The sequence below is a fragment of the Lygodium microphyllum genome, chromosome 30, assembly GCF_053477565.2.
Source record: "Lygodium microphyllum isolate KBCC chromosome 30, Lygodium_microphyllum_v1.1.10, whole genome shotgun sequence".
NCBI classification, from domain to species: domain Eukaryota; kingdom Viridiplantae; phylum Streptophyta; class Polypodiopsida; order Schizaeales; family Lygodiaceae; genus Lygodium; species Lygodium microphyllum.
Window position 1 is genome coordinate 35,435,445 of NC_141164.1, and position 144,179 is coordinate 35,579,623.

General features: G+C 40.4%; 1 protein-coding gene across 1 annotated transcript; it reads left to right on the forward strand.

The window, feature by feature from the left end:
* The first annotated feature begins 64,702 nt into the window (after positions 1-64,702).
* Positions 64,703-68,002, forward strand: LOC148009728 (cytochrome P450 716B2-like). Its single transcript, XM_087673335.1, has 3 exons — positions 64,703-66,041; positions 66,916-67,118; positions 67,297-68,002. The coding sequence occupies exons 1-3, from the start codon at positions 65,024-65,026 to the stop codon at positions 67,627-67,629; spliced, it is 1,554 nt and encodes a 517-aa protein (XP_087529461.1). The 5' UTR covers positions 64,703-65,023; the 3' UTR covers positions 67,630-68,002.
* The last annotated feature ends 76,177 nt before the right edge of the window (positions 68,003-144,179 follow it).

The window sequence follows — 144,179 nt, forward strand, 5'->3', positions numbered from 1 at the left end:
GCTTTATGAATAGAGTAAGGTAGACCTTAGAATTTGAAGAGTTTGAGGAGAAAAAGGCTTTTAGAGTATGTAGTCATACTTTTAGTTGGCTTTTTCTAGATGCGAAGGCATAGAGAAAGTGGTGGGGGTACAACATGTTCAAGGGCTTTTTCATGATGGAAAAGAGTAAAGAGAATTGGGAAGAAAGTGAAAGCGAGACACATGTCACAAAGAGAACATCAACATAGAAAAATGTAATAGTTCATTGATCCTTTTGATGTTGATGCTCAACAAGAAATTGAGGTGGAGGAGTGTTTGTAAGTTGAAGGTGACAATGACGAATGCAGTTGTAGCTAGTCAACTGTGATTTTCATGGCTCCTTCATGTTGGCTGACATGAGAGATTGAGAGGAGGCCAAAGATGAGGTTATGGCTATGGAGAGAGAGAGAGAGAGAGAGAGAGAGAGAGAGAGAGAAATCATCAAGAAGGTTGAGGTGATAAGCCTTCTTGAGGTTTTGTGCTTGGTCCCAAGTGTGCCACTTGACCCTACTAGCGATTAGTATGTTTTGGGCATCTTGTGCTTGTGAGCATATCAAATGGTGCCTTATACACCAGCCTATACACCCTTATAAGCTTCCTAGAAACATCTCCATGAAGCATTTGGGCCCCTTTAAATTGAAATAATAAGGGGTTGGCCATGGAAGGAGGTAATATTTGAAGAATCACTTAAAGACATTGAGGTATCCTTAAAAGTTTATTGATTGGAGGTTATAGTGTTGTTGATCGTTAATTGATTCTATGTTTCTTTCAAGTTGAGAAAAGCTACACAAAGGAGAAGCCTGGCTAGATATGAAACCCATATCAACTATGTCAGCAAGAAGGCCATGGCCTTGAAGGTTCTTCAAATTTAGGATGTTGGGAGCTCAATATGAGAGCTTAGCAACTTTAGCTACAAGTAGTTTCATCAAGATCATTACATTAGCATTATCTTCGAATAACTGCCCCTTTCTTGATTGATCATAAAAAAGAGTTACTAGTTTTATACTCTTTACTCCAAAATGTGACCGGCTTTATACGTTTTACTCCAAAATCTATGTATATTGGAGTCATCTAGTTCTTAAATATCTGATAACATGAGTTTTTTGGGTATTTGAGAGTGCTTTAAACCAATGTCTTGTTTTTTTCTTTGTCCTATTGCAGAAAAGAGATCTGGATTCATACTATAGTTGGGAAAAATCCTAACAAATTTATGCTCTAGCTATTGCCTTGAGTCAATGTTTGTGAGTTTCAAGAAGGGTACTATAGTGTAAAGGGATTAGATGAAGTCTTCATGAATGAATAAATTGGTTTCCTACTTTCCATCACTTAACTTGTTGTGCCTTTCAGAGACCCTATATCTTTGCGGCCAATGACATGCTCTTCGACAATGAGTTTTTAAAATACATTTTTTACATATAGAAGGGTGTGATATAAAGGAGACGTTTACATATTTAATAGAAAAGGGTTGTGTTTAATTTTGAAAAAAAACACAAATAATGGTATTTTTAAATAGGCCTTGAATACATGTGATATAGAGGGGCTACATATAATAAACCCCTCAATTTGGGGATCCCATGGTGTAGGTAGAGCTCGGGAAAGTTACTATATGTATATCCTCTACGTCATGTGCATTCAAGGCCTATTTTAAAATATCCTTATCTATGAAATTTTCTTGAATAAAACATAACCCTTTTCTATTCAATCTGTAAATAACCCTTTTATATTACTCCTTTTTGTATGTAAAAAATGTATAAAAATAGTAATTTAAAAATACCTTATTTTGAACCCACGTGATGCACACATATATTAATGAGTAACTTACCCGAGAGGTAGAGTGAGATGGAGGCATATCATGCCATGGTTAGTCCAGATCCTTGCCATGCTATGTGGTGGTGGTGATGGGGGAGGGGGGGGAGGAAGTTTTGCCATGCCATGGTTGAGGTTGATGGGGGGATATGAGGTCATGTTTTAGGTGGGGTTATTGAGAGTGAAGTGGAAGTGTAGAAAAGTTTCTTTATGGGTTTTTGTTTTTGGAGAGTTTGAGGGGTATGGAGTGGGTTTTGGCCATATGGGGATATGTAGACGTCATGGTAAGGTAGTGGATAGAAGTTTCACAGGGTTCTTTCTGGTATGATAGGAAAGGGGGATTGGAAGCTGAAGAGCACAAGGTGTTTATTGTTTGGGGGGGGGGGGGACATAGGCTTTTTTAGGTTTTACGAAAAGTACTAAGCCTTATTTTTAATGGTGGCATTTAATATAATGTGTCCTGAGGTGCACCTAAAAGAGGCCATCTATATTACATGCCTTCAAAGGATACTAAATAATCTCATATATTTGCCTACACATTTACATATAAAGCAATATCACATATCTTCAAAGGGTATTTACAAATATCATATATTTTCTTTGATGTTTAAATATAAGGCAATAAGATGCCACATTTTTAAGGAAATTTAATTTTTTAATTATACTAAAAATCCCCTTATATAAGTATAAATTTATCCAATTTTTTAATTATACTAAAAATCCCCTTATATAAGTATAAATTATACTAAAAATTCCCTTATATAAGTACAAATTTATCCAATTTTTAAAAAGAAAGTAGCCCTTTTTCAATGGTATGTGGCACATTGTCATATTTTCTTTTGCACCATGGAGTATAAAATATAATTGACAATGTTATGTAAGAAAATTGTAAGCCTATGTGGCACCTTGGTGTTGAATCCAAATCTAAGGGCTTTCTTCTAAACTGTTAAAAGCAAAAACTATAACAAAATCTATATTCAGCATGCTCTCGACCATCTCTCTCTCTCTCTCACAAACAATTGACTACAATAATTGATTCTCCAATTGAAGGATGCAAATGAATCAATGGAAAAGTGAAGTGAAGGATATGCATGAATTCATAATAGGGTGGTGATTCTCCAGGCCCTCTTGGATCAAACTAGAAGAATCCTTACTCCTTTCTACTTCATTGGTCTTTACATTGATGTAAGGGACAAATATTTTTTTGGTTTACCCACCACGATCAATTCATGTGTAAAGTATTTAGGAAACTCACACTACCAAGATTATTTATGTTCAAGAGTCACTTTAAAAATCAATTAAGATCGCATTGAGAGAGAGAGAGAGAGAGTGTGTGTGTGTGTGTGGGGCGGGGGGGGGGGGGGGGGAGGGGGGGAGGTGAGGGAGGGAGGGAGGGAGGGAGGGAGGGAAGGAGGGAAGGAGGGGGGATATATATACACACACAAAGCTAGAGGGGTTTTGCATAGGGAAGCAAAATTGTACATTTTGGATTGAATATTGAAGAAAAATGTGCCTTTGCCTAAAATCGAAGTCAAATTTTGCAAAATTTACCTATATTGAATGTCTTTTGTAAATGAGAAAATGTGTAGCAACCATAGGCTTGGGCATGTGTAAAGCCCTTCTTGTTGCCCTTTATCATTACAATCTTTATATTGGGAGCTAGATTGCTTGCGTTCATATTTTAAGTTTACTTTGGTGATTTAATTTGTTTATCTAGTTGATCATTTCCATTTGTAGATTTTAATGCTAATATTGTATATGGTATACCATTTACCATTAGTACGGTCATTGGACATCGATGACACATATTTGTCCAATTAAGTCACCAAAACCTTTAATGTTTCAACACATATTATACATTTTTCCTAATCATGTGGCTTTAAGAACAATCTACCACCATTTAAAGTATATGCAAAATAAACTTTCTAATGAGAATTACATCAAAGACTACACATGTGAAGATTTTTATGGCATTCACATTTTTAAAATCCTATCATTCAGATAGCGATATCTTTCAATACATACATGACTTAGCTTTGAGAATAATCTATAACCATTCAAATCATACGCAATATAAAAACTTTTCGTAACTAAATTGTTTCAGACACTTTACGTACTGATGATTTGTATGGAATGCATATTTTCAAATCCTATCGTTCTCACTTTGATAACTATATATTGGGGATGGTATCACAAATTATATTATATTATCAACTTTAGAACTTTTTGCATAGACTTTATGCATGCGCATGTATGCTCAAATCCAATCATAATAGAGTGCCTCTCTTCTCACCTAGTTTCTTGCTAAGAAATATGAAATATCTCATCCCTAGGAGCTTCTTAATATGAGATTTAGTAAATAATTTTCACATTGAGGATGCTCTTGGGGAGTAAATATCTAGAATTGCCTAGCAAGAAAATGGTAGTTGGAATAGAATGATGCTCTATGAATGTTGGACTCAAGAATATGTCCATGTGAACAAAGCATATGAAGAGAAGTTAAGAAGTTAAGAATAGGAAATGAGTTGTGACACATCTCCAAAGGTAGGTATCATAGTGACAATGATAGGGTTTGAAAATATTGATTCCATACAAATATTTACAGGTGTAGTTTGTAATACAATTTTGTTGAAAGTTTTATATTGTATATGCTTTAAATGCTTGTGTATTGTTGTCAAAGCCTAGTCAAGAGGAGACGTCTACTTCAAGCTTTTAGTTACCTAATTGGGCACGAATGTGGTGTAGATATCAACGTTGAATTGCTTTCTTGCTTTCTTGCAGCCAAACACGGCATTGACCAAACTTTGTTGTCCTTTAGGAGACACGACAGGTCCTTCGTACACCAGCTTCGGCTCTTCGACAGTAGCTTCTCTCTTCTCGCTGGAGGGTCCGAAGCCTCTCCACCACCCCGCCACGAATTCCTTTCTGGCATCCTTAACAATCAGAGGAGGCCTTCCATCAGGAAGAGAAGAGACTTCATTGCACACAAGCTAGTACGTACGTACGTACGCGAGCGCTCTCTCTCTCGCGCGCGCGCGCCCATATATATATCTATATATAGAGAGAGAGACATATATATATATATATATAGAGAGAGGAGAGCATCACATGTAGTGGAGAGCCATACATATATATATATATATATATATAGAGAGAGAGAGAGAGAGAGAGAGAGAGAGAGAGAATATCACATGTAGTGGAGAGCCAAAACTATAGCAAATTTGGGAGTGAATCTCTATTTTGTTTTAGTTTTAGCTTTTAAGACTTCACTTAAAAATTCTTGAGGTTTGGATGCTGCCACATAAGCTTGGAGCATAGATTATATATAGCATTGGGCCTTGGCCTAAACCTCAAGATGCAAGTGTACTTCATGCTACTTATTGAAAAGTGATTGTTTTATTTGACAATAATTTGGATATATTTTTCATCATTACATTCGTAGAATGGGTTTTTATTGTAATTTGAAAAAAGTATGCAAGTTTCTCAAGGATAAATGTGTGTTGTTATTACCTTATTTACATGACTATACATATGTTAACATAGGAATTTTTTGATATCCTTTGAACAAACTTTATATGGATAGTTTCTTATACATGTGCTCTCTCCCCCTTCAATATATTATATACAATAAATAACTCCATTAAATATATGGCTTCATACTTATTCACAAACTTTACTATTATTATTATATCGAGCTAAATGTGGTTGGTAATTTCAAAACATGACTTCATGAAGTGTTGTAGTAGGAGAAATCTAGATCATAGTGGTGGTCACAGAAAAAAATCATATCCAAGTCTTATAGGGCCTTTGGGTGACATAAAACGGTCTGCAAATTTGTGTGTGTGTGTGTGTGTGTGTGTGTGTGAGCTATGTACTATGGTGGAGAGCTTGGAAAATGTAAATTGCGCTATAGTTTCAAAAAGTGAAATATCGAAAAATAGTACAACATGTAGACCCAATACTGACATTTAAAGTGCATTTAAAGTGATGGAATTATTCATGGAATAAATTGCCCATGTCATCCCTATTCGTATTGCTATTAGCAATGCAATAGATATATTGCTATTAGTGTCAGTATATACGACACTATTTGCATCTCTATATGTGCTAATGTCAATAGCAATGCAAATAGCAACAGTTATTACAGAGTAACTTTCCGATGCAAATAGTGAAGGTTACAAAGGGGAGGAAAATTTTAGGTTGCAAGGCATGCAGCCCACCAAACTTCTAGCCATATACATTGAATATTCTTGCATAATTCATTTATGATCAATGTAAACTTGGGAATAAAGGGCCATCATGTCTGCATCCACACTAGGTGTGAATGTACCATTCGAGGTTGTACCATATTCATATAACTATTTGAAAAAATCTAAGTGGTACTATCATTGTTCCCACATGTCTACTTCTCTCTCACTCAACTTGCAACTCCATTGGCATTGATCAGAGCTATGTATGGTGGAGAGATTGGGAAATGCCAATTGTGCTATAATTTCAAGAAGTGAAATATCGAAAAACACTACAACATATAGACCCAATACCGACATTTAAAGTGATGGAATTATTCATGGACAAAATTGCCCATATCATCGCTATTTGCATTGCTATTAGAGATGTGATAGATATATTGCTATTAACTTCGGTATATACATCACTATCTGCATCGCTGTATGTGCTAATATCAATAGTGATGCAAATAGCAACGGTTATTACAAAGTAACTTTCTGATGCAAATAGTGAAGGTTACAAAGGGGAGGGGGGGGGAATTTTAGGTTGCAAGGCATGTAGCCTGGCCACCCTTCTAGCCATATACAGCCATGTACAATGAATATTATTACATAATTCATTTATGATCAATGTAAACTTGGGAATAAAGGGCCATCATGTTTGCATCCACACTGGCTGTGAATCTACCATTTGGGGTTGTACCATATTCATATACCTGTATGAAAAAATCTAAGTGGTACTATCATTGTACCCACATACTATGTCCACTTCTCTCTCACTCAACCTGCAACTCCATTGACATTGATCAAAGTTGGACTAGGAGTTCCATTTTTCCCTAGCTATGTGGGTGCTTTTGCAAGACTTCTTGAGCTTGTGATGAGCTCAAGACAATAAGTTTTTAGCTCAGTCCATATGTCAGCTCCACCTTAGTTTTCACATGAAGACTTGTAGATCTTTCTCTAGACTTGGTCTAGGCTTATCCTAGCCTTCTTGTAGCCTTGATTGAGGCCTACAAAGCATTACTTGCTACTATCCAAACCCCAAGAACAACAAGTACAAATTCACGCCAGCTGTCCAAATCTTTTCTTTGACAATTTAGTCATCTCTCGCTTCTACTTCAACTCAATGGTGGCTTATCTTTCTTGGTTACACCCTTGGTAAGTGGCAATGAATCATTGCATTGACTATTGACACTTCACATTGCATTACAAGATACAGGCCTTATACCGACGTTCAAAGCGACGAAAATGTTCATAAAGAAATTTGCCCTCGTCGTCGCAAAAAACGTCGTTATTGGCAACGCCATAGAATAGTCTGTATTAGCATCGTTATCAGCATCTTTATTTGCATCGGTATCAGTGTCACAAATAATGACGCTGATAACGATCCTTTGCGATGCTAATAGCGAAACATGCAGTAAATTTGCAATGCTAATAGCGATAGTAACAGGAAAAAAAAAATTCTATGGTAGGGCAGCTATTTGCGACGTTGATAACGACCCTTTGCAACACTAATAGCGACGCGTGCAATAAATTTGTGACACTAATAGTGACGGTAACAGTAAAAAATATATTTTGTGGTAGGGCAGTTATTTATGACGCTGATAACAACCCTTTGCGACATTGATAGTGACACATGCAGTAAATTTACGACGCAAATAGCGAGGGTAACAGGAAAAAAAAAATTGTGGCAAGGCAACAAGCTACCCTGCCACATATAGCACTATGTGCTTTATTTTAGCCATATAAAATAGTTTCATTAATGTGTACAATGCTCGTGTAAATAAAGGCAAAGTGTACTTGAATCATAACACTAATACATGAAATAAATACATGATCATGTAATGAAAGCAGTCGGTACAATCATGACAAGATACTACTACTACATAGAAAATGTCTATGTTAGGATAAAAGGCCCTTGGTCCTGCCCATGTACAGTGACCGCCTATATTCTTTATTCATATATATATGAAAGTGTAATAAGGCTGCCATAACATTGTTGACATCACCTACATTGTGTGTGCTCTTCTCTTCCACGTCTCCTGCATTCCTTTCAACTGGTATCAGAGTACGTCCTTCGCAAGCGCTTCCCGGCCTTCCCCAATATCTACATGAGGTATGAGAGCTTTCTTCTCACTCAGTTCTTAGCCATTCTTTGACATGAACAGTAGGGTTTCATGAAGAGGCAGCCATAGCTTTCATCATTGAAGCTTGTTCTCTTCGCCTCTTGCTTGGACTTGTCCTAGGCTTGTGTAGGCCTATCATAGGCCTTCATTGGGCTATTGCTTATCCCCTACCCACCTTGATTTGGCCCCTCAAGTATAGTAGCATCCTTATGCTTTATTTGTGCTTGCAAAAATGGCTCAATATCACTCTTTTTCTCATATCTCAAGCATTCGGGACCCAATTTAGGCATGGTAAGAGTCTAAGTTGGGGTTTTGGCACACTTCGGATGCAATGGTGATGTCAAATTTACCAAGTTTTAATGACAGAATATTTTGCAATAAATTTCAAGTCTGAGACAGCATGCATTTGTATGCCTTTGGCTTATGTGATGCTTCTACTAATGTCTATTGATACTAGATCACTTGTGGATGTTATGCCTCTTATGTGAGATGCATTTGGAGCTGATTTAGCTCGGCCATTGACTGTTTTAAACAATCCCAAATTTTTCCAAAATAGGGTAGCCACCTGTTACTTCAATTTTATGCTTACAAGTTTTAGCATTTGATGCCCAATTATGCCCGGTTGGTGTCTACATGTTGGGAATGTATGCCTATGAGTTGGCACTTGATTTGAGCTTGGTTTGAGCATTATTTTACTTAATTTTGGATTGTTATTTGCCGCCCAAAACTTTAGGGCTGAAGCTACTTATGCTACAGTTGGGTTATGTCTATTGGTCCACAGGGTGCTTTCGGCTACATGATGTATCTGGACTATGCCACATGTCTTGTTTATGCTCTAGAATGCTTTTGTGCTGAGATTCGAGCTCGATTTTGGTTTGAGTGTCACTTCTTTGCAGCTGGCATTTTATCTATGACATGGTTTGTGCCTAGGCTACCCAGTACGAGTTATGATATCTTGGTGAATGCTTTATGCTTTGGCTGTGGTGGATGGCAATTGTTTGATCTCGTCTCGACATTCACTTGAGTATTTCCTTGAGCCATTGGACATTGACTTGGCTTCTTCTGTTACGACTCGGCTTTTTCCATTACGACCTTGGATGCTATATGAGATTTGATACTCCGATTATGAGTCTTGGCTATTACTTGGATGCCCTTACAAATATTGAGTAGTGAACTACTCCCTTGTTTTGGTAGTTGCCTATTGAGCTGTGATTGCTCGTTTGCATTTGATACGTGGGATACTTACTAATCAGTAGACTTGGATAGTGCTCGGGATTTATGTCAAGATTGTGGAAGAGAAGGAAGGAGTCTCACTTGTAGCTTTCTTGCTTGCACAATGGGGGAATACACACAAAGGTGGAGGCTGAAAACAAATTTCCTCTTCTTAGTTGTGTAAGCCAAAAGAACTCTCTTACAAAGAAATAGAAGAACCCTATATATGGGTCTCAAATCAAACTCAACTAACTAAGGTGGCATACTAACTGAGCCACGAACTAGAGTAGATAAGGATAGCTGTCATCTAGCTATTATTAATGGGCGGTGTATCAACCGCATCTACAGCTAACAAGTCGGTGACATAAATGCACAATGGTCACCCTCGCATATCACGAGTGGAGCTCGATATCTCAACACTCCCCCTCGAGCTCAATCCCAATTCCTGCACACCAAGCAGGTCTCTGAACTTGCGTAGCTTCTCTGCGCCGAATGCCTTCATGAATATGTCAGCTACCTGATCCTCTCTGCTGACATAAACTAGATCAATAAGACCTAGTAAAACCCTCTCCTACACATAGTGATAATACACCTCAATGTGCTTTGTTCTAGCATGATAGAATGGGTTATTCACCAAGTGTATACTGCTCATGTTGTCATAATAAATGACAACTGGCCCATCTGTAGGCTGATGTATATCATAAAGTAGCTTATGCAACCAAGCTACCTCACATGCAGCCATTGCTGCACCCCTGTACTTAGCCTCTATGCTTGACAAGGCAACTGTAGGCTGTTTCTTGCTGCTCCAAGTGATTGTAGCACTCCCAAAAGAGAACACATATCCACTGGTAGATCGTCTATCAGAAATACTACTAGCCCAATCAGCATCAGTGTATCCATGCAATTGTATCTGAACCCGAGTCTCATAAAATAGTCCATACTGCAATGTGGACTTCACATACCTGAGTATGCATCTAGCCGCATCCAAATGTGGTTTCCTTGGAGCCTGCATAAACTGACTTACCAATCCAATAGCATAGCTCAAATTTCGCCTGGTAATAGTCATATAAATCAAACTTCCTACTATGCGTCTATACATAGTAGGGTCTTCGAGAAGCTCACCTGCATCTGCGCTCAGCTTCACATTCTGCTCCAAAGGAACTGAAATAGGCTTACAGCCTGTCATCTCATATTTGGACAGCATGTCCAATCCATACTTCCTCTGCAAGAGCTATATCCCACTTGGTGATCTAATCACCTCAATACCCAAGAAATAACGCAGCTCTCGCAAATCCTTCATCTCAAACTTCTGCTTCAATAGCATTTTCACATGAAGGATATCTTCATCACTATCACCTGTGATAATCAAATCATCAACATAAATGACAAGCAGCATAATACCTTTCTCTGTTTTTCTCACATAAAGTGAGAAATCTGCCTTGGAAATCTGAAAGCCAATAGTGATAAGATACTGTCCTATCTTGTTAGACCATGCTCTAGGTGCTTGCTTCAAGCCATACAAGGCTTTCTTCAACCTGCAAACAAACTCAGGATAAACAGCATGCACATAACCTGGTGGCTGCTCCATATAGACCTCCTCTTGTAAATCACCATGCAAGAAGGCATTCTTTACATCCATCTGATGTAAAGACCATTCCTTTGATGCAGCCATAGCAATGACTGCTCTTATGGTTGCCATCCTTGCAATCGGACTGAATGTTTCTTCATAATCAATGCCATATGTTTGTGCATACCCCTTGACTACTAATCTTGCCTTGTATCTGTTCATCACAGAACCATCTGCATTGTGCTTCACCTTATAAACCCACTTACAACCAATTGCATTCTTATCTTTAGGCAAAGGTACCAATTCCCATGTAGCATTAGCTTCCAAGGCATCAATTTCTTCATCCATGGCTTTCTTCCATTTTTCTTTTCCCATGGCTTGCTCAAAAGAAGTGGGTTCTGGTTCCTGTATCACTTCGACCATATAGGCATAGTGAATAGCTATAAATCCATCATATTTTAGCCTATCCACAAGATACCTAGCTCTGGTAGACCTACGCAAAGTAGGTTCACTCGCAGGTGCTCTCAAAACATCCCTGGTCTTCCTTGCTCCAGGTGTAATAATAGAAGGAATACCCAACTCATCATCAATGCTCTGTTCTGAGCCACTGGATTCACCATCCACATAAGAGTGACCTGCATTCACATCAAACATGGGCTGATCTACCTTTTCTTTTCGTTTTTATGATACTTGCATACCACTATCTGCATTGCTTTGAGAAGATTCTCCTGATCTCAATCTGCCTGTCCATGGCGAAGAATGTAAACCACTGCTAGAGGACGCTCCAGGTCCACTAATATCTTGTGACTGCTGCTGTGAATTCTTTGCAGCATTACCATTTTGTGCATCTACATTATCAATCACATTTACTGGTTTATACCAGCTACTCATCTCATCAAAAACAACATCTCTGCTCACTATAAACTTACGAGTAGAAGGGTTATAGCACCTATATCCTTTTTGCTGCAGAGAGTAACCAATAAAGATGCACTTATCAGCTTTTGGATCCAACTTAGATCTCAGCTCATCTGGCACATGAACATAGGCAATGCAACCAAAAATTTTCAAATGAGAAATATCTGGTTTCCTACCAGTATACCTCTCCTCTAGAGTCATGCCATGTATTGTTGCAGTGGGAGTCTTGTTCATTATGTAGACTGTTGTAGCAACTGCCTCAGCCCAGTAAAAATCTGGCAGGTCTTTTTCATTGAGCATGGCACGAGATACCTCTCCAATATGCCTATTTTTTCTTTCTGCAATTCCATTTTACTGTGGGGTATAACTACATGAATATTGTTGCTTTATGCCATGCTCCTGCAAGAACCTTGCAAACTCATTTGAGAGGTACTCTCCCCCTCCATCTGACCTTAGGCATTTTATTTGCAGGCCTATTTCTTTTTCAGCCATAGCTTTAAGAGTTTTGAAATGCCCAAAAACTTCACTTTTCTTTTTCATAAAATACACCCTAACTTTTTTGCTATAGTCATCAATAAAAGTGATAAAATAATGACAGCCTCCAAGAGATGCAGCTTTAGTAGTCCACACATCAGAGTGGATTAATTCCAATGGCTTCTTACTCTCTTGAACATGTCCAGGAAATGGTTTCGTTGCCTGTTTTCCAAACTGACAAGCTTCACATACCTTATGCATTTCTGCAACCTTAAATTTAGGCAATCCTGCAACAATATTTTGGGCTTGCATTGATTTAAGTGGTTGTACATTAACAAGACCAATGTGTTTATGCCAGATATCAATATCTGCAACTACACCGGTCCCATGTGCAAACATTGCTGCACTCAATTCAGGCATGTCTGCATCCAACGTAAACATTCTGCCATTCTTCTTTCCTTTTACTATCAAGCGACCTTTATTTTTCATATCCTCCACAAAGCATCCATGAGAATTAAATCTGACCTGCAAGCCCTGCTCAACCATTTGACCAACAAAAACCAGGTTCTTGGTGATATTCGGGACATGAAATACATCGGACAGGTATTTCTTTTTACCATCCTGCATAGACAAAGGAATTTTTCCAATCAGGCACAACCCCAGGTACAGGTTCCAAATTTGCCTCCTACATCAAGTACTGCTGTGATCTAGGAGAAGAAATTCCTTCTCAAGCAGATTAAGCCACTCGAGTTTGACGGAGAGGCAGATTTGTTCAAGCTGATACTGAAATTTGGATTGAATCCATGGAGGATTACTTTGAAGTAGTTGGTACTGCACCCGTCAATCAAGATATGCTCGCCAAGTTAAAACTCATCGGCGAAGCCAGACTTTGGTGGAAGCAATGGTGCAGGGATCAAGGGATCGGAGAGGGATCCATTACCTGGGAGAAGCTGAAGAAAGCCGTGTAGGGTAGATACTTACCACCTGCATATCGCACGCAGAAAATGAACGAGTTCTACGAGCTAAAACAACTAGGACTCACTCTTGATGCATACTACTCTAAATTCGTCGCACTTTTAAAGTATGCGCCACAGATGGACATGACACAGCAGAGGTGTCCAAATTTTGTGCGGGTTTAAATCCACCAGTAAATACCCGCCTCAAATCTATGCGTCCATTAGATCTTCAGGATGCACTCATTCGAGTGGCGCCTATAATTCAAGAGGTGCAAGCTAGACCGAATTGCCAGTTCTCGGTGATTCAGACACCGTCGGACTATCAAGGTAAAGGTTTCAAAACCTTGATTGATTGTGGCAGTACACATTCCTTTATCTCACCAGCATGTGCAAAAAGATTAGGAATAGCCACAGTAGAAGCACCTAGCCTGCTTGTGGAATTGGCAAATGGTCGTGAGGTAACTTGTACCAGGCAAACTACTAAGGTGTAATTCTTTCAAGGAGGAAAGAAGACTTCGATTAAATTCAGAGTCATGAATCTAGGTATCCATGAGTGTCTACTCGGAATGCATTGGCTTAAGCCCAACGACGCCCACATTCACTATGGAAAGGGTCAGAAGTAGATCATGAGATTAGGTTAGTACCTGGAGTTGCACCAATTGCAAAGAGACCTTACAAAATGTCCATACCAAAAGCAATTGAGCTGAAGGAACAAATCAAGCAATTGTTAGCGCACAATAGGATGTGCGGTATCATCACCAGTCTCCACAAATCCTGGTTTTTCCATTTTCCTTGCATCCTACATCCATTCTGTATGACCTGTCATGTGGTTTGATGCACCTGAGTCAAAATATTATTTCTGTCATCACCCTGTCTACTAGAAGATGCATAATTCCCTTATTGCAATTTTCCATTCATTATGTCATTCTACTTTTTATAGCAGTCTTTAGCTATATGACCCATTTTACCACAGTAGTAGTATTCAACATTGCTGTTTGCATTTTGGCCTCTTTGCCATCCACCACGACCTCTTTGGCTCCCCCTGCCTCTAGAGTTACCACGTCCTCCTCCATAGGACTGGTTTTCTTGAGTTTGTTGCATATTCTGATTTCTACCACGGCCTCTGGATCAGCCTCCTCTACCTCTGCCTCTACGTCTTCCAGCATTTGAGTAGAAGACATATTCTTTTGAAGTTCCTCCTGAAGAAGATGCACCACCATTTCTCTGCTCCTCAGAAATTAGAAGAGCAATCAACTCCTCAAAATCAGGAAATTTTTCATGGATGGAAATGGATGTTCAGAACTGTGCATAATCATTTCCTAGACCATTCAAGGTCACAGAAACTAAATCATCATCTTCCACTGGCGACCCAATAGAAGCAAGTGCATCTGCAATCTTCTTCACCTTCATGTGGTAGTCATTGATGCTCATACTTTCTCTTTGCACATTGTGCAACTCTTGCTTGAGCTGCATTTTCTTGGCTTGAGTATTTGTGCTATACATTTTTGACAGAGTATCCCATGCCTCCTTTGGCGTACTTGCATCCTGAATATGCACAATCATAGAGTTTGAAATGCTAATAGACAACCAGTACATAACTTTTCTGGCTCTCTCATGCCATGATTTAAATGCATGCATTTGCTGTTGATTGGGAACATTGGGAAGAACTGGTTCTTCTTCATTTCCTGCAATGAATTCCCAATATCCTTTTCCCATAAGGAAATTCGTCATTCTGAACTTCCATGCTTGGAAGTTGTTCTTGTAAAGCTTTTCAGTGACAATCTGTGAAAGAGAGTCAAACGCCATTACAGAACACTGCAAAAAATTCTATCACTGCAAAGAACATAGCTTCAGCCTCACAAGGGAAAATCTGAAAAACTGATAAAAGTGGTATTCGACCACACAGTCACTTTCTAGTGACAATTTTGCATCAACAGGCAACAAGGATGTTTATGTAACTCCCAATGTCTCTGCGTACAAGCATACGATGAAATTTTTACAGTAACTTTTCACGGTCGCACAGCATAAAACAGGGCCTTTTCCTGAGTGCGTGCAGAAAACTTTTGCCTCCAAAACAAGCCCCAAAATGGCCTCAAATAAAAAAAACAGAGCAACCAAGGGCTAAATCCAATTCGCACAGCATATACTATCCTCCTACTACACCACGAAGGGTGTCTCAATCTGAGACAATGCACTCTTGCACTTCTCGACTGTGCTACCTGCAGAGACTTGCTCCCAAAACAAAAAAATAAAAGCAACACTGGTCCTCTTACCAGAACACCGCAAACTTGGTTTGCTTTCTTGAGCTCCTTACCACGAACAAGGCTCTGATACTATGTCAATATTGTGGGAGAGAAGGAAGGAGTCTCACTTGTAGCTTTCTTGCTTGAACAATGGGGGAATACACACAAAGGTGGAGGCTGAAAACAGTTTTCCTATTCTTAGTTGTGTAAGCCAAAAGAACTCTCTTACAAAGAAATAGAAGAACCCTATATATGGGTCTCAAACCAAACTCAACTAACTAAGGTTGCATACTATAGCTGAGCCACGAACTAGAGTAGATAAGGATAGCTGTCATCTAGCTATTATTCATGGGCGGTGTACCAACCGCATCTACAGCTAACAAGTCGGTGACATAAATGCACAACGGTCACCCTCGCATATCACGAGTGGAGCTCGATATCTCAACAATTTATAGTTATGGTCATCCTACTTCTCTGTTGTATGGCATCTATACTATCTGGGCTGCTATTCCCCATGTATGTTAGGGAGAAGTTGATCTTTATGGCCACCCGTGTATGCACATGATCTGCTGCTATGTATTTTACAGAGCCTCTTACCTGGATACTTTTACATAGATATTTGGGCTTTTATTGGAGCTTGATTGTTGTAGGTTTATTTACCACTTGCCGTTCTTGGCTGGACATGTATGTCCGTACATGGTATGAGACACTACAAGGTTATGTATACTCCTATATTTTGGGGATTCTTATGCATTTATGGCTCCGAGACATGCTTATACTTTTATGGTTATGAGCTACAGTGGTTGGATATGTCATGCTTTTGCATCCGTGGTTGATACCTTTGTGTTCTCCCCTTCTGGTTTGGATGAGTTCCCTTTGCAATATGCTATGATGACATCCAGCTCTTCTAGTCATGCAGCCAGTCCTCTTGATGAGCTTGTTCTCTCTAATGAGAGTTTTCTTGATTCTTTGAGCTACTTAGATGTATTGGATAGCCTTACTCATGTTATTACTGAGTATTTGTCCTCTTCTACAAGTTTTACAAGTTTTGTTTGTTTTCATTGTGGAAAGAAAGGGCATGTGAAGTGCAAATGCTTCAAGTGGATTAGAGAGGAGAAAGGATTGCGCCGCACTAGACATGAGAGAAGAGTGAGTGACACAACAGGTGAGACCACTATTGATAGTGGTATGGTGCATGTAGTTACCCATGAATATGGAGTTGAGCCTAGACTCCTGGTATCATGTTACCCTACAAATTACTTGCTCAGTGATATGGCCTATACCTTTGGTTGGCTTTTAGATTATATGGCATCTTGTCATGTTACTCCGCACAAAGCTTGGTTCTCTTCTTACAGGGAGGTTGACGGATGTATTTTTTTGGGCCTTGAGCAAGATTGTCATGTTATTGGTACAAGGGATATACACTTGGCTTTGCCAAATGGGTCTTCTCTTATGCTCCTTGATGTCTTGCATATAATCTCTGTTAGTCAGTTTCATGGTGCAAGATATTATGTCTCTCTTGGGGATACTTTATGGAAAATCCATCGTGGTTGCCTGGTATTGGCTAGAGGTGCTAGATATGGTAGTGATGGATGCTAGGAGGCATATTCCACGGTGGATTCCGTGAGGTTTTGCGGTGGATTCCGTAAAATTTTATTACCGGGGCTCATACACAAGGTGGATTCTTTGTGCGAAAAGTCGATGGGGATGCCTATCCTTTTCGGGCGTTTTGTTAATTTAATGTGTAAGTGGGTGATTCCATAGCGGGTGATTCCGTAAAATACATATTTAAATTAATAAATGTTTATGAGTTTAAAGTGCGCACTCGTAATAAATTAAGGTTAGGATTGATTTCTAACCAATTGAATTTTGTGGTTAAAGACTGCTAGGTATTCACTTTTGTCGGTTTAATTGTATTATTTTTCTAACAATTGTGACTGCTTCAATTGATGTGTAGAGCAAGCAGCGGTGGCATTGGGAAGCATTGGAGGATAGTGTGTATTCAAATTATCATCAATTTTTTATGGGCGTGTATCTTAGGCATGGCACCTATATTTTGTCGCGCTTATTTATTAAAGCACTTGATATTTATTTATTATTTTTGTATGCGCATGGGCGCACGATTTAAATACTTGTATTGGATATTGTATTTGGGTACCGCCTGGCTTCTTGGGCGCTCAATAGCTTTAATTCATTAGTGGCACAAAAGCAAAAGCATGCTAATTGTAAATTGGGCTATTTCTTGAGCTTGAAGATGAATAATATATAAAATACATGCTTTGTGGAGCGCTCGCACAAGGCATGGGGGGAGATTGCACACAATTGGTCTCTTGTTCATGACGTGCAAGCTTTCTTCATTGTTTTTTGTGCAAAAAGTAGAGTTATTTTGTTTTTGGGGACCTTCTGATACTCACTACGTGCGCATATGATGTCCGATCTGTGCACTAGTGGTATCAGAGTGAAGCTCAGATCGAGAGCTTTCAATTGCTTACCATCTTACATGAAGGCGGAGCTCCTGGAAAGATCAAGCTCTACAATTAGTCTCGTGGAAAACAGTCGATACCAGCGTGTTCGTGGCAGTCAAGAATCCCCTATTGTATACTTAGATCGCGAGGGACCGGCCTCTGCAGGCAGAGGACCATGCAGGAAGATCCTTCAAGAAGTCGTGAAGAACAGATAAGAAATCTCAGCCATAACTTTTTAGCTTTAGTAATAAGCTTATAAGCTTTAAAAAAAATCTTATTAAAAGCTTCATTAGCCGTTTTTATCAGCCTACGGTGGCAGCATGAACTGGCCGATGTCGACTTTGGCAAAAATGTCCTCTGGTCCTCAAAAATCAAGCTTAGTCACTAAAGCTTAAAGCTCCAAATCCTCTAAGTTACTCAAGTCACTAAGTCCTACAAGTCATCTTCAACAACTACTATAGCGGCAGTTCGTATTCAGCAATACACGATTCACTTTACTACCCTCTGGAAGCTCCTGTTCACATTTGTGAACTCATAGAAGCAGATTATAGCAATCAATCATCAACACGCAATCTATACGCAAAATTATTTTCTTGGAAGACGGTTGTGACATCGAACTTTGCAATTGTAAAGGAGAAATACTACAAAAGCCAAACTAAAAATATACAAGCCTTGTAAACCTGCCTTTGAGCTACGCTTATCCCGCTAACAAGTTTTCGAGTGTGTGAGGTCTTTTGGAATTTTGCAGGATGATTGATCAAAACATGGACGATCTTATGGCTGAAGGTGATCTACCCGAACCAACAATGGAGCAAAAGTTGGATTTGATTATGATGCAGCTGCAAGAGGAACGAAGAGTACGACAAGCTTTGCAAGCTCAATTGGCGAATTTGCAACGATCTACAACCGACCAAGATGGATCGCAACGTGAAGATCTTATACAATGTACCATCGATGCAACACTTGAAGCCCAATCTATTCGCAAAGAAACAAAGATAAGTAAGAGAAACTTCAAATTTCGTACTTTCAATGGATCACGCAATGGAAAGAGTGTTCTTGCTTTTATCAGTCAATTTGATGATTATTTTCATGAAGGAACATATGCTGAGAAAGACAAAATTAAATGTGTCACTAACCATTTAGTTGACCAAGCATCCTTATGATGGACTGTGGTCCTCAAAAGCGTTGATTGTCCCACTACTTGGGAGACTTTCCAAAAGAATTTTTTGCAGAATTTCCTTCCTCCCCAATTCCACGAAAAAGCCATCAAGCAATGGGATCTTCTACAACAAAGGGATCACTAACCTATTTCCCAATATACTGAACGTTTCTAGAATGCCCTATTGCAACTACGAATGCTCGAAGATGTACCTGAAGCAACTCATAAATGCAAGTTTATGCCTGGCTTACTTGGACATTTTTATGCGGAAGTCAATATGTTCAAGCCAAAAACCCTTGAAGATGCAATTTCCTTGGGCCATGATATTGAAGACAAAATTCGCAGACGAGACAAGCGACCACAACAATTCCCAACTAATGGTAACTTTGGTTCCAAACAATTCAATTCAAATTTTTGAAGATTCAATCAAAGTCTTTTTCTTCCATCTTCATTCCGTAAATCTTGGACACGGCCACTTGCTTTGCCATCAAACACAAATCCAAACCCTAAGCCATCTCTTCAGTCAAATCCCAACATTCCTAAACTTCCTGCCATTACCAATAATGTATCCAAAGCAAAACCCATAGTTTGTTATAAATGTCATCAACCTGGACATCTAGCAGCCAATTGTCAATCCAAAAAGCCATCCGTCTATATCAATTATCTGGGAGCAATAGAAGATTAAGAATGTGAGGAAATGCCGAACTTTACGGAAGAAGATGACGACATTGGTACTACTTCTGATACTTTGCCAAGTATGCCAACTCCCCATTCCTTATTAACAATGGAATGTTTTGTGCATGGTAAAGAAAATACTATTTTACATGATGATGGGAGCACACATGACTTTATTTCTGCAAAATTAGTCAAAGAATTACATTTACATACTGTTTCTACACATTATCTCATCAAGGTTGTATTCCTAGGTATGAGATATAATGGAACACAAGAGGTACATAATTTAGAAATTAAAATTGGTGATTATACTGAACGAAGAAATTTCTTAGTTGTACATTTGCAATCTAGTGACATTATCTTAGGAATGCCTTGGCGTCATCAATACAATCCTGATATAGATTATTCTACGCATTCAATTAAAATTTATTTTCAAGGAAAACAAATTGCACTGCATGGTATGCACGCTTTCAACAATTTTCCATTGCTTACTCATACTCAGGCTAAACGTGCATTATGTAAAAGTAGCAAATCCTATTTAATATGGATGAATGAAATTCAAGTTAAAGAAAAACAGATGCATCCTAGGCATGTATAATTTCTTTCCCAATTCCAAGATTTTTTTGCTGTTGATTTACCACCTGGATTACCACCTTCACGTCATAAAGATCATAAGATAGATTTAATTCTTGGAACACAACCACCATGTAAAGCACCATATAGACATAACCAAATTGAACAGAAAGAAATTCAAAACCAAATAGAAGAATTGCTTAACAGGGGATTAATTAGACCTAGTAGTTCTCCATTTGGTGCACGTGTCTTATTAGTGAAAAAATAATAATAATACCTATCGCATGTGCATTGATTATCGTGCCCTAAATAAAATTATTGTTAAGAATAGATATCCGATTCCTAGGGTAGATGATCTTACGGACAAACTACAAGGATCTGCCATATTTAGTAAGATAGATATTAAATCTAGATATTATCAAGTAAGATTGGATAAATCTGATATATTCAAAACTGCATTTAGAACACAATTTGGACACTGAATTTTTGGTTATGCCTTTCGGTTTAACTAATGCACGAGCCACATTCAGTCGTATGATGAATCGCATATTTTTGAAACATCAGCATTGTGTCATTGTTTTCTTTGATGACATATTAGTTTTCAATAAAAATGAGAATGAGCATTATGAACATTTGTCTTTAGTTTTTAAGTTATTAAAAGACAATCAATTATATGCTAATCCCGAAAAGAGTGAATTCTTCCAAACAAAAATTGAATATCTAGGATATATTATTTCATCAGAAGGTATTAAAGTCGTCTCTAAAAAGATAGAAGCAATTTTAAATTGGGCAATACCCAAAAATGTGCATGAATTACGTACTTTTCTAGGTCTTGCTAGCTTTTACAGAAAATTTGTGAGGAATTTCTCATTACTTGCATTACCTTTGACAAAACTCTTAAAGAAGGATATCGTGTATAACTGGTCTGACAATCAACAAAAGTCCTTTGATTTATTAAAACATGCTTTAACTCATGCTCCTGTATTACAATTACCTGACTTCAATAGACCATTCTTTTTAGTAGTTATTGATGCTAGTGGATCTGGAATAAGAGCAGTCCTTATGCAAGATTCTCATCCCATAGCTTACTCTAGCTACAAACTCAAACCATCTGAACTTAAATATTCTACCTATGATAAGAAATTACTAGCCATAGTACAAGCCTTACGTCAATGGAAACATTATTTAATGGGATCTGAATTCATGATCAAAATTGACCAACAAAGAATTAGACATCTCCTTAGTCAACCACAAATATATGACAGACACATTAAATGGACTGCTTTTATTCAAAGTTTTCATCCCCTTATACAATATTAACCTGAAAAAGAGAATGTTCTTGTTGATGCTTTGAGGAGAAGACCGACAATTTAAAATATTTCTGTGATATCATTTGATTCCCTTACTTCTATGAAAGATACTTATCAATCAGGATTCTACTTTTCAAGCTGATTGGAATAAACTAGTTGCAAATAATTGGATTCCTATTGATTCATTGTTTTACACTAATGGATTTATGTTTTATGAAAAAAGATTATGTGTGATTATTCCATTTCGATCATTTGTTTTGCATGAAATTCATTGTTTCCCATATCAAGGTCATAGAGGAATTATATCCACTTTGCGTACATTGATTGAAGATTTTTATTGGCCACACATGGACACTAATGTATCTAATTTTGTATCTGAATGCTTAATTTGTCAACGAGTTAAAAGACACCATGGTAAAAAATATGGTTTACTAATGCCATTATCCATTCCATCATGACCATGGGAACAGATTTCAATGGATTTTATCACTGGTCTACCTAACACTAAAGCTAATCATGATATGATTTGGATTGTTGTAGACAGGTTCAGCAAACAAGTATATTTTATTCCATGCAAGAAAAATTTAACTGCATCTCAAGCTGCTCATTTGTTTTTGAAAATTATTTTCACTAACCATGGTTTACCAAAAGTCATTATTTCTGATCGTGATTCTAGATTTTGCAATAATTTTTGGATTACTTTGTTTGCTAACTTAGGAACAAAGATTGATTTTTCATCTACATTTCATCTTGAAACAAATGGTCAAACAAAAGCTACTAACAGTACTATTTTAGATCTTTTGCGTGCTTACACCATTTCAAAACCACACACATGGGATACATATCTACATTTACTTCAATTTGCATATAATAGCACACCACATATAACTACAAAGAAAGCACCATTTGAAGTTATTTATGGATATCGATTGCCTACACTTGTTACATCATTATCAAACAAAATTCAAACTGCTAATGATATTGCTAACATGCATACTACTATTTTTTATGAAGTTAAAGATATGATTGCCAAAGCCCAACAATCATATACAAAACAAGAAACAAGAAAAGATAGGCTATCAATTTTAAAGTTGATGATTATGTTTGGTTACGAATTGAAAAACGCAGATTACAAAGTGTAGATAAACACCCAGTTGTTAATGTTTGGTTACGAATTGAAAAACGAAGATTACAAAGTGTAGATAAACACCCAATTGTTAAATTAGCACTTAGATTTTATGGACCATTCAAGATCATACACAAAATCAATGACAATGCATTTAACCTAGAATTACCACGACGTTGGAAAATCTACAACACCTTCCATATCAGTTTATTACTACCTTTTAGACGACAGCTACCTGTACACCTTGTCTATGAAAACCCTCCTTTGCTAGATAAAGAAACTGAAATCCTTGAGCCTGAAACTATTATAGATACTGACTTTATGACCACTAGAACTGGCCGTAGATATTCTAGATATTTGGTCAAGTTTAAAAATCATCATGTTGAAGAGGCCCAATGGATGCACCCTAGAGACCTAAGTGCTTTCCCCACACTGCTAGCTCCACATTGAGCTAATAGCAATTGAGGACAATTGCTATCCCACCCTGGGGGTATGATGCCAGGAGGGATATTCCATGGTGGATTCCGTGAGGTTTTGCGGTGGATTCCGTAAAATTTTATTACCGAGGCTCATACACAAGGTGGATTCTTTGTGCAAAAAGTCGATGGGGACGCCTATCCTTTTCGGGTATTTTGTTCATTTAATGTGTAAGTGGGTGATTCCATAGCGGGTGATTCTGCAAAATACATATTGAAATTAATAAAAGTTTATGAGTTTAGAGTACACACTCGTCATAAATTAAGGTTAGGATTGATTTCTAACCAATTTATTTTTGTAGCTGAAGACTGCTAGGTATTCACTTTTGTTGGTTTAATTGTATTATTTTTCTAACAATTGTGAATGCTTCAGTTGATGTATAGAGCAAGAAGCGGTGGCATTGGGAAGCATTGGAGGATAGCGTGTATTCAAATTATCATCAATTTTTTATGGGTGCATATCTTAGGCATAGCGCCTATATTTTGTCGCGCTTATTTATTAAAGCGCTTGATATTTGTTTATTATTTTTGTATGCGCATGGGCACACAATTTAAATACTTGTATTGGACATTGTATTTGGGTACTGCCTGACTTCTTGGGTGCCCAATAGCTTTAATTCTTTAGTGGCACAAAAGCAAACACAAAAGCAAAAGCGTGCTAATTGTAATTTGGGCTATTTCTTGAGCTTGAAGATGAATAATATATAAAATACATGCTTTGTGGAGCACTCACACAATGCATGGGAGGAGATTGCACCCAATTGGTCTCTTGTTCATGTCGTGCAAGCTTTCTTCATTGTTTTTGTGCAAAAAGTAGAGTTCTTTTGTTCTTGGGGACCTTCTAACGCTCACTACGCATGCATATGGCGTCCGATCTGTGCATCAGTGATTATGTAGTGCATGTCTCCCATGTGGGAGATTCTGTGGTTGTAGTTACACAAATACCACATGTATTGTTATGGCATTGTTGCTTAGGCTGCCATGTATGACACACTGAGATGGATACTTTATGTGATATGGGCTTATTACCTGCTCTTCCCCATGCTACATGCCCTCATTGTACTCATGGTCCATGCAGAGCCTCTTCGGCTTATGGCAATCGTGTGAGGCATGCTCCTCTAGATCTAGTCCATGTTGCAGTATATGGATCTATGCCTTCTCAGTCACTTGGTGGAGTGTCGTATTTTGTGACCTTCATGGATCATGCTACCCACCATACTGTTGGGGTAAAAGGCAATTGGGCCTACCCATGTACAGTGACCGTTCATATTCTTTATTCATATATATATACGAAAGTGTAATAAGGCTATCATAACATTGTTGACAGCACGTACATTGTGTGTGCTCTTCTCTCCCACGTCTCTTGCATCCCTTTCAATTGGTATGAGAGCAAGTCCTTCGCGATCACTTCCCAGCCTTTCCCAACATCTACACGAGGTATGAGAGCTTGCTTCTCACTTAGTTTTCAGCCATTCTTTGATATGAACATCAGGGTTTCATGAAGAGGCAGCCATAGCTTCCATCATTGAAGCTTGTTCTCTTCGCCTCTTTCTTGGACTTGTCCTAGGCTTGTGTAGGCCTATCGTAGGTCTTCATTGGGCTCTTGCTTATCCCCTACCCACCCTGATTTGGCCCCTCAAGTACAACAACATGTTCACATTTTATTTGTGTTTGTTTGCAAAAATGGCTCAAAAATCACTCTTTTTCTCATATATTGGGCATTTGAAACCCGATTCAAGCAAGGTAAGAGTCTAAGTTAGGGTTTTGGCACGCTCCGTACGTGATGTTGATGTTGGATTTTCCATGTTCTAATGAAGAATATCCTACAACAGATTTCAAGTTTGAGACAGTATATATTTGTATGCCTATGGCTTATATTGGGATGCTTCTACTAATGTCTATTGATACCAAATCACTTCTGGATGTTATGCCTCTTATGTGAGAGGCATTTGGAGTTGATTTAGCTCAGCCATTGACTAGTTTGAATAGTCCTAGATCTGTCCAAAATAGGGCAGCCGCCTATTACTTCAATTTTATGCTTACAGGTCTTGGCATTTGATGCCCGATAATGCCCGGTTGGTGCCCTACACGTCTGGGAATGTATACCTATGAGTTGGCACTTGATTTGAGCTTGGTTTGAGTATTATTTTACTCAATTTTGGACTATTATTTACTACTGGAAACTTCAGGGTTGAAGCTATTTATGTTACAGTTGGGTTATGCCTATTGGTCAGGGGGTGCTCTCGGCTACTCAGTATGATGTCATGATGTATTTGGACTATGCCACACGTCTTGTTTATGCTCTAAAATGCTTTTGAGCTGAGATTAGAGCTAAATTTGGGTTTGACTGTCACTTCTTTGCAGCTAGCATTTCATCTATGACATGGTTTATGTCTAGGCTACCAAGTATGGGTTATGATGCCTTGGTGAATGCTTTATGCTTTAGCTGTGGTGGATGGCAGTTGTTTGAGCTTGTCTCGACATTCATTTGAGTATTCCCTTGAGTGGTTGGACACTGACTTGGCTTTTTTTGTTACAACTTGGCTTTTTCCCTTACGAATTTGGATGCTATATGGGATTTGATGCTCTGATTATGGATCTTGGATATTACCTAGATGCACTTACAGGTATTGAGCAGTGAACTGCTCCCTTGTTTTGGCAGTTTCCTATTGAGCTATGATTGCTCGTTTACATTTGATATGCGAGATACTTACTTATTAGTGGAGTTGCATAATGCTTGGGATTTATAGTTATGGCTGTCCTACTTCTCTGTTGTATGGTATCTATGCTATCTGGGGTGATATTGCCAGTGTATGTCTGGGAGTAGTTGATCTTTATGGCCACTTGTGTATGCACATGGTCTACTGCTACGTATTTTAAAAAGCCTCTTACATGGATGCTTTTACATAGATATTTGTCCTTTTATTGAAGCTTGATTCTTAAGGTTTATTTGCCACTTGTCGTTCTTGGTTGGACATGTATGTCAGTACATGGTATGAGACACTGCAAAGTTATGTATACTCCTATGTTTCGAGGATGCTTATGCATTTATGGCTCTGAGGTATGCTTATGCTTTTATGGTTGCAAGCTACAGTGGTTGGATATATCATCCTTTTGTCTACTAGGCTTGTTTGTGTGGGAGCTTTTGCATCCGCGGTTGATGCATTTGTGTTCTCCCCTTCTAGTTTGGATGAGTCCCCTTTGCAACATGCTATGACAACTTCCTGCTCTTCTACTCATAAAGATAGTCATCTTGATGAGCCTTTTCTCTCTGATGAGAGTTCCCCTGATTCTTTGACTTTCTTGGATGTATTGGACAGCCTTACTCATGTTATTACAAAGCAGTTGTCCTCTTCTACAGGTTTTACAGGTTTTGTTTGCTTTCATTGTGGAAAGACAAGGCATGTGAAGCGTAAATGCTTCTAGAGGATTAAAGAGCAGAAAATATTGCGATGCACTAGACATGAGAGCAAGGTTAGTGATATAGTAGGTGAAATCACTATTGATAGTGGTATGGTGCATATAGTTACCCATGATGATGTAGCTGAGCCTAGTCTCCTGGCATTGTGTTACCCTCTAGACTACTTGTTAAGTGATACGGCCTATACCTTTGATTGGCTTTTAGACAGTATGGCATCTTGTCATATTACTCCCCATAAAGCTTGGTTCTCTTCTTATAGGGAGGTTGGTGGATGTATTTCTTTGGGCCTTATGCAGGATTGTCATGTTATTAGTACAGAGGATATACACTTGGATTTGCCAAATGGGTCTTCTCTTATGCTCCATGATGTCTTGCATATACCTATGCTCAGTAAGAGCCAGATCTTTCTTAGTCAGTTGCATGGTGCAAGATATTATATCTCTCTTAGGGATACTTCATGGAAAATCCATTGTGGTTGCTTGGTATTAGCCAGAGGTGCTAGATATGGTGGTGATTATGTAGTGCATGTCTCTTATGTGGGAGATTCTATGGTTATAGTTATGCAGATACCATATGCATTGTTATGGCATTATCGCCTAGGCCATGTACGGCACACTGAGATGGATGCTTTATGTGATATGGGCTTATTATCTCCTCTTCCCCATGCTACTTGCTGTAATTGTACTCATGGTCCGTGCAGAGCCTCTTTGGTTTATGGTAATCGTGTGACACATGCTCCTCTAGATCTAGTCCATGTTGCAGTATATGGACCTATGCCTTCTCAGCCACTTGGTGGAGCATCCTATTTTGTGACCTTCAAGGATCATGCTACCCACCATGTTGTTGGGATAAAAGGCCCTTGGGCCTACCCATGTACAATGACCGCCCATATTCTTTATTCATATATATATGAAAGTGCAATAAGGCTGTCATAACATTGTTGAGAGCACCTGCATTGTGTGTGCTCTTCTCTCCCGCATCTCTTGTATCTCTTTCAACTCGTATCAAAGCAAGTCCTTTGCGATCGCTTCCTAGCTTTCCCCGACATCTACACGAGGTATGAGAGCTTGCTTCTCACTCAGTTCTCAGCCATTCTTTGACATGAACAGTAGGATTTCATGAAGAGGCAGCCATAGCTTCCATCATTGAAGCTTGTTCTCTTCGTCTCTTGCTTTGCTCACATTTTATTTGCGCTTGTTTGTAAAAATGGCTCAAAAATCACTCTTTCTGTCATATCTCGGGCATTTGAAATCCGATTCAAGCAAGGTAAAAGTCTAAGTTGGGGTTTTGACACGCTCTGGACGTGATGGTGATGTTGGATTTTCCAAGTTCTAATGATAGAATATTTTGCAATAGATTTTAGGTTTGAGACAGTATGTATTTGTATGTCTATGGCTTATGTGATGCTTCTATTGATGTCTATTGATACCATATCACTTGTGGATGTTATACCTCTTATGTGAAAGGAATTTGGAGTTGATTTAGCTCAGCCATTGACTATTTTGAATAGTCCTAGATCTGTCCAAAACAAGGCAGCTGCATGTTACTTCAATTTTATGCTTATAGGTCTAGGCATTTAATGCCCGATTTTGCCCGGTCGGTGCCTATATGTCGTCTGTGAATGTATACCTATGAGTTGGAACTTGATTTGAGCTTGGTTTGAGTATTATTTTACTCAATTTTGGACTATTATTTGCCGTTGGAAACTTCACAGCTAAAGCTATTTATGCTACAATTGGGTTATGCCTATTGGTCACGGGGTGCTCCCGACTACTCAGTATGATGTCATGATGTATTTGGACTATGCCACATATCTTGTTTATGCTCTAGAATACTTTTGAGTTGAGATAAGAGCTTCATTTGGGTTCGACTGTCACTTCTTTGCAGGTGGCATTTCATCTATGACATGGTTTATGCCTAGGCTACCCAGTACGGGTTATGATGTTTTGGTGAATGCTTTATGCTTTGGCTGTGGTGGATGGCAGTTGTTTGAGCTTGTCTCGACTTTGAGTATTCCCTTGAGCAGTTGGACATTGAATTGGCTTTTTTCATTACAACTTGGCTTTTTTCGTTACGAATTTGGATGCTATATGGGATTTGATGCTTTGATTATGGATCTTGGCTATTACCTAGATGCACTTATAAGTACTGAGTAGTAAACTGCTCCCTTGTTTTGGTAGTTGCCTATTGTTCTGTGATTGCTCGTTCGCATTTGATATGCGGGATACTTACTGATCAATGGAGTTGGATAGTGCTTGGGATTTATAGGTATGGCCATCCTGCTTCTCTATTGTATGGCATCTATGCTACTTGGGCTGCTATTGCCCGTGTATATCAGGGAGTAGTTGATCTTTATGGACATCCATGTGTGCACATAGTCTACTGCTATGTATTTTATAGAGCCTTTTACCTGGATGATTTTACACAGATATTTGGGCTTTTATTGGAGCTTGGTTCTTGTAGGTTTATTTGCCACCTATTGCTCTTGGCTGGACATGTATGTCAGTACATGGTATGAGACACTGCAAAGTTATGTATAGTCCTATGTTTTAGGGATGCTTATGCATTTATGGCTTCGAGACATGCTTATGCTTTTATGGTTGGATATGTCATGCTTTTGTCTACTAGGCTTTTTGTGGGAGCTTTTGCATTCGTGGTTGATGCCTTTGTGTTCTCCCCTTTTGGTTTGGATGAGTCCCCTTTGCAATATGCTATGACGACTTCCAGCTCTTCTAGTCATGTAGCCAGTCCTCTTGATGAGTCTATTCTCTCTTATGAGAGTTTCACTGATCCTTTGAGCTCCATGGATGTATTGGACAGCCCTACTCATGCTATTACAGAGAAGTTGTTCTCTTCTACAAGTTTTACACGTTCTATTTACTTTCATTGTGGAAAGACAGGGCATGTGAAGCATAAATGCTTTAAGTGGATTAGAGAGTAGAAAATATTACGTCGCACTAGACATGAGAGCAGATTTAGTGATACAGTATGTGAGACCACTGTTGATAGTGGTATGGTGCATGTAGTTATCCATGATGATGCAACTGAGCCTAGAGTGCTAGCATCCTGTTACCCTACAGATTACTTGCTCAGTGATACAGTTTATACCTTTGATTGGCTTTTAGATTGTATGGCATCTTGTCATGTTACTCCTTATAGACCTTGGTTCTCTTCTTACAGGGAGGTTGACGGATGTATTTCTTTGGGCCTTGAGAAGGATTGTCATGTTATTGGTACAGGGGATATACACTTGGCTTTTCCAAATGGGTATTCTCTTATGCTCTGTGATGTCTTACATATACCTATGCTCAGTAAGAGCTTGATATTTGTCAGCCAGTTGCATGGTGCAAGATATTATGTCTCTCTTGGGAATACTTCATGGAAAATCCGTTGTGGTTACATGGTATTGGCTAGAGGTGCTAGATATGGCAGTGATTATGTAGTGCATGTCTCTTGAAAGGAGATTGTATGGTTGCAGTTATGCAGATACCACATGTATTGCTATGGCATTGTTGCCTAGGCCATGTATGACATACTGAGATGGATGCTTTATGTGATATAGGCTTATTGCCTACTTGTCCCCATGTTGCTTGCCCTCATTGTACTCATGGTCCGTGCAGAGCCTCTTTGGCTTATGGCGATCATGTGAGGCATGCTCCTATAGATCTAGTCCATGTTGTAGTATATGGACCTATGCCTTCTCAGTCACTTGGTGGAGCGTCATATTTTGTGACCTTCATGGATCATGCTACCCACCGTGTTTGGGCTTACCCTTTGGTACAGATTGAGAATGATGTTGCTATGCTTTCTATGCTTTAAAGGTTTATGGATTCTACTAGTTGCAGGCCTAGGTACTTGCATATGGATTATGAAAGCTATGCTATCTCTCCTAGCTTATGGATCCCTTGTCAGCAGTATGGCAATGATTTCTTATGCTCTCGGTATTATGGGATTTCTCATGGCATGTGCTTGACCTTACAGGCGAAGGTCGTTGCTATGCTTACCACAATTGGATTGTCTTATGGCTTTTGGGCTGAGACCCTTATGAGGGCAGTCTACTTGGTTAATAGGACGTTGTGCTTAACTTTGGATGATATTACACCACATGAGGCATGGAGTGGTATGAGACCCTCCTATGATCACTTGAGGATATTTGGCTGCCAGGCCACTGTCAGTATGCCACATGAGCCTATGTAACGCAGATGTCTTCACCTTGGTTATGGAGATGGTGACTTTATAGCTTACAGGTTTTGGGATTTAAATTCCCAGCAAGTTCTACGCAGCCATCATGCTGTCTTTTATGAGACGCAAACACCTCTCAGGCCTCTTGATGCGCGTTCAGTGTGCTTTATGATTTATTCTACAGTTGTATGTCAGTCTGCCGCTTTTTTGAGGCCGCATACTATCTTGAGACCCCGTTTCACTTGTGTCCGGGATGCTGGCCCTATTTCGATGAGTGACCTTGGAGAGTCTATATGCTGTCCATTGTCTTTTATGCATTGTGTTGATGCTATGTGCCACTCTAATGCTTTACAGCTGTGCACTTATGAGTTGTGTTGCTTGCTTCATGGGAAGCAGTCATGGATTGCTCTATTGTCTAGAGCTATGGGATCACTTATCTCCTGGATGTCATGGACTCAGGGATGCTTGACTCTTCTTGTGAGGAGGTTCCTGACACTTATTGCATAGCTCACTTTTCGATTGGGCGTTGGGTGAGATGTCATGATTCCTCACCTTGTCTCTTTTGTTTTGTTTTTTTTTTTTACTCCCTGGCCCATTGTCCTTTTAGTGGGAGGTTGTTGGGTAAAAGGCCCTTGGGCCTACTCGTGTATAATGACCGCCCATATTCTTTATTCATATATCTTAACGTATGTAAAGTCTCCACCCACCCACAAATGAACGTATGTCGCAGTGTTTCCCATCTCGTGGTATTGTACCAGACCTTGCCACCACCACCATCACCACCACCACCACCACCACCACTACTACTACTATAAATAAAAAAAGAAGATGTTAAAGAACAAGAGCTTACCCTCTCATTGTTTTTTATCTATTCATTCTCTTCTCTCCTTCCATCTCTCTCTCTTTTTCTCTTTCTTTATTATGTTGTATGTTTGTTCCCTCTCTCTCGTTCCTTTTTTATTTTTCTCTTCCTCTCCCTTTCTCATTTCCTTAAGCACAAATTAATGTATGTCGTAGTGTTTCCCATCTCGTGGTATTGTACCAGACCTCGGCACTACCACCACCACCACCACCACCACTACTACTATAAACAAAAAAAGAAGATGTTAAACAACAAGATCTTACCCTCTCTTTGTTTTTTATCTATTCATTCTCTTCTCTCCTTCCATCTCTGTCTCTTTTTCTCTTTCTTTATTATGTTGTATGTTTATTCCCTCTCCCTCGTTCATTTTTTATTTTTCTCTTCCTCTCACTTTCTCATTTCCTTTAACAAAATATATATATATCTCTCTACCGCTACCACTACCACTACAATAAACAAGAAAAGAAGAAAAAACAATAACTACTACTACTACTACTACTACTACTACTACTACAAACAAGAAAAGAAGAAAAAACTACTACTACTACTACTACTACTACAACAAACAAGAAAACTAAACAACAATAAACAAGAAAATTTAAAGAAAACTACTACTATAAACAAGAAAACTACTACTACTACTACTACTTATACTACTACAACTACGACAATAACAAAACACTACCACTACAACAACAAACAAGAAAAAAATAAAGAAAGAAATAAAACAACAACAATAACAACAACCTCTCTCTCTCTCTCCCTCCCTCCCTCTCCCTCTCTTTCTCTCTTTCCCTATTATGTTTAATGTTTTCTCCCTCTCTCTCTCTCATTTCTTCTTTCCTTTTCTCTCTTCCTCTCCCTCTCTCATTTCCTCTCTTTCTCTCTCAATACATATGATTTTTAACAAAAACAAGAAAAAGAAAAGGAGAAAAAACAAAAACAAAGCAAGAGGGAACAATGCACTCACCGCAAAGGCCTGAGGATGGATTCGATGGCTCCTCTTCACAACGACGGCTCCTCTTCACCCTGCGTACACTTTATCCTCTTCATGGCAAGGAGGTGGCGGTGAGAAGCTTTCCTTCTCCCTGTTTCTCTCTTTCTCTCCCTCTCCCTCTCAAATGCAAGATGGAGTTCGCTCTCCCTTTTACTCTCCCTTTCACTCTCTCTTTCGTTCGTTCACGCAAAATGATGTGCTCGGGTTTCGGCCCGCATTTTTTCACCTAAGTACCATCGCTATTTGCATCACCATTTATGTCACAATCATGTTGCATTTGCAATGCAAATAGCAATGCAAATAGTGACACCACTAATTTGCATCGGAAATCGTCGTCGCTATATGTGTGTATTCTTGTAGTGTTGAGTGACCACCATATCTTCAATTCTGGACTGTGAAGAACAGTCTACAAGCTGTGTAAAACTCGGTAGCCCCTTGTGTTGATGGCTCATGCTCCTTGGTTATACTCATTTGATGTTCAAATGGCTATGATTGGTGCTTGATACTTTGGGGATGTTATGGTTAGGTTGTGAGATGTCTTTGGGCTGATTCAAGCGCTTCAATTTTTTTGTTTTGACAGAGATATATGTGATGTAATACATAGGAATGAATACACTTGATAGAGGTTTATGTTATGCATAATGTGTTTAGGCTATCTCTCAGGTGCTACTATGTTATATTCATTTATACCATGAATGTTAAACATCTAGAGATGACTTTGGGGGTGTTTTGAGCTTGGTTTAGAGCTTGCCAACATTGTCTTTGGCTATAAAAATTTGCAGGTTAGAGGTACCATACCTATAAAACACAATATTAGTGAGTTTGGGAATCTCCTAATTCCCATTTTTTGAAGACTAAAAAGGTAGCACACGGATAACATGCCCATAAGTTTCTCAAAACCATATGATGTGACCAATCATTGGAAAGCACTTGAAAGAAGGAATCTATTGAGCTATAGAGTGCTCGATTTAAGTTATATTCTTGCATAATTCATTTTAGTTGAGTTTTATGCTTCCGGTGAGGCTCTCTATTACTGTTTTGATATTGACATAGTAGCATTTTCTTAAGCAATGATTATACATGCTTTGTGCCTCATATCTGGGCTGAAATAGATAATTTTATTTAAACATTTTTTGATGTTGTACACTATCAAAACTAGGTACCATTTGTAGATAATCTATGCCTTGAGTTGTCATATGTTATTTGTGATGCATTCATATATGCTATTGATTTTAAATGCCTTGGCTATGCTAGAATATGATCAATAATTAAAGTAAAAAGTAGATTTTGAAAATATCTTACTGGTTGGATTATGCATGTCTTCTTGGTTAGTTGTGTGACAATTTAGGCTTGTCTTTGGTGACATTTCCTATCATTTTGGGCTGCAATGATAGCTCATTGTCAGTTATAGTAGAAACCTTCTACATATCAAGGGTACACATAACTTTACCATATGGCAAAAGTAGTGCTACAACATCTTGGTGTAGAAAAAATAGGTCAAGGCTATTAAACTAAGAGGACATGGCCGGTAGAAATATAGCAAAAGATTGGGATATTCTAGATGAGCTTGCATGCTCTATGATTGAGCTTTTAGTTTGTAGACTCTTTATTGTTCAACATAGAGAAGTTGGATTCTGCCTATGCTATGTGCACAAGACTTGAGGAGTTGTATGATTAAAAAAATATTGCTAGCAAGGTTTACTGGCTAAGAAGTTGATGCTCTACATGAAGGAGCGTACTACCATGTCTGTACACCTCAATGCATTCAACTCAGTTTTTAACTAGCTAGTTGCTTTGAAGTTTAATATCAATGATGAGTTCAAGGCCACTTTCTTGCTATGCACTTTTCTTGAAAGTTGGGATACATTTGCATTACTTATATACTCTAATATGGAGAGTTCTTTGCTTATGGAAGAGTTGAGTCAACAGAATAATGCAACCAATAAGTCTTCCAGTGTGTTGCACACTAGAGGCAGGTCTCGGCAAGGAAAATTTTGAAAATAAAGCATGCAGTATTTCTCATGTGGGAAAGATATAGAGTGCCATCATTGGAGCAAGAAAGATCACTTTAAGCATGATTTCTACAAGTGGAAGAAAGAGAAAGGCAAGGTAAGAAGAGTGATGACAACAAGGATGAGAAAAAGGATAGTCGCTCTACAAAGAAGAGCAATGTCAAGATAGAGAAAGTCAACGTAGAGAGTGATAGCAGAGGTGAAGTACTCTTTGTCTCTTCTTGCTTTAGTGCATACTCATTGGTGGATAATTTTGATGATGACATGTATACTTGGATCTAAAAATAGAAGTGTTGGATTCATGTCATAGATGCCTTGTCCAAGTTTCTTTCATCTTTCCATTCTCGTCTTCTAAGTCTATATGTTCATCTACTTCTTTATCATCCACTTTATTAAAGGCATCTTGGGCACCAACCTAGCCTCACCCTCAATCTCAATGGGCAGAGGTGTTCCAAGATCAAGATCAATCTCATCCTCCCCCTTCTCAAACTCCATTTCTTGAGCTGCAACTTGTGGATGCAAGGGTTCATCCTTCTGACATGTCCACCTATCTTTTTCTTCTTTCTTGTATCCTAACTCCATTATAATAGTTTCTACCTTTGAATGCATATCCATTCTCCATCCTTCTCCCTTCACATAATACTCAATCATTTCTTCCTCTTCTTGGACTCCTTTGGGTTGGCATTCTTCAAGATAGGGGTAGTCAATGTAGAGGTATTCTCCCTCTAGGTGGTAGTCGATGGGAAAATCTTCGGGGCAGTAGTATCCATCTCCCTCAGGAGGGTATTTGTTGTAGAAGTATTGATCTTCAGGGTAGTATTTCTGGTAGACTTAGTCTTCAGGGAAGCAGTCTATGTAGTAGTAGTCGGCTCTCTTATTGGAGACGAGAACTCATTTCTAGGCCGAACTCATCCTCCACCTTTTCTTCTTTGTCATCTTCATCTAATAAGAACTCTTCTTCTTTTTTCACTTGCTTCTTCTTCTATTGGCTCCTTAGTTCTTCTTTGATTAGCTTCACTTCATTCTTTAGCTCTTGAACTTTTTTAGCTCTCATCTACTTCAAATATGGTTTGGCTCACTCTTTGGCTTCTTTGGATCCACAGGTAGTCTCCCAATTCCATCTTAGTATGATTTCTTGTTGCGGCTCCATGTCAAGGTCTCGGGCCCCTCCCTCCCTCCCTGTGTGTGTGTGTGTGTGTTGCTCTCCCTCTTTCCCTCCCTCCCTCCCTCCCTCCCTCTCTCTCTCTCTATCCTTCTCTCTCCCTACTTTCCCTTCTTCCCTTTATTTTTCTCTCTCCCTTTCCCTCCCTTCTCTCTGTCTCTCTTTTCCTTTCCTCTCTCTATTTTTCTCTTTATCTATTCCCCTCTCTCCCTCTTCCTCTCTCTTTGTATTGTCCTCCCCATTTTCTCTCCTTCCATCTCTTTATTTCACTATCCCCTCCTTCCTCCCTCTCTCCCTCTCTCTATGCATCTCTTGGTAAAAAAAAAAAGAGAGAAGCGAAGAAAATAGATAATAGAGAATACACTTACCTCCAAGCTTGAAGACGAATCCTTTCGTGCTTCTCTCCTTCTTTTTCTCCTTCTTCATGGGTTCCCTTCTTCTCCATTGTAGTTGTCTCCTCTCTCTTCGTGAATGAAGGTGGCAATGGTAGTGGAGGCAACATCTCTCTCTCCCTCCCTCCCTCCCTCCCTCCCTCTCTCTCTCTCTCTCTCTCTCTCTCTCTCTCTCTCTCTCTCTCAACCTCCCTTGCTTTGAGGTCTCTCCCTCCCTTGTTCTCTATATATCTCTTCATCAACAAAAAGAAAGAGAGAAGTGAAGAAAAGAGAAAAACAAAGAGAGAAGAGAGAATGCACTTACCTCAAAGCTTAAATAAGAATCCCTTCGCACTTCCCTTCTTGTTCTTCTTCTTCTTTGTTCCCTCTTTCTGCTTTATACATGTCTCCTCCCTCTTCGTGTGGGTGGATGGCGATGGCAGTGGCTCTCTCTCTCTCTCTCTCTCTCTCTCTCTCTCTCTCTCTCTCTCTCTCTCTCTCTCTCTCTCTCTCTCTCTCTCTCTCTCTTTGAACCTCCCTTTCTTTGAGCTCTCTTCCTCTCTCTTTTTCTATCTCACACTTGCTCATTTACAAACTTGTAAAAATGCCACACTTAGATTTTAGTGATTTTTTTTTCCAAAACGTCGTCACTATTAGCATCGCTATTAGCGTTGCTATATGTATCGCTATTAGTTTTAGAGACCCTAATAGCCACACCACCTAATCGCATTGAAAACAATTGTTGCTATGGCAATACCGCCTAATCATGTCAAAAGTAATTGTTGCTATGCTTCCATTTCCTTGTAGTAAAAATACTTACTACTACGGATAGGCTTATAGTCTTCTTAGGGAACAGTATCAATTATACATTAATAGGGGATTTTTTTCCCTTTATTGTAATATGGAAAGTTATCACCAAATTACTAGCTATATTTATCCCAATATAGAGATAGTAAGTCTATGAACAAGCACTACACCTTATTCTTCATTGTCATGTCAACTATAATATTATAGAAAGTTTTCGAATTACTACCCCGATCTAGCCCAATATAGCAATAATATTAAATTTTATGAATAAAAACTACATCTTCTTTTTCATTGACATGTTTATTATAATATGTAATATCTTGAGGGTGAATCTATAACAAACCATCCATAGCGTGTGTTAGAGGCATCACAATATAACTATGTAGAAGTCTAGGGGTTTTGTGTGATAGAAAAGTATTTATGAATTTTGATAGTGGAGAGTGTGGCATTTCAAATTATTTTATAATTTTGGAAAGTTCAAATAATTTAGGATATAATTGAAAAAATCCTTGACATTTGCATTCAATGTGGTTTTTCCACAAAGACTTAGAGTTGCCTAGGGAGTAAAAAGACTTACTAGTTGTTCACAAGCCTTAGTATTATTATGTTGTTCACAAGCCTAGGGAATAAAAATACTTACTAGTTGTTCACAAGCCTTAATATTAGAGTTTCCTAGGGAATAAAAAGACTTACTAGCTGCTCACAAGCCTTAATATTATTATTTTGTTAGTAACTTGAAAACATAATAACCTCCTATATTGAAGAATGGGAAAAATCTAGATCATAGTAATGGCACAAAATAACTATGTAGAAGTTTAAGGGCTTCAGGTGATATAGAAGGGTTTACTAAATTTATCAAGAAAAGTGATTAGGTTAGTATATATAAGTAAATAGACTCTTTTCATATATATCTTTAAACCCTCACATTGTTATGGTAAAATTTACGTGGAGATTCTGAACTTATATTTCATGATGGAAAATCAATCATTCCAATATTTGAGTTGGTTAAACAAATTTGAAAAAAAGTTTGTTTAAGAATGTTGTGATGCTAAAAAGAAAATAGATATAGAGCACTACCTAAGCCCCTAGCACATGCAAGAACTCCCAACTCCTTGTCGCTAATCACAACATATCCAAAATCAATAGACAATTGGAACAAAGGTTAGTGCTCCTACAGAAAAATATACATAACCTCCTTATAGCTCACAATATGATCCAATAGCATAGTATTTTAGCCATGACTATGGGAAAATGGTGTATTGGTGTGTCCACTAATACAATTCACTCCACCTAAATGAACCTACAACATTGAGAGGATATCTTTTTGGCAAAGTCTTCTCTACAAGCCTAATGAACATACATGATTGCACCTCCATAGTTACTCATCCTCATCCACATTAGGAAAAAGTAAACTTAGAAATGGGCCTTCGATTACCCCTCTCTCTCCTCCTTAAAACAAGAAAATGAGGAGAGAAGAATAGTAAGATAATCCTCTTCTCTCTCTCCTTTTGCAATCTCATTTTGCCTTTTTTATATAATCCACAAAGGATTTTCTTAGATTCCTTCTCTCTCCTTATTCAAGAACCCTTTCAACCAAATTTTATATTGAAAAAGGAGTTGTGGTGCTTCATTTTCAATGTTTGCTCATAGAATGCAACTAGAAAAAGAAGCCATTGCAACATATAGGAATGTGGAGAAAGTGATAGTATCAAAAAGTGGGCTACATAAACATCAAGTAACGATTCAAAAAGATGAGAAAAGATTAGGAGAAAATGATAACTTGCAAAAAAAAAAATATTTTGGTGGAGCGAAGGCTAGGAAGTTTCTTTTAGCACCCATCAATAAGGAAGGGAATGTCACAGTTTGTAGGCCACAAGATTACGATGGGCGGAAAAAGTTACATTTTGCAATTATTGATCGAAGTAATGGAGGTAAGACAAGGTTAATCAAAGCCAATGTTTAGATTAGTCCCAATAAATTGGCTCGCAAGATAAAGTTTAATAATGGAGATGAGCAAGAGTTTATTGATGCGATGCATAGCTTCTACAAAATTATGATGGAATCATGGGGCAAAAGTTCTCTCACATATTACATAGTACGCATTAAGTCAATATTTCAAAAGTATATGAATTGTATAAATGATTGAGTGTATTTTTACTCATGTGTAATATGTACCTTGGTAGCATATTCTTGAGATGCATTGGATATACTTTGCAAAAAGGGAAAGTATCCGAGTTTGGTCCATGTAAGGGATGGAAAATTCATATTGGATAGCATGTGCTAAATACCAATAAAAAACCAATCATGGTGGAGGGATGAATTCTAGCAATCCATTGATCCACTTGCTATCTTAGTGGTACAAGATCATAGTAGTAGATGAAACTCAACTCTCACAGAAGAGAACAAATGAAAGTGCTGATGAATCAGCCTGCAGACGTCATTAAATCACTTCGTGTCACTAAAAGAGCATGTTATGATATCTCAAGTACCAAAGAGGAGTATACCAAGTGGTTAGGTTCAAAAAGTGCTAAGATAGTAAGATGAAGAGAGTGTTCAGTGTGAGTGTATTTCATTATTTAAGAGAGAAAGAGAAAGTGCATCTATGTGAATGAGTCTTAAAGTTTAAGCACTTTATAAAAGGGTTTCACTTTCTATCTTATTCGTTGAGGTTTCAAATCTCTTGCTTTGTAGGAAAGATAGCTAGGCCTAAGATATCCACCAAGAAGCTTTCCCTTAGAGCCTCATATCCTATTCAACTTCATGGAGTATCTACTAGCTCAAATATAGTCTTAGACATTGATACTTCACTACCTACAAATGGACCACCCCCTTCTCAACATAACCTAGTTTCATCAGGCCGCCCTAAGAGGGGCCCTCCTTAGTATCCCCACACAAAATGCAACTAGAAGCCACGCATAATAGACCATCACTCTTTTGATCTTGTCATTCCAAAGGTGAGACTTGTTTGTGAGATTGTGCAAGACCTTGATCATAGAGAAAGTAGGAGATGGTTTTGGGCACAAGGTTAGGGTAGACCCAATTGCTTCACAAAAGAATGTCTTCATACTCTACAGTGTACTATAGAAGCTTTTTTGGTAAGCTTGATGACTAATACTAAACATTGTGTAATATATATGAAGTGCATTATTGTAACTCTAAAGGACTTCCAACTTGTAAGAAATATTCAAGTAGTGAAAGATGTATTCGTTTTAATGGGATGAATATAAATTATAGTACTATCTTTGTGAAATAGTGTTCTCCTTGTCCACTAGACATGTGACTATATCCCAATTATCCAAAACTATTATACTCTTCTAAAATTATGTAACGTGTCCACCTGTTATCTTCAAGTCACATCTTAGCAGTCCATCAGAAAGGATGTCTAGAAAGCTCCGCCCGGCACTCCCATGGAATGTTACGGGGTTTGCGATCTAGGACTTTCCGCGTCTGCCACATAGCGGAAGTATTCCGGCTGTTCCCACTTAGGACCGACCTAAATTAGGGTTTTTCCTATTGGTCATTTCCTAACGGCAACTAGCGTCGAACCCGAGCGAACTACTTACTTAGAAACGCCAAATCCAAAGCGGATTCGTGCTGCACTTGGTTCAAGGAGAATGGGAAACGAGAGGGATGCAAGGCTTGACCTCTCAATGGCAGCAACAATAGGGTCTTGGCTCCTTTCTCTAGCCTTCCCCCTCTAGCCTATGGCAGTGACGACGCAGGGATTTTCCCTGGCTATCTCCAATACCACTTATATAGGTGAGGGGAGGGGGATCCTCCCTCCCCCACGTAGTATCCCGCATGCCTTCGCCCCCTCCATGGCACCCATCAGGGATGCTTAATCATCGTGCCTTCCCTCCCTCCCCCCCAACACAACAACCGGCTGGGGGGAAAGGAGGGAATTAAAAAAATTTTCCATTATCCAATTAATTATCCTCATGACCTCCTATTAAGAGGAGGTTCATGCGAAGAACACATTTATTTAGGAATCAGAGATATTACATTCTCTCCCCCTTGGAAGAATCGAGATGCCCTCATCTCGAGATAAACTGGGGATATTGATGGTTGAGAGTGCTTTCATCTATCCAAGTGGCATCCTCCTTGGGATAATCTTTCCACTAGACGAGGCATTCTCTCAAGGTTCTAGATCTCAGTTGTCTCTCCCTAACATCTAAGATCATGTCAGGCCATAGTTCAAGGACTCCTTGACTACGCATTACAACTTGTTGGTCATCAAGTACATGGTTAGGATTTGGTACATACTTCTTTAATAGGTTGATATGGAATACATTATGAACCTTTAGGTGCTCAGGGATTTGCAGTCTATAAGCATTAGGTCCTAGGCACTTGAGGATCTTGTACGGTCCACAATACCTTGAATTTAGGTTTTTGCAATCTCCTAAGGATAAAGAACTCTTCTTTGGGCGTACGCAAATGAAGACTATGTCTCCTTCCTCGAAGATTCTATCTTGACGCTTCAAATTTGCATATGCCTTCTGTCTATCCTTGGGGCCTTGGATGTCCTGTCTTATTGACTTTATTTGGTCATCCATCTCTTTCAACATCTGCCTTGAAGCTTCAACCCTCAAGGTTGGATCTGAGAAGTTTAGGGGACTTCGACAGTCATGACCATACAATGCTTGGAAAGGGGTCATCTGAATGCTTTGTTGGTAAGAATCATTGTAGGAAAATTCAACCAAAGGCAAGTATTGAATCCACCTTTTTGGCTCACGACAGCAATGTGCCCTAAGTATATCCTCGATAACTTGATTGACTCGCTCTGTTTGGCTATCTGTTTGGGGATGGTAGGCGGTGCTAAAACAGAGTTGAGTCCCAATGGATTCAAAGATAGCTCTCCAAAAATGTGATATGAAGAGAGAATCATGATCACTCATGATTCTTCTAGGTAACCCATGTAGCTGGAATATCTCCTTGATAAACAATCTTGCAATATTTGAGGCTTTATAGTTTGTCTTTATTGGAATAAGGTGTGCAACCTTAGTAAGCATGTCAACCACAACCATGATGGAGTTGTATCCCCCCTAAACTTGGGGTAGGCCAACAACAAAGTCCATACTGATGAATTCCCATTTCATTTGGGGAATGTCAAGTGGTTGCAATTTCCCTAGCATCTTGACATGTTCGGCTTTGATACATTGACAAGACAAACACTCGGTGACATATTTGAGAACGTCGCCTTTAAGCCTATCTTAATGGTAGCTCTTCCTAACTGCATTGAGAGTCTTGGCATAACCAGGATGTCTTAAGAAAGGGGAATCATGAGCTTCCCATAATATCTTCTTCTTAATTGATTGGCTTGCCGGTATACATACTCTCGTCCTATAGTAGACAGATCCACTATTGATAGAGAATTTATGATACTTAGCCTGTAGATTTTGATCCTGATCCTTGATAAAGATTTACCTTAGCATCTTTTGATAGGCTGGATCATGGCATGCTTCCTCTCTAGCTAACTCAAGTATTGGGTTGTTTGGCATGGACACCTTTGTGGCTAGAGATCTAGCTGTTGATGGATTTTGCAAGATTAGAGAATTAAGGAATGCCTTGCGACTAAGTGCATCGGCAACTACATTTTCTTCTCTTGGTCGGTACTTGATTTCAAAGTCATACTCCTCCAACACTTCAATCCACCAACGTTGCCTCATGTTGAGCTCGTTCTGGGTAAAGATCCACTTGAGACTCTTATGATTAGTCACTAGAGTAAACTTGTTACCCAACAGGTAGTGTCTCTAAAGCTTTAGAGCATGGATGACAACTAACAATTCCAGGTCATGGGTAGCATAATTCTTCTCATGACTCTTCAGTTTCCTTGAAGAGTATGCTACAGGATGACCTTCCTACATGAGCACACATCCTAAGGCAAGTATGCTAGCATCAGTTACTACCTTGAACTCCTTATTGAGATCTGGAAGTTTTAGGATAGGTGCTGATACCAAACTTTGCTTCAATCTATCAAAGTTGGTTTGTTCGGGAGTTGACCATGTAATGGATGTTTGCTTCTTCAGTAAGTCCGTCAAAGGTACTGAAATCAAGGCATAATATTTTATGAAGACCCTATTCCATCCTGTCAATCCAAGGAAACTGCGTATTTCTTTAACAGCTGTTGGTATTGGCCATTCTAGCACATCTCTGACTTTGGTTGGGTCTACTGAGATTCCTTCCACTGATACGACGAATCCCAGATATTCAATCTGACGCTTGAAGAATGCACATTTCTTCATCTTAGCGTACAGCTTATGTGACCTCATTGTCACAAGGACAATCCGAAGTACGGTCTCATGATCTTCCTCCTATTTGGAATAGACTAAGTGTCATCGAAGAAGACGAGCACGAAGTCATCAAGATATGGCCTAAAGATATCCTGCATTAACCTGTTGAAGGTGGCAGGCGCATTCGTAAGCTTGAATGACATAACTAGGAACTCAAAGTGCCCATATCTTGTGTTGAAGGCCGTTTTGGGATATCTTCTTCCTTGATCCTTATCTGATAGTAAACAGACCTGAGATCAATCTTGGAGAAGATCTTCGCACCCTGAAGATGATCAAGAAGCTCATCTATTCTAGGAATAGGGTACTTGTTCTTGACAGTTGATTGATTCAACCCTCTGTAATCAATACATAGTCGAAGTGTTCAATCTTTCTTTTTCTGGAACAGTATTGGAGCCCCATGGTGAGCTGCTAGGACGGATGTAGCCATGATCTAGTAGTTGCTTGAGTTGTTCCTTCAGCTCAATTGCTTCATGGATAGACATTCTATAGGGTCTCTTCGCAATTGGCGTAGCTCCTGGTACTAGCTTAATTTCATGATCCACTTCTCTTTGAGGTGGGAGTTCTGTCAACTCTTCAGGAAATACGTCTGCGTATTCCTTTAGCCAAGAAGGTCCTTCACTAGACTCTTGCTTCTGATGTAACTTATTGAGCTTAATCAAGTAGATAGGTAGTCCCTTTCTGACTCCCTTTATAATTCGAGATGTTTGGCTTATTCAATCAATTCCCGGTCAAAGTTTTGAAAGGAAATTTGGCCCTTTCCACAATGAATGTGGACGTTATTAGGTTTAACCCAATCCATTCGAAGTAGACACTCATGGATGCCTAAATTCATGACTCTGAATTTGACCCAAGTCGTCTTTCCTCCCAGAAGGAATTCCACCTTAGCAGTTTGCCTGGTATAAGTAACCTCACGACCATTTGCCAATTCCACAAGCAAAATATGTGCTTCTACTATGGTTATTCCTAATCTTTTTGCACAAGCTGGTGAGATAAAGAAATGTGTACTGCCATAATCAATCAAGGTCTTGAAACATTTACCTTGATAGTTCGACGGTGTCTAAATCACGGAGAACTGGCGATTCGGCCCTTTCTTGTGAAGAGCGGCATGGATTGTCGCCCTTTCAAACTCCGCTTCCATGGTCGGATCTTCTTCTTTGTACATCTGCCTATTGGCAATGCAGGCGGTTCTTCCTCTGCTTTGGGTAGCGGCTCCCTGACCACGGCTAGTTCCTTGGAAAGGTGCTTGGCGATATCCTCCTCCAAGCTTGGGACATTGCCTCTTGAAATGGCGGGGCTCATTGTAGTGAAAACAATGGAGGTTTCGGCAATTGCTTTGAGTAGGGACAAAGTTATTGACATTATTAGTCCTTGCTTTCTTTCTTTGGGCCTGATTTTGACCTTGAACTCTCTTCATTTGAGGCCTGAATGCTCCTCTGTTCAGGTCATTATAAGACCAAGTTTTTTTACCTTTTGGTCTAGCTTGCATCTCCTCAATTATAGGGGCAGCTCCAATGAGTGTGTCCTATAGATCCAATGGGCGCATAGATTCGAGACAGGTATGTACTGGCGGGTTTAAACCAGCACAAAATTTTGACATCTGCTATGTCATGTCCATTTGTGGCGCATACTTAAGAAGTGAGACAAATTTGGAGTAGTATGTGTCAAGAGTGAGTCCCAGCTATTTTAGCTCATAGAACTCATTCATTTTCTGCGTGCGATATGCAAGTGGTAAGTATCTTCCCTGCACAGCTTTCTTTAGCTTCTCCCAGGTAGCGGATCCTTTCGCGATCCCTTGATCTCTGCACCATTTCTTCTACCAAAGCCTGGCTTCACTACCGTTGAGCTTCAGCTTAGCGAGCATAGCCTGGTTGGTGGGTACAGTACCAAAACTGCTTCAAAGTAATCCTCCATGGACTCAATCCAAATTTCAGCATCTGCTTGGACGGACCTGTCTCTCCCGCCAAATTTGGGCGGCTTAATCTACTTGAGAAGAAACTTCTTCTCCTGGATTATAACAGTACTTGAAGTAGGAGGCGAACTGGGATTCTGTACCTAGGGTTATGCCAGGATAGAGTTTTCTTAACGTTATTACACGATAAACGCTGTGATTTATATTTCATTTCCAATTCAACTATCAACCAAGAATCCTAACCTCTTAACTTTTTATCAATTCTCATCGACAAAACAGACATTGATAAAAAGAAGTCCTATTGTTTTTATATGGGCATAGCCCTTTCGTAATACAAAATTTTTTGCGATGATAGGGCAATTGTTTACATTTAGTTTGGGGAGAATAGTATTGTATTACATTTATCTACAGGAACTGGATAATAGTATGGTTTCGGGTCATGGATCTTCAGGAATCGATAAGTCGTTGGAAGATCAGGATATCCTTTCCTTTGGAACCCATTCTTCTCATGGCGCCCCAACACCTTGATCCTGTCGGCGGGGATTACACGGGTCACTTTCTCATATATATATGAGTTCAGCTTAACACTCCGACCTCAAATATGTAAAGTTGACTTTGCGTGAGCTTCCACAAAAATGAATAGCTTCATGACTTTCAAGTCTTCCAACCACTTGATCCTCTTTAGGTTGTGTCTGTAGGTATGCAAATCGATGGGCAGCTATATAGTAGATTCCTGAGGTACCTGTCCATCTTCGTTCTATGTACAAAGGCAATGGGTTATAGATACGCTCTAGGATGTTCATCATCCCAACCCTTTGTTGATAATCCGGGGAATGCATCGCAGTCATAAACATGACGCGGAACACTAAGAACCTATTCCATGCTTCGTAATTCTGCAAGACAGCATCGAAAGTAAGGAAATGTTCGGATCGTAACATTTGCTTTACTTAATTTTTATTAAGACTTCTTAAAAATAAATCCTTCGTTGGTTGGCTCTGATACCAACTGTAACGTGTCCACCTATTATCTTCAGGACACTTCTTAGTAGTCCATCGGAAAGGATGTCTAGAAAGCTCCGCTCGGAACTCCCATGGAATGTTACGGGGTTTGTGATCTAGGAGTTTTTGTATCTACCACGTAGTGGAAGTATTACAACCGTTTCCACTTAGGACCGACCTGAATTAGGGTTTTTCCTATTGGTCATTTCCTAACGGCAACTAGTGTCGAACCTGAGTGAACTACTTTACGCAGAAACGCCAGGTCCAAAGTGGATTCACGCTGCACTTGGTTCAAGGAGAATGGAAAATGAGAGGGATGCAAGGCTCGACCTCTCAATGGCAGCGACATCAGGGTCTCAGCTCCTTTCTCCAGCCTACAGCAATGACGACGTGGGGAATTTCCCTAGCTATCTCCAATACCACTTATATAGGTGAGGGGAGGGGGATCCTCCCTCCCCCACGCGACATCCCGCATGCCTTCGCTCCCTCCATGGCACCCAACAGGGATGCTTAATCATCCCGCTTTCCCTCCCTCTCCCCCAACACGACAGTCGGTTGGGGGGAAAGGAGGGAATTAAAAAAATTTGCCATTATCCAATTAACTATCCTCATGACCTCCTATCAAGAGGAGGTTCATGCGAAGAACACGTTTATTTAGGAATCAGAGTTATTACAAAATATGAATTAAGTTTTTTCTCTTATCATTCACTCTCAACTTCATTGTGCATCTTGGGTACAAGTAGCTGATGGCCCATTGCTATATATATAGATTGTAGCCATAGAGACCCTACAAATAGTTCTAGAAGGATTTCTCATTGACCTATTCGATGATACACATCTAGGAGCCATCCATGCAAAGTGTATCATAATCATAGATAAAGACATGAACTTGATCGTTTCGCTTCGACAACACACGGAAAGGGAACTCCTCCATAGGTTTTTTCACAAGTGTTATAACATCATCATACTTGGAAAGCTAGGATATTTTGTATACTCTATAACATCTCTCTCTCTCTATATATATATATACATATATATATAATGCAATGTATACTCAATTCAATTAGTTTAAGTAAAGTTATCTTGTTTTGTTTCTTGAAATGCATGACACTTATTTTTTATTTAACGTATATGCACATCAACAGTAGTAATAGAGACAAATACGAGTTACATTATCATCTATGTCTAATGTGAATATATATGCTACACATTGATATAATTAAATTGCATTATGTTAATGTACACAAATGTATCATTAACATGCAATACATTATCATCAAACTTACATAAATTACACATTTATTCAATAAATATTTATTTATATGGACAAAGTAAAATATATTATATTTATCCAAAAAAATATGCAATGGCTATTAATGATGAAAAATACAAATAGCCAATAGCTAACAAGAATTATTATTCATTCCTTGGCTTTTTTGCCACAATGGAGAGGAGGGGTCAACTTTTAATGAAAATAGAAGTTCTTTCTTTGCTTCAAAAATGATATGCTTCTCGTTTAGCTCTTCCTACAAGAGAAGCAAATCCGATACTTTTGTGAGCTCATCTAATATAGTGAGTGTTGAGATCTCAAGCTCCACTCGTGATATGCCAAGCTGATCATTGTGCATTTATGTCATCGACTTGTTAGCTGCAGATGCGGTTGGTACACCGCCCATGAATAATAGCGAGATGACAGCTATCCTTATCTACTCTAGTTTGTGGCTCAGTTAGTATGCCACCTTAGTTAGTTGAGTTTGGTTTGAGACCCATATATAGGGTTCTTCTATTTCTTTGTATATGAGTTCTTTTGGCTTACACAAACTAAGAAGAGGAAAACTGTTTTCAGCCTCCACCTTTGTGTGTATTCCCCCATTGTGCAAGCAAGAAAGCTACAAGTGAGACTCCTTCCTTCTCTTCCACAATCTTGACATGGTATCAGAGCCTTGTTTGTGGTAAGGAGCTCAAGAAAGCAAACCAAGTTCGCGGTGTTCTGGTAAGAGTCGGACCAGTGTTGCTTTCATTTTTCTGTTTTGGGAGCAAGTCTCTGCAGGTCTCACAGCCGGGAAGTGCAAGAGTGCATTGTCTCAGATTGAGACGCCCTTCGTGGTGTAGCAAGAGGGCAGTATATGCTACGGGCAAGGGCTTTAGCCCTTGGTTGCTCTATTTTTTTGATTTGAGGCCATTTCGGGGCCTGTTTTGGAGGCAGAAGTTTTCTGCACGCACTCAGGAAAAGGCCATGTTTAATGCTGTGCGACCACTGTTCTACAGGTTGGTGAAAAGTTACTGTAGAAATTGCATCATATGCCTGTGCACAGAGACATTAGGAGTTACAGAATCATCCTTGTTGCCTGTTGATGCAAAATCGTCACTAGGAAGTGACTGTGTGGTCAAATACCACTTTCGTCAGTTTTGTAGATTTTCCCTTGTGAGGCTAAAGCTGTGTTCTTTGCAGTGACAAATTTTTTTGCAGTATTCTGTAATGGCATCTGATTCTCTTTCACAGATTTTCACTGAAAAGCTTGACAATAACAACTTCCAAGCATGGAAGTTCAGAATGACGAATTTCCTTATGGAAAAAGGATATTGGGAATTCGTTGCAGGAAATGAAGAAGAACCAATTCTTCTTGATGTTCCCAATCAATAGCAAATGCAGGCATTTAAAGCATGGCATGAGAGAGCCAAGAAAGTTATGTACTGGCTGTCTATCAGCATTTCAGACTCTATGATTGTGCATATTCAAGATGCAAGTACGCCAAAGGAGGCATGGGATACGTTGTAAAAATGTATAGCACAAATATGCAAGCCAGGAAAATACAGCTCAAGCAAGAGTCGCACAATGTGCAAAGAGAAAGCATGAGCATCAGTGACTACCACATGAAAGTGAAGAAGATTGCAAATGCACTTGCTTCCATTGGGTCGCCAGTGGAAGATGATGATTTAGTTTCTGTGACCTTGAATGGTCTAAGAAAGGATTATGCACAGTTCCGAACATCCATTTCCGTCCGTGAAAGATTTCTTGATTTTGAGGAGTTGATTACTCTTCTAATTTTTGAGGAGCAGAGAAATGGTGGTGCATCTTCTTCAGGAGGAACTTCAAAAGAAGCTATCTTCTACTCAAATGCTGGAAGAGGTAGAGGCAGAGGTAGAGGAGGCCGATCTGGAGACCGTGGTAGAAATTAGAATATGCAGCAAACTCAAGAAAACCAGTCCTATGGAAGAGGACGTGGTAACTCTAGAGGCAGGGGGAGCCAAAGAGGTTGTGGTGGATGGCAAAGAGGCCAAAATGCAAACAATAATGTTGAATGCTACTATTGTGGTAAAATGGATCATATGGCTAAAGATTGCTATAAAAAGCAGAATGACATCATGAATGGAAAATTGCAACAAGGGAATTATGCATCTTCTAGTAGACAGGGTGATGATAGAAATGAGCATTTGTTTATGGTGCAGCACATGAACAATTCTGTGACAAGTGCAGAAGAAAGCAATGATGTATGGTATGTTGACTTAGGTGCATCAAACCACATGACAGGTCATGCAGAATGGATGGAGGATGCAAGGAAAATGGAAAAACTAAGATTTGTGGAGACTGGTGATGATACTGCACATCCTATTGTGCAGATTGGAAAAATTCATTTGTCTATGCAGGATGGGAAAAAAAAATACCTGTCCGATGTATTTCATGTCCCGAATATCACCAAGAATCTGGTTTCTGTTGGTCAAATGGTTGAGCAGGGCTTGTAGGTCAGATTTAATCCTCATGGATGCTTTGTTGAGGATATGAAAAATAAAGGTCGCTTGATAGCAAAAGGAAATAAGAAGGGTATAATGTTTATGTTGGATGCAGACATGCCTGAATTGAGTGCAGCAATGTTTGCAGATGGGACCGGTGTAGTTGCAGATGTTGATATCTGGCATAAATGCATTGGTCATGTTAATGTACAGCGACTTAAATCAATACAGGCCCAAAATATTGTTGCAGGATTGCCTAAAGTCAAGGTTGCAGAAATGCATAAGGTATGTGAAGCTTGTCAATTTGGAAAACAGGCAAGGAAACCATTTCCTAGACATGTTCAAGAGAGTAGGAAGCCATTGGAATTAATCCACTCTGATGTGTGGACTACTAAAGTTGCGTCTCTTGGAGGCTATCATTATTTTGTCACTTTTATTGATGACTATAGCAGAAAAGTTTGGGTGTATTTCATGAAAAAGAAAAGTAAAGTTTTTGGGCATTTCAAAACTCTTAAAGCTATGGTTGAAAAAGAAATAGGCCCGCAAATAAAATGCCTAAGGTCAGATGGAGGGGGAGAGTACCTCTCAAATGAATTTGCAAGGTTCTTGCAGCAGCATGGCATAAAGCAGCAATATTCATGCAGTCATACCCCACAACAAAATGGAATTGCCGAAAGGAAAAACATGCATATTGGAGAGGTATCTCGTGCCGTGCTCAATGAAAAAGACTTGCGAGATTTTTACTAGGCTGAGGCTGGTGCGCAGATCGGACGCCGGTAGCTCACGTAGCGAATTCCCAAAGGTCCCCAAGAACAAAGCACTCTACTTTTTAGCACAAAAATCAATGTGAAAGCAAGCACGACATGAGACAAGAGACAAATTGGGTTGAATCTCCCCCATGCCTTGTGTGAGCGCTTCACAAAGCATGTATTTAATATATATTTTCAATCTTTTTGCTCAAAAATAGCCCAATTACAAAAATATGACAAGCTTTTAGCTTTTGAGTTTGCTTTCTACCAAAAATAGGAAAATAAAGCTAATGGACGGTGCCCAAAGAGTCTGGCACGCCCAATCCCAATGTCCAAATAAAAATAACATATCCAGGCGCATAAGCGCATACAAAATAATAATAAATAGTCGATGTCTCTATAGACATAATCAAAATATAGGCGTGGCGCCTATCAAAATATAGTCCAAAGATCAGAAACCCGCTAGACTCCAATGCTTTCCTCCGCCACTGCTGCTATCTCTACACATCAACTGAAGCATTCACAATCGTTAGTAAAATAACACAATTAAACCGACAAAAGTGAATACCTAGCAGTCTTCAGCTACATAAATAAATCAACTGGTTAGAAATAAATCCTAACCTTAATTTATTACGAGTGCGCACTCTAAACTCATAAACGTTTATTAATTTAATATGCATTTTGCGGAATCACCCGCTATGGAATCACCCATGTACACACTAAATTAATGAAACGCCCGAAAAGGACAGGCGTCCCCATCAACTTCTCGCACAAAGAATCCTCTTTGCGTATGAGCCCCGGTCATCTAAGTTTACGGAATCCACCGTAAAACCTCACGGAATCCACCGTGGAATATGCCTCCTGGCATCATACCCCCGGGGTGGGATAGCAATTCCTTAAAATATGCAAGAAATTCCTTATGCCTAGGGTGCATATGAGTTTTTTTTGCGTGCAATTCATTCACCCAAATGAGATATGATTTAGTGTTCTTGCGTAGTGCACGTTTTGCTTGAGTATGCGAAAGCAGTGGAAACATATGAGATGCATGCATACCAAATAATGTAATAGATTTTCCTTGAAAATTTATATTCATTGTGTGTGTGGAATAATCTATATTAGGATTATGTTGATGTCTCCATGGCATTCCTAGAATAATGTCGCTAGACTGTAATGGGACAACTAAGAAATTTCTTCTTTCAATATATGGACCAATTTGAATTTCTAAATCTTGAACTTCTTGTGTGCCATTGTACCTAGTGCCTAAAAATGCAGCTTTTATGCGATAATGCGTAGGTACTGTATGCAATTTTAATTCCTTTACCAATTTTGCTGAAATAAAGTCATGCGTACTACCGTCATCATGCAATACAGTTCTTTCTTTTCCATGCACCATACATTTCATAGTCAACAATGAATGTAAAGTAGGCATACCTGGTAAAGTGTCGGAAGTAGTAGTAGGATCATCTTCTTCTTCAGTGAAGTCCGGCATATCCTCATGCTCTTCTTCGTCCATAGCTCCAAGGTAGTTGATATGTGCTGATGGCTTCTTTGAATGACAATTTGCTGCGAGATGGCCTGGCTGGTGACACTTGTAGCATACGATGGACTTGGCTTTGGTCACATTATTTGCAATGGCTGGGAGTCTGGGTATATTTGGATTTGCTTGTTGGATAGGCTTAGGATTTGGATTGACAGTGGATGGTAATGCAGGTGGTTTAGGCCAATTCTTGCGGAAAGATGGTGATGAGAAACGACCTGGATTAAACTTTCTGAAATTGGAATTGAATTGTTTAGATCCATAATTACCGTTTGCTTGGAATGGCTGTGGTCGTCGATCTCTTCCACGTAACTTATCTTCAGTGTCGTGAGCTAAGGAGATGGCGTCTTCAAGGGTAGCAGGCTTGAACATATTCACCTCAGCGTAGTAATGTCCAAGAAGTCCAGACATATACTTCCGCTTATGGGTCGTCTCTGGTACATCTTCAAGCATGCGTAGCTGTAGAAGTGCATTCCAAAAACGCTCTGTATACTGTGGTATAGACTCACGGTCGCGTTGTTGAAGTAAATCCCATTGCTTGATTGCCTTCTCATGAAATTGCGGTGGAAGGAAATTTTGCATGAACTTCTTCTTGAAATCTTCCCATGTAGCAGGACATTCTATGCTCTTGCGGACTACAGTCCACCAAAGTGATGCTCTATCTATCAAATGATTAGTAACACACTTGATTTTATCTTTCTCAGGATAAGTTTCCTCATGGAAATAGTCATCAAACTGGCTAATGAATGATAAAACAGTCTTTCCCTCTCTTATGCCATTGAAAGTGCGAAACTTGAAACTTCGTTTACTTATCTTGGATTCCTTGCGAATGGTTTGTGCTTCAAGAGTGGCGTCGATGGCATGGCGTATCAAATCTTCAGCTTGGGGTTCTTCTTTATCAGTGGACGCTCCTTGTAGCTTTGTCAATTGCGCTTGCAAGGCTTGCCTAGCTCTTCGCTCTTCGTCTAATTGCAACATGATAAGATCCAGCTTTTGTTCCATGGTAGGCTCAGGTAGGTCGTCTTCAGCCATAGGATCATCCATAAGTGGGGTAGTCATCCTGTAAAACTCAACAAACCTTTCTCACTCAAAATCAGTTAGCGGGATGAGCGTAGCTCAAATTTGGGGTTACAAGGCTATGTATTTTTGGGTATTTTCTTCTTCAATTTTCAGAAATTCTGAAATATTTCTGTCTCTGTTTGCTGAAAGTACTTCAACGAAGTTGCAGATAGGTAAAACAGCTTGCTGCGAACAACTTTCCAGTTCTGAGTTTTTGCAAACGAACAAGTCTTCTAGGAGTTTCGAGCGTTAGTCAGTTCTGATTTAGTCTGACTTGCAGAGTTGCAGACTTAACAGACTTGCAGGGTTATGAACTTGCTGAACTTAGCCGATTTGCAGGACTTGCAGTACTTGATTAGTGTCGACTTGCGAAACTTGACTTCTGATGCGCAGGACCCGGAGTTTGGTGACTTCTCTGCCTTGTCTGACTTGAGAGTAGTTTAATGACTTAAGCTTAATAAATAAGCTTAAGCTAATAAGCTTAAGAGGATCAGCAGTAAGTCCGCCGTTTTTCAATCGTGGGGGGGGGGGGGCCGTTTTTGATTCCGCCGAAAATTTCGGGGGTCCTCCTCTTGGCGACGAGTTGAAGATTATGAAGCTTATAAGCTTCTTAAGCTTAAAACTAAGCTTTTTAATGAAGTAGATTAGAGATTTCTCACTGGTTGATCACGACTTGTTCATGGAGTTGAGGGAGTGGTCCTCCGCCGACAGAGAGTGGTCCTTCGCGATCTGACAGTAGAAATAGGGGTTCTTGATCGCCAGAAGTCTGCCTGTATCGACGGTTCGCGACGAGATTGACTGTAGAGGCCGTTTGTTCCTGGAGCTCCGCCTTCGCCCGAGATTGGTAGCGATTGGAAGCCCTTGATCTCTGCTCCGCTCTGATACCACTGGTGCGCAGATCGGACGCCGGTAGCTCACGTAGCGAATTCCCAAAGGTCCCCAAGAACAAAGCACTCTACTTTTTAGCACAAAAATCAATGTGAAAGCAAGCACGACATGAGACAAGAGACAAATTGGGTTGAATCTCCCCCATGCCTTGTGTGAGCGCTTCACAAAGCATGTATTTAATATATATTTTCAATCTTTTTGCTCAAAAATAGCCCAATTACAAAAATATGACAAGCTTTTAGCTTTTGAGTTTGCTTTCTACCAAAAATAGGAAAATAAAGCTAATGGACGGTGCCCAAAGAGTCTGGCACGCCCAATCCCAATGTCCAAATAAAAATAACATATCCAGGCGCATAAGCGCATACAAAATAATAATAAATAGTCGATGTCTCTATAGACATAATCAAAATATAGGCGTGGCGCCTATCAAAATATAGTCCAAAGATCAGAAACCCGCTAGACTCCAATGCTTTCCTCCGCCACTGCTGCTATCTCTACACATCAACTGAAGCATTCACAATCGTTAGTAAAATAACACAATTAAACCGACAAAAGTGAATACCTAGCAGTCTTCAGCTACATAAATAAATCAACTGGTTAGAAATAAATCCTAACCTTAATTTATTACGAGTGCGCACTCTAAACTCATAAACGTTTATTAATTTAATATGCATTTTGCGGAATCACCCGCTATGGAATCACCCATGTACACACTAAATTAATGAAACGCCCGAAAAGGACAGGCGTCCCCATCAACTTCTCGCACAAAGAATCCTCTTTGCGTATGAGCCCCGGTCATCTAAGTTTACGGAATCCACCGTAAAACCTCACGGAATCCACCGTGGAATATGCCTCCTGGCATCAGAGGCAGTTGCTACAGCAGTCTACATAATCAACAGGACTCCCACTGCAACAATACATGGGATGACTCCAGAGGAGAGGTATACTTGTAGGAAACCAGATATTTCTCATCTGAAGATTTTTTGTTGCATTGCTTATGTTCATGTGCCAGATGAGTTGAGATCCAAGTTGGATCCAAAAGCTGAGAAGTGCATCTTTATTGGTTACTCTCTGTAGCTACTCGTAAGTTTACAATGAGCAGAGATGTTATTTTTTATGAGATGAATAGCTGGTATAAACCAGTAAATGTGATTGATGATGTAGATGCACAAAATGGTAATGCTGCACAGAATTCACAGCAGCAGTCACAAGATGTTAGTGGACCTGGAGTATCCTCTAGCAGTGGTTTATATTCTTCGCCATGGACAGGTAGATTGAGATAAGGAGAATCTCCTCAAAACAATGCGAATAGTGGTATGCAAGTTTCACGAAAAGTAAAAGAGAAGATAGATCAGCCCATGTTTGATGTGAATGCAGGTCACTCTTATGTGGATGGTGAATCCAGTGCCTCAGAATAGAGCATTGATGATGAGTTGGGTATTCCTTCTATTGTTATACTCGGAGTAAGGAAGACGAGGAATGTTTTGAGAGCACCTGGGAGTGAACCTACTTTGCCAGGTCTACCAGAGCTAGGTATCCTATGGATAGGCTGAAATATGATGGATTTACAGCCATTCACTATGCATATATAGTCAAAGTGATACAGGAACCAGAACCCACTTCTTTTGAGCAAGCCATGGGAAAAAAAAAATGGAAGAAAACCATGGATGAAGAAATGGATGCCTTGGAAGCAAATGCTACATGGGAATTTGTACCTTTGCCTAAAGATAAGAATGCAATTGGTTGTAAGTGGGTTTATAAGGTGAAACACAATGCAGATGGTTCTCTGAATAGATACAAGGAAAGATTAGTAGTCAAGGGGTATGCACAAACATATGGCATTGATTATGAAGAAACATTCAGTCCGGTTGCAAGGATGGCAACCGTAAGAGCAGTCATTGCTATGGCTGCATCAAAGGGATGGTCTTTACATCAGATGGATGTAAAGAATGCCTTCTTGCATGGTGATTTGCAAGAAGAGGTCTATATGGAGCAGCCACCAGGTTATGTGCATACTGTTCATCCTGAATTTGTTTGCAGGTTGAAGAAATCCTTGTATGGCTTGAAGCAAGCACCTAGAGCATGGTCTGACAAGATAGGACAATATCTTGTCACTATTGGCTTTCAGATTTCCAAGGCAGATTTCTCACTTTATGTGAGATAAACAGAGAAAGGTATTATGCTGCTTGTCATTTATGTTGATGATTTGATTATCACAGGTGACAGTGATGAAGATATCCTTCATGTGAAAATGCTATTGAAGCTGAAGTTTCAGATGAAGGATTTGGGAGAGCTGCGTTATTTCTTAGGCATTGAGGTAATTAGATCACCAAGTGGGATATGGCTCTTGCAGAGGCAGTATGGATTGGACATGCTGTCCAAAAATGGGATGACAGGTTGTAAGACTATTTCAGTTTCTTTGGAATAGAATGTGAAGCTGAGCGCAGATGCAGGTGAGCTTCTGGAAGACCCTACTATGTACAGACGCATAGTAGGAAGTTGATTTATATGACTATTACCAGGCCAGATTTGAGCTATGCTGTTGGATTGGTAAGTTAGTTTATGCAGGCCCCAAGGAAACTGCATTTGGATGCGGCTAGACGCATACTCAGGTATGTGAAGTCCACATTGCAGTATGGACTACTTTATGAGACTTGAGTTTAGATACAATTACATGGATACACTGATGTTGATTGGGCTGGTAGTATTTCTGATAGACGATCTACTAGTGGATATGTGTTCTCTTTTGGGAGTGCTGCAGTCGCTTGGAGCAGTAAGAAATAGCCTACAGTTGCCTTGTCGAGCACAGAGGCTAAGTACAGGGGTGGAGCAATGGTTGCATGTGAGGTAGCTTGGTTGCATAAGCTACTTTACGATATGCATCAGCCTAGAGATGGGCCAGTTGTCATTTATTGTGATAACATGAGCAGTATACACTTGGCAAATAAACCAGTCTATCATGCTAGAACAAAGCACATTGAGGTGCATTATCACTATGTGCGGGAGAGGGTTTTACTAGGTCTTATTGATCTAGTTTATGTCAACACAGAGGATCAGGTAGCTTACATATTCACGAAGGCATTGGGCACAGAGAAGCTGCGCAAGTTCAGAGACCTGCTTGGTGTGCAGGAATTGGGGTTAAGCTCGAGGGGGAGTGTTGAGATATCGAGCTCCACTCTTGATATGCTAGGGTGACCGTTGTGCATTTATGTCACTAACTTGTTAGCTGCAGATGCGGTTGGTACACCGCCCATGAATAATAGCGAGATGACAACTATCCTTATCTACTCTAGTTCGTGGCTCAGTTAGTATGCCACCTTAGTTAGTTGAGTTTGTTTTGAGACCCATATATAGGGTTCTTCTATTTCTTTGTATGTGAGTTCTTTTGGCTTACACAAACTAAGAAGAGGAAAATTATTTTCAGCCTCCACCTTTGTGTGTATTCCCCCATTGTGCAAGCAAGAAAGCTACAAGTGAGACTCCTTCCTTCTCTCCCACAATCTTGACAGTGAGTACATATATTACTCCACCATACACTTGGTCAAATAAGTAGAGGAGCTTTGATCATTAAGTTGCTAGATATTGGAGATGCCACCTTCAATAAGCTAGATATTAGAGGTATCAATCGAGAAGGTCCAAACTTGATTAGAGCTTGAATTCTCATGATTGTTTCCTCTCCTCATGGTGAGACTTCAGCAATAAAGTGGTCCCAAATGTGAAAGATGCCAAAAATGATGCATGTAGTTGCCTGACTTCAGGACACATGCAATTGCCCTATGTCAGAAGTTTGGCATGTGAGGCTACTTTTCTTGCCATGAAAGTGGCCCTAGATGCCATAGACTTTTGATAGGACAGTTGCATACATACTTTTTTACCAATATTTCATTGATGGACTTCAATGGACGTGATGCATCCTACGGTCAAGTTTCATTCCATAAAAATGTATGATAGTTAGAAATCTCACCCTTTCTAAATTAGCTTGTATCTTCATTTTTTAATGTGTCAAGAAGACACCTCTCAAGGTAGAGGAATCCACAAATTCCTTGGTAGGCAGTTGGGGCCTTGGTCTCAATAGATCGTGATATAGTGCTTCAAACTGAGCATTCAGTACAATGCAATATTCTTCAACCAAGGTAATTTATTCCTATGTTACTACGATGACACTCACTATATCCAAGCTTGTGCCATTATATCTTCTAGCCTCTACCATGATTGGATGCACATCCATGTAATCATAATCGATTAGATCTTCCATCGAATCCGTAACAAGGACAAAGAAGAACAACTCTTCTCTCTTCATTTTTAGTATTGGAGCATATTTAATAGAAGCAAGTACTACACCCCATCTATTTCAATGGGTATTAAGGAGGCAAGGTTGGGTTTGCTAACTTTTGGCTCTTTTGAAGAAGATGGCAGTGTGAAAGCCAACCCTTGCTCCGCTACCACCTAACATTGCTCTTGAATATTTATTGGATTTTTAATTAGCACTTCTCCCTTGTATGTGATATTAATAACTTGTGGAGTTGTATCTTCATCACTCTCATCCTCTATGGATGCATCCAAGTAAGGAGATAAATTATAAATACACAATCACACTCGATAAGCTTCAAAGGTATTGCATCCAAGTCATTTCAGATCCCTCGATGGAGCATATGTGCGTGGCAATAGTGGTCATAAAGTCTTCCAAGACCTAAAGAAGGGCATCCAATGGTTTGAGTACGCTCTTGTGGTGCTATGCAAACATAGTGTGAAAAAGTGTGCATCACCATTCGGATTTCTTATCGATCTAGAGAGTCAATGGCATATTGGTCATTAGTGTTAGTATTCATAGTATGGATAGTTCCAAAATATGAGATTTTTGGATAACATTTCATTGTAAATTGCAAAAATACATATGCACTCTATTAATTAACATGCTAAGGGAGATATATTCTCCCAATTCTCGAGTAGTGAATGCTTGGATGTATGTGTCTTATCTTGATTAAAAAAATATGTATGTATGCTCAAAAGAATCAAGATTAGGGTACATCTTTCTTTCTCTTAGTAAGTAGTTGGGTGTATGCATCTTATATCAAAATTTAAAGTACATGCACGCATAAACATGTTTGAATAGTTTTGAATATAACTACATAAACACATGATTTTTTTTAAAAAAAAATATATTACAAGTGTAAAGTTTTACAAAGAGATAATATTCCATTAGCTAAGAAAATCTAAAAGTTTACAAGTGTTGGATAATACAACTTGTGGAGTTGGAATTTTAAGGAGACTTCTTAAATATATGGAGCCATGCACTTTCCACTGGGAGTAGTACCCTCATCTCAACTTTGAATCTTCATACCATTGAATTTAAAATAGAAGTTATCAGGTGGATTCTCCATTAATATTGTGATTTCCTAACTAATTATATTCAAGGGCCAATCATCCTCCATTTGTAACACTTGAGGATCATGGACCTCGTAGATGACAGCAATATCCACAACTATACTTTCATGTGTGTCTTGAACAAGACACAACCATTCACCCTTGAGCATCCTCCATCTACAATATGTGAATACTAGGCATGAAGTTTGACGTGCGATAAAGTACATGCAATTGGGAAGGAAATTTCTTGATCCATTCCAAAGTAAGAAAATAGTCAATAAAGCAAATAAAACTTTACTTGAATTTTATCTAGAATCCTTGTTACATAATCATCCGATGTTCATGCTTTTGGTATGTCTCAAATCCTCACATTTCTTAAACATATGTGTAAAAATTGCAATTTGTATGAACCAACTTGGGTGTATATTCTTTGAGCTAGTTCTTGGCTTCATAGAGTTCAATATATCTATTAAAACTTTCATACTATACATATGCAAAATATCACTACTACACAATAGCCACTCTATACTGTTGAGATTCGGTATATGTATAGACACAAGGGTTCCATATTCTCAATCCCCTTGGACAATATGCAATTAGAGTCACAAAAATATACAAGGTTCTCTACAAGTTACTTGATTGTATGTCCCTCAAAGAGCAATCTATAAAATTCAAGGTGGTAACACTTCAAAGAACATGTGAAACTCTCAACACTTTTTCACTCATAGTAATCCAAAGAGTACACATCTATAAATACAAGATAATTAGCTACATAGTTATCATGGATTTGGTCATTCTCAATGTGCTTTAAAGAATTATTGTTTACAATGTTTCACTGAATGATTACAGTGGGCGTGTTATGTATTTGATTTTGCATGAATACATGTTGTACCAACGCCCTTGTTACAATGTGATAATTCACATTCCTTTGTCTAAGAGCTAAAATTTGACCCTTTTAGTACTTTGATATATCAACAGTTGCAGGTGCTTTCAGCATGAAAGCTCCCTTCATACTTGGATGCATATGTACCTAAGATAAGTAATGATATGTATCCATGATCCAGATTCTTTTTTCATCTTTTCTATCATGTACTTCTATTGAGAGAATGCTTGTTATTCTCTTTGACATGATAACTTAGATAGTAGATGTAAAGAAATATGTGTTAATCCCTAAACACTAAGCATCTTAGGTCCAACCAACAATCACGAATATGTTGTACTAATCAACATAGCATTAAGAGATATTTATACTTTTGTAAATAGACACAAACATTGATATCGAAATGCATATGGGTATATACATTGATACAAAATAATGATTCAATTTCAAGGCATTACTTTGATCGTACCATTTATATGAAATAGAATGAAAAGAATACATAGAATTTTACCCAAAAAATTTATAATGAATAGGAGTCTAACTTGACTAAATACATTGTATAAAAGTGTAAGTATGAAAGAGTAGTCGATACAAGGATGGTAGCCACATGGCAAGCAAATCTAAATAGATACATTGGATTTTCACTTGAGATATTCAGTGGCTCAACACATTGTGCGTTTTATGGGTGATATGATACAAGAGTTTCATATATCATAGCCAATTGGTGTGGAGATCCAAATGGATACATAGGATCAACAAATCAAAGGATTTTTGAACCTCAACTTCTAGCAGATCCATGTCATCGAGCACAAAGAAATCACTCACCACAACAAAATAGTTGATCAAGAGTTTTATGCTTGATCTAAACCTTGTATAATACCTACATGTCAAAAAAACATAACACTTCAATAGCAATCAAAATAACTCATTATTCATGAGTTCTTACAACATAAAAGTGAGAATTTGCTTGTAAGGTAGAATATCTACACTACTCTCTTGATTGTAGTAACAATAATAGATTTGAAACTTACGATCATCAAAACTAATTAAAATCATAAATATGAGAAAATTGTGACTAAATTGATGATTTGATGAACCCTTTTTTTAAAAAATATCTAGATAATTGCATGAATAAGAGTAATACAAAATTGTATGAAATTATCTATAAGCTGATCTAGTGAAGATAAGATTGAATCATTGCTCATCAAAACCTAGAGCTATAGAATCTCTACTCTACCTTGTGTTTATTGATGTAACAACAATCGATCCAAAAGTTAGAAGTAGCATCAAACTCTACTATAAAGATAGTAGAAAAGGAAAAACATAGAGAGGAAGAAAGAGAGTGTATGTGAGTGAGTGGAAGAGAGAAAGCAATGAATATCTATCCAAACTTGTCCAAATTGATATTTGAGAAAGAAAATAGCACTATAAAAATAATAGAAAAAAGAAAAACATAGAGAGAGAAAAAGAGATTCCATCAATGAAAAACTAGAGAGAGAGAGAGAGAGAGAGAGAGAGATCAACACCTTCACCTCTTGCTCCAAATGAACTTTGGAAGAAAAAAATAACAATAAGAACCAATATCAAGGTCTATTGAAAACACAATAGAAAAGAGAAATAATACACAGAGAGAGAGAGAGAGAGAGAGAGATGAGCACTTGTGCCTCCTAGCCAAAACAACCTAAGTAACAAAATAACAACAATAATAAGAAACGTTATCAAACCCTACCAAAAAAATAGCAAACAAGAGAAAACACAAAGAGAGACGGGCATTTGTATTTTTCCCAAATTCTGAAGTTGCAAAAATAAGAAGTGAAGAGATAAATAAAACACTAAAAAGTAGTTACTGTCACAAGAGAGCTTCAATGGAGATGAAATTTCCCTAGAATGGAGAGGAGAAGGAAAGTAGTCTACTACTAAACTTTTGGGTCAAATTGATTTCATGAGAGAAAAAAAAGAGTTGAAAATTTTCCAAAAAAGGGGGATAAATATAAGGTTAGAGAAACTCAAATTTTGTGTACTATTTATTCACCCCTTTTTAAAATCCCCCACTACCTCTTTTTTAAATCAAAAACCAAAGATTTGGAGAGAGAAGATTCACCCTCCATGGATGTCAACATCTATCCTTCCTCCTATTGGACAATCCAAAAGGCTCACATCTTACACTATATTATTTTTATGGACCCATTTTTAAATCTAAATTGTTTCTAATGAGAAAATCAAATGCTCCACCAACCCAAGCACACTAAGAGCATCCACATCATGATCCTCTAACTCCATAGCAAGTGGACAAGTAAAAGCCCTCGACAACTTTTCAAAGAGATCTCAATTTTGAAGTCTCACAATCCTCAAGGAAAACTCCCAACCATGAGCAATCTCCATACTTTCACATACATACACATAGTTGTGTTGGGCCTTTGATACAAGCCTATATAATCTCTCTCATACTCTATTAACTCCACAAAATTTGTTGCCTTCTTTAGAACAACACTAGTTCAACTTCAACTTCTCAGTACAATTCACTACCTTGGCCTGTAATCATACTTAGTACCTCCACCACAATGTTTATAGTCTTGTCTTCAACATTGATACCACCTAGTTGAGCCTAGCTTTCTCACCTCTTCCACAATTGAAAGAGCATGCTATAGTCATTGCCTTCCAATCCACTTGATCACTTTTACTTTCTAGTATTGTTGACATCATTACTGTCTCAAAAACGATCATATTTCTCTCTTTATTTTCCTTGTTTAAAGCAAGCTAACAAGTAGCTACTTTTCCACTACCTTGTTTAGTACGTCCTTTAAATGGTGCTAATTTTACATTGCACTCTCATGTTAACATCCCACCATGTCATCAAATCTACCTCAATCCAAGGTATATGATATGCTTGCCATAATGGAATACCACCATAGGAATCCATCATAACATGATTTAAACTAGCCCCATAGGCATGACCTTTGATCTTCTACTCTATCACATACAACTCGTGATGATATGCCTACTTCCACTACCAATATAGCAAATCTCAAACCTTTGCACCAACCATGGCCTTCGCACTCAATCAAAACCCTAGAACACCTCTAATAATAGATACCCATAGCTCCAAGTCAAACCTTACTAGTCATGGAAGACAACTATGGAAGTCTCCTAGAAAAAAGTTCCTTTACTAGTAAGGTTCATTCGAGCATGAGAGCCCATTAGCTATGTACTACATGTGGCAATGTTTTCATTCTTACCAATATTTGGAATGTTCATTTTTAATAGTCTAATGAATTTAGATTGAGGGTTTAAAGGTCATGTAAATGAATATGGGGCTTATTACTTTGTAAGATAATAGGACATGTGAGCAAAGTATTACTAGATTAAACATATTACTTGCATTCACTTGCACATCATTTTAGAGTTGATGGAAAGGATTGCTGAGTCATCAATTTGTTTACCATGAGACCATGATATCAAATAGGCCAGTCACCATTGTCATGCTGAAAAGATTTGAAAAAGCAGGGCTATTACAATTGTAGCCCTCAAGTTGACAAAATGCTAGCTGTCAAAGTAGAGGAGAGCCCTAGGGGCTTGAACATAGTACATGAAATTGACAAGAAGTTCATTGCAAAAGTAGAGTAGAACATGTGGTGGTAGGGCTCCCTTGAGGCTTGAACACAGCACCTTTGTGCACACGGAGTGTAGCTGTAATAGCGTGCCATTTCACATGCTTGGTGACATTGTATCGTTTGCCTTTCATGGGGAAGGAACGTCAATCTAAGAATCACATTCCCCTCGTAAGGTTTAGTTCACAAGTGATAAGTGATTGACGATTGGTTGTCAATACGCCAAGTAGAAACAAGGCTTATCTTCAAAGGGATCTTTGTCCTTAGGAAGGGTCAAAATAAATTATCCGTGAAAGTAGAGTCAACTCAATGGGAAGAGAGTAATGAGTCGTGACCTTCTTCAAGTTTCAAAATTCACAAGAACGTTCATGTTACATAATACCATCCAAGACGAGAGTAGTTATTGCAATTTGCTACATGTCTTTCACATGTAGAAGAACCTTTGGATTGGAAGACTCATCTGTGCACGGCGCACGCCCAGCTGGCATAATCTACCAACTTGCGGTTTGATAATGCTGACCGTGTTTAAGTCAGTCAATGAGGTGCTCTCAGTAATTATGCCAGTTGACCTGTGCCTCCCATTATAAGGGAAGTGTCAGTCGAGGGTTCTCAACTCTCAAGGAGGAGAGGACGCAGCAACTAGAAGACGCTTCCTGAGCAGGCGAAAGAGGAGAAGAATAAGAAGAGAGGCCGGTATTGCAAGGTCAGTGAGAAGCTGTCGATTGGCGAACAAGGTCATTATACTAGAACCACTAGAACAAGGAGAAGAAGAAGAAACTCACTAGGACCGGTAGAGCAAGAAGGAGAATAAGCTCACTAGCTGAAGGAGGAGAAGCACAAGCAGCTGAGCAGAAGGAGAAAAAGAAGGATGTCTAGGATGGATATAGGCAAAGCCGACTTCGCACTGCTGGCGGTTCTCCTGATCGTAAGCTTGGTGATGGTGTATCTGCAACAGTTGCTCGTGCTATTGAGGAGGCGGCGAGCCCTAATGCCGCCGGGGTCGTCGGGCCTGCCTCTGATAGGAGAGACGATCGACTTCATGAAGCTCATGAAGGCGAATCGGAGCCAGGACTTCATCACGACCCGGAAGGCCAGGCACGGCGGTGCGCCAGTGATCCGGACGTCTCTCTTCCTGCAGCCCACGGTGGTCTTCGCCGGCGCCGACGCCTGCCGCTTCGTGTTCGCCAACGAGGGCAAGCTGGTGCGCGACGCATGGCCGGTCCCCATTCAGAAGCTCCTCGGCGGGACCAGCCTGGTGGCCCAGACAGGCGCGCAGCACCGCCGCCTGCGCCGCCTTGTAGGAACGTGCCTCTCCCCGCAGGCCCTACGGCGTGGGGCCGTGGCACAGGCCGACCTCCTCACACGGCGCCACGTGGATCGTCACTTCCGCGGGAGCGCACGTGTCGAGTCCTTATACCATGTCATCAAGACGCACATGCTCGACGTGGCCTGCGTGCTTCTGTTCGGCAAGCAGGAAGACCCGCGCGCGACCGCCCGCATCGGGCAGCTCTTCAAGGCCTTTGTCGCGGGATTCATGACGCTGCCCGTGTACGTGCCCGGGGCGGCCTACTACGAAGGATTCGTGGCGCGCCGGGAGCTCGCGAGGCTGTACTTGGCCATGGTGCAGGAGGAGAGGCGGCGCCGATCTGCGACGCCTGGCCGGGGCGATGGCGAGGACGGCGGGGATCGATCCGCGGTCGGGAGTAGTCTGGTGTCCGTCCTGGTGGCCGCCCGGGACGAGGACGGCGAGCCCCTCAGCGATGAAGAGCTGATCGATAACCTTATCACTATGCTGTTCGCCGGCCATGACACGACCACTGCCACCCTGACTATGACGTGCGCTTTCATCTCCCGGCACCCCGACGTCTACGAAGAGGTCCTGCAAGGTATTATAAAACGACAGACGGAGAGACACACACACACTCTCTCTCTCTCTCTCTCTTTTTTCTGTGACGCGATCCGTTGAACCGTAGGGTTGGCCACCAGCTACTAGATAGTCCAACTCGACTACGGTTGCGCGCCAGCTACTAGATAGTCCAACTCAATCGAAAGCTGCATCTAGATGCCTGTAGGTATCCGAAGGATCCCTCGTGTAGACAGCACCTTCGTACAGGAACTGCATAAGTGCATAGCCTCTCACACTCCATCACGAACATAAAAAAAGCTTCTTTTAGTACTTCATAGGAATTGAATGGGAAGGCCGCATATCGCTCTCGAAATAAATCTATTTCTCAAAAGTTGGAAGGTTTTCCAGCTTCAAAATCTCGGAATTTGAAAAATACCTAGATTTTTTTCGAGCACGAATCGCCAGCAGGAGATCTGATCTGGATTTCAAGTTTCGGCGCCATAGTTATCTGTGCGCGTTTTTTCTTGTTGTACGTCTGTGTATTGAATATCTATCTGTTACCTTCTACAGTAACCTACTCCTTTCTGTAGAAAACATCTATTGTCTCAGTCAAGCATTGATCACTGTATAGCTGCCATACAGTGCTGTCTGTATCTGGATTCTGCTACACCTTGACAGACCACCACGTGGGACGTATTTCTATGTTTTTATTTTTATTTTTCTGATTCAACAGTTATTGTCAGTTAGAGGACATAACGTCGATAGCGATATAATGTTTCTTATTTTCTCTGACATATAATGTTTCAACTTAGCGACATTCCTAACGATGCGTAATTGAACCGATTTGACCGGGTTGTGGAAAGGCGTAATTGAATATGATTTCAATGCCTGTAACTTGTTTATGCTTGCGGCAGAGCATGTGGCTATCCGCAACGCGAAGGTTAAAGACCAGGAATCCGATTCATACGAGCTCACATGGGAGGATATACAGAGCATGAAGTACACATGGCGGGTGGTGCAGGAGAGCCTGCGGATGCAGCCGATGATCCCTTGGGGCTACAAGGAGGCCATTCAGGACTTCCAGTATCAAGGCTTCTTGATACCGCGCGGCTGGAAGGTATATATTGGTAATTAATCTCCATAGGATTAATGAATAATCGTAGTTTTGTGCATGGATGCATGGATTGTTTGTTACTGCAGAATAAACTTCATGATTATGGGATGATGTCTACTGCGATAGTCCTTTTATGATTTGTTCTAAAGGATCATAACCCATTGTTTCTATTGACGTATAGATCCTACTGAACCTAGCCGACTGTAACATGGACCCTAAATACTTCCCGGATCCGCACGTGTTCAATCCGTCGCGCTTCGAAGGCAAGCTGGAGCCTTACACGTACCTGCCGTTTAACGGGGGAGGCCATACGTGCATGGGTATCGACTTTGCTCGTGTGACCATGCTGACCTACTTGCACCGCCTGGTTCTGTCATGCAAATGGACGTTGGCCAACCCCAAGGAGCCCATCTCCATGAATCCCACCCCCATGCCCCTTCATGGCTATCCCGTCATCCTCACCCCTGTCCACCTCCCATCGACCGTCGCCGCTGCCATTCCAACTAAATATTAGTGTCAATGCACTCCTTTCTTGCATTACTTATATTTATGCTCATACTCTTCACTCTTATCCTAGCGCTTTGGAGGACTTATACAAACCTAATTGGAGTTCCTCTATAAGGAGAAGAGTTCTCTAGCCTACTTGGACCTATTCAACAACGTGATCCATATTGAATATCATAGATCATACCAAGTGTGTCTCATCTTCTCTATATAAGGTGTTCTCTAGGAGCCACTCAAAAGCATGACTTGTTGCAATTCCTTTTGTTTGGCTCATTTGCCTCATCCCAAATTCACTTTGCAACCACTTTTCTGCCCTTTATAAAATTATTATTGTAGCATTTATTCACATGTGTATATACATGCAAGCTGCATTTGCTTGATGTTGCATCATTGAATAATTTTTTGCATATTCATGTAACAATGTTAACTATTCAAGGATTGATACAACATGTGATCTATAGATGAGTAATCTCCATGCCCAAGAAAGTCTTGTATGGTCTACATCAAGATTCCTCAGACACCACAACAAAAACGAGGTATAGACGCGCAAAGTCAGACGCGTCTATATGTGTGTGTAAAAGAGCATGTAAATAGGCGCGAATTTTGCATCTATATATCCGCACAAATAGATGCGAATATAGACGCGTTTTCAGATGCGTAATTATTTAACCACCTGAAATTGGACTTAATATAATAAAAAAACCAAAGTTAATAAATATTTTTGCATTGCTCTCTAATGAATGGCAGTTCCTCCAGTTGACAAGCTTGATATAAGTAATTAGCGGCAAGCGACACAAATCTTATTATACAATTAGTAGCAAGCATTGCATGTATCTCGTAATTTCTCTACTTGAAAGTGATAAAAAATACTTCTTTTTTATTATGGAAAATTCAATTTAGCTTTAAACTTGACTATTGATTCTTCAATATGCACATGTGCGCATGATATTTTCTATAGAATTAAGAATACACATTGAATCATTAAGCGAATTAAGTATATTATAGTGAATGATCCATCTCATCTTCAATGAGATCAGCCCTTGCTAAACTATCTACTTCTAAGTCTATGTTACCAAGAGGTAACGAAACAAATAAGTCTATCCCACTATCAGATGTGTTGCTATATTGCTCAATAACTTCATCATCATCAACCACATTATTGTTCTCTTCTACGTTTCCTTGAACATCCTCGTGAGGTTCATCTGGTACTATATCACGTATATCATCCATTATGGTGTCATCATGTATATCATCATTAATTGTTGGATTGTCATCTACTATCTCTATGTCAGTAATATTACCATATATTCATTTTGAACGATTAGATATAGGGATGACATACCACCATCAGTTATTGTTTACCATTGGATGATACACAACCTGTATTTGAAAAACAAAAGCAAGAAACTTAAATACTTATTACACTACAACAAAAAGGCTCCATAGACGCGTTTGTAGATGCAATATTTGAATTGTGACAAAAAAATATCAAGTGCATTTATTAACACCTCTATTTTTGCGTCTACAAAATCGCGTCTAAAAGCGTGCTTATGATCAGAGTTACACACACACTTAGACGCTACGAACCCTAAAGTTCCTTAGATATGCTAGTTTCCGGTTTACAACTTTCCTTATTTAGAAGGATATCCAAAAAATACGTCCTTTTGCGAGATAACTTGCGTAGGGATCTGCCATCCTTATTGAGGGTTTTTACCCTTTCTCCTTGTGAATCAATCACAAGACTAAATGATTTTGTACTTGCTACGCAAGTCCTGCGATGGAATAATCCGTTTTAGATCCTTTAAGCTGACGTATGTCAGTCCTAGGGTTTCTTTTTAAGAATCTAGGGGACAACTCTAGTTCTTTATTTTTACGATTTTTTTTTGACCCTACAATAAGGAAAGTAGTCAAGTGCTTAGGGTATGAATATTTCTATGTTTAGATTGGTTTGGTTATCTTTTGGAAGGTAATATTAATCGTCTTGTCACGGTTTTGCTATCCTTGTGACAAATTACTTTTTAGTCAATACAGTTCAATTTAAACTTCCTTTTTCCTTGTAGATGAACTCATGCCAAATAACAAACATTTCCCTTGCTAAGATGTGCAATTAGCAATGATAACTTCCTAGTAATTTGAGCAACGAAGAAACCTTTCATGAATTTAATCATTTACAATGATTCGTTGCGAAGGAAATAAGACTAATGGTGCAAGATATAATTTCTATACCTTTAGGATTTAACTAAAATATACTACTATACTAAATGTATAATCTTGCTCGTAATTTATAATGCTTGATGCAATTCGAAGGAAACTAAGTTTTATACATTATCATTCATTCAAATAAGCTAAACTCCTTCATTACAAATAACTTGGACAAATATATCCTATCCCTAACAATTTCTCTTTGCATGATCGACTTAAAACCGAATTAAAGCCAAGAAGAAAAACCTGGTTTTGGGGTGAGATATCCACATGGATACCGAGAGATGACCCTCCCGTGGCTACGCCTTGGACTTTCTTAGGAGGCATCGCAATTGTAGTTTTTCGAACGTGGAAGCAGCTCTACAACTCCTCCTAGGAATTCCACCGACCTTTATGAAATTTTCTTCTTCCTTTCGTAGAAGCTCCGGTGCAAATTGTATGCATGGAAAGAGAAAAAAAGAAAAAAAGTACATTTGTGGTATGCTAAAAAGGGGGAAAAGAGGGTGTTTTTCGAAGGTTAATAGGAAGGGCGTTCTAAGGGACCCCGAGGTTAAGATGAAAACTTGTGTAAGAATGTGAGGGGAAAAAAAAACTTAATGGGGCTTATAAAAACTTAGATGGGACAACAGGAAAAGGGGCTTTGAATTCCAAGGCTGGGAAAAACCCACGAGGAGGATTTTAAATCTCGAGGGTGGGGGGGTTTAACCCTTTCGAGGGGTGAGGCTTAGTAGAGCCATGGGAAAGGGCTTAATGGCCTTTTACAAGGTCTGCCGAGACCCTACGGGAAAAAGGGGGGAAACAAGGGTGTATAAGCCCTTAAAAAGGGGATTTTATGTGGGTGGGCAAAGGGGCTTAAAGAGGAGTTGTTGTGTGGGGGGAAAAGGGGCTTAAAGAGCCCACATGAAGGGGGGCTTCTTAGGAGACTTTAGAAGCTTCCTAAGAAGCTCTAAATTTTCTGAAAAGAAACGTGGAAGCCCACGTGGTGAAAAGGAATGGGAACAAATCACGACGACATTTCTCCCTGTGGCGACGGCTGAAGGAAGACGGTAATGCTTGGCCCCTCCGTCTCGACGGCAGTGTCGACAGTCCGACGGCCCGCTCTTTCACGGCAGCAAGCCTGGCTTCCACTCTTCCTCTCTCACAGCCCTCTCCTCTTCTATGGCAGCGTATAGACAGTTTGATGGCTTCCCACTCTCGCTCCACGGCTGGGACCACCCTCCTGGCTTTACTTCACACACACGACGGCAATCTGGCCCTCTCACACTCCTCAATAGCAATATTAGTGTGTCGGCTTCCCTCTCAAGGACCGTGTCCCCCCTGGCGCTTCCTTTCACGGCATTTATAGCTGAGGGAGGGGATTCTTCCCGCCCCCACGCGGCCATAGCACATGGCCTCCTTCCTTCAGCCAGCTCCAGCAAGGAGCTTGCTCACCCCTTGCTATTCCCTTCTCCTCCAGCATGATAGTCAGTTGGAGGAGAGAGGGGTTATTAAAAAATTTTGTCATTAATCATCCTCATGACTTATCCTTTTGGCCTCCCCTTCTAGAGGTGGTTCATGCGTGTTTTTTTTTTAGCAAATCAGAATATTACATTCTCTCCCCCTTGGAGGAATCGAGATGTCCTCATCTGGAGATAAACTGGGGATATTGATGGTTGAGAGAGCTTTCATCTATCCAAGTGGCATCCTCTTCGGAATAATCTTTCCACTGGACGAGGCATTCTCTTAAGGTTCTAGATCTTAATTGTCTCTCCCTAACATCTAAGAACCTATCCGGCCTTAGTTTAAGGACTCCTTGACTAGGCATTACAATTTGTTGGTCATCAAGTACATGATTAGGGTTGGGTACATATTTTTTCAATAGGCTGATATGGAATACATTCTGAACCTTTAGGTTCTCCGGGAGTTGCAATCTATAAGCATTGGGTCCTAGGCATTTGAGGATTTTGTACGGCCCACAATATCTTGGACTTAGCTTCTTGCATTCTCCTAGGGATAGAGAACTCTTTTTAGGGCGTATACGAATGAAGACCATGTCTCCTTCTTCGAAGACTCTTTCTTGACGTTTCAAATCTGCGTATGCCTTTTGTCTATCCTTGGCTGCTTGTATGTCTTGTCTTATTGACTTTATTTAATCATCCATGTCTTCCAACATCTGTCTTGACACTTCAACTCTTAGGGTTGGATCAGAAAAGTTTAGGGGACTTCGACAATCATGACCATACAATGCTTGGAAAGGAGTCATCAGAATGCTCTGCTGGTAAGAAGCATTGTAGGCAAATTCAACTAATGGCAAGTATTGAATCCACCTCTTCAGCTCTCGACAGCAGTACGCTCTAAGCATATCTTCGATGATTTGATTTACTCGCTCTGTTTGGCCATCCGTTTGGGGATGGTAAGCGGTGCTAAAAAAGAGTTGAGTCCCAATAGCTTCAAAGATAGCTCTCTAGAAGTATGATGTGAAGAGAGAATCTTGATCACTAATGATTCTTCTAGGTAACCCATGTAGCTTGAATATCTCCTTGATAAACAATCTTGCAATGTCAGAGGCTTTATAGTTTGTCTTTACTTGTATCAGGTGAGCAACCTTGGTAAGCATGTCAACCACAACCATAATGGAATTGTATCCTCCTTGGACTTGGGGTAGGCCCACAACAAAATCCATACTGATGAATTCCCATTTCATTTGGAGAATGTCAAGCGGTTGCAGTTTCCCTAGCATCATGACATGTTCGGCTTTGATACGTTGGTAAGACAAACACTCAGTGACATATTTGAGAATGTCACCTTTAAGCCTCTCTCAATGGTAGCTCTTCCTAACTGCATTAAGAGTCTTAGCATAGCCAGGATGTCCTGCGAAAGAAGAATCATGAGCTTCCCATAATATCTTCTGCTTAAGTGACTGGCTTGCTGGTATACACAGCCTTGTTCTGTAGTATACAAGTCCATTATCAATGGAAAATTCCTGATACTTAGCTTGCCACTTCTGATTCTGCTCCTTGGTAGTTATTTCCTTTATCATTGTTTGGTAGGCCAAGACATGGCATGCTTCCTCTCTAGCTAGTTCAAGTATAGGGTTGTTTGGCATAGATACTTTTGTAGCCAGAGATCTGGCCGTTGATGGATTCTACAAGATTAGGGAATTTAGGAATGCCTTGCGACTGAGTGCATCGACAACTACATTCTCCTTCCCTAGTCGGTTCTTGATTTCAAAATTATATTCCTCCAATACTTCAATCCACCGACGTTGCCTCATGTTGAGCTCGTTCTGGGTGAAAATCCATTTGAGACTCTTATGGTCAGTTACTAGAGTAAACTTGTTACCCAATAGGTAGTGTCTCCAAAGCTTTAGAGCATGGATGACAACTAGTAATTCCAGATCATGCATAGCATAGTTCTTTTGATGACTCTTCAATTTCCTTGAAGAGTATGCTACTGGATGACCTTCCTGCATAAGTACACACCCCAAGGCAAGAATGCTAGCATCAATTACTACCTCGAACTCCTTATTGAGGTCAGGAAGTTTTAGAATAGGTGCTGATACCAAACTTTGCTTCAATTTGTCGAAGCTATTTTGTTCGGAAGTTGACCATGTAATGGAAGTCTGCTTCTTTAGTAAGTCTGTAAGAGGTGCTGCAATCAAAGCATAGTTTTTTATGAAGACCCTATACCATCCTGTCAATCCAAGAAAGCTACGTATCTCTTTGACAGATATTGGTATTGGCCATTCAAGCACATCTCTGACCTTGGCTGGGTCTACTGATATTCCTTCTGATGATACTATGAATCCCAGATATTCAATCTGACGCCTGAAGAATGCACACTTATTCATTTTTTGCATACAGCTTATGAGACCTCATTGTCTCAAGGACAATCCGAAGTTGAGGTTCATGATCTTCTTCCTGTTTAGAATAGACTAAAGTGTCATCGAAGAAGACAAGCACGAAATCATCAAGATATGGTCTAAAGATATCTTGCATTAATCTATTGAAGGTGGCAGGTGCATTTGTAAGCCCGAATGACATAACCAGGAACTCAAAGTGTCCATATCTTGTATTGAAGGCCGTCTTTGGAATATCTTCTTCCTTGATCCTTATCTGATAGTAACCTGACCTGAGATCAATCTTGGAGAAGATCTTTGCACCTTGAATACGATCAAGAAGCTCATCTATTCTAGGAATAGGATACTTGTTCTTGACTGTTGATTGATTCAACCCTCGGTAATCAACACATAGTCAAAGTGTCCCATCTTTCTTTTTCTGGAATAGTACTGGAGCTCCCTACGGTGAGTTGCTAGGCCGGATGTAACCCTGATCTAATAGTTGCTTGAGTTGTTCCTTCAACTCAATTGCTTCCGATATGGACATTCTATAAGGTCTCTTTGCAATTGGTGCAGCTCCAGGCAGTAGCCTAATCTCATGATCTACTTCTCTTTGAGGCGGAAGTTCAATCAATTCCTCAGGGAATACGTCAGCGTATTCCTTTAGCCAAGAAGGTCCTTCATGAGACTCTTGCTTTTGATCTAACTTGTTGAGTTTGATCAGGTAAACGGATAATCCTTTTCTGACTCCTTTTATGATCCGAGATACTTTGGCTAATTGGATTCTTGGCACTCCTGCCTCACCTTGAGTTGTGACAAATTCCCTTTCAGAGTTTCGAAAGGAAACTTGACCCTTCCCACAGTGGATGTGGGCGTCGTTGGGCTTAAGCCAATCCATCCCGAGTAGACACTCATGGATACCTAAATTCATGACTCTGAATTTAACTGAAGTCTTCTTTCCTCCCAAAAAGAATTCCACCTTAGCAGTTTGCCTGGTACAAGTTCCCTCATGACCGTTTGCCAACTCCACAAGCAAGGTAGGTGCTTCTACTGTGGTTATTCCTAAAATTTTTGCACATGCTGGTGAGATAAAAGAATGTGTACTGCCACAATCAATCAAGGTTTTGAAACCTTTACCTTGATAGTCCGATGGTGTCTGAATTACCGAGAACTGGCGATTCGGCCCTTTCTTGTGTAAAGCGGCATGAACTGTCGCTCTTTCGAATTCCGCTTCCATAGTCGGATCTTTCTCTTCTTCTTCTTCGCATCTTTGCCTATTGGCAATGCAAGCGGTTCTTCCTCTTCCACGGGTAACGGCTCCTTGAAAGTGGCCTGCTCCTTGGAAAGGCGTTTGACGATGTCCTCCGCTGAGCTTGGGACATTGCCTCTTGAAGTGACCGGGTTCATTGCAGTGGAAACAACAGAGGTTTCGGCCATTACTTTGAGTAGGAACAAAGTTGTTGACGTTGTTTGTCCTTGCTTTCTTCCTTTGTCCCTAATTATGACCTTGAACTCTCTTCATTTGAGGTCTGAATGCTCCTCTGTTTGGGTCACTATAGGACCAAGTTTTGTTACCCCTTGGTCTAGCTTGCACCTCCTGAATTATAGGCGCCGCTCGAATGAGTGCATCCTGAAGATCTAATGGATGCATAGATTCGAGATGGGTATTTACGGGTGGATTTAAGCCCGCACAAAATTTGGACACCTGCTACGTCATGTCCATCTGTGGCGCATACTTTAAAAGTGAGACGAATTTAGAGTAGTATGTGTCAAGAGTGAGTCCTAGCTGTTTTAGCTCGTAGAACTCATTCATTTTCTGCGTACGATATGCAGGTGCTAAATATCTTCCCTGCACGGCTTTCTTCAACTTCTCCCAGGTAACAGACCCCTCTGAAATCCCTTGATCCCTGCACCATTGCTTCCACCAAAGTCTGGCTTCGCTGGTGAGCTTTAACTTGGCGAGCATGGCCTGATTGGTAGGTGCAGTACCAGCTGCTTCAAAGTAATCCTCCATGGATTCAATCCAAATTTCAGCATCAGCCTGGACGAATCTACCTCTCCCGTCAAACTCGGGTGGCTTTATCTGCTTGAGGAGGAACTTCTTCTCCTGGGTCACAGCAATACTTGATGTAGGAGGCGAATTTGGAACCTGTGCCTGGGGTTGTGCCTGGATAAAAGTTTTCTTAACATTATTATATGATAATCGATGTTAGCTTATCTTTCATTTTTAGTTCAGCTATCTCGTAAACAATGTAGCTACTTAACTTTTTAACAACTCTTATGCACAGCCATATATTGATAAAAAGAAGTCTTTATTTGTATTTACATGGGCATAGCCTTTTTGAATACAACGTTTCGTGTGATGATAAGCCAATCATTACATTCAGTTTGGGGAGAACAACGTTGTATTGCATTTGTCTACAGGAACTGTGTAATAGTAGGGTTTTGGGTCATGGATCTTTAGGAATCGATAATTCATTGGAAGTTCAGGATACCCTTTCCGTTGGAATCCATACTTCTCATGGCGGCCCAACACTTTAATCCTGTCGGCTGGGATTACATGGGTTACTTCCTCATATACATATGAGTTCATTTCAAGCCTCTGACCTTGAATATGTAAAGTCGAATTTACGTGAGCTTCCACAAAAATGAACAGCTTCACGACTTTCAAGTCTTCCAACCACTTGATCCTCTTTAGGTTGGTCTGTAGATAAGCAAACCGGTGGGCGGCTATATAGTAGTTTCCTGAAGACCCCCTCCATCTTCGTTCTATGTATAAAGGTGATGGATTATAAATCTGCTCCAGGATGTTCATCATCCCAATTCTTTGTCTATAAAGGGGAGAATGCATTGCAGTCATAAACATGAACCGAAATACCAAAAACTTATTCCACGCTTCATAATTCTGCAAGACAGCATTGAAGGTGAGAAAATGTTTGGACAGTAATAATTTCTTTACTTCATTTTATTGAGATCTCATCAAAACAATTCCGTTGTTGGTCGGCTCTGATACCAACTGTAACGTGTCCACTAGTATCATCCATGACACGTCTTAGCAGTCCATCGGAAAGGATGTCTAGAAAACTCCACTTGGCACTCCCATGGAATGTTACGAGTTTCGTGATCTAGGTCTTCCCGCGTCTGCCACATAGCAGAAGTATCCTGGCCGTTCCCACTGAGGATCTACCGGAATTAGGGTTTTCCTGATTGGTCATTAGCTAACAGCAACTAGCGTCAGACCCGAGCGAACTACTTTACGCAGAAACGCCAGGTCCGAAGCGGATTCACGCTGCACTTGGTTCAAGGAGAATGGGAAACGAGAGGGATGTAAGGCTCAACCTCCCTGCCATAAGGCATAGTCCCATTCTGTTCCCCTAAAACAGCGTAAATCGGGTAAGACATAACGCTAGGTCATTGCTCTCGTTATTCGTTTTGATGATCATTCCGATGTTCTTTGAGATTTTTGAGAAAAGTTCCCGGCTAACCGGGACCACCCAACCGTAGGACGGACCCATGGCCCATCCTCCGCACTTTCCTCGGTTTGTTTTAGTTATGTAATTATCTAACACATTAATTTGACATATAACAATCAGCTTCTTTAATTAATCCTGTTAAGCATTGGTTCCTTTACGTAATCTTATCACGTGACATAGAAAAACAATATCAAGCAAGTTCTTTTTTTAAACATTTCATCATTTTATCTTTGAAATACAAGGAGTTCCGCCCGTAGGCTTTGTCCACAATCCGCCCCAGGGCTATCCAGTAATCCCCAGGGATCACTATTCCAAGCTTCTGCCCGTAAACTAGTATGCGGGCCTTGAGATCCAATCCCGAGTCAAGTTAGCCTCTTGTGCAGGATCCGGAAGGCGAGGGATTTACGGCCAGAGCCCCCCTGACACCCAAGCGTCCTCCTACTCCAAGTAGAGCTCAACGGAGAGACCTCTCGCGGCGGGTCCGGTCCACATTCTCGGCGTGGTGAACAACCCCCTTGGTTAGGGTTAGGCAGGTAGTCGGGGGTAACTGAAACTGCCTCTTCCTTCAGGCCTTTAACCTGAAGTATAGGTACTCATTTAATTTGTAATTCATAATTCAAACAGAGCCCTAAAATCTCTAGCAAGCACAAACATTTCCATTAATCAACCATGTTGTTTGGGAAACTGCTAAGGAAGTGTTCTTTCCTTTTGAGTGTATCAGCACTCATTCCCAAGGTGTCTTGTAAATTGGCAAGATCCTTTACATTCCGGTGTAGGGAGTACCTTATTAACCCAACTTGGTCAACCCTAAAGTTCCTTAGATATGCTAGTTTCCGGTTTACAACTTTCCTTATTTAGAAGGATATCCAAAAAATACGTCCTTTTACGAGATAACTTGCGTAGGGATCTGCCATCCTTATTGAGGGTTTTTACCCTTTCTCCTTGTGAATCAATCACAAGACTAAATGATTTTGTACTTGCTACGCAAGTCCTGCGATGGAATAATCTGTTTTAGATCCTTTAAGCTGACGTATGTCAGTCCTAGGGTTTCTTTTTAAGAATCTAGGGGACAACCCTAGTTCTTTATTTTTACGATTTTTTTTTGACCCTACAATAAGGAAAGTAGTCAAGTGCTTAGGGTATGAATATTTCTATGTTTAGATTGGTTTGGTTATCTTTTGGAAGGTAATATTAATCGTCTTGTCACGGTTTTGCTATCCTTGTGACAAATTACTTTTTAGTCAATACAGTTCAATTTAAACTTCCTTTTTCCTTGTAGATGAACTCATGCCAAATAACAAACATTTCCCTTGCTAAGATGTGCAATTAGCAATGATAACTTCCTAGTAATTTGAGCAACGAAAGAAACCTTTCATGAATTTAATCATTTACAATGATTCGTTGCGAAAGGAATAAGACTAATGGTGCAAGATATAATTTCTATACCTTTAGGATTTAACTAAAATATACTACTATACTAAATGTATAATCTTGCTCGTAATTTATAATGCTTGATGCAATTCGAAGGAAACTAAGTTTTATACATTATCATTCATTCAAATAAGCTAAACTCCTTCATTACAAATAACTCGGACAAATATATCCTATCCCTAACAATTTCTCTTTGCATGATCGACTTAAAACCGAATTAAAGCCAAGAAGAAAAACCTGGTTTTGGGGTGAGATATCCACATGGATACCGGGAGATGACCCTCCTCGGGCTACGCCTTGGACTTTCTTAGGAGGCATCGCAATTGTAGTTTTTCGAACGTGGAAGCAGCTCTACAACTCCTCCTAGGAATTCCACCGACCTTTATGAAATTTTCTCCTTCCTTTCGTAGAAGCTCTGGTGCAAATTGTATACACGGAAAGAGAAAAAAGAAAGTACATTTGTGGTATGCCAAAAAGGGGGAAAAGAGGGTGTTTTTCAAAGGTTAATAGGAAGGGGGTTCTAAGGGACCCGAAGGTTAAGATGAAACCTTGTGTAAGAATGTGAGGGGAAAAGAAAACTTAATGGGGCTTATAAAAACTTAGATGGGACAACAGGAAAAGGGGCTTTGAATTCCAAGGTTGGGAAAAACCCACGAGGAGGATTTTAAATCTCGAGGGTGGGGGGGTTTAACCCTTTCGAGGGGTGAGGCTTAGTAAAGCCATGGGAAAGGGCTTAATGGCCTTTTACAAGGTATGCCGAGACCCTACGGGAAAAAGGGGGGAAACAAGGGTGTATAAGCCCTTAAAAAGAGGATTTTATGTGGGTGGGAAAAGGGGCTTAAAGAGGAGTTGTTGTGTGAGGGGAAAAGGGGCTTAAAGAGCCCACATGAAGGGGGGCTTCTTAGGAGGCTTTAGAAGCTTCCTAAGAAGCTCTAAATCTTCTGAAAAGAAACGTGGAAGCCCACGTGGTGAAAAGGAATGGCAGCAAATCACGACGGCATTTCTCTCTGTGGCGACGGCTGAAGGAAGACAGTAATGCTTGGCCCCTCCCTCTCGATGGCAGTGTCGACAGTCCGACGGCCCGCTCCTTCACGACAGCAAGCCTAGCTTCCACTCTTCCTCTCTCACAGCCCTCTCCTCTTCTATGGCAGTGCATAGACAGTTTGATGGCTTCCCACTCTCGCTCCACGGCCGGGACCACCCTCCTGGCTTTACTTCACACACACGATGGCAATCTGGCCCTCTCACACTCCTCAATAGCAATATTAGTGTGTCGGCTTCCCTCTCGACGGCCGTGTCCCCCGTGGTGCTTCCTTTCATGGGATTTATAGCTGAGGGAGGGGATTCTTCCTGCCCCCATGCGGCCATAGTGCATGGCCTCCTTCCTTCAGCAAGCTCCAGCAAGGAGCTTGCTCACCCCTTGCTATTCCCTTCTCCTCCAGCATGACAATCGGATGGAGGAGAGAGGGATTATTAAAAAAAATTGTCATTAATCATCCTCATGACTTATCCTTTTGGCCTCCCCTTCTAGAGGTGGTTCATGCGTGTTTTTTTTTTAGCAAATCAGAATATTACAGTGAAGTCTCACATACTTTGTATTGGCTATTTAAAATACCCCTTCATCCAATAATACCATGACCTTGACCATTTTGGTTAGGTGGCTGAAGTGGGATACAAAGGGTTCACTGTTTGAATGAACTTTCTCCTTAGCTTCTTTGGATCCCATTTGCATTTGCATCCATTGGGAGAATTGATCCATTATTTGAGCATTCGATTCTAATAACTTGTCAATGGAGACCTTCGTTTGGGTAGTGGAATCCACTAACTTCTCAATGGAAGACTTCATTTGACTAGTAGAAAATACCATCTGCTCCACTCTTGATAACAGCTCCATATGACATTGGGCATGCCTATTCTCATGTTCACATATGGTATTATTGAGTGCATTGATTTTTCCATGCATTTGACGCTCTTCAAGGCCCTCTTGAGGTATATAATCTAGCACGGAATCTCTAATTTGCTATGCATACTCATCTTGGGCCTTATTTTTTCCTTTATTACATGCCAACCATAGTACATTCCTATAGAACCCCCTATCAAAAAATTGGCATAACTTGAGCTTCCTAAAAAAATTTGATTCAAATCAAAGTGAACAATGCACTCTTTAAGATGAGCTATAACATGCCATAATAAGTTTAGGATAGAAAATTTTGCAATTCAATGTTTAAGTCTAAATTGTCCAAGCTTGCACCCTGTTTCAACTTGTAAATACCATGTTTCCACATGTAAAGGTAAAATGGTGGTTCCAAATGTTGAGAGCAGAATTTTGAGGCTGAGACATGCTTAAAAATAGCTAAAAATTACGAATATCAAGGGAAAAATATTCAACGTCGAAGGCGGCGGCTCGACCTAAGACGATTTTAAGCGTCAAAGTGCTTTAAAGGCGCCCGAGCGACACTTTTTGATTTTTGATAAATTTTTCAGACTGTCGTGCAGGTTGTCAGGAGTTACCGGCCGATGCGGGATGTCAAGCCAGATGCCCAAGATTTTTCAGAGCTCAATTCGGAGTCCGAACGGGGAAGGAGCCAAGAAATCGGGCAAGATACGAAAAGGTGGACATTAGAGTGGCCAAATGTAAGTGACCTTTGGGGCCTTGGGGGCATTTTATGCCACATCAAAGCGTGGCATTTTTTGAGGAGCAAAAATGTGGGGAGATATGGCGACAGGAGGCACCAAAATTTGCGCCAAGATGCACGGAGATCATGATGACCGGCTGCAAACAACCATTGCAAATGATCATTGCCCTTGCTTCCCCTCTGCCTGCTGATCATTTCGTGTATCTTCACCCATCCAACGGTGGCCTGAATGCAGAGATGGAAATCTAGTCTTTCTCTCTCCTCCCTCTCTCTCTTCTAGAGACAGATTCATGTGGGAAGAAGAAGGATTTGTCCAACCGAGATGGGATTGCTCCGTGATGCAAGAGGAGGGTAGATTGCTGATTCTGGACTATCATGAGCATTAATGGTGGCTGGAAATCAATACCGGAATGAGGCATAGAAACCCACAACCCGAAAATACAATTGGTAATGCGTTTTTTATAAGAAATTTTGATTCTTTATGCTATTTGATATATGAGACATCGTTCATATGGGCTATAAATTGATAATAACATTGTTTGCAATGGCTTCCAACTTTTTGAAATCAGAAAACTAGAAAATCATGAGCCGTATGGCCAAAAACAATAAAATAAAACATGTAAAACACGCGAAATAGGGGGAAATTGGGTGTCTTGATATATAAATGGAAAATATAATGAGACACACCAACTAAATTTGTGTTTTTTCTGCAAATGTACCTAAGGGCCACAACCCACAACTCATTTTGCATTTTTAATTATTTAATATTGTGAAAAACACAAGAAAAATAGAAAAATGGGTAAAAATAAGGAAAAAATAAGTTTTGAGTGTGCGAAAAATACTAAAAAATAAGATTCATGGGGGTCTGAATTATGAGGTTTAGCCTCAGTTCAGCCCTACCTTTATGTTTTAGTGAGGTTTTATTGCTTTTTATACAATAAAAAACATGGAAAAATATTACCCTAAACCTATGCATCGTGCACAATCTAAACAGCGAGAGGGTAGAGAGAATGAGAGTGGTGTTTAAGTGCTGAGAGAAAGAAAAGGCTGATTATTTTTATCTATGCATATCATATAGATCGATTGTTAATTTAAAATAAGGATCTAGTAGCACGAGATCTCCTCGGTACTAGGTTCGTGCAACGTAGCAATTATGCGCCAGAGAAATTCATTGAAAGAATGCTTTTGCACTAAGCACAATGCTAATTTTTCTTTGTTTGAGCACGTGGACATTCACAATTTGCATGAAGCATAAAATGATAAAAGGTATCAGACAATACCTCTTGGATGTATAGCACCTGTATTCTCTAGATCGTGACCAACGTTGAGTGAGTAAGGTTGTCCCAAGCTGTAGGCTAGGCGTTGGGTCTAAGGGGAAAGTAAAGTGAGGTATGGTACATCCTGGAACGAAATAATTGGTACCTTGAGAGGACTATGTACGAAGTGTTATATATGTTTAGCGATGCATCGAAGGGCCAATCCCCAAGATGTAGGAGAGTCGCAGTGAGGTAGCGGCAGTTAGCCGTGGGAGGACCTCCTATGTTTGTACTTCATGCCATTTGGTAATGTGCTAGGACTCCCTCTGAGGAGTGTTAATTGGGTTAGAGTCGGACTACGAGACGTGATACAAATGCAAGATGTTTAGGAAGGCAATGTATGATGTATGTGTCATCAATGCTCCTGGTCCGTGAGGCCGTGGGGTTGTTGAGCACATGATAGAGGTCCAACTGGTGCATGAGCCAGTGCCAGCCCGTTTTAGATCCCATCAGTGGTGCGTTTGTCAGGAGCCACTTATAAGTGGTGGTTTTCGGATCTAGGGTTTCTAGGGACCAAAAGGAAGTTGGTTTATGCCCTCTAACAAGGACCATCAAGCCGAAATTCAAAAAGCCGAACGTGCTGAGAGGGCTAGACGGCGGTTAGAGATCGTAAGCCGCTATTCTCCTCAAAGGAGTAGTCCAGTACATATACGAAGTAGTGGTCTTAGTCACTTAACTGCTCCACCTATTCCATTAGGTGCAGGAGGAAGCATAAGTTCTTCCTCTTCTCCACCAAGTTTACCCACTTCAAGTGGGGGTGTGAATCTGTCATTTAAAGCTCCTATTGCTAATCCGATTGTCACCATGGCACAGCCTATTATGATTCCTGCAGGGATGCCGGATTTACCAGCCTTAGGAGTTCCCTTGCCCATTTTTAATGGGTTAGCAGAAGAGGATGCAGAATTTCACATTTGTGAATTTCAGAGATTGATGTTCAATTATCGCATCCAAGATGAGGGACATCTCATGATGTTCTTCAATATGACGTTAAAAGGAAGGGCTGCGGTATGGTATCATAGCATAGAGTTTGGAACCATAACCACCATTGATCAATTCTATGCAGCTTTCCGAGCAGAATATGCCCCTGAAAGAGGTGGCCAATATTGGTTGCAGGTCTTGAATGTAACACGTTAAGATCCTCACGAGAATGTGAAAGCATATGCCAAGAAGTTGAAGGAGGTATTCCGTAAGTTGCAAACTTACATTCCCATTCCGCCGGCTACCCAATTGCAATACTTTTTGCATGGGTTGGACTTTAATATCCAAGTACAATTGAGCAGTGTGGCCTTGGCAAACATAGACACCGCTATTACGCGGGCAGAGGGAGTAGAAGCACGATTACAAATGGCCTACTCCTCTCGAATGAATGTTAATGGGGGTTTAGTACCTAGCCACAATCCATCATTGACGAATGGAAGTCAAGGGATGCCTATGACTAATCCTATTGGGAGAGGGAGTATGGTTTCGAATGTACCTTTGCTGCCAGCTCCTCGTAGTGTGACTATGCCTATGGCAAGTCAATTGACTCCATCAAATGTTGGAGGCCAGGTTTCAAATTCTAATGTTGTTCTTGTGGGTCAACAGCCAATGCCAAATCAGATTGTTAGGCCAATGGAACAGCGAGTTGACGATCGAGGCTACGAGTCGAGTGTATCTAATGTCCTTGGCAAAGTCAAGGATATGATGAAGCATTATACTGATATGATGTTTGAACAATATTGAAAAATAGCCATCGACGTTAATTTCTTGAAGAACCAACAAAATTTGATAGGAAGTCGACGCCTTGAATAGGGTGGACCCTCTAGATTTAGTTGTAGATGGTATGGTGGACAACACTTCCCCAGAAACTGTCCAAATGTGAAATGTGACATTTGTGGGAAGTTGGGCCATCTACCTGCTACCTGTTGGAGTAAGATTAGCTCTCTCCAACAAGGGAGTAAACAATCGGGCCTAGTGAATCATAGAGCACAAGGAAATAACTTGCAACAGAATGATGCACCTAGGCAAATATTACAGAGGGGAAAAACAACTATAGAAGAGTTGCCACAAGGCAACAGAGTCAGCCTTATTGAGGTTGTACGAGTCCATGATGCTGAAACCTCTAACTTAAGAGCCGTGACAAGAGGCCAAAAGGCTAAAGAGGTTGACAAAGATAAGGAAAAACCAGTTGAGGCAAACTCTAAACAAGGGGATAAGGGGACGCAAGTCCAGAATTCTAGCATAGAAGGGGGACCGCTAAGGCCGGTTGACAGAAAAGGCGACCCTAAGAAGGATGAGCAAGGGCCTAGAAAGAAGGCAAGAGCCAAGAAAGAAGCACCAAAACCGGTCCAAAGACCAAAAGAGAGGATGGTTTGGCGGGAAAAGCGAGCTTTGGCTACTTATCATGACTTTGATTTAGCAAGTTCTCTTTGCGAAGTTAAACCAAATGTGAACCTATTGCAATTGATGAAATTATATCTAGGAGTACGCAAGGAATTTAAAAAGATCCTGCGTATCGGGTATATTGTGGATCCTCTGGGCATAGCACGAGTAGGGGAAGATTGGTTTGATCGTGCTGAAAAGAACTGCCCTAGGGTTCCAGCTTATGTGGATGGAATATTAGTGGAACATGCCATTGTAGACATTGGATCCTCCGTCAATATCATGAGTTCAGAGTTGATGGAGAGGTTGGATCTAGGCATCCAGAAAGATAGCTCCACCCTTCTGAGAATGGCTGATGATAGTCTGAGACAACCAGAAGGTTGCGTTACTAAGGTCCATGTTACAGTTGCGAGTGTAGAATGTTTCTTGGACTTTAGGGTGATAAGATTTGCAGGGCATCCTAGCTATCGAGTTTTGCTAGGTAGGCCTTGGATCTTACGAATAAACTGTCAAGTCGATATACCCGCCAGTCGAGTGGTTCTAGGTCAAGGTGCTAATTGAGTAATAGTCGATGCTTATCCTGAGTCCCCTCAAAGTGAGAGAGCTCCTTTATCTTCTACTGAATTAGAGACAATAGACGATCCATTTGGTAGTGAGACATCATCCAACGATGAATATAAAGAGGGGTCCACTACAGAGGATATCTATCAGATAACTCTAAATGAGCCGATAGAGCCGCAAGATAGAATAAAAGATGCAGATGTGATTGAGTTAGACCTTGGCACGTCGAATGATTCGCGGGCGATTAAATTAGGTTCCATGCTCAGTTCAGTAGAAAGGGAGGACTATGTGTCCTTGATCCAAGAATTCCGTGTTATCTTTGCTTGGAGTTATGATGAGCTGAGAGGCATTCCTCCCAGCCTAGCTGTTCATACTATCCCTGTAAAAGAGGGCAGTCGTCCTTTGTGTCAGAAAGTAAGGCATATGCCTTTTGAATTGAGGGAGGGGCTGTTTGAGGAGTTACAGAAGTTAAGGAAAGCTGGTTTAATCTTCCCTGTACAACACACAGAATGGTGTTCACCAGTTGTTATCAGGAAGAAGAAGAACAACCAGATCCGATTATGTGTAGATTTTAGAGAGCTGAATAAGCAGACAGTTAATGATTACTACCCGTTGCCGTTTATTGACCAGATTTTGGATCAATTAGCGGATAGGGAGATATATTCGTTCATGGATTGCTTTGCGGGATATAACCATATGGCAATTGCAGAAGAGGACAAGTTGAAAACAACTTTTATTATTGTCTTTGGTACTTTTGCGTACCATGTGATGGCCTTTGGTTTATGCAATGCACCTGGATCGTGGCAACGAATAGCAGAAAAGACCTTTGGTGACATCTCCCCAGATGAGTTGAAGGTATTTATTGATGACCTGGGGGCAGCCACTGTAAGGGAAAGGATGTTGATTATTTTAAGAAAGTACTTTGAGCGTTGCAAACAATTTTGTATCGCTCTTAACCCACGGAAGTGTGTCTTTGGAGTACCTTATGGGCTATTGCTAGAACATATGGTCAGTTCAGTAGGGATAGCAATTGACCCTGAAAAGATCAAGGCTATAGTTTGCTATGAGTCCACCACGCACTCCGAAAGAGGTTCATAGCTTTCTGTCGTTGATAGGGTACTATTGGAGGTTTATAAATGCCTTGGTAGAAAGAACATTGCCATTAACGAATGTATTATCCTTTAGCTGTTCATTTGAATGGAGCGATCCTTGTAAGGTAGCTTTTGAGGATGTGAAACAGGAGCTAGTAAAAGCACCCGTCTTAAAAGCACCTAAAAGAGGTGAGGTGTTCTATATATTTTCAGCAGCCACTATGTATAGTATAAGCTGCTGTTTAGCCCAAATCTGGGAGGAAAAGTGGTATCATCCGATAGCTTTCGCTAGTCGAAAATTGGGCATTTCACAGATTAACTATACCTACATGGAGAAGGTGTGTCTTGCGATGGTCTTTGGGACTAAGAAATTCAGGCACTACATCCTTTATGAAAAGGTAGTATTCTATATGAAGGCGGAAGGACTTAGATTGCTTATGAACAAGCTACAGCCGCTTGATCGTTTGGCAAAGTGGTTAATCACTTTGCAGGAGTTCGATTATGAGATTAAGAGTAAGCCACCGAGGTTGCAGGGTATTGTGGAATGCCTTGTGGATTTCGAGGAGCCGAAAGAGACTTTGGCTGAAAAAAGTGATATTGAGGAAATGTTTAAAATTGATACAGCTTCTATTCCATCTTGGTATGCTGCTATTACGCATTATCTATCAACAAGAGAGACGGGAGCCGGTTTATCGAAGTCTGAAAAGAGGAAAATCAAACATCAAGCTTTGAAGTTTTCTTTGATCGCAGGGACACTATATCAGCAAGGTGTTGATGATATCTACCGCTGATGTGTGATGCCGGAGGAGGTTCCTTTTATCTTGGAGGAGTGCCATGACTCTACATGTGGAGGGCACTTCGCCGGATGGTTGACGGCGCAAAAAGTGTTAAGAGCTGGATATTGGTGGCTGTCTATCTTCCAAGATTCTTTTGAGTATGTAAAGAGATGTGATACCTGTCAAAGGCATGACAGTAGAGAGAATAGGAAACGCCCACTTACGCCTATCATGGCTATCCTTCCATTTGAGAAGTGGGGCATTGATTTTGTGGGTCCTATTACCCCGTCGTCTACTACCCAAAGGAGGTATATTATAGTAGCCACTGATTATTTTACAAAATGATCAGAAGCGCGGGCAACGAGGCAAGACAATGCCAAAGAGACTGCAAGTTTCCTGTTAGAGCAGATTATCTGCCGCTTTGGTCCACCGAGGGAATTAATGTCCGACCGCAGAACCCATTTTTTGAATAAGGTGATCAAAAGCGTGACTGAGGCTTGGCAAATCAAGCACAATAAAACGACTCCTTATAATCCGCAAGCAAATGGGCAGGTTGGAAGTACTAATAAACAGCTTGTGGGTATCTTGTCTAAGATAGTCTCTAAGAAGAAACGAGACTGGGACAGGAAGCTATATGTGGTAGTATGGGAGTATAATACAACGTTCAAGCGAGCTACCGGCCATACTCCATTCAAATTGGTTTATGGGGAAGAGTGTGTGTTATCCCTTGAGATTGAGTTGCCAACCATACGGTTTGCAATTAATCACTCTTTGGGAGACAAGGATTCCCTTTTTGAACGTTTCACGACTATAGGCCACTTGGATGAGCTGAAGTTGCAAAGCTTACTACACCAGGAGGTTGCCAAGCGTCGGATGAAGCAGTTGCATGAACTTAGAGCGAAGAAGTATACCTTTAAAAAATGACAATTAGTCCTCTATTATGATGCACGTAGGGAGCTATTTCCCGAGAAGTTGGAACCTAAATGGGATGGCCCCTACAAGATTGTCAGGTTAGGGGAGAATAGGTCTACGGCCCTATTAGCTGATCTACATGGAGTAGAGTTTAAAAATAACATTAATCTTAATAAGATTAAACCTTATTATTTCTAAGTATGCTAATATAGAGAAATGCATTGCAGTCCATGCTAGGGATGATCTGAGACCTGTGGAAAAGAGCTTAAAAGTTGGTTGATGGGTCCGTTAATCCCTTATTTGGAGCACCCATATCTGGAGCAAAGATACCATCAGGGGAAACTCATCTGATGGAGCAAAGGATACGAAGTGATTGAGCAAGAAGACGGAACCTTTGTGTGGGAGATTAAAGTCTTCTGCCATCACTGTTTACAACTATTGACAAGTATCCCTCTTGAGTTCAATGAAGAAGGTGGGATGGAGCCATCAGTTCATCCTCTCAACATGCTAAACTTTGATTACCATAATTACGAATAGAGGAGTTCGTAATGGCCAGCTATGTAAACCCATTGTGGATGTACACATTATATTTTGACAGAGCGTCCAGGGGCCCTAATAAAAAAGGAAGTGTTGGAGTAGTAATCCGAGATCCCCGACGTAGAGTTACGATGAAGTTAGATGCTTATCTCGGGGTAGGATTCACTAACAATATGGCGGAGTATAAAGCCTTGATTATAAGGCTGCATATTGCCAAACAAGGTGGTATTCATCGGTTGTTCATAAAAGGGGATTCCCAGTTGACCCTGAATCAGCCAGATGGGACATACACAGTGCGGAATCCCATTCTTTGTATGTATCATCGGACTGCTATGACCCTACTTGAGGAGTTTGAGAGAGTGTCTCTTCAGCTGATTCCACATTACTGGAATCAATTTGCGGATTCTTTGGCAAATCTTGCTTATGAGGAAGAACTCTTCTTTAATTGTGGTCCTAGTTTAGATATTGTGATCAATGATGAACCAGCACGCGGTCGTTTGTGGGGAATGTTATCAGAGCATGCAATATATGGCAGACGATGGTTGATATGGGTGATGCAAAGAGTTGCAGAGACCAATCTACCATTATTATCTTGGACCCATAGGTTAATTACACAACATGTTATGCATACGCCTCTTGCTATATATGTAGGAGGGATGGGTCATAACCTTATGCATTTAGTTTAGGTCTACGAGCCTATTTTTCCTCCTTGGAGAGGAGCCTATTATTGTATATCTGTGCTCTTTCAGGGAGGGATGTGTAGGTGCTACTTTGTTTTATTTCATTAGGCCAAGAGGGCCCATTGTCTGTTTAGTGCAGGTGCAGTTAATGGTTTCTTGTTTTAGTTTTGTGCTAGACAGGTTTGAAGCAGAGCTTGGAAGGAGCCTTTTGTTGCGTGGAAGCTTCTTGTGGCCCTCTCCAGATGATATCTTTCCTTTATGAGTACTGTGGTTTTCATGCTATATGTGTTTGTGTACTTGTTAAGGGGGTTTTTCGTTTCTTATTGGGGACCGGCATCCAAGGCATGAAGTCCCGAGTTTAGGTTCAGTATGTTTGAGGGAGGTCTGAGTAGTTGTTGCCTCCTGTAAAGACATTGCCAGGCATTGAAAGACCTGTTTTAGAAGTAGTCCTAGTGACCCTGTTCTGCTAGCCTGTTAGGAAGCCGTTCTAGGAGTTCTTGTTAGTTGTGAGGCAGTTAGAGAAGCCTACCAGAAGAAACAAAATGCTGATAAAAAGAAACCCTGAATATATTAAAGATAATAAATATATACGAAGGTGTGTAAAAAGGGGTTCTAACCCCTATAAAAATTGCAGAGGAAAGAAAGAAAAATTTATGAGCAAATGATCATTGCCTTGTGAAGGCCTAGTAGGTTCCTAGGGACGAGTCAGACCTGAGGCCGATGCCTTGTCTTCCTAGGGGTGGCATCTTGTTGGAAAAGAAGAAACTAAGGAAGGTTGGAGTGAAAATAAAAGTGAGCATCAGAAAAGGATTAAGCGTCGCCTTGCGAGGGCCTGGTAGGTTCTTGGGTACCGAGACAGGACCTGAGGCCAATGCCCTGTTCTCCTTGGGTCACTACGCTCAGCTCCCTCCTTTTTACATACCCAAGTATGGAAGAATAAAAACCCTAAAAGTTGAAATTTACTGAAAGAAAATACTTCTTGATCAGGCTATAGGAGTCCTCGCCTAGTAGGAGCTCCTGGTTGTGTTGTCCTTAGTTAGGTAGGTAGTTCAGACCACCACTTAGGGCAACCTCTTTGACAATTCTTTTTAGTTTGGCCGTGTTGGAGCAGTTGATAAGTGACTAGCTTCGGACCTTCTATCAGATTATGCTAGGCCTACTCCTTGTGGATGTCATGCCTTGGTTTTGTCAGGGGGTAGGGTGAGCGGTGTGCTGTGTTTAATATGTATCTATTTTGTATCAGCTTGATGCTTCCTTTGGTTGTTTTGTACAGATCTATTGTGGGATTCGACGGGTTGAGTCACCCTATCCCATGGTTGCAAATGAGAGTGGAATTTTGAGGCTGAGAAGTGTTTAAAAATAGCTAAAAATTATGAATATCAAGGGAAAAATATTCAACGTCGAAGGCGGCGGCCGATTTTAAGCGTCAAAGTGCTTTAAAGGCGCCCGAGCAACACTTGTTGATTTTTGATAATTTTTCAGACTTCCGTACGGGTTGTCAGGAGTTACCAGCCAATGCGAGATGTCAAGTCGGATGCCCATGATTTTTCAGAGCTCAATTCGGAGTCCGGACGGGGAAGGAGCCAAGAAATCGGGCAAGATACGAAAAGGTGGACATTAGAGTGGCCAAATGTAAGTGACCTTTGGGCCTTGGGGGCATTTTATGCCACATCAAAGCGTGGCATTTTTTGAGGAGCAAAAAAGTGGGGAGATATGGTGACAGGAGGTGTCGAAATTTGCGCAAAGATGCATGGAGATCATGATGACTGACTGCAAACAACCACTGCAAATGATCATTGCCCTTGCTTCCCCTCTGCCTGCTGATCATTTCGCCTGTCTTTGCCCATCCAATGGTGGCTTGAATGTAGAGATGGAAATCTAGTCTTTCTCTCTCCTCCCTCTCTCTCTTCTAGAGGTAGATTCATGTGGGAAGAAGAAGGATTGACGGATGCTTGTCCAATCGAGATGGGATTGCTCGGTGATGCAAGAGGAGGGTAGATTGCTAATTCCGGACTGTCATGAGCATTAATGGCGACTGGAAATCAGTCCCGCAATGAGGCATAGAAACCTGCAACCCGAAAATACAATTGGTAATGCGTTTTTTATAAGAAAATTTGATTCTTTATGCTATTTGATACATGAGACATCGTTCATATGGATAAGCTTGATACCCATGAAGAGTTTTCTTAAGTGGGGAGAATGTGCATGAGCAACCTATTGTCTCCAATGTAGTAGATCCTGAGTGTGGGATCTCTAAACCTGAGCCACTGGCATAACCAAGCTAGCAGCTATTCTCATGTGCATTGCCTAGTTACCATGGGTCTGGGCTAGTGCCACAACCTCAGTACTCCTATGAAGCCACAGAGACCCAGTCACAAGCGGCTTCTCGATTGCCTAGTAGCTTCATGTCTTTTTCAAATCTAGGCACTAGCTATTTTAGTCCAGTTTTTCAGCGAGGTTCTGATGTAGATACATGTTATCAATTTGTCCCTACAAATTGTAGCTCCCTACACAAGATGAAATCTCTAAGGAAAGTGAATCATATGAAGGAGCTAAGCCTATCAAACCATCTATACTGCACCAAAGGCAAAGGCACCTTTTGCAAAGATTAGTATTGCTAAGAATGGCAAGTCATCAATTCTCTAAAGGGTAGAGTTTTCCCTTTCTTAGGTAGTTCTCTTGGATAGTTCTCCAGCCATTGTGCAGGAGATAATTCTTCCAAAATGATTGTAAGGCACTAGAGCATGAGTTGGTAGACTCTCATGTAGAAACTTACTTCTAATTGATGCCTCTTGAAATGTTTTAGAAGGGTCTTTAGACTGATTTGTTGGTGTCCCTTCAACTCTTTTGAAAGGCTTCTAAATTTTATAGACTCTCAGATAGTAGCTTGCTTCTATGCATAGAAGAATATACATAATCTATTGTGTACATCTGTATCTTTTTTCAAGCATGTTACTTCAAGCCTATCAATGTCGAGAAATAATGCTCCACCATCCGCATCATCTAGTTGTCTTGCCACCCGGTGCCTTCCAACATTGTTAAAAGGTCCTTATATAGGTAGATCATCTCAAACAACACATGGAATGATGCCCCACAGATTATTATCTAGTTAGCCATGATTAGCCCCTGACAACATCATCAACACAGGCCCATTTTCATATTCCCCTTGAAAGCATCGTGTTCTAGAAGAGAGTTATGAGAGAGAAAGAGGAAAGCAAGTAGTTGGCATTAGACTTATCATCAGATTATTCAGGTATTGGATAGTCGAGGATACTTGTTGGCAGCACTAGGACATGGAATGTGGCCTTCCATGATACTACTTTCAGAAATCATCCAGCTGTAGATTTTTGCTATCATTACATGAAAAGCATGGTAGAAGGACAAAGTGTAATGTGATTGACATTGAGAGAGAAGCACTTCATTTCAGCATGCAATCGCTTAGAATTACACTTTCTATATTTCTATAAACATGTATACTTATCACAGAGCTCTAAAATTGTAGCATGTTTCTTTTGCTCCACCTAAGAACAAGTCTCTGAGGTTGAACACTGCCAAAATATAAGCATCCTACTTGCTGCTATTGAACTAATGTTTACTTGGCCAATCAATTTCAAGGTTTACTCCTCTTCAATCTTCAATGATGTATTTCTTCTTCTTGGAAATGTTCAATGGTCACTTGAGTACTCCCTACCATGTCTGTACATGTGTACCTAACATTCTTAGATTTGTGTGACTAGAAAAGGGAACTAAATGAAATCTGACTAACTCAATCAAGAACCTAAGAAGCTTTGATACCACTTGTTAAGGAGAGGACTGGAGAGAGATAAAGAGGAGAGAGAAGACTATAGAAGTGAGAGAAGATGATGTGTAGAAGAGAGAGAAAGGGATTGATGAGGAGAGAGATAGACTAGAAAAGGAGAGAGAAAGATAGGGAAGATAAAGAGAGATGGATAGAAGCTATGAAAGGATAGGAGGATCTAGAGAGAGAAGAAGGACAAAGTTGTATTCGATCCCACTAGTTCTCATGGCCCCAACCGCAATCATAACAACCACCCAAGGCACCATAAACACAATGAATGAAAGCAATTTAATGGCCTAGGTACAGTATCTAGTGAGTAGAGTGCAAGAGATAGCCCTAGAGTCAAATGAAGGTGCTCCAACAATGCGAATGAAGATTTCGACATTTGTGGATGTCGAATCAAGGTAGGATCACAAAAAGTAGAAAGTAGAGGCATCAACAATGTTGATACCTACAGCAATCCCACCGTTGATGGGGTATGATGAGTATGTCAAAGAGCTCCATGCCAAGCGGCTAGAAAGGGAAAAGTAATAAAAAAGGATAGATGTGGTTGAGCTGGAGGCTAAGAACAAATCCTCGGTAGCATTCTAGTTGGAGAGGACACACCAAGTGGTAGGGTACCAAAGGGAGATCTATGAGTTGAAGGAATAACTCAAGGCCAAGGAAGAAAACAACAATGGACAAGAAAGGTTTGAGGAGGAAAGAAAAGAGCTCATGGGGCTTCAAAGGGAGTATAAGCTCCTTGTTGTGCAACAAGAGGAATTAAGAGAGCAATTGGAAAGGATAGAGGAGGCATGAGATAGGCTTGCAGTAGAAGACACCTCCATAACTCATGAAGAGGAAAATCACCGAAAAGAAATGGAGGGTTTGGAGAATAGGCTGCAGTGCTGGAAGGGCAAGAAAGGATGAAAGGTGAAGTGAAGCACCTGGAAGAGAGAGCAGAAAGAAAATGTTACCCAAAGGTGGAAAGAGTAGGATTCAAGAGTGGGCTTTAGCCAAAACACAAAATGAAAGTCTAGAAGGAATGAACCAAAGAGCCAAAGAGTGGGAAGCTAGGAGTGAGGAAAAAGTGAAAAACTTGGCAAACCGTTTAGCCCATGCAGAGAGTAAGAGAGTGCTAGGAGAGAGCAAGGAAAGAGGCCGTGGAGACGAGGATGGTGGGCCAATAACATGCCTTCCTCAATACCATCTTAGATATCAGGAAATAAGAAGATGAGGAGGCCCAAAATTTTTGAAGAAGAAGCTAGAAATTGCCCTCGGAGCCATAAGGCATGGGTTATGTGCTCAAACGAAAGAAGTAGAGACCCATCTAAACCAACAAGAGCAAAGACAATACTTGCTAAGGGCAAGGTTGATGCCATGAGAAGTAGAGTTGTTAGGGTATGAGGAGGAACAAAGACCACTGGAGCTTGCAAGAGGAGAAGAGCAAAAAGTGCCACCTACCGAAGGAGGGTAGGATCTCGAGGTAGGCAAGCAAGAAGAAGAATAGCTTGCTATGTGTACATACATATATAGTAGTTATTAGGAGCATAGCTTAATATAGTCAAGCATGACCTATAAATAGATGTGAAAATGCAAGCTCTTCACAACGTCTATCAGGAAATAGGCTTAAAGAAGAAAAGTCTTTGAAGGGAATAATATTATTAATATTATTGTTGTTGTCAATAACTTGTTGAGTTTTGTCTAGTCCATATAGTAAGCTATCAGTTTGTTGTTCTTCAATTTCTTTACTCTTTGGAAAGTAGTGCTCTTGTGGGTTTGGATTGTTTTGCAAGAAAACTATATGTGAAAGCCTATTTTCAAACACGTATGGAGTCCTTTCATTGTCATTAGGGATCTTAGATTTCCACTTAGTTAGTAATGCTCATATTGTATCTTTCTTTTTATTTCAATAAGAATAATTTCATCTTCGTGAAAATTTTTGGAAGTACTTGTTGAACAAGTTGAGGATCTTCCATTACATTGATAACACTTCCTCTCCCAAGCCATATTGTTCATTGTATGATACCTCTCTTATTTATGCAAATGGTGTACACATTGAAATAAGATGTATCTCTACTTGACTAAGTTACTTTTGTAACGTGTCCCCTAAAACAGCGTAAATTGGGTAAAACATAATTCTCGGTCATTGCTTTCGATGAACCTCCCGCTGCTCTTCGAGATTTTTGAGAAAAGTTCCCGGCTAACCGGGACCACCCATCCGTAGGACGGACCCATGGTCCATCCTCCGCACTTTCCTCGGTTTGTTTTAGTTATGTAATTACCTAACACATTAATTTGACATATAACAAACAACTTCTTTGATTAGCCCTGTTAAGCACTGGTTCCTTCACGTAATCTTATCACGTGACATAGAAAAACAATATCAAACAACTTCTTTATTATCATAACATTATTTTATCTTTGAAATACAGAGGTTCCGCCCGTAGGCTTGTTCATAATCCACCCGAAGGCTATCCAGTAATCCGCTAGGGATCACTATTCCAAGCTTCTGCCCGTAGACTAGTATGCGGGCCTCGAGATCCAATCCCGAGTCACGTTAGCCTCTTGTGCAGGACCCGGAAGGCAAGGGATTTACAGCCAGAGCCCCCCCTGGCACCCAAGCGTCCTCCTGCTCCAAGTAGAGCTCAACGGAAAGACCTCTCGCGGCGGGTTCGGTCCACGTTCCCGGCGCGGTCAACAACCCCCTTGGTTAGGGTCAGGCAGGCAGTCGGGGGTAACTGAAGCAGCCTCTCCCTTCTTCACGGGCCCCCCCTCCTTCACGGCCCACCTTCACGGCCGCCTCCCCACGGCCCCTCCATCACGGTCGCCTCGTCCTTCATGGTCAGCAGAGTGGCGCGGTTCCCCCTCCTCCTCACGCCGCAGCACAACGACTAGTCGCTCCTCTCTTCCTTCCTCTACACAGCCTCTTAGCTTCCTCCACACAAGTCAAAAATAGCAGCTTCCAGCCTCCCGCAGTCTGATGCAGCCTCTTCCTCCTTTCACCCTTCTCTTCCCCCTCCTCCACAAAGGGGGTTCTTATAGTCCAAGGGGGGGGAGAGGGGACCTCCCCACGTGGCCCGTTGCATGGCTCTCTCCCCCCACCTCCTCATGCTGCCCTTACTAGCCCATCCCTTTCCCCCAGCCACACATCGGCTGGGGAAGATAAATTCAAAATTTTTTGCAATAATTCCACCTTTATCCCCTTAACCTCCTCCCAAGAGGGAGTTTTCCCGCGGCTATGCAGGTTTGAATCCCCGGCCTTATTTTCCTAAGGTGGAGTGTCTCCATTTCTCGCGTGTGGTTATAGATTAGCTGCTGGCACTGGTGATAATCTTTGCACGAGTTTACGATGAGAGCGGGAGGTCGATTTAGTAATATTCTCAAATGGGAATATTACATTCTCTCCCCCTTGGAGGAATCGAGATGTCCTCATCTCGAGATGAACTGGGGATATTGTTGGTTGAGAGTGCTTTCATCCATCCAAGTGGCATCCTCCTTGGGATAATCTTTCCACTGGACGAGGCATTCTCTCAAGGTTCTGGATCTCAGTTGTCTCTCCCCAACATCTAAGATCCTGTTAGGCCGTAGCTCAAGGACTCCTTGGCTAGGCATTACAACTTGTTGGTCATCAAGTACATGGCTAGGATTAGGTACATACTTCATTCCTCAATAGACCGATAGGGAATACATTATGAACCTTTAGGTTTTCCTAACTGTAATGAGAGTCTTGGCATAGCCAGGATGTCCTGAGAAAGGGGGATCATGAGCTTCCCACAATATCTTCTACTTAAGTGACTGGCTTGCTGGTATACATACTCTCGTCCCATAGTAGACAAGTCCACTATTGATAGAGAATTCATGATACTTAGCCTCTAGCTTTTGTTCCTGGTCCTCGATAGAGATTTCCCTTAGCATCCTTTGATAGGCTAGATCATTGCATCCTTCCTCTCTAGCTAGCTCAAGTATGGGGTTGTTCGGCATGGACACCTTTGTGGCTAGAGATCTAGCTATTGATGGATTTTGAAAGATTAGAGAATTAAGGAATGCCTTGTGACTGAGTGCATTAGCAATGCATACTCCTTTCTAGTTCGGTACTTGATCTTAAGGTCACACTCCTCCAGCACTTCAATCAACTGACATTGCCTCATGTTGAGCTTGTTCTAGGTAAAGTTCCACTTGAGACTTTTTATGATCAGTCACTAGTGTAAACTTGTTACCCAGCAGGTAGTGTCTCCAAAGCTTGACAACTAAAAGTTCAAGATCATGGGTAGCATAACTCTTCTCATGGCTCTTCAGTTTCTTGAAGATTATGCTATAGGATGATTTTCCTACATGAGCACATATCCTAAGGCAAGCATGCTAGTATCAGTTACTTCCTCTACTCCTTACTGTGGTCTAGAAGTTTTAGGATCGGTGCTGATACCAAACTTTGCTTCAACCTATCAAAGCTAGTTTGTTCGGTAGTTGACCATGCAATGGATGTTTGCTTCTTCAATAATTCTGTCAAAGGTGCTGTAATCAAAGCATAGTTTTTGATGAAGACCCCATACCATCTTGTCAATCCAAGAAAGCTGAGTATTTCTTTGACAGTTGTTGGTATTTGGCCATCCTAGAACATTTCTAACTTAGGCTGGCTCCACTGAGATTCCTTCTACCGATATGATGAATTCTAGATGATCAATCTGATGTTTGAGGAATGTACAATTCCGTCATCTTAGCATACAGCTTGTGTGACCTCCTTGTCTCAAGGAAAATCCAAAGTTGGGATTCATGATCTCCTTCCTGTTTGGAATAGAGTGTCGTCAAAGAAGACGAGCACGAAGTTATCAAGATATGGACTAAAAATATCCTGCATTAACCTATTGAGGGTGGCAGGCGCATTTGTAAGCTCGGATGACATAACTAGGAACTCAAAGTATCCATATCTTGTGTTGAAGGCCGTCTTTGGGACATCTTCTTCCTTGATCCTTATCTGATAGTAACCAGACCTTGGAGAAGATCTTCACACCCTAAAGACGATCAAGAAGTTCATCAATTCTAGGAATATGATATTTGTTCTTGATTGTTGATTGATTCAACCCCCTGTAATCAATACATAGTTGAAGTGTTCCATCTTTTCTTTTCTGGAACAGTACTGGTGCTTCCCAAGGTGAACTGCTAGGACGGCGGATGTAGCCCTGATCTAGCAGTTGCTTGAGTTGTTTCTTTCATCTCAATTGCTTCCAGTATAGACATTCTATAGGGTCTCTTCGTAATTGGCGCAGCTCCTATTACTAGCTTGATCTCATGATCTACTTCTCTTTCAATTGGGAGTTTTGTTAACTCTTCAGAAACTACGTCCGCATATTCCTTTAGCCAAGTGACCAAATCACTTTACTTCTTTATCAATATTCATAGTCAAGACAATCGTTGATTTAAAAAAAAAGTTTTATTCCATTCATATCAGCATAGCCCTTTCGAGGTACAATTATTTCTTGGGGCGATGGAACAAGTTAATACCTAATTCGAGGAGAATAAGATGTTGTTGCATTCAGCTACAGGAACTGAGTTGTAATACGGATTGGGGTCATCGATTTTCAGGAATCGATAGTTCATTGGAAGATTAGGGTATCTTTTCCTTTGATATCCATTCTTCACATGACGTCCCAAAACCTTGATTCGGTCGGCAGGGATTCTTTGAATCACTTCTCCGTACATATACTTATTCTGGTTAACCCTTCGACCTCCGACCTGTAGGGTCGCGTTTACGTGAGCCTCAACAAAGACGAACAGCTTCACGATCTTCAAATCCTCCATCCACTTGATTCTCTTCAAGTTAATTTGAAGGTATGCAGGTTCATAGGCAGTTATGTAATAGATCCCTGTAACACCCATCCATCTCCGTTCCACGTACACAGGCGATGGATTGTAAATGCGGTCTAGGATGTTCATCATCTCAACCCTTTGTCGATAATCCGTGGAATGCATCGCGGTCATAAACATGACTCGGAACACTAAGAACTTGTTCCATGCTTCATAATTCTGCAAGACAGCATTGAAAGTAAGGAAATGTTTGGGACAGTGGCATTTGCTTTACTTCGTATTATTAAAATTTCCTAAAAACAAGTCCTTTGTTGGTTTGCTCTGATACCAACTGTAACGTGTCCCCTAGAATCATCCCAGACACGTCTTAGCAGTCCATCGGAAAGGATGTCTAGAAAGCTCCGCCCGGCACTCCCATGGAATGTTACGAGACTTGCGATCTAGGTCTTCCCGCGTCTGCCACGTAGCGGAAGTATCCTGGCCGTTCCCACTTAGGATCGACCTGAATTTGGGTTTTCCTGTTTGGTCATTAGCTAGCAGCAACTAGCGTCAGACCCGAGCGAACTACTTTACGCAGAAACGCCAGGTCCGAAGCGGAATCATGCTGCACTTGGTTCAAGGAGAATGGGAAACGAGAGGGATGCAAAACTCAACCTCTCTGCCATAGTCCCATTCCATTGAACGTACCAATGATCAATTTTCATATCTTAAGCTATTTCTAATAAATGTTCAAATAACCAATTCATTTTCCAATTGCATTTAACTTGACTAGTTGAATTTGAACATGCATGAGTGCTTCCTAATCCATGAAGTTATCGTGATTAATTCAATACTTTTGTGTGGAATCCAAATAGATAAAACCTGGACTGTGGACTCCGGGAAATATCCACGTAAATACTAGGAGAAGATCCTTCCGCAGGCGCGTCTTGTGACTTTTTGGGGGCCATCATGACATAATTACGGACTTCCAGGTTGCCTTTCCCCTTACGCGATCGGTGAATTTGCTCGCCCTGGTACGCAGCCTCAAGATCTTGCCCTTTTCTCCCTGGTACGCAGGAGATCCCTTTCGAAATGTGGATCCTTGAGAATACCAGCTTGCGGAATTTGGCCTTATGGAAGGCCTTGCGGGGTTGGAGCTTGGTTTGTGGAAATGGGGCTCCTATAAGATTCTTGGAAATGGGGATTTTATGAATGGAGTTTCATCAACTGAGGCCTTACGAGGATGTTCGCGGAAGGGGCTCTTGCGAATGGGCCTTGCAAGAATGGAGGCTTTAGAGTTCTTCTTCTCCTTCCCTAAAATCCTAGGACCGGCCTTGTGGGTGATTGGGGGGAAGGGCTTGTAGACTTTCCCTTTTTTTCTTCAAAGCCCGGGCTAAGGCGCTTGTGGGTGTTGCAAAGGGAAAGGGGTTTAAAAGGAACCCATGGGGGTAATATGGACTTGTGTGGGGAAATCCATGGGAAAAGGCCTTAAAAATCGGGGCTAATATGGATTTGCGGTGGTTCCAATAGGAAGGGGGCTTAGAGAAGCCCCCTTAGAAGCTTCTAAGAAGCTTCTGGGGTGTGCAGGGCCACGTGAAAAGAGAGGAATAATGGCTACGTGGACATCGATGAGCTGGAAGGCCTTGATGGTGGCCATCAGGTGGGATGGCGGCAGTGAATTCAGCCTGTATGCTAGCGGCATCTTGACGATGGCAACAACGGTCTCAATCACACAGGCGGCGGCCACGCAGCTTCTGAGCACCCTCCTCCTCTTCCACGATGGTCTCCAATGCCTTACGCAGCCTCTTCCTCCTCTCTCACGACTGCCCTCAGCTCTGCCTCCTCCCCCACGACATCCTTTCGCAGCCTCTCCCTTCTTCACGGGCCCCCCTCCTTCACGGCAGCCTCTTCACGGCCCACCTTCACGGCCGCCTCCCCACGGCCCCTCCATCACGGTCGCCTCGTCCTTCATGGTCAGCAGAGTGGCGCGGTTCCCCCTCCTCCTCACGCCGCAGCACAACGACTAGTCGCTCCTCTCTTCCTTCCTCTACACAGCCTCTTAGCTTCCTCCACACAAGTCAAAAATAGCAGCTTCCAGCCTCCCGCAGTCTGATGCAGCCTCTTCCTCCTTTCACCCTTCTCTTCCCCCTCCTCCACAAAGGGGGTTCTTATAGTCCAAGGGGGGGGAGAGGGGACCTCCCCACGTGGCCCGTTGCATGGCTCTCTCCCCCCACCTCCTCATGTTGCCCTTACTAGCCCATCCCTTTCCCCCAGCCACACATCGGCTGGGGAAGATAAATTCAAAAATTTTTGCAATAATTCCACCTTTATCCCCTTAACCTCCTCCCAAGAGGGAGTTTTCCCGCGGCTATGCAGGTTTGAATCCCCGGCCTTATTTTCCTAAGGTGGAGTGTCTCCATTTCTCGCGTGTGGTTATAGATTAGCTGCTGGCACTGGTGATAATCTTTGCACGAGTTTACGATGAGAGCGGGAGGTCGGTTTAGTAATATTCTCAAATGGGAATATTACAACTTTATTATATGTGGTATTTTGTTAAAGTTAAATATTGTAGTGTTGGCATATAAAGGTTTTTTCCTAGCATGAAGTTACTTTATAGTTTAATTTACGACTTACTCAGAGAATCACACTTTATGGTGTAAGTATCTCGTAATTAGAGGATGATTGACACTTCCCAATAGCCCGACTAACAATCCTTCTAGCCTTGATGTAATGTGTCCACTAGTATCATCTAGGACATGTCTTAGCAGTCCATCGGAAAGGATATCTAGAAAGCTCTGCTCGGCACTCCCATGGAATGTTACGAGGTTTGTGATCTAGGGCTTTCCGCGTCTGCCACGTAGCGGAAGTATTCCGGCCGTTCCCACTTAGGATCGATCTGAATTAGGGTTTTCCTGATTGGTCATTTCCTAACAGGACCCAAGCGAACTACTTTACACAGAAACGCCAGGTCCGAAGCGGATTCACACTACACTTGGTTCAAGGAGAATGGGAAACGAGAGGGATGCAAAGCTCAACCTCTTTGCCATAAGGCATAGTCCCATTCTGTTTCCCTAAATTAGCATAAATCGGGTTTAATCATAACTCTAGGTCAACGCTTTTGTTGTTCGTGTCCTTTGACGATCATCCCACTGTTCCTCGTGATTTGAGAAAAGTTCCCGGCCAACCAGGACCACCCATCTGTAGGACGGACCTATGGCCTATCCTTCGCACTTTCCTTGGGTTTTTTTAGTTATTTAATTACCTAACACATTAGTTGGACAGGTAACAAACAGCTTCTTTAATTAACCCGTTAGGCACTAGTTCCTTCATGTAATCTTATCACTTGACATAGAAAAACAATATCAGACAAGTTCCTTATTAATAGGTCATCATATTTATCTTTGAAATACAAAGAGTCTAGTCCGTAGGCTTATCCACAAACCGCTCGAAGGCTATCCAGCAATACACAGGGATCACTAATCCAAGTTTTTGCCCGTAGACTAGTATGCGAGCCTCGAGATCGAATCCCGAGTCACGTTAGCCTCTTGTGCAGGACCCCGAAGGCGAGGGATTTATGTCCAAAGCCCCCCTTGGCACCCAAGCGTCCTCCTACTCCAAGTAGCGCTCAATGGAGAGACCTCTTGCGGCGGGTTCAGTCCACTTTCCCGGCGCGGTCAATAACCCCCTTGGTTAGGGTTAGGCAGGCAGTCGGGGGTAACTGAAGTTGCCTCTCCCTTCAGGCCTCAACCTGAAGTATAAATATTCATTTATCTTTTAATTCATTGGTCAAACAAAGCCAAACAGTGCTCTAAAATCTGTAGCAAGCACAAACATTTCCATTGATCATTTTTGTTGGCAAACTCCTAAAGAATGAATCCTTCCTTTTGAATGCGTCCAGCACTCGATCCGGGATAACTTGCAACTTGGCAAAATCCCCTATATCCTAGGTTAGGGTGTACCCTATTAACCCGACTTGGTCAAACCCTAAGTTTATCAGTTCATCTTTAGTTTCCAAACAATCTTCCTTACTCAAGAAGGATACTAAATTAGGATGATTATTCATCCTCTTGCAAGATAACTTGCGTAAGGACATGCCAACTTCATTGCGAGAAATTGGCCATTCCCTTGTGCTCCAATCACAAGATTATATAACTCCGCACTTGTTGCGCAAGTGCTGCATCGAACTATGAGACTATGGAGTCACGAAACAATCTATTTCAGGTTCTTTAAGCTGACATCGTTAGACCTAGGGTTTCCAAGCTTCATCTTTGTAAGATTCTTAGGGACAAACCCTAGTTTATTTTGCGATTACAATTCATTGTCTCTACATTCAGTGAATGTGGGCAAGTATTTAAGGTATAGGCATTTCTTGGAATTTAACTCATTCCCAATGAGTATTTGGCAGCTTAGGTGTTTTAAGTTTATGTCAATTTGGTTAACTCTAGAAGATAATTTCGAGATTAATTACACATGATTCCTTGTCTATGCATAAATTGATTTTTCAATCCTAAACTTTATTGATTTGAGGTTAGGTTAATTCCAAATAATCTTCCTACACTTTGCGAACAAAATTCATGCTAAACAAGCAACCTTTTACTTGATAATTTATGCTGTTGACAAACGATATTTTCCTAGAGTTTATGCATCATAAGAATCATTTCATGCTTGCACTTTCCATGATGATTCATTGCAAATAGGATATGGATTAATACTACGAGATGCAGTTTATAATTCTAGGCTTAATCGAAGTATACTATTTCAATGGATAATAATCTAATCTTATAATTCATTTCAATGCATAAGCTATTTGCTAGAAATGCCTTTATGCTTTCTTTATTTTGCATGTTTCATTAAAACTATTAACGGCTAAGTTCCTTCGTCGTGAGTATCTAGGACAAAAATATATCTTATTTCTAACAATTAACCTTGCAAGATTGAATTATAACAATATCAAATAATAATTAGGAAGGAAAACCTGGGCTTGGGGTGAGATATCCACATGGATGCCCGGAGATGACCCTCCTGTGGCTATGCCTTGGACTTTTTTAGGAGGCATCGCAATTGTAGTTTTTCGAACATGGAAGCAGCTTTATAACTCCTTGGAATTCCTCCATCGCTCCCTTGCACCGTCCGTCGAAAGTAGTTTTTGGAAGGCTCCCTCCTTGAAGTCCGGAATTCGAAAGGGTGTTTCAGAATCTTTTACAACTAAGACCCATTCAAGCCATGGGGAAGACTTAATGGCCTTTGTACTCGCATGAACGGGAATAGAAAGGTGTGGAAAAACACAAGGTGCGGGAGAGCTCCAAGGGAAAATAATAACCGTAAAGGTTATAAGTAAGGGTCTAAGGACCCTTAGGTCAAACAAGATCCATTTGAGACTCTTATGGTCAGTTACTAGAGTAAACTTATTACCCAACAGGTAGTGTCTCCAAAGCTTTAGAGCATGGATGATAGCCAGCAATTCCAAATCATGCGTAGCATAATTCTTTTCATGACTCTTCAATTTCCTTGAAGAGTATGCTACTGGATGACCTTCTTGGATGAGTACACAACCAAGGCAAGTATGCTAGCATCAGTTACTACCTCAAACTCTTTATTGAGGTCTGGAAGTTTTAGAATAGGTGCTGATACCAAACTTTGCTCAATCTTTCGAAACTATTTTGTTCGGGAGTTGACCATGCAATGGAAGTTTGCTTCTTCAATAAGTCAGTCATGGGTGCTGCAATCAAAGCATAGTTTTTTATGAAGACCCTATACTATCCTATCAATCCAAGAAAGCTACGTATTTCCTTGACAGATGTTGGTATTGTCCATTCAGGCACATCTCTGACCTTGGTTGGGTCCACTGAGATTCCTTCCGCTGATACTATGAATCCCAAATATTCAATCTGATGTTTAAAGAATGCACACTTCTTCATCTTAGCATACAACTTATGTGACCTCAATGTCTCAAGGACAATCCGAAGTTGGGGTTCATGATCTTCTTCCTGATTAGAATAGACTAAAGTGTCGTCGAAGAAGACAAGCACAAAATAATCAAGATATGGCCTAAAGATATCCTGCATAGACCTGTTGAAGGTGGCAGGTGCATTCGTAAGTCCGAATGACATAACTAGGAACTCAAACTGCCCATATCTTGTATTGAAGGCCGTCTTGGGGATATCTTCTTCCTTGATCCTTATCTGATAGTAACCTAACCTGAGATCAATCTTGGAGAATATCTTTGCACCTTGAAGACGATCAAGAAGCTCATCTATTCTAGGAATAGGATACTTGTTCTTGACCGTTGATTGATTCAACCCTCGGTAATCAATACATAGTGGAAGTGTCCCATCTTTCTTTTTCTGGAATAGTACTGGAGCTCCCCATGGTGAACTGCTAGGCCGGATGTAGCCCTGATCTAGTAGTTGCTTGAGTTGTTCCTTCAGCTCAATTGCTTCTGGTATGGACATTCTATAAGGTCTCTTTGCAATTGGCGCAGCTCCTGGTACTAACCTAATCTCATGATCCACTTCTCTTTGAGGCGAAAGTTCAGTCAACTCTTCAGGGAATACGTCCACGTATTCCTTTAGCCAAGAAGGTCCTTCATTAGACTTTGGCTTCTGATCTAACTTGTTGAGTTTGATCAAGTAGATAGGTAATCCTTTTCTGTCTCCTTTTATGATCCGAGATACTTTGGCCAATTGGATTCTTGGCACTCTAGCCTCACCTTGGGTTGTGACTAATTCCCTTTCAGAGTTTCAAAAGGAAACTTGACCCTTTCCATAGTGAATGTGGGTGTCATTAGCTTAAGCCAATCCATTCCGAGTAGACACTCATGGATACCTAAATTCATGACTCTGAATTTGACCGAAGTATTCTTTCCTCCCAGAAATAATTCCACCTTAGCAGTTTGCCTGGTACAAGTAACCTCACGACCATTTTCCAATTCCACAAGCAGAGTAGGTGCTTCTACTGTGGCTATTCCTAATCTTTTTGCACAAGTTGGTGAGATAAAGGAATGAGTACTGCCACAATCAATCAAGGTCTTGAAACTTTTACCTTGATAGTCCAACGGTGTCTGAATCATGAGAACTGGCGATTTGGCCCTTTCTTGTGTAGAGCGGCATGGACTGTCGCTCTTTCAAACTCTGCTTCCATGGCCGAATCTTCTTTTTCTTCTTCTTCTTCGCACATTTTCCTATTGGCAACGCAGGCAGTTCTTCCTTTGCCTCGGGTAGCAGCTCCTTGACCATGGCCCGTTCCTTGGAAAGGTGCTTGGCGATGTCCTCCACCAAGCTTGGGACATTGCCTCTTGAAGTGACCGGGTTCGTTGCAGTGGAAACAACGGAGGTTTCGACCATTACTTTGAGTAGGAACAAAGTTGTTGACGTTGTTCATCCTTGCTTTCTTTCTTTGTCCCTGATTATGACCTTGAACTCTCTTCATTTGAGGTCTGAATGCTTCTCTGTTCGGATCATTATAAGAACAAGCTTTGTTACCCCTTGATCTAGACTGTACCTCCTGAATTATAGGCACTACTCGAATGAGTTCGTCCTGAAGATCCGATGGACACATATATTCGAGACGGGTATTTATTGGTGGATTTAAACCCGCACAAAATTTGGACACCTGCTATGTCATGTCCATCTGCGGTGCATACTTAAGAAGTGAGACAAATTTGGAATAGTATGCATCAAGAGTGAGTCCCAACTGTTTTAGCTCATAGAACTCATTCATTTTCTACGTGCGATATGTAGGTGGTAGGTGTCTTCCTTGCACGGGTTTCTTCAGCTTCTCCCAAGTAACGGATCCCTCCATGATCCCTTGATCCCTGCACCATTGCTTCCACCAAAGCCTCGCTTCGGCGGTGAGCTTTAACTTGGCGAGCATAGCCTAATTGGCGAGTGCAGTACCGACTGTTTCGAAGTAATCCTCCATGGATTCAATCCAAATTTCAACATCAGCTTGGACAAATCTGCCTCTCCCGTCAAACTTGGGTGGCTTAATGTGCTTGAGAAGGAACTTTTTCTCCTAGATTACATCAGTACTTGATGTAGGAGGCGAATTAGGAACCTGTACCTGGGGTTTTTCCTGAATAAAGGTTTCTTAATGTTATTATATGATAATCATTATTGATTTATATTACATCTTCAATTTTGCTATCACGTAAGCAATGTAGCTACTTAACTTTTTATCAATTCTCATGCACAATCAGACATTGATAAAAAGAAGTCTTTATTGTATTTATATGGCCATAGCCCTTTCATAATACAACATTTCTTGCGATGATAAGCCAACTGTTACATTTAGTTTGGGGAGAAAAACATTGTATTACATTTATCTACAGGAACTGTATAGTAGTATGGTTTTGGGTCATGGATTTTCATGAATCGGTAAATCATTGGAAGTTCAGGATATCCTTTTCATTGGAATCCATTCTTCTCATGGCGGCCCAACACTTTAATCCTGTCGGGCGAGGATTACATGGGTTACTTCCTCATATACATATGAGGTCATCTCAACCCTCCGACCTCAAATATGTAAAGTTGAGTTTATGTGAGCTTCCACAAAAATGAACAGCTTCACGAGTTTCAGATCTTCCAACCACTTGATCCTTTTTAAGTTGGTTTGTAGGTAAGCAAACCGATGGGTGGCTATATAGTAGATTCCTGAGGCACCCATCCATCTTCATTCCATGTACAAGGGTGATGGATTATAGATTTGCTCTAGGATGTTCATCATCTCAACCCTTTGTCAATAATGCGGAGAATGCATTGCAGTCATAAACATGACTCGAAATACTAAGAACTTGCTCCACGCTTCGTAATTCTACAAGACAGCATTGGAAGTAAGGAAATGTTTGGAACATCAGTATTTGTTTTACTTCTTCTTATTAAGATTTCATAAAAACAATTCCGTCGTTTGTCGGCTCTGATACCAACTATAACGTGTCCACTAGTATCATCTAGGACACGTCTTAGCAGTCCATCGGAAAGGATATCTAGAAAGCTCCGCCTGACACTCCCATGGAATGTTACGGGGTTTGTGATCTAGGGCTTTTCCCATCTGCCACGTAGCGGAAGTATTCCTTTCATTCCCACTTAGGATCGACCTAAATTAGGGTTTTTCTAATTGGTCATTTTCTAACAGCAACTAGCGTCGGAGCCAAGCGAACTACTTTACGCAGAAACGCCATGTCCGAAGTGGATTCACGCTGCACTTGGTTCAAGGAGAATGGGAAACGAAAGGGATGCAAAGCTCAACCTCTCTGCCATAAGGCATAGTCCCATTCCGTTCCCCTAAAACATCATAAATCGGGTTTAATCATAACTTTAGGTCAACGCTTTTGTTGTTCTGTCCTTTGACGATCATCCCACTGTTCCTCGTAATTTGAGAAAAGTTCTCGGCCAACCGGAACCACCCATCCATAGGACAGACCTATGGCCCATCCTCCTCACTTTCCTCGGGTTATTTTGCTTATTTAACTACCTAACACATTAGTTGGACACGTAACAGCCAGATTCTTTAATTAGCTCGTTAGGCACTAGTTCCTTCACGTAATCTTATCACTTGACATAGAAAAACAATATCAGACAAGTTCCTTATTAACAAGTCATCATATTTATCTTTGAAATACAAAGAGTCCAACCCGTAGGCTTATCCACAAACCACTCGAAGACTATTCGGCAATCCACAGGGATCACTAATCCAAGTTTTCATCCGTAGACTAGTATGCGGGCCTCGAGATCCAATCCCGAGTCACATTAGCCTCTTGTGCAGGACTCGGAAGGCAAGGGATTTATAGCCAGAATTACGTGGAAGCTTCTGACCTTCCATAAGATTACGTGGGGGGGTGTGAGAGCCATCTATCGACGACTAAAAGGAAGGCGGCGGCTCCCGTTGGCTGCACGACAACCCAGTTCTCGTCCACAACACGAAAATGAGGTGGCCCTCCCTCCTTCAATCTTGCAGGGCAACAACGACGTTGGCTTACCCTTCTCTCTCTCCCTCAGCGTTCAGCACGGCGTTATGGCGGCACTCCCTCCCTCTTTTTTTTTCTCCACACGGCTCAACTACTCCCTCTTTCCATCCTCCCGGCAGCAGCCCCCCTTTTGGTTAAATAGGGGGGGGAGGGGATGATGATACCCCCCCTTCGTGTCAGTGCACATGGTGGTATCCCCCTGCGAGCTTCACCGAGGAGCATCCGTCTAGTTTCTATTCCTCCCCCTCCAGTACGACTATCGGCTGGGGGGGGGGGGAATAAGGAAAAAAAAAATGTATTTATTGTCAAGAAATTAATAAAATTGCCTTATCATTATCCCCCTTTTCTATAAGGGGTAGTTCACACGAGGAAGGAGATTTAGAACTTTACACTTGATTTATGCTTCTTCACGCTCCAACATCATCCCACGATCAAAATCTCTCGTCTCAGCCCACCTTCTTCTCTCATAAAATCAACCATGAAAACACACAACAAGAGGAGAGAGGAGAGAGATGAGAGAGATTTAAAAATTGATCTTTCCATTTATTGCATCATTGGCTAATCTGATTGAAGAGATGGATGGCGAGGAAGTTTGTCATCTTGTTATCCTCGTGCCGTCCCCTAATCCCAACAATTGCCAAATGCCATTTTTGAATTAAGAAATGGGGCCGGAAAAAAGAACGGTGCCCCTCCTTCCCTCCCTCCGCCCCCCCAAGATTCAGTTTTTTGGCTTCTTAAGCCTTAAGCAAGTCATTAAGGTTTAACCTTTAAAATATCAAGTTCAAATTTCATCTTCACACTTGGACATAAGTAGTTTAAGCAATTTTGGAGAGGCAAATAAACTCAAAATCAAGATTCGGCTGGGTAAGTGACTCCTTTGGCATTGAAATCTATCAATTTGGCCTCTGTTGCACACTTTTCAGCTCTCGGATCACATAACTGCTTTATAACACGAAACCTTTTAGGGGATTAAATGGAAGATCAAATGAACTCCGATCGACGAATCGAGACTTGCTTTGCGTTCTTAGCATCGAACTCTATCTAGAAAAACTCTAGCTTATTCATTCACAACCGTTTCATTTTCCATGAAGAATTGGTCTTTTACGTCTCTCGAGAACTTTTTTGCATAAAAAATGGGCTCTAAAAAGCCACTCTCATTGTGGTGACCACAGGATAGGGAAACTCAACCTATCGAATCCCACAAACTGATCTACACAAACCAACAACCATAAAAAACATCAAGCTGATACAAAATAGAATACACAACAAAGCACAAGAACAACTCTCACCATACCCCTGATAGAAATCAAGGCATACAAATCCTGAAGGGATAGGCCTAGCATAAGCTGACAAAAGTCTGGAGCAAGTCACTAACCAATTGCTTCAAAACAGCCTGGCTAAAATGTATCATCAAGGAAGTTAGTCTAGGTGGTGGCCTGTAATACTACCTACCTAACTTAGGAAAAAGAGACTAGGAACTCCTACTAGGTGAGGACCCCTATAGCGTGCAGGTTATCATATATTTTCTTTTGAAACATTATTCTTTCAAATTTCCATACTCAGGTGTGTAAAAAGGAGGGCGCTGAGCATATTGACCCAAGGAGAACATGGCATCGATCTCAGGTGTCCTGACTCAGTCCCCAAGAACTTACCAAGCTCTCGCTAGGCGACACTTAAATCTTTTTCTTTTTAGCTCAATTTTTTTTTTGCTCCAACCTTCCTTAGTATTTTTCTAGCTAGATGCCATCTCTAGGAAGACAAGGCATCAACCCCAGACTGACTTGTCCCCAAGAACCTAGCAAGCCTTTACAAGGCGATAATCAACTGCTCTTAGGATTTTTTTTTTCTTTTCTATTTTAGGGGTTAGAACCCCTTTTTACACACCTATATATTTTTTATACTTCAAATATGTTCAAATTTTCCTCTTCTTTTTATTTTGGCAGGCTTCTCTAACTACCTCACACTAGCAAGAATTCCTAGAACAACTGTTTAGCAAGCTAGCAAAACAGGGTCACTAGGGCTACCTTCTAAAAAGATGCCTTAGAATGCTTGACAATGTCATTACTACACGAGGTAGACAACTACTTGAAAGATATACCTAACCTAACCCTGGGACTTCATGCCTTGATTGCCAGTCCCCAACAAAAGAACAATCCTTCCCAAGTACATAAACACATATAGCATAAAAGAAAAGTACTCATAAAGGAAGAATATCACTTGGACTTGGCCATAAGCTTTTGTGCAACAAGAGGCTCTCTCCAAGTTCTGCTAAATCTTTCTAGCAAAACACTAAAACAAAATCCATTAATTGCACTACACTAAACATACACATGACCTTCTTGGCCTAATGAAATGTGACATTTCACTATAGAATGACTGGCCCTCTAGCCTAATGAAATAATTCACAAAACATTTAGTAGCATACTGTGAAAACTGTCACTAAATTTATTGTTTACTATACATTCTCTACTTAGTAAATTTATGTCAATAAATTAATGACCCAATTTTCTTTAAATGTTAATGATGACCTAGCATGGCCATGAGACCATTTAGAGACTAGTACTCCTAGTGCATCACTTAATGGGGTGATCAGAGCACTGTGACAGGGATATCTAGTACATGTAGTACAAGTTATGAAGGGGAAAGGAAGTGTCTACCAAATGTAAGAGTGTGCACAAGAACCAATGAGTTACACATAAATGAAGATGGATTGAGTTCTAAGAAGAGGAAGTGTATTAGCATTGTGTATATGTATTTATGTGTGCATCGGGTGATGCCTGGGAACGTTTACTTGTGTGTAATGAGCATTGCATTCATTTGGGGTCATCCTCTCCCATACAAGTCAAGGTTTAAGGTATTTTATCTCTTAATGAATTAAGGAGAAAAGTCATTTTTTCACTAAGAAAAACAAGAGAGGTAATTCTCTGACTAAGAAAGACGAGAGATATGATCCTCTAGAAGTGAGGAGAGAAGTGATTTTCTCTTTCTAAGGTCTAAGATGACACAAGATTTTGTGGAAAGTCAATCTTGAGGTTGAGGCCCAAGGCAATCTAATGAACTCTCCTTATCTATGGCTCAAGGTGGTTGCATGGACCATAAGCTAAGAGTAGAGTTTAAAAAGCTACTTTTCTTAAAATAGACATGGTGAATCCATTTTTAAAGTATCTTGCGATAGAAAGCTGATCTCTAAAAACGGCACATTCAGGTTATGAGAAACGGCTAGATCCAAAACTTTTTTGTTGGAAATTTTTTCATCCGAGCAATGCATAGAGAGATATTCCAAAATTGGCAAAATTGGTGCTGTAGAGTAGGTCCTGGAATAGCCACATCTTGCATGAAGATCAACCTTTTCAATCTTGGCACTCAAGTATCTCTCCAAGAAGAGAAGCTCTTGGGGCCTATAAAAGGGAGGCTCTCCTTGGGTGTGGAGAAGGTGAAGGAAGCATCACTTTGCATGTCTCCAAGAGGAGAAGAGAAGAAGCAAGTGTTGCAAAAGCTCTGCTAAAATCAAGTTCCAAGAGGAGAAGAGAAGGTGTAAGTGTTGTAGAGGCTCTGCTGAAATCAAGTTCCTAGAGGAGAAGAGAAGGTGCAAGTGCTACGGAAGCTCTACTGAAATCAAGATCCAAGAGGAGATCCCTACACATATTGTGTAGGAGAGAAGGTGAAAGTGCTATGGAAGCTCTGTTGAAATCAAGATCCAAGAGGAGATTCCTACACATATTGTGTAGGAAAGAAGGAGAGACTCAAGAAGGATCAAAAGGTGCCAACTTCCAACTTGTGCAAGTTTTAGCCGGTTGTATACCGTGCAAGGAACTGTGATCTTTTTCTAAAGATCTACAAGTTAAGAACTCGTTTATGTGTAACAAAGGAGCTTTCTCCTTGTCAATAGTATAACTCCACAAGGGGGAGGACTAGCCCATCTTTCAGTCCCTAGTTTGTTGTCAATCTCTCAATCTCTCTTTCTCTCTACATCTTTCTTTTATCTCATCTGTTCTCTCATTGTGTCAGCATAATATTCACCATATATCTTTTAAGTATATAAGAAGGTTGAGCATGTATCTCAGAGCTTATAACAGAAACAAGCCCTTGGTCCTAACATAACTTCGTTGAAGTATAAGACTGACTAATGATAAGGACTCTACAGGCCCTACACTAAATGCATAAGGTTATCGGCTAATCCCCTTGCATAAATAGCAAGAGGTGTCCAATGAATATGACAATAAACGATCCTCTGTGTCCATGACAAAATAGGAAGGTGCTCAATTTCTGCATGACTCATAACCCAAACTAACCATCAGGGACTAAAATAGCCAAAATAGGACATGTAAGCAAGAAGACCCCAAAGTAATCCTGGGCTAATGTTAGAGGGTAATTGTAAGAGCGGCCCCAAACCATAATTGAAAAAGATATATTCAACAAAAGAATAATTGGCCAGGGAATCTACAAAGTGATTCCACTGCCGAGGAACTAGCTGATATGTCACCATCTCAAAAATATGCAACAGATCAAAGGCTCTATGATGATACATCCACATGATGGGATCATGCGCACACTATAGGTCCCGTTCAACTGGTTGATCACTATAACTACGAGTCACTTTTCACCAATAACCAACAAATGCCACCACATCGGGCTACATTATTCAACCCCATAATCAAGGCCTTGTATTTTTGCCATATTATTAGTAAAAGAATGTCCTAAATATACTCCCACTTTCATAACAACCCTATGTAGGGGATCTTTAATGATCACACCAACACTCGCATGTTTAGCGGGCCCTCTAGAAGCTCCATTGAAATACAAAGTATGGACCCATTCTTCACTGATAGGCCATGCCATATTGATTAGCTCACTTATACTTATGATAATCAAAGTTGAGCCAAGAGAGAGTATGTATGATAAGTATAATCCCTCCTTTCTCACTAAAGTCGATATAGGAATGGTAGTCATAACTCTATGACAGTGGTGGTAGTAGACTTTAGTATCCCATGTGAAAGATCCATCTCACCACTCAATAACCTGATAACCTTTACTCCACCAGGTCACTCAATCTTGGTGATAACGCTACTCTAAATATAGATGCTCAAGATAAGGAATGATTCTTCCCATTTGATTATCTTGGTACCTACTTTAAGTTAAACCTGAACTCGTAGGTGAATCATGAAGTATACCAAGTCTGACATCAGCCCTTATATGTAGTAAGGATTTAGCTTATTAAAGTTAACTTTATTTTTAAACTTTTTCCCTTGCAATTCTGCTAAAAGGGCTATAGAGCCATTCTTTCCTATGCATACAAATTTTTACGGCCCATCCCATTTGGGTTCTAGTTTACCAAGAAATAACTCATGAGGAGCATTATAGTACAGCACCAACTTACCCTTCACAAATTTATATTTCTTTGCTTGAAGGTCATGAAGTGTTTTCATTCTCTTCTTCGCTATCTCTTGATCTAGTAAATCTTGCAATCAAATATCATCAAGATGCACAATAGAAATTAATCTTTCCTGCAACACTTTTGCCTCACCCAATGAATGATTGAGAGAAAATCTCATAGTGAGCAATTCTATTTCCAATGGTAAGACACACTCTTCCCCATATACTAGTTAAACAGGGTGTGGCCTATAGCTCTCTTCTGATGTCATATTGTAAGCCCAAATTGCCACATAAAATTTCTTATCCCAATCTCATTTACTTTCACCCTTATTTTGGATAAGATCCCTAGAAGTTGTTTATTAGTACTCTCGACTTGACTATTTGCTTATGGATTATAGTGGTAGTTTTATTGTGTGTAATCTATAAAGATTCTGTCAAGGCTACTATAACCTCATTCAAGAAGTGTGTCCCTTGATCAGACACTATCTCCTTAGGTGGACCAAAACGGCAAATAATCTACTCCATAATAAAGTCGACCATCTACTTAGCATTATCCTTCATCGTTGCTCAAAGTAGTCCATTGCTACAATAATGTAATGCTTTTGCGTGGTCTCGATAAAGGATATATTAGTCCAAAAAAATTGATACCTCATTTTTCGAAGGGTAAAGTAACTAAAATAGGGTTTAGTGGCCACTTATGATTCTTCGGTGGCATCATCTCTTTGGTAGACATCACAACACTTAACATAATTAAAAGCATCCTAAAAAATCAATAGCTACCAATATCTAGCAAGGAGATCTTTCCAGGCAATAAGCCATCCAATAAAATGTCCCCCACATACTGAGTCATGGCATTCCTCAAGAATGAATGGTAACTCATTAGGTACTACACATCGGCAATAAATGTCATCCACATATTTTCGATATAAGACACCTACTATAATCGAAAAGCATAGTGCTTTGCTGCTTAATCTTTCTCTTCTCAAACTTTGATAGACCAACCAGTCCCAATCTCTCTTATAGATAGATAATGCATTATAGTTGCAAACTAGGAAGGGATGGAAGGTGTATCAATCTTGAATAAACCTTCCATGTCACTTCCTTCAGCCAGAATTTCCTTTGGCTCCCGAAAATCCACAAGGCATTCCATAATGCCGTGTAGCTTTGTTGGCTTACTCCTAATCTCATAATCAAACGCCTACAAAGTTATTAACCACTTTGCTAAAAGGTCATGCAACTACAACTTATTCATCAATAGTCTAAGTCCCTCCACCTTTGTAAGAAATACCACCTTCTCGTAGAGAATATAGTGCCTAAATTTTTTTATCATGAAAACCATTCCAAGGCACAATTTATTTATATAAGTATAATTGACTTCAAATATCCCCAATTCATGACTATCAGGTAATTGGATGATACAATTTCTCTTTTCAAATTTGGGCTAAAAAACTAATAATACTATACATTGTAGTTGCTAAATATATATAGAACACTTCATCACTTTTGGGTGCTTTTAGGATTGGCGCTTTCGCTAATCCCTATTTCACATTCTTAAAGGATACTTGAAAAGTCTCACTCCAATTAAACACACAGTTAAAAGATAACAAGTTTGTCAATGGCAATGTTCTTTTTGCCAATACATTAATAAGTCTCTAATAATACCCCACTACTGATAGAAAGTTGTGTACCTCTTTTGAAATGCATGGCAAACTCATAGTGACAATGACCTTTATCTTTTTTGGGTTAGTGATTCCCATTGAGCTAACCACATGGCCTAGTAACAACCCATAGGACCCTTTCATGGATTAAGAGCAATACAGAATTGTCTACAACACTCAAGAAATTTCCTTAAAATAATCAATAGTCTTTCCCTTGTGGTGACCACCCCTAGATAATTGATGAAAACTTTTAACTCTTCTGGGAGGATTTCACCAAAAGTCTTATCAGTTGTATGTTGCCAAGAACTAGGCGCATTGCAGAAACCCCCAAGGCCATCACATGATATGCAATGGTACCAAACCAAAGACAATGATAAATGTCATTTTCAGCTTATCTTCCTCTACAATAGCCATTTAGTTGTATCTAGAAAATCAATACATAAATGAATAAATTTTTCTACCTGCTAATTAATTTAAAATATGATCAATAAATGATAATGGATAGTAATCCTTAACTATCTACTTATTGAGCTCTCAAAAATCTACACAAAGCCAAATTTGATTATTATACTTCTTCCTAATAACAACTCGTTAACACCACTCTATGTGTTGTCCTAGAAATATCATGGCAGCTTTCCATAATTTTATCAATTCCTTGAATAGCCTATCCCTTAGCTCGAAAGGCATACGCCTTACTTTTTGTCACATAGGGTGGCTACCTTCCTTCAAGGGAACGGTATGAACAACTAGGCTGGGAGGAATACCTTTCAACTTGTCACTCATAACTCCAATCAAAGATGTCATGAAATTCGTGAATCAAGGACACATAGTCCTTCCTCTCTTCCAAACTAAGCATGGACCCTAATTTGATTGTCCGTGAATCATTCATCATCCCAAGGTCCAACTCAATTATGTCCACATCTCTTATCCTCTCCTAGGCCTCTATCAGTTCATTGAAAGTTACTTGATAGATATCCTATGTAGTGGACCCCTCATTGGATTTGTCACTTGATGACATTTTACTACTAGCTGCATCCTCCAATGTATATATATTTGTAGATGATAAAGAAACCCTCTCACTTTTAGGACATTAAAGATAGGCATCTACTACTACATATCTTGCATCTCTACCAAAGGTCGATCGAGCGGAAGGTATATAAACCTGATAGTCCGCTTGTAAGATCCATGGCCTACCTAATGATACTTGATAACTAGGTTGCCCTGCGAACCTTATCACCCTAAAGTCCAGAATGATTTTACATTCGTGATAATCACATGGACTTTAGTAATGCACCCTTCACATTGTCTTAAACTCTCATCAGCCATTTGGAGAATTGTGGAGATATATTTTTTAATTTCTAATCCTAGCCTCTCCATCAATTCTGAACTCATAATGTTGATGGAGGATCCTGTGTCTACAATAGCATGATCCACTAATATGCCATCAACATATACTGCCACCCTTGGACAATGCTTTTTAGCATGCTCAAACCAATCATCCCCTATCCGTGCTATTCCCAAGGGTTCCATAATACATCTAATGCATAGAATTTTCTTGAATTCCTTACACACTCCTAGAGACAAATTAATCAACTATAAGACATTTACATCTAGCTTAACTTCGCAAAAGAGAACTCACAGACCATTCTCTTCTTTGGTCTTTGAATAGGTTTTGGTGCCTCTTTCTTGGATTTTTCCTTCTTCTTTAGCAATTCCTTATCCTTCTTGGCATCAACTTTACCATCAATGACTTTTAGAGGTCCACCTTCTGTGTCGATATTAAGGAATTACGTCTCCTTATCATCTTGCTTAGGGTTTTTCTCGATAGGTTTTACCTTGTCTTTGTCACCATCTTTACCCTTTTAATATCTTATAATGACCCATAGGTTAGAATCTTCAGTGCCATTGACACATACAGCTTCAATAAGATTGACTTCACTGCCACTAGGTAGCTCCTCTACAATAGCTTTTCCTCTTTGCAGTATTTGCTTTGGTCCCTCATCTTTCTGGATATTATTCCCTTGCATTTGATGGTTGATTGGACCTGGTTGTTTAATTCCTTGCTCAGAGAACTAATCTTGCTCTAACAGCTACTAGCTAAGTGGTCACGGACTTTCCATAGATGTTACATTTAACATTTGGATAATTTTTAGGTAAGTGTTGGCTACCACACCACTTACAATTGAGTTTTGAGGAGGGGCACCCTCTTTAGGGCATTGACTCCCTATCAAATTATGTTGCTTCTTAAGAAAATTGACATCATTGGCTATTTGCACATATTATTCGCTGATCATATTAGTATAGTGCTTCATCATATTGTTAACTTCACCAAGGACATTCGAGGTACTTGACTCAGCCACGATTATCTACCTATCGTTCCATTGGTCTAACCATTTGATTGGAAATTGGTTGATGATTCCATGGAGAAAAACATTAGGATTTATTATTTGGCTTCCAAAAATTGGTTGAGCCATCTAACTAGCCATAGGCATAGTCGCAATGGGATGAGCTGGCAACATGGGCATACTTTGAATCATGCTTCCTCTCCCATTAGAAGTACTCATGGGCATTCCTTGACCTTCATTCATAGTAGGTGCCAAGTATTTCCAACACGTAAACTCAGATTCCAGTTTTTCTTAGAGGTATAGAACGATTGTAATCATGACTCTATCTCCTCTACTCATGTAATAGTTGTATCAATGTTAGCAATCAAGAGCAATGCTGATCAACTGCACCTGAATGTTAAAGTCTAGCCTATGCAAAAAGTATTGTAGTAGCTGAGCAATAGTTGGAATGGGAATATAGGATTCTAACTTACGAAATACTTCAATTTCTTGGTATAGCCTCAAACATTCTTGTGAGGTTCTTAATGTGTTACTTTGAGAGCATGTACCCAATATTGACCTCCTCTTTCATGGGCAAACTCTCTTTAGGAGGCCGCAAAGAATAAATCAAGTGTAGTTATAGTTCTAACCTCTAGACTGTGATACCATACTGCAACTCGTCCTTTCAAAGTCATATTAAAGAACATCATCAAGTGTCCTTGATCTTAGATTCAATAGCTAAACATTAATTTTTGAAACTCGTGAATATGAAGTTACACATCTTCCTCTACCAACCCATTAAAAATGAACAGAGGAAATCCCAAGGCTGGCAAGTCTGGCATTTCTGTTATTGGGATTGCAATGGGTTGTGCCATGACAAGAGGATTTGCTATAGGAGTTTGAATGATGGGTACTATTACAGTACAATAGAAACGAGGCATAGACGCACAAAGTCGGGTGCGTCTATCATTGCTACTATATGTGCATGTTAAAGAGCGTGTAAATAGACACGAATTTTGCATCTATATATCCGCGTAAATAGACGCCAATATAGACACGCCACCAGACGCGCAATTATTTAACCACCTAAAATTGGAATTAATATAATAAAAAAACCAAAGTTAATAATTATTTAACCACTTGAAATTGATTCTTGAGCATGCACGTGTGCGCATGATAAAAACCATAGAATTAAGAATACACATTGAAACATTGAATTAAAAAACTAGAGTTAATAATTGTTTTTTCATTGCTCTCTAATGAATGGCAGTTCCTCCAAATGACAAGCTTGATATAAGTAATTAGCAACAAGCGACAGAAACAAATTTAGCTTTAAACTTGACTATTGATTCTTGAGTATGCACGTGTGTGCATGATAAAAACCATAGAATTAAGAATACACATTGAATCATTAAGCAAATTAAGTATGTTACAGTGAATGATCCATCTCATCTTCAATGAGATCAGCCCTTGCTAAACTATCTACTTCTAGGTCTATGTTACCAAGAGGTAACGAAACAAATAAGTCTATGCCACTAGATGTGTTGCTATATTGCTCAATAACTTCATCAATATCATCGGCAATCACATTATTGTCTTCTTCTATGTTTCCTTCAACATCCTCGTGAGGTTCATCTTGTACTATATCACGCATATAATCCATTATGGTGTCATCATGCACATCATCATTAATTGTTGGATTGTCATCTGCTATCTCCATGTCGATAATATTATCATATATTGGTTTTGAACAATTAGATATAGGGATGACATACCACCATCGGTTATTGTTTACCATTGGATGATACACAACCTGTATTTGAAAAAAAAAAAGAAACTTAAATACTTATTATATTGTGTATATGTATCACATGTATACATATTAAAGAATTAGCTTTTGCATATATACCTGCTCGCATTGTTGAGGTAGTACTAATGTGTCATTCTTGTTTTGGTGAAATTTTGTAGAGTCAATGATTACAAAACCACTTGGATGATGCCTGATTGTGCAATGCTCACCATTTGTCACCACTTCTTTAAACCACTTCACATCTAATACATATATAAAGAATCGCAAGCTTCAAAATATCTTGGATCAAGCCACAATAACCTTCCATGGTACCATTGGCATCCTCGAAGTGAGTAAGGACACCACAATCTTAGGTATTTCTCTTTTCACCTATACGTTGAGTTCGAAGATGTTTACCCTCACACCAAATAGCATTGAATAATGTGCACTAGTAGTAACAGATAAAAGATCAAACATGTCAATTATTTATATAAAATATAACTTATAGAAACAAATTAATTGATAGTATGTCTCACCTTTGATAAAAGCAACCTCGTGCGTATTCCCACTCTTCTTGAGATATATTAATTTCCTCCTCTTTTTCTATTCTCTCCATTTTCTCATGTAACCAATCTATATCAATATAACATGGGAGCTCATTTAGATGATCTGGAAATGAGACATTACGTCCATATCTGGTGCAAAATGCTTGTCTTTCGCTTTTTCTTCTTGCCCTTGCTTCATTATATAGTGTCACCCATTTGCTCATTACATCACTATTGAGCACACAAAAACTATTTAACTTACGAAGTTCTTCTTTTGTTAGCACTTTACTCATTCCTTTTCCTTGAGGTATTATAGAGGTCATCCTCAAGTCTTCATCATCTTTCCATAGTCGTGGTTGAGAGGGATCCACTTCAGCAATATATTCAGAGATATAAACAAGGGATGATTGCACTAACCAACCCTCAGCCATACTTCCCTCAGGCCGTGCTTTTTGCCTGTAACATGTCTACTAGCATCATCCAAGACACGTCTTAGCAGTCCGTCGGGAAGGATGTCTAGAAAGCTCCGCCCGGCACTCCTATGGAATGTTACGGGATTTGCGATCTAGGGCTTCCCGCGTCTGCCATGTAGCGAAAGTATTCTAGCCGTTCCCAACCTAGGATCGACCGGAATTAGGGTTTTCTTGATTGGTCATTACCTAACAGCAACTAGCATCGGACCCAAGCGAACTACTTTACGTAGAAATGCCAGGTCCGAAGCGGATTCACGCTGCACTTGAATCAAGGAGAATTGGAAACGAGAGGGATGCAAAGCTCAACCTCTCTGCCATAAGGCATAGTTCCATTCCGTTCCCCTAAAATAGCGTAAATCGGGTAAGACATAACTCTAGGTCATTGCTTTCGTTGTTCATGTCCTTTGACGATCATCCCGCTATTCTTCGAGATTTGAGAAACGTTCCCGACCAACCGGGACCACCCAACTGTAGGACGGACCCATGGCCCATTCTCCGCACATTCCTCGGTTTATTTTAGTTATGTAATTATCTAACACATTAATTTGACATGTAACAATCAGCTTCTTTAATTAATCCGTTAAGCACTGGTTCCTTCACGTAATCTTATCATGTGACATAGAAAAACAATATCAAACAATTTCTTTATTAACATATCATATTTTTTATATTTGAAACACAAGGAGTTCCACCCGTAGGCTTGTCCATAATCCACCTGAAGGCTATAAAGTAATCCACAGGGATCACTATTCCAAGCTTCCGCCCGTAAACTAGTATGCGGGCCCCTAGATCCAATCCCGAGTCACGTTAGCCTCTTGTGCAGGACCCGGAAGGCGAGGGATTTACGGCCACAGCCCCCCTGGCACCCAAGCGTCCTCTTGCTCCAAGTAGAGCTCAACAGAGAGACCTCTCGCGGGGGGTTCGGTCCACGTTCCCAGCGCGGTGAACAACCCCCTTGGTTAGGTCAGGTAGGCAGTCGGGGGTAACTGAAGCTGCCTCTCCCTTCAACCTGAAGTATAGATATTCATTTAACTTGTAATTCATAAATCAAATAGTGCTCTAAAGCAAGCACAAACATTTTCATTAACCGATCTTGTTGTTGGCGAACTGCTAAGGAATGATTCTTTCATTTCGAATGCATCAGTACTCGTTCCAGGGAGTCTTGCAACTTGGCAAGATCCCTTATATTCTGGGTTAGGGCGTATCCTATTAACCCAACTTGGTCAACCTAAAGTTCATTGGGTACTTTAGTTTCTGGTTTTAACCTTCCGTATTTAGAAGGATATCAAAGAATACATCCTTTTGCAAGATAACTTGCGTAAGGATCTGCCATCCTTGCTGAGGGTATTTAACCTTCCTTTTTGTGAATCAATCACAAGACCATATGACTTCGTACTTGCTGCGCAAGTCCTGCATCGTAATATACGATGAAACAATCCATTTTAGTTTCTTTAAGCTGACGTTTGTCATACCTAGGATCTCTTTTTAAGAACCTCAGGGACAAACCCTAGTTCTTTATTTATTTACGATTTATTGACCCTACAATCAAGGAAGGTAGTCAAGTGTTTAAGGTATAAACGTTTCTTGGTTTTTAAATCATTCCCCAAGACATATTTCGCATCATAGGTATTTCTAGGTTTGCATTAATTCGGTTAACTTTTAGAAGGTAATATTGAGATCACCTCGGCACGATTTGTTATCCTTGTGACAATTGATTTTTCAGTCCTAAACTTTATTGCTTTGAGGTTAGGTAAATTCAATTAATCTTCCTTTTTTCCTTGCAAACGAAATTCATGCCAAATAACAATCTTTTCCTTGCTAAGATATGCAATTAGCAATGATAACTTCCTAGAGTTCAAGCAACGTAAGAAACCTTTCATGAATTTCAGCTTCTATGATGATTCGTTGCAAAAAAGAATAGGGGTTAATGGTGCAAGATGCAGTTTTTATACCTTCAAGATTTAACCGAAATATACTAATATAGTAGGTAGATAATCTTGCTCGTAATTCGTTTCAAAGCATGATGCTATTTGAAGGAAACTATGTTTATTATATTATCATTTTTGCAAGTTCAATTAAACTAAACTCCTTCATCGTAAATAACTAGGACAAAATATATCTTATCCCAAACAATTCATCGTGCATGATTAAATTAAAACCGATATAAAACCAAGAAGGAAAAACCTGGTTTTGGGGTGAGATATCCACATGGATACTGGGAGATGACCCTCCCGCAGCTACTCCTTGGACTTTCTTAGGTGGCATCGCAGTTGTAATCCTTCGGATGTGAAGGCAGCTTTTACTCTCCTTTTCGGATTTCCACTGTCTCTCTTTTGAGGCAAGGAGCCATTCAAAGGATTGACCACGAGAAGGGTAATAAGACCTTTAAGGTCTTAGCTTCTTCGGAGAGGGAAAGGTTTATAAAGCCTAAGAAGTCCCTATAGGATATATATATGGCAAAAAGGTTATGGGTGAGTGTGGCTTCACAACCATATGAACCTTGGAAGAACTTTGGGCTTGGGGTAAAAGGTATAGGAAGGGGGATTTTTAGAGAGGTTTTAGGACACGGAATAGTAAAGGTTTTAGGGATTTTAACCCGGAGTGATAGGGGAAAGGTGAAGGATGAAGGCTTCTAGCAGAGGGGGTGGGGGGAAAGGGTATGTAAGGAAAAGGGGACACGGGGGGTAAGGGGCTTAGGGGGGGAGTGTTAAAAAAAAGGAATATGAGAGGGTGTAACACGGTTTCAAAGAAACACAAGAAGGGACTTTACAAATTTAGGTATGGGGAAGGGATTTTGTGGGTTATGAGGCCAAGGGTTGTGGGGGTTTAACGGCCCTCGAGAAGGGTTTAAGGCCTTAAGACCGGGGTGCGATGAAAGGATTTCTAAGGGGTAGAACCGGGAGGGGGGAAAGGGTAAGGGAAGGGTATAGGAAGGGGGACTTGAGGGTTTTTAAAAACCCCGGGGGGGGGGGGGGGGGGGGGGGGGGGGGGGGAGGGAGAGGATGAAAGAGTAGAAGGGATATGAGGGGGATGAAAGGGGGCTTAATTAGCCCCCCCCTCAGGAAGCTTCCACTAGGAAGCTTTTTTGACGTGGCAGGGGAGTAACCAGCCGTCCGACGGCTATGAGGCGGCAGCAACTGCTCAACGGCCTCTTCCACTTCCTTTGGCAGTGACGCAACACTAATGCTCTCCCCTCCTCTACGTCCGTCCGGTAGTATGGTAGCATCGACGTCGATCTTCCCTCCCCATCCCACGGATTGTCAGCGCTCCCTCCTTTATATAGGGGAGGGGAGGGAATCCTCCCCCCTCGACGTGTCCCTTTGCATGATGGTGGAGCCGAGCAAGCTCCAGCGAGGAGCTTGCTGGCTCCTCTATCCCCTTCTAGCCTTCCAGCTTGATGCGACGCTGGAGAAAAAGAAAGAAAAAAATTTATCTAAAATATTACATTCTCTCCCCCTTAGAGGAATCGAGATGTCCTCATCTCGAGATAAACTGGGGATATTGATGGTTGAGAGTGCCTTCTTCTATCCAAGTGGCATCCTCTTCGAGATAATCTTGCCACTGGACGAGGCATTCTCTCAAGGTTTTGGATCTTAATTGTCTCTCCCTTACATCTAAGATCCTATCAGGCCTTAGTTCAAGGACTCCTTGACTAGGCATTACAATTTGTTGGTCATCAAGTACATGGTTAGGGTTGGGTACATATTTTTTCAATAGGCTGATATGGAATACATTGTGAACCTTTAGGTTCTCAGGGAGTTGGAATCTATAAGCATTGGGTCCTAGGCATTTGAGGATTTATTACTGCCCACAATACCTTGGACTTAGCTTCTTGCAATCTCCTAGGGATAGAGAACTCTTTTTAGGGCATACGTGAATGAAGACCGTGTCTCTTTCTTCGAAGACTCTTTCATGACACTTCAAATCCACGTATGCCTTTTGTCTATCCTTGGCCGCTTGTATGTCTTGTCTTATTGACTTTATTTGATCATCCATGTCTTCCAACATCTGTCTTGACGCTTCAACCCTTAGGATTGGATTAGAAAAGTCTAGGGGACTTCGACAATCATGACCATACAATTCTTGGAAAGGAGTCATCTGAATGCTCTGCTAGTAAGAAGCATTGTAGGCAAATTCAACCAATGGCAAGTATTGAATCCACCTCTTCGGCTCTCGACAGCAGTATGCCCTAAGCATATCCTCGATGACTTGGTTTACTCGCTTTGTTTGGCCATCCGTTTGGGGATGGTAGGCAGTGCTAAAACAGAGTTGAGTCCCAATAGCTTTAAAGATAGCTCTCCAGATGTGTGATGTGAAGAGAGAATCTCGATCACTAATAATTCTTCTGGGTAACCCATGTAGCTTGAATATCTCTTTGATAAACAACCTTGCAATGTCGGAGGCTTTATAGTTTGTCTTTATCGGAGTAAGGTGTGCAACCTTGGTAAGCATGTCAACCATGACCATGATGGAGTTGTACCCTCCCTGGACTTGGGGTAAGCCTACAAAAAAATCCATACTGATGAATTCCCATTTCATTTGGGGGATGTCAAGCGGTTGCAGTTTCCCTGGCATCATGACATGTTCGGCTTTGATACGTTTACAAGACAAACACTTAGTGACATATTTGAGAACGTCACCTTTGAGCCTCTCCCAATGGTAGCTCTTCCTAATTGCATTAAGAGTCTTAGCATAGCCAGGATGTCTTGCGAAAGGGGAATCATGAGCTTCCCACATTATCTTCTGCTTAAGTGACTGGCTTGCTGGTATACACAGCCTTGTTCTGTAGTAGGCAAGTCCATTATCAATGGAAAATTCCTGATACTTAGCTTGCAACTTTTGATTCTGATCCTTGATAGAGATCTCCTTTCGCATTGTTTGGTAGGCCAAATCATGGCATGCTTCCTCTCTAGCTAACTCAAGTATAGGGTTGTTTGGCATAGATACTTTTGTAGCTAGAGATCTAGCCGTTGATGGATTCTGCAAGATTAGGGAATTTAGGAATGCCTTGCGACTAAGTGCATCGGCAACTATATTCTCTTTCCCTAGTCGGTACTTGATTTCAAAATCATATTCCTCCAACACTTCAATCCAGCGACGTTGCCTCATGTTGAGCTTGTTCTGGGTAAAGATCCATTTGAGGCTCTTATGTTGGGTTACTAGAGTAAACTTGTTAACCAACAGGTAGTGTCTCCAAAGTTTTAGAGCATGGATGATAGCTAGTAATTCCAGATCATACGTAGCATAATTCTTTTCATGGCTCTTCAATTTCCTTGAAGAGTATGCTACTGGATGACCTTCCTGCATAAGTACACACCCCAAGGCAAGAATGCTAGCATCAGTTACTACCTCGAACTCCTTATTGAGGTTTGGAAGTTTTAAAATAGGTGCTGATACCAAACTTTACTTCAATCTGTCGAAGCTATTTTGTTCAGGAGTTGACCATGCAATAGAAATCTGCTTCTTCAGTAAATCCGTCAGAGGTGCTGCAATCAACGCATAGTTTTTGATGAAGACCCTATACCATCCTGTCAATCCAAGAAAGCTACGTATCTCTTTGACGGATACTCGTATTGGCCATTCAAGCACATCTTTGACCTTGGCTGGGTCTACTGATATTCCTTCTGATGATATTATGAATCCCAGATATTCAATCTGACACTTGAAGAATGCACACTTTTTCATTTTTGCATACAGCTTATGTGATCTCATTGTCTCAAGGACAATCCGCAGTTGAGGTTCATGATCTTCTTCCTATTTAGAATAAACTAAAGTGTCATCGAAGAAGACAAGCACGAAATCATCAAGATATGGCCTAAAGATGTCTTGCATTAATCTATTGAAGGTAGCAGGTGCATTCGTAAGCCCGAATGACATAACCAGGAACTCAAAGTGCCCATATCTTGTAATGAAGGCCGTCTTTGAGATATCTTCTTTCTTGATCCTTATCAAATAGTAACCTGACCTGAGATCAATCTTGGAAAAGATCTTTGCACCCTGAAGACGATCAAGAAGCTCATGTATTCTAGGAATAGGATACTTGTTCTTGACTGTTTATTGATTCAACCCTCGGTAATCAATACATAGTGGAAGTGTCCCATCTTTCTTTTTCTGGAATAGTATTGGAGCTCCCCATGGTGAATGCTACGCCGAATGTAGCCCTGATCTAGTAGTTGCTTGAGTTGTTCCTTCAGCTCAATTGCTTCTGGTATGGACATTCTATAAGGTCTCTTTGCAATTGGCATAGCTCGTGGTACTAACCTAATCTCATGATCTACTTCTCTTTGAGGCGGAAGTTTGGTCAACTCTTCAGGGAATACGTCCGTGTATTCCTTTAGCCAAGAAGGTCCTTCATGAGACTCTTGCTTTTGATCTAACTTGTTGAGTTTTATCAAGTAAATAGGTAATCCTTTTCTGACTCCTTTTATGATCCGAGATATTTTGGCCAATTGGATTCTTGGCACTCCTGCCTCACCTTGAGTTGTGACTAATTCCCTTTCAGAGTTTCAAAAGGAAACTTGACCCTTTCCACAGTGAATGTGGGCATCGTGGGGCTTAAGCCAATCCATTCCAAGTAGACACTCATGGCTACCTAAATTCATGACCCTGAATTTAACTGAAGTCTTCTTTCCTCCCAGAAAGAATTCCACCTTAGCAGTTTGCCTGGTACAAGTTACCTCATGACCATTTTCCAACTCCACAAGCAGGGTAGGTGCTTCTATTGTGGCTATTCCTAATCTTTTTGCACATGCTGGTAAGATAAAGGAATGTGTACTGCCACAATCAATCAAGGTTTTGAAACCTTTACCTTGATAGTTCGATGGTGTCTGAATCACCGAGAACTGGCGATTCGGCCCTTTCTTGTGTAAAGCGGCATGGACTGTCGCTCTTTCGAATTCTGCTTCCATGGTCGGATCTTCTTCTTTTCCTTCTTTGCACATTTGTCTATTGGCAATGCCGGCGGTTCTTCCTCTTTCTCGGGTAGCAGCTCCTTGACCACAGCCTGTTCCTTGGAAAGGTGCTTGGCGATGTCCTCCGTTGAGCTTGGGACATTGCCTCTTGAAGTGACCACGTTTGTTGCAGTGGAAACAATGGAGGTTTTTGCCATTACTTTGAGTAGGAACAAATTTGTTGACGTTATTCGTCCTTGCTTTCTTCCTTTGTCCCTGATTATGACCTTGAGCTCTCTTCATTTGAGGTCTAAATGCTCCTCTGTTCGGGTCACTATAAGACCAAGTTTTGTTACCCCTTGGTCTAGCTTGCACCTCCTGAATTATAGGTGCCGCTCGAATGAGTGCATCCTGAAGATCTGATGGATGCATAGATTCGAGACGGGTACTTACTGATGGATTTAAGCCCGCACAAAATTTGGACACCTGCTGTGTCATGTCCATCTGTGGCGCATACTTTAAAAGTGAGACGAATTTAGAGTAGTATGCATCAAGAGTGAGTCCTAGTTGTTTTAGCTCGTAGGACTCATTCATTTTCTGTGTGCGATATGCAGGTGGTAAGTATCTTCCTTGCACGACTTTCTTTAGCTTTTTCCAAGTAACGGATCCCTCTGCGATTCCTTGATCCCTGCACCATTGCTTCCACCAAAGTCTGGCTTCGCTGGTGAGCTTTAGCTTGGCGAGCATAGCCTGATTGGCAGGTGCAATACCGGCTGCTTTGAAGTAATCCTCCATGGATTCAATCCAAATTTCAGCATCAGCCTGGATGAATCTGCCTCTCCCGTCAAACTCGGGTGGCTTAATCTGCTTGAGGAGGAACTTCTTCTCCTGGATCATAGCAGTACTTGATGTAGGAGGCGAATTAGGAACCTGTACCTGGGGTTGTGCCTGAATAAAGGTTTTCTTAATGTTATTATACGATAATCGACATTAGCTTATATGACATCTTTAATTCGGCTGTCTCGAATAACAATGTAGCTACTTAACTTTTTATCAACTCTTATACATAGCCAGACATTGATAAAAAGAAGTCTTTATTTGTATTTACATGGACATAGCCCTTTTGAATACAACGTTCCCTGTAATGATAAGTCAATTGTTACATTTAGTTTGGGGAGAACAACATTGTATTGCATTTATCTATAGGAACTCTGTAATAGTAGGGTTTTGGGTCATGGATCTTCAGGAATCGATAAGTCATTGGAAGTTCAGGATATCCTTTCCATTGGAATCCATACTTCTCATGGCGGCCCAACACTTTAATCCTATCGGCGGGGATTACACGGATTACTTCCTCATATACAAATAAATTCATTTCAACCCTCCAACCTCGAATATGTAAAGTCAAATTTATGTGAGCTTCCACAAAAACGAACAGCTTCACGACTTTCAAGTCTTCCAACCACTTGATCCTCTTTAGGTTGGTCTGTAGATAAGCAAACCGGTGGGCGGCTATATAGTAGATTCCTGAAGCACCTGTCCATCTTCGTTCCATGTATAAAGGTGATGGATTATAAATCTGCTCTAGGATGTTCATAATCCCAATTCTTTGTCTATAAAGCGGAGAATGCATTGCAGTCATAAACATGAATCGAAATACCAAAAACTTGTTCCACGCTTCGTAATTCTGCAAGACAGCATTGAAGATAAGGAAATGTTTGGACAACAATTTCTTTACTTCATTTTATTGAGATCTCATAAAAACAATTCCATTGTTGGTCGGCTTTGATACCAACTGTAACGTGTCCACTGGCATCATCCAGGACACGTCTTAGCAGTCCGTCGGGAAGGATGTCTAGAAAGCTTTGCCCGGCACTCCCATGGAATGTTACAAGATTTGCGATCTAGGGCTTCCCGCGTCTGCCACGTAGCGGAAGTATTCTGGCCGTTCCCAACTTAGGATCGACCAGAATTAGAATTTTTTGATTTGTCATTACCTAATAGCAACTAGCGTCGGACCCAAGCGAACTACTTTACGCAGAAACGCCAGGTGCGAAGCAGATTCACGCTGCACTTGGTTCAAGGAGAATGGGAAACGAGAGGGATGCAAAGCTCAACCTCTCTGCCATAAGGCATAGTCCCATTCCGTTCCCCTAAAACAGTGTAAATCGGGTAAGACATAACTCTAGGTCATCGCTTTCGTTGTTCGTGTCCTTTGACGATCATCCCGCTATTCTTCGAGATTTGAGAAAAGTTCCTGACCAACCGGGACCACCCAACCGTAGGACGGACCCATGGCCCATCCTCCACACTTTCCTCGGTTTATTTTAGTAATGTAATTATCTAACACATTAATTTGACATGTAACAATCAGCTTCTTTAATTAATCCATTAAGCACTGATTCCTTCACGCAATCTTATCACGTGACATAGAAAAACAATATCAAACAAGTTCTTTATTAACATATCATCATTTTTATCTTTGAAATACAAGGAGTTCCGCCCGTAGGCTTGTCCATAATCCGCTTGAAGGCTATCCAGTAATCCACAGGGATCACTATTCCAAGCTTCCACCCGTAAACTAGTATGCGGGCCTCGAGATCCAATCCCGAGTCACGTTAGCCTCTTGTGCAGGATCCGGAAGGCGAGGGATTTACGGCCAGAGCCCCCCTTGCCACCCAAGCGTCCTCCTGCTCTAAGTAGAGCTCAACGAAGAGACCTCTCGTGGTGGGTTCGGTCCACGTTCCCGGCGCGGTCAACAACCCCCTTCGTTAGGGTCAGGCAAGCAGCTGGGGGTAACTAAAGCTGCCTCTCCCTTTAGGCCTTCAACCTGAAGTATAGATATTCATTTAACTTGTAGTTCATAAATCAAACAGTGCTTTAAAATCTCTAGCAAGCACAAACATTTCCATTAACCGATCTTGTTGTTGGCAAACTGCTAAGGAATGATTCTTTCCTTTCGAATGCATTAGCACTCGTTCCAGGGAGTCTTGCAACTTGGCAAGATCCCTTATATTCTGGGTTAGGGCGTACCCTATTAACCCAACTTCGTCAACCCTAAAGTTCATTGGGTACTTTAGTTTCCGATTTTTAACCTTATTTAGAAGGATATCAAAGAATGCATCCTTTTGCAAGATAACTTGCGTAAGGATCTACCATCCTTACTGAGGGTATTTAACCTTCCTTCTTGTGAATCAATCACAAGACCATATGACTTCGCACTTGCTGCGCAAGTCCTGCATCGTAATATACGATGAGACAATCCATTTTAGTTTCTTTAAGCTGACGTTTGTCATACCTAGGATCTCTTTTTAAGAACCTCAGGGACAAACCCTAGTTCTTTATTTATTTACGATTTATTGACCCTACAATTAGGGAAGGTAGTCAAGTGTTTAAGGTATAAATGTTTCTTGGTTTTTAAATCATTCCCCAAGACATATTTCGCGGCATAGGTATTTCTAGGTTTACATTAATTCGGTTAACTTTTAGAAGGTAATATTGAGATCACCTCGGCACGATTTGTTATCCTTGTGACAATTGATTTTTCAGTCCTAAACTTTATTGCTTTGAGGTTAGGTAAATTCAATTAATCTTCCTTTTTTCCTTGCAAACGAAACTCATGCCAAATAACAATCTTTTCCTTGCTAAGATATGCAGTTAGCAATGATAACTTCCTAGAGTTCAAGCAACGTAAGAAACCTTTCATGAATTTCAGCTTCTATGATGATTCGTTGCAAAAAAGAATAGGGGTTAATGGTGTAAGATGCAGTTTTTATACCTTCAAGATTTAACCGAAATATACTAATATAGTAGGTAGATAATCTTGCTCGTAATTCGTTTCAAAGCATGATGCTATTTGAAGGAAACTATGTTTATTATATTATCATTTTTGCAAGTTCAATTAAACTAAACTCCTTCATCGTAAATAACTAGGACAAAATATATCTTATCCCAAACAATTCATCTTGCATGATTAAATTAAAACCGATATAAAACCAAGAAGGAAAAAACCTGGTTTTGGGGTGAGATATCCACATGGATACCGGGAGATGACCCTCCCGCAGCTACTCCTTGGACTTTCTTAGGCGGCATCGCAGTTGTAATCCTTCGGAGGTGAAGGCAGCTTTTACTCTCCTTTTCGGATTTCCACCGTCTCTCTTTCGAGGCAAGGAGCCGTTCAAAGGATTGACCACGAGAAGGATAATAAGACCTTTAAGGTCTTAGCTTCTTCGGAGAGGGAAAGGTTTATAAAGCCTAAGAAGGCCCTATAGGATATATATATGGCAAAAAGATTATGGGTGAGTGTGGCTTCGCAACCATATGAACCTTGGAAGAACTTTGGGCTTGGGGTAAAAGGTATAAGAAGGGGGATTTTTAGAGAGGTTTTAGGAAACGGAATAGTAAAGGTTTTAGGGATTTTAACGCGGAGTGATAGGGGAAAGGTGAAGGATGAAGGCTTCTAGCAGGTGGGGAGGAGGGGAAAGGGTATGTAAGGAAAAGGAGACACGAGGGGTAAGGGGCTTAGGGGGGGAGTGTTAAAAAAAAGGAATATGAGAGGGTGTAACACGGTTTCAAAGAAACACAAGAAGGGACTTTACAAATTTAGGCACAGGGAAGGGATTTTGTGGGTTATGAGGCCAAGGGTTGTGGGGGTTTAACGGCCCTCGGGAAGGGGTTAAGGCCTTAAGACCGGGGCGGGGTGAAAGGATTTCTAAGGGGTAGAACTGAGAGGGGGGAAAAGGGTAAGGGAAGGATATAGGAAGGGGGACTTGAGGGTTTTTAAAAAACGTAGGGGGGGGGGGGGATGAGAGAGTAGAAGGGATATGAGGGGGGTGAAAGGGGGCTTAATTAGCCCCCCCCCCTTAGGAAGCTTCCACTAGGAAGCTTTTCTGACATGGCAGGGGAGTAACTAGCTGTCTGACGGCTATGAGGCGGTAGCGACGTCTCAACGGCTTCTTCCACGACCTTAGGCAGCGACGCGACACTGATGCTCTCCCCTCCTCTACATCCGTCCGGTAGTATGGTAGCATTGACATCGTTCTTCCCTCCCCATCCCAGAGACTGTCAGCGCTCCCTCCTTTATATAGGCGAGGGGAGGGAATCCTCCCCCCTCGACGTGTCCCTTTGCATGATGGTGGAGCCGAGCAAGCTCCAGCGAGGAGCTTGCTGGCTCCTCTTTCCCCTTCCAGCTTGATGCGATGTTGTAGAAAAATCAAAAAAATAATTTATTTGAAATATTACATTGCCTCACAAAATCTTTCAAGGTTTTCATGAAGTGCTCAAGAAAAAACATCCACCTTGCATGAACTGCCCCACAAAGTGCGATCTCATCAATCAAATGTACGAGTAAATGTAATTAAGTAGTCAAAATGGATCGAGGAAAAATTTCCTCCACCAAAAAAACCACCTCAACAAATAATACTCGAGCATCTTGCAATGTGTTTGGATCAATTTCCTTCGAGCTCACGTATCTGTTAGGATGTATTTGAGAATTATTTATTTTTGTGTAGAAATTCAAAGATATACAATGAAAAAATACAATGTATACACTTCTCACAAGCTCTCCCATCTTGTAAATGATATCACGTACATCTTTGGATACACAATGGGATATGCTAGTAGGAAGTACGAACTGAATGTAAACAATATTCATAGATCAAATGATTAGTTGAGGAAAAAGTCATCATACCCCAAAATTTACACATTGTTACTCCACTAATTACTATATTCATGGTTAGAGATACCCTTACTTGAATCATTTTATGCCAATCGTGGGACTTCAAACCAGATAGTTGCTCCACACCTCTTTTCTTTTTCTTTATGAAGGCTCCCTTGAGACATCTCATACATCCTGTGGATGTTCGAAAGCTACATATTTGCTCCTTCACTATTTTTTCCTCATTCTTTGACAACATCCAAGGTGCATGGGGTAGCTCAATCTTTTCTCTAGGTCCAATGCGTGGCCAGACTCGTCTCATGCGACCAATGTTACGTAAATCCTCCCTTACATTGACTGAATCACGAGCCCCTATCAAAAAGTGATCCCATAATGTAGATACAACATTTTTGAATATGTGCATGGGGTCCAACAGGTGATTGATCTTGAGTTCAGTCCAGTACGGAAGACGAAAAAATATAGAGAACCTAACAAACAAACAATATATTATGTAAGCAATTCATCATGCTAAATACTTTAAAGTCAATCGAGAGAAATGCACTTCTTACCGACTCATGCCGAGTGGAGGGTGGCTATCGGCATTAATCCATCTCTCCTTCCAATCTCGAATGGTTAGAGATTGTGGAGTCATTCCATTAGTAGGGAGAACATATTTGGGATGGTCAATAGGAAGAAATCAATGATGATTGTGGTAGATAATCTTCTTTAAACGTGCCGGCCTAGAGGAAACTAGAGAGGGACCGCAAATAGGACATGCATGATATCCTGATGTGGTTAAACCTAAACAAATAAGTGAATTAATAAAATGCAATTGATTCAAGTCTTGAATTTCAAATATAGAGTTATATACATGTACCTGAACACTCTCCGTATCCTAGAAAGTCATGCATGGTCCACAACAACATGGCCTTCAATGTGAAATCTCTAGAGGATGCAGATGCACTTGTATCTTGCACCTCAATACCTTCCCATAACATTTCTAACTCTTCATTCAAAGGCTCTAAGTAAATTTCCATGTTTTTTACCTTCTGCTTTCCAGGAAACAGAAGGGACAACATTACATGTCCCTTTTTAATTGCCATGGATGGAGGAATATTATAGTTCACCAATACCACTGGCCATACACTGTATGATGTGCTTTTGATGCCAAATGAATTGATTCCATCCATACCTAGACCAAATCTCAAATTTCTTGGCTCTTCTTTGAAAACGGGCCACAAATTATCTATATGTTTCCATGCCGGTGTGTCTGCAAGGATCCTCCATTTTCCATCACTTGAACGATGACTAGCATGCCATGACATGAGCTTTCCAATAGACTTACACTTGAACATAAGTTTTATACATGGAACAATTGGAAAATGTCGCAAACCCTTACGAGGCACATTCATTGACTTCATCTCCACTTCGTATCTTGATTCGCCACAAACAGGACACTCTCGTGCGAACTCATGAATCCCATGAAATAAGACACAATCATTGACACATGCATGGATCTTGACATAATCGAGGCCTCCCAGAGATGTCAAGTAATGTCTTGCTTGCTCTCTCTTAGTTGCCAATTTGTTTCCTTTTGGAAGCATTTGTGATAATAACCTACATATATTTTTAAAAGTGAGTTAAAAAACCACCAACATATATTTCTGTCTGATTTCAAAATAGAACAATTAATATTATGATTCATAAGCCAAACTAAATTGATACCTACTTCAATAACACATCCAAACTGACATTACTCCATCCATAAATTGTTTGCAAGTTAAGTGTCTCGAGGGACGCACGAAGAACGGAGTACGTACAGCCTTCATACAATGGAGTAGATGATGCTACGTATAGTGGATCATCTGGCTTCATAGAGTGGCCTTCTCCCTAAACCGGTTGCGAAAATAGATGGTGTACCATGTTGTCCAAAATCTCATCCTCTACGACTTGATGGGGCATTTCATGAGGGCTACTATCATGGTCGTGAGTCTCTACTCTTCTTGAAGACTCTGCCTCCTTGTGTCGACGTTTTGCAGCCTCTCGACACCCGGGAGGGAGCATCTGAGGATGTGGCACTGCATCCTGCTCAACCACAAAAGGGAGTTTCATGTACGTTGATATATATTGAGTAACATAGACTAGCAATCTTAGTGGTAAAAAAAAACAATGAATACCGGTGATTTTTCTCGATCCCATTCTCCATACAAGCTGATGTGTGACATTGCAATTTGACATGCTAAAAAAATACACCCTCAACAATGATCACACATGCATTTAATTTTTCGTCGTCGCCATGCATCTCAATTATGAAGACGTAATGTTTCATCCTCACTTGAGGATGTTCTCGTTGACTCATCAGCATGCACCGCACTAGGTGATGACGACGACATAATTAAACCTAATTCATCACAACATCAAAATATTTGTCATTCATATGTTTACATAAAAACTTCAAGCTAGCATATTAATTATTCTAAGATCTCAATTTTAAATACACAAAACTCATCATAAATACATTAAAACTTATGATAAGAATTCACTATCAAAACTTATCTTAAAAACAAAAAATTATGATAAAGCCTAAATGCACGTCTATATCCGCGTTTACGTGCGCGTCTATATAAACGTCTATTTGCGCGTCTATGTTTGCATCTATACTCACATTTACATGAACCTTAGACAAGAATATATGCCAAAATAGACGCACACGTCAAAATTCAAACCATACTTAAATCGTTTCTTTTCAAACTGTGCCTTTCCTTTCCTGTGTTTTTTGTGGTTCTGAAGCTTGAGTTTAGCCGACATGTAGTCTCTTCATGCCTCACCTAGTCTCTTCATGCCTCACCTCCTCATGACTCACCTCTTCTTTCATTTCAAACACACACAAAGGAAAAAAGGAAAGCCAAGGAGAGGAAGAAAGAGAGAACAAGAGAGAGGAGAACAAGAGGAAGAAGAAGCAGCAAGCAAGCATCAAGGGAGGGTAACTTACCAAGGAGAGGAAGAAGGAGAAGGAAGAAGCGCCACCACCTGCCACACCAAACACCCAAGGTGAGTCTCTCTCTCTCTCTCTCTTACTCTCTCTTTCTCTCTCTGCTCTGTCTATGTATTAGGATTTCTGATTCCATTATGTATTGCATTTTGTAAATCATCAATGGCGGTCATCGGACTAGAATCAGTCGACTGAGCATGTCTGCCAGCACGTCTACATTTCAGTGTAGATGCAGGTATAGACGCGAAGAAATTTTTTCTCTCATTGCATCTGAGAATGCGTCTCAGAGCGCGTGTGCTGGTGCGTGTGCTCTGCAGTCTACACACAATGATACACGCGCACGCTAGAGCATTGACGTGGAATATGCGTCTAACAGCGCGTCTATATTGCATCTCAGATGAGGATATAGACGCGTTGGACAGAGGGTTGACTTTAGAAACGCATCTGAGAGCGCGTCTAACTTGCAATTTAGATGCGGTCATACACGCGCCAGCTCTCCCAGCTCTAATAAAAAAAATATATTTTTGCAATGATAAATGTGACCAATCCCATGTTTATGTTTATCAGTTTTCTTGTTTATGAGAAGCATTAGCACTTAATTTTTATGCTCAATGTCTAAAGAAAGCTCTTTGAAAATATTTAGGTATGGATGAAGGTAATATATGATTTTTTGTATGCAAACAAATTTGTCTTTTTCCTGTGTTTTTTTTGCAGATGTCGTATCCTGGTTCATCTAGCAATGACCCGGATTTGGATCTCATGAATGGTACATTGGCCTCGTTCGGCAGGGGGGTCAATACATTTTTTGGAGGTTTTCCTAGTAGGGAAGACTTCATGGGAGAGATGACTAGACACCTTGGCCGCTCTCCCACAGCAGACGAGGTGTTTAGCGTCATGTCTGGAACGCCTCTGACGTCTTTGCTTGGCACTACTTCCCAAACTCCAATTGCAAGTACTCCACATGCAAGTACTCCATGTGCAGCACCTATACATGCATCGGCTGAAGCACAAGCGTCAGTCGACACACGTGCATCCAACGAGGCAGAGGGTAGTCGACAGAGAGGGAGGAGGGAGAGTCGAGGGGGAGGACGAGGCTTGTGTGGGTGTTGCCTAGGAGGTGGCGAGTGATCACCCTCACTAGTAGATCATGTAGAGGAGCCTGCACGCTAGTACTATAGAGTTACAGATACTGGTGGCATCTTCCATGATGATGAAGGAAGGGATGTAATGGCGTACACGAGGAGCGTCGTGCATGCGACGTATAAAGATTGTTTCATCTACTTCAAAAATTAGAAAACCGGCTTGTGGCAGGAGGTGTTGAGGGCAGTCCATAGGAGGTACCCAAATCCTAAGGGTCAGCGATTCTCGGATGATTGGGGATGCAAAAAAGTGAGAGAATTGCTTCACAACAAAAGATCCCACCTTATGACACGCGCTAGGGACTCACTGCGAAGGCAGGAGGAGGGGTGTGGAGCCTATAGCCAACCACCTATGTGCCACCGCATAGAGTGGAAGAAAGCCAAGAAGAAAGCAACAGAGAAAGTGAAGAGTCGCCAAAAAGGAAAGGCGCGACGGATCCAAATGGAAACCATGGGATTGTCGCATTACGGATCGAGCGGCAAAGAGTCGTGGGAGGCAGAGTTTGTAAGTATATTTTGATTTCTAGTTTTTTAAAATTTATATTTCTTTCAATTCTTTATATAATTTTTTCTAATACATTGTGTCTCATAATTGTTTGTATATATCATAATTGTTTTTCAGACTACTATTGTTGGTAGGATACCTACTCCTAGAGAGGTAGGTTACCATCGAGGCCATAACCGCATAGCCACATGGCTTCACTTCTATGAGGAGGGTCTCATCACACTGAGGACCAATACAACCGGGGTATGAGGATTCGACAAGCAGAGGAGGTATGTTTTTCTTACTTTCCTATTAAAAGTATAGCTAATTATAACTTTTTCTCGACCATGTCTACGTAAGCAACCTTGATCTTTTGTGTGTGTAGGCGAACCCGGATGTAAAGCATAGCGAGGAGGGGAATAGCGATGCTAGTAGCCATGGTGGTACTAGCAAAGATGTTTCTTCTTCAGATTTGTAGAGGAGCACCATACCTCCTCTATGGCCTTGTTTTCTTGTATATGTATTATCCATCTTTGAGCCTACTTCTTGCGGACATGCTTTAGGTCGCAAGCACTTTAACTTCCTATGTAAATGCTTTTGATCTATAATGAATACATGGACTTTTATTTTAAATTCTTGTGCTTTTAGATCCATTGTCTTTTTTCCAAATGCATAATTTGATGTATGGGAGGGGGGAAAAAAAAACCCAGAGATCTCTGGGTTTTTTTTTCCAGTTCTGTTTTGCGCGTCTATCTGCGCGTCTAAATTGCAAAAAATGCGCATTTATAAGCGCGTCTACAATGCAGAGTACATGTGCTTATACACGCGCTAGATAATTCAAATTTTAAAAAGAAATTAAATATATTTTTTTTAAAAATGAGATTTTTTGTTTTCCGTTCGCGTCTATGGGTGCTTGTAAAAGCGCATCTACAGGCATGTCTATGTGTCCGTCTAACTGCCAGATAGACATGCTAATAGACGCACTGAATAAATTAAATAAATAGAAATTTTGATTTGTTATGTGCTTGTATTCACGCGTGTATATGTGTGTCTATTGTGCGTCTATATTTGCGTGTAAATCCGTTCATACATGCGATTATAGACGTGACGCTGTAGACTCGCAAATAGACGGGCGGATAGAGGCGCCCGTAAGATTTTCTCTATATTCAAAAATTGCATCTAAAAGTGTGTCTATGAGGCCTTTTTGTTGTAGTGTTACTCCACCCAAAGCGGGCTGACTAACTGGGAGAGGGGAAGTACTAGAACTTCCTCCTCCTCCTACAAACTATGTGTGGGGCCAGGGTTACTAAGACCCCTTCCTTGTAGGGATATTGGACCACTACTTTGCGGAGAATATCTCCCAATAATCTCAACATGTTGTCGAGCTCATTCAGCTTTTTTTTATTTTTGAAGCTCAGCTTGACGAGCTTTTAAATCTATTTCCTTGCCTTCTTGGCATACACTAATAAACTGGTCCCTATCTGGATTGAGATTCAGAGACTGCCACTTATTAGCCGCTCTCGACAAACCACCACCTGTGGTGGCCTGAAGACACTAGCTCTATGGAACTAGCCACGGGCCTCTACTACATGCCTAAACCACCCCTCACAACCTCGTGGACCGGAGTATCTAAGGGGTATACTACCCTTACCTCTTATACAAAACTTCACATTTCCCACACTCCTTAGAGGGAATTCTTGCACATATCGGTGTAATACACCATGTAAGTCCAAACAAAGGGAGCATCTCTCGGCTAATTATACGGCTCCACTATGGCTCTCCTTACACCTCCGAGATTGGCCCCAAGATGCGGTGCACATGCATAGAACACATACGATACATGCTTCTCTCTTTTAATCAATCCTTCTAGGAGATGTAATATATCTCTCATTGAATATTCCCTAAAGGAAACGAACCATTAGCCCTACAACTTAGGGTATCTCGCCTCCTCAATGTAAGTCATTGTTCTTTCATGAAAACAATTGTTTTACATCCAAGATGATACCATGTGTTGTATGCAATGCAAATGTGAATGATTCATAGTGCTCAACCATTTCTTTTATCAACAACCAGTATTGTGAAGGTCTTTAAAAAAAATATTTTCATGCCTTTACTCTAAACAAGATTGTTGTGTTGTATAGGGCAAGCACCGAGCATACTCATGCTACTAAACCCTCTTAATTTTAAACCACGTGTTCTATATGACATGAACTTAAAAAAATTATAATTTATCATATTATCAGCCCTTAACATTCCCCTTCTCCCTACTACTTAAGGTTATGCATTCGACAATGGTAGTTTAGAGAGTGTTTTTAATATATTTTTCGTTCATAAAAGTATTAAAAACCACTTTAACATAAAGATAGGGCTAAAATGAGGCTCAACCTTATGCCTCAACCTTATTATACATTCACAGATGTAATTGTGATTTTTTTCTATTTTTGGAAAGTAAAAAATATATATTTTCTCTATTTTTTACTATTTATTTATTGAGAAATATAAATATTTTTTTAATTTACTAATTTGGACTGATTGATCTGACAGAGATTTATTTTTTCTATCACATTCCATTCCACACGAACAACATGCGTACAACAGAACCCCAAAATCACATGATTTTCCTTAAAACTGCAATGTTACGGATTTTGCGTGTTTATAAAGAAATTATTAGATGATTGATTTTTCTTGATTTCTTTAATATTTCTAATCAATCACAGCATTGAATACCAAATGCAACCATTTTCGAACAAAATTTATGATAAAACAATCAAATTTACGACTTACTCATAGAATCACACTTCATTTTGAATGTATCTCGTGATTGGAGGCCTGCTGATGCTTTCCACTGGATATTAATGATCCTTCCAACCTCGATCTATACTTCTTTACTCTCCAACATCATCCCATGACCAAAATCTCTAATCTCAACCCACCCTCTTCTCCCATAGAGTCAACATGGAAACACACAACAAGAGGATAGAGGAGAGAGAATAAAGAAATACTAAAAACTGATATTTCCATTTATTGCATCATTTGCTGATCCGATTGAAGTGATGGATGGCAAAGAAATTCTTCATCTTACTGCGGACTTGCCTCCCCTTGTGATGCCAACAGTCACCAAATGCGAGGATTAAATTGTGGGTCAAATGGACTCCGATTGTCAAACCGAGACTTGAGTTGCATTTTTGACATTGAACTCTATCTAGGAAAACTATAGCTCATCGATCCACAACCGTTTCATTTCCATGAAAATTAGGTCTTTTACAGCTCTTGAACACTTTTTCGTATAAAAAACAGGCTCAAAAAATCCTCTCTCATTTGTTTAGATTCACAATGGTAAGAAAGGAGAACAGTGTCTAGGCCTTATATAAAAAATACGTTAATCCATTTTTAACTTCTATCCATTGTGTTTGCCATACTAGTGCATATTTATGAAGAATTGACTGATTTTGACTATGTTTATTGCTTGCATTTTTTAGCTAACATTTTGAGAGGTCTAGCAACTCTAAGCCAAATGTTTCAAAAATATTTTGTAGATGTTATGACCATAGATAGTTTTGTGAAGAATGAAATTGCATCTTTACCACAATACTACATTGATTGTCCTCCTCCTGGTATGAATGCATTAACTATTGGGATGTATGAATATGATATCCTTCTAAACTATGGACCTAGAAAATGGTATTTATATACATTAAGAGGTGCTTTGCATGGAAAGAAAATTTATGAGCATGTTTTAAAACATAAAATTAATGGAGAGGACTTTAGCAGGGCCTTAGAATTTCAAGTTGCCTTTTCCAAGTTAATGGTAAGTAACTTGAATTCTCAGTTTAAAGATAATTGTATACTTAATTGTTTAGAATTACCTGTGCTTGCATAGCATCCAATACATGAGAAGGCGCTAAAAACCTATGGAATCCAAGAGATAGATCAAATAACTTCATTTTATGGTTCTTCTAAAAAGCTAAATATAGAGCAATTCCTTGCAATGATAGAGGTGGATGAGTTGAAGATAGAATTTAGAACTTTTAAGCATCAAGCCTTTTACAAATTGGGTATGATTCACATTGCCAGAGGTAACTTTAACACTTGTTGCTTGCTTATCCAAATGTTCTTACTCTCTTTTTCCAGTAGCTCTTGTCTAATGTTTGAGCACTACTATATGTGTGAGAGGTTTTAGCACTCACTGATAAAAAGTAAGCTACATAATCATTTGGAGATTAAGAGTTTAGATGCATTAATGAAAGTCTCTATTGAAGGGCCTTCTAAGTTCACTGATATGGAGTTCATTGAAAGTATAGACTTATGGGCCAAAAAAGCACACGACATTTATACACAACACAAGGAATTTGATTTTGCAAAAAAATTGCATACTCGCTAGAGCAATTGATTTTTTATTGCCTAATAGGATGATATTGAAGTCATTATGCATTATTTGCACTTTTAATATCTTAATTTTTTGCCTTTTTTTCATTGGCACAATTTCTTTTTTTCTTCTGTGTATTTATTGTAAAAATTTGAAGGTAAAATTTGTGTTTTTTCTATATGTTTAGCCCTTTTTCTATGTTAAACTTAATTTTCCCCTTGGTTGCTTCTATCTTTTGAGTAGAAAACTTTTGCATTTGCTTTTAGATCATGATTGTTTTTAATAAAGTGTGCTTTGAATTGTAATTTTTCTAAAAAATACTTTTGATTGTATTTCATTATGTTCTCTTTCATGTTAGTTTTTTTTTTCTTTTTGTATCATGGTTGCATTTAATAAAATGTGCTTAACTTTTGTTAAACTTTTTGGTTTTTAGCTTTGCTTGTAATTTATTATGTTCTCTTTCATGATGATAATTTTGTTTTTTCCTTTTTGTTTTTTAATGCTTAATTTCTTCCTTTTTTAAAAAATTGGAGTTTTTGTTTGATACTTTCTTTTAACCTTTGTGCTTATGATGTATATACTTCTCCGAGGCCATAAACCCATTAAGAGATATAGAAACCACTTGCATAAATTTGTTTTTGACCATTAAAATTTTAGAGAAGTAATGTAGATCACGAGTTGCTTAATGATAATATAAAGGGTTTTCATTTCCAAGGTATAAGAGATAGGTAATTGAACAAATTCCAAGACAAATATTGAAATATAGACCATGAATTCAAAGGGTACAAGCATCGAATACTGAATGGGGATTCAGTTTACTGAGAGGATATACCCGTGATGTTCTGCAATCTCTGCTATCCAGGTTATCTGAATGATACTGCATAAGGTCATCTTAGTGATACTGCTATCTAGGTTCTTGCATATGAAGACACTATAAGAAACAATTGACATACTTGCAGACAAATTGACAAAGTGTACCAATCACTGTGCTTGGTTGAGAAATTCTGTCCACGCACAACTGATGCCATCATGTCCTGCAAATCCTGCCTGTTTCCTTTATGATGTAGCCTTCTGTCCCTTTCAAAAGGTCTGTCCTGCTGGTGCTATGTCTTGATCCTCTACATCCAACACTATTTAATCGAAAAAGACAACACATACACCATGGTCTTAGATAGTCAAATCAATGCTGATGAAAAAAAGCCTGTTGAATACAGAATATCACCAGTGTCTGGAATTACTGTGCGTGGTTGAGGTTGACAGTCAAATATGGTCTAAAATCCCTTTTATTTAAGAACTCAGCATGCTTGTCCATTAGTGTAGTTGATATGGATGCACCCTATCCTACAGTCACTAAGCATGCTCTTGCATTGTGCCTCATTGTATTGAACATGTATTGGAAGAACACGTTGTCGATCCGCAATGATGATGAGTGAGATGACTTTGATGCAATGGTACTTCTTGTTGACACTAATGGTTTTCCTTGGTGCTAGTGCCAACAGCATATGTTTGGACTATTTAGGGGGGAGCATGATGGAATGGATGAGACCCCATT

Coding starts and splice junctions, on each gene's coding strand:
- LOC148009728 (XM_087673335.1), top strand. CDS start 65,024: ATGTCTAGGATGGATATAGGCAAAGCCGACTTCGCACTGCTGGCGGTT. Junction 66,042..66,915: donor CTACGAAGAGGTCCTGCAAG/GTATTATAAAAC, acceptor TGCTTGCGGCAG/AGCATGTGGCTATCCGCAAC. Junction 67,119..67,296: donor TGATACCGCGCGGCTGGAAG/GTATATATTGGT, acceptor ATTGACGTATAG/ATCCTACTGAACCTAGCCGA.